This window comes from Musca vetustissima, unplaced genomic scaffold (genome assembly GCF_032173495.1).
Source record: "Musca vetustissima isolate MV318-11 ecotype Yass unplaced genomic scaffold, APGP_CSIRO_Mvet_v1 utg2708, whole genome shotgun sequence".
Taxonomy (NCBI): domain Eukaryota; kingdom Metazoa; phylum Arthropoda; class Insecta; order Diptera; family Muscidae; genus Musca; species Musca vetustissima.
This window is the reverse complement of record NW_026877220.1, coordinates 12238-156416: the sequence shown is the minus strand read 5'-3', so window position 1 is coordinate 156416 and position 144179 is coordinate 12238. Positions and strand designations below refer to the sequence as shown.

The following is a 144179-nucleotide window of genomic DNA, read 5'->3' as shown; positions in this document are numbered from 1 at the left end:
GTCCTAATAAGGCGTGGATTTTTAAAAGAATTTTTTCTTGGTCCTAATAAGGCGTGGATTTTTAAAAGAATTTTTTTCTTGGTCCTAATAAGGCGTGGATTTTTAAAAGAATTTTTTTCTTGGTCCTAATAAGGCGTGGATTTTTAAAAGAATTTTTTTCTTGGTCCTAATAAGGCGTGGATTTTTAAAAGAATTTTTTTCTTGGTCCTAATAAGGCGTGGATTTTTAAAAGAATTTTTTTCTTGGTCCTAATAAGGCGTGGATTTTTAAAAGAATTTTTTTCTTGGTCCTAATAAGGCGTGGATTTTTAAAAGAATTTTTTTCTTGGTCCTAATAAGGCGTGGATTTTTAAAAGAATTTTTTTCTTGGTCCTAATAAGGCGTAGATTTTTAAAAGAATTTTTTTCTTGGTCCTAATAAGGCGTGGATTTTTAAAAGAATTTTTTTTTTTTTTGGTCCTAATAAGGCGTGGATTTTTAAAAGAATTTTTTTTTTGGTCCTAATAAGGCGTGGATTTTTAAAAGAATTTTTTCAGCTTCCTAATAAGGCGTGGATTCAAGATCCATAAAATAATGTGTATAACTTTAAATGCAAATACGTCAAAGATGTGACCTCCAATATGATTTCACAATCCTCCATTTTCTTGATGATCTAAATGATGTTCAGAATTTAGTATTCTACTTACTTGCATAACAACCCGCTTGAAGTCTTCTTGAATTTGTTTTTCATTCATTGTCGGCGGAATAGATGAACAATGGCCCGACTGTTTGAATGTCTTATTTGAATGGTTTGCTAAATTAAATGGTCCATAAGATATTGTAGCATTGTTCTATCACAACGCTGGCCAAATATGGCCTATGGAAGTTATTAATTTAATAATGATGTGTAGAAGATGTTGTAAAAACCCCCCATTCGAATTGGTGCTATTCTTCATAATAGAATCGGAATGTGTTCCAATGTGGTGTTACAATCTGAAAGGAAGTAAAGAAGATTATTTTAAATACCTCTAGTTGGATTGGTTTTTTATTAGCCGCTCTTACCTGGTTGCCTTCAAACATGTTTGATGCCAACATTTGGTTGTAAAGATCGTTTAGCTGGCTGGCCGGTTGGCTTATGGGATATGAATGAATGCATTGAACACGTTTTGTTGGTAACAACCATAATGCATTTTTTGATTTGTTGTTGTTGTTTTTGTTGAGTATTTTTGTTCTTGCATATTACAATGTGATTTTTGCATTTCGATAAGAATATTTAATTTTTTTGTGTTAACCAGCCACAATTCACTTGGCATTTCAACAGACAACACCAATTCGCTTTTTGCCACGTTAAGAGTAATTTGGGTCATTTTTATGCGGTTATAATTGGTGGTGTTGAATTGGAAAACGGGGATTTTGTAAAACAATTTTTTTCAATTTAATAAGCCGTGGATTTTTAAAATAATTTTTTTCGGGGTCCCAACAAGGCGAGGATTTTTAAAATAATTTTTTTCAATTTAATAAGCCGTGGATTTTTAAAATAATTTTTTTCGGGGTCCCAACAAGGCGTGGATTTTTAAAATAATTTTTTTTCGGGGTCCCAACAAGGCGTGGATTTTTAAAATAATTTTTTTCGGGGTCCCAACAAGGCCTGGATTTTTAAAATAATTTTTTTCGGGGTCCCAACAAGGCGTGGATTTCTAAAATAATTTTTTTCGGGGTCCCAACAAGGCGTGGATTTCTAAAATAATTTTTTTCGGGGTCCCAACAAGGCGTGGATTTTTAAAATAATTTTTTTCGGAGTCCCAACAAGGCGTGGATTTTTAAAATAATTTTTTTTCGGGGTCCCAACAAGGCGTGGATTTTTAAAATAATTTTTTTCGGGGTCCCAACAAGGCGTGGATTTTTAAAATAATTTTTTTCGGGGTCCCAACAAGGCGTGGATTTTTAAAATAAATTTTTTCGGGGTTTCAACAAGGCGTGGATTTTTAAAATAATTTTTTTCGTGGTCCCAACAAGGCGTGGATTTTTAAAATATTTTTTTCGGGGTCCCAACAAGTCGTGGATTTTTAAAATAATTTTTTTTCGGGGTCCCAACAAGGCGTGGATTTTTAAAATAATTTTTTCGGGGTTCCAACAAGGCGTGGATTTTTAAAATAATTTTTTCGGGGTTCCAACAAGGCGTGGATTTTTAAAGTATTTTTTTTCGGGGTCCCAACAAGGCGTGGATTTCTAAAATAATTTTTTTCGGGGTTCCAACAAGGCGTGGATTTTTAAAATAATTTTTTCGGGGTTCCAACTAGGCGTGGCTTTTTAAAATAATTTTTTCGGGGTTCCAACTAGGCGTGGATTTTTAAAATAATTTTTTTCGGGGTCCCAACAAGGCGTGGATTTTTTAAATAATTTTTTTCGGGGTCCCAACAAGGCGTGGATTTTTAAAATAATTTTTTCCGGGGTCCCAACAAGGCAACGTTGCCCTGGTCAAGACATTAAAATTCTGCTAGGAGATTTTAATGCAAAAATCGGTCGCCGTCGGAAAATTCAGCCTTCATGAAGAAACATCAGACAACGGCATGAGGATGATTGACTTCGCGGCAGTAAAAAACATGGTAGTTAGCAACACCAGATTCAAGCATCTCGATATACACAAGGTCACTTGGATTTCTCCCGATCGAACAACGAGAACAACAAATCGATCATGTTGTGATAGACGGAATACATTCCGCCAGTGTATAATAGACGTTCGATCGATTCGAGGAGCGAATATCGAGTCGGAGCACTACCTTCTAGCAGCCAAGGTACGCACCCGTCTTAATGCAGCAGGAAAAGTGCGATCTAACACAATACGGAAACTCGACGTCGAAAAGCTGCAAACACAACAGGTAGCCGAAGGCCTACTCCGCTAAACTTACCCAACTGCTTGAAGAAAGCACCCCCTTGTCCCGATAATAATATAGAAGCAAAGAATTGCCCACTCCCTACAAACTGCAGCAAAAGCAACACTTGGGTACCAAAGACCACTACGATCAGGAGTGTCGTAATTATAGTGATGTGAAAAACGCAGCGTATAGGGCAACCCTGCAGACAGTAGCAACACGTAATGCGATAGAGAATTATCGGGAGAAAAGGAGAGAGGAGAAACATAGAGAGAGTGAGAGAGAGAGAGAGAGAGCAAGAAAAACGTAAGCGTGAGCAAATCGAGATGTACAGGAGTCAGAATGAGGTCCGGAAATTTTACCAACGAGTAAAACCGAAGGCTTTGGTGCAGGCACATCCTCCTGTAGAGATGAGGAAGGAAACCTGGTGACAGATACAGTGTGCTGAGGATCTGGAAGGAGCATTTTGAAAAACTTCTGGTATCAAATAGTAGCGGTGAAGAGGATACCCCAGAACCAAAAACAGATGACGATACAAAGTGTATACCACCTAGCCAAGATGAAGTCAGAATAGCAATCAATCGGCTGAAGAATAATAAAGCAGCAGGGGCCGATGGATTACAAGCCGAACTAATCAAGACTGGTGGTCAGATGCTGGTCGGTTGCATGCACCAGCTTATTAGTACAATTTGGCGAGAGGAATGCATGCTCAATGATTGGAACCTCAGCATCCTGTGTCCCGTGCACAAAAAGGGAGCCAAGACGATATGTGACACCTATAGAGGAATTAGCCTTCTTCCCATCGCATATAAAGTGCTATCCAGCGTACTATGTGAACGACTGGTGATTGACATTATTGGACCATACCAATGTGGCTTCAGACTTGGCAAATCCACATTGACCAGATTTTCACTTTGCGCCAAATCCTGGAAAAACTCACGAAAAACACATCGATACATTCCACCTATTCTATCAACTATAAAGCCGCATTCGATAGCCATATCCGTTCATAGGTGTTTAAAGCCATGTCTACGTTCGGCATTCCTGCAAAATAATACGGCTATGCAGGATAACTTTAACTGATACAAGATCAGCAGTTAAAGTCGGAAAGGACCTCTCGGTGCCCTTTAATACCGAACGAGAATTCAGACAAGGTGACAGTCTGGCGTGTGATCTTTTTAACATCCTGCTGGAAAAGGTCATACGAGACGCAAAGGGGAACAGAAATGACACTATGTCCACCAAACAAAACCAGTCACTCGCCTACACCTATGACATCGACATAATGGGTCGAACATTGAGAGCGGTAACAGCCACCTTTGAAAAAATGAGAAGAAATCTACAAAAGTGGGTCTGGAAGTTGAGAACTACAGCTTCGAGGTAGTCAAAGATTTTATATACCTTATAAACGAATGACATCAGTTTTGAAATTCGGAGAAGGATAGTGATGGCCAACCGACGCTTCTATGGTCTGAGCAAACAACTCAAATGCAAGGACACCTCCCGCCAGACCAAACTTACACTCTACATAACGATGATACTACCCAGGAACGTACACAGGATTTCATTTCGGGGGGCCCGGTAGTACAAAATGAAAAAAATCGCTGTTGAGAACATAAATTTACTGTGAACAATTTTCATTTCGGGGAGGCCCGGGCCGCCCCCCCCTGCGTATGTCCCTGATACTACCCGTGCTGTTATATGGATCTGAAGCATGGGTACTTACGCAAGCAGATGAGGCAGCTCTTAGAGTGTCTGAGAGAAAAATTCTCCGAAAGATCTATAGGCCTGCGATCTGCGTTGACGGTGAATATCGCCGTCGAATGAACCATGAGTTGTAGCAGCTATTCTAGGACATCGACATTGTTAGACATATTGAACTGCAGCGACTACGTTGGCTAGGTCATGTTGTGAGAATGGATGAAGATGCCCCAAGCTGATGGTTCACGCAGAAGGGGAAGGCCACAAATACGATGGAAAGATCAAGTGGAGGACAACATTGCCGAAAATGGTCTTTAAAACTGTGCAAAAGACCGACGCGCCTGGAAATCTTTTCAAAGCTCGGCTTATGGAACGAAAGTTCTGTCACAAGCCAACTAAGTAAGTAAATATGGTCTTGAAAAACTAATTTAAAACATGTGTTGTTTAAAAAATCTGTCAAAGTTCTGCTTAGCTCTGTTGTTTTTCTTTATTTTAAGGGGTATAAATTTAGTATTAAAAAATTACCTTTGGCATTTGGTCCTCCGATCATCACTCACTCTCCCCATTACTGGATTGTTCATTTTCATTATTCCCAATATCGATGGCATTCTGGGTACCCTTACCCCGAAAATCATTTAGCAAACCAGGATCGATTAAATTCAAATTTGCATAGACATACTGGAAATCGAATTGTGGCACTACCTCCTCCACATCCGCCTTAATCGAACGCAAACCAATATGTGGCCTTAGAAAACTATCAGCCAATGGAAACCATTTCAATAGAATTTCAGGCCTCTCACCCCTTCGCGTGGTTTCCAAAATTCGCTTCCTCTGCTGCATATAGGTTATGCGGAAAATTTTAATTTTCTTTGCCACATAGGCAGCGGTCAGGCCATGACCCATTGAGGCGGCAATATCTTCTATGGCAGCATTACGTAGAGCTCTTGAGCGGTAATCTGGATCTTTTAAATCCCATAGGCATCTGTGTACACCATAAAGGCGTAAAAATTTCACCGAATGTTTCAAGGACCATTTACCCTCCAGCAAATCATCTTCCATAACGTTTTTATTACATGGCATCTTTTTCTCGGTTTCCATTTCTATGGGGTAAGAGGAATTCGTTGCGGATTCCATTGAAAAATCCTCACGAAATAGGGAAGACATTAGAGATTCATTCATGTTGGACATGGGCGCCACTGAGGGTAGGGGATTTTCGAAACGTTTTTCATAGTCCTCATAGTCGTCCTCCTCATGATCTGTGTGGTTCCTAGGTGGACTTTTCATTTCATCGAGATAAATGGTTTCAGGTTTTATTTCCCTTGGCTTTTCCCACAGCATTTCCGTTTCCTGCCACCATTTATAGGGGGGTTGATAGGTGGGATCTTGAGATATTTTTTCTCTCTCTTTGGTTACGGTCTCTTTCAGGATATGCCAGCGTTTTTCAATACTCTCCAAGGGCCATTGCATTTCTTGGGCTATTGTTTGCAGAGGAAAATTTGTTGAGCTCTTCCACGACTCTGATGTGTGTGTGCTGCATACTATGGGGTATTGTTTTAGGAGATTTATAAATTCCAACGAGGTCTCCAAGGTCCATTGTTTGGCTTTCGGAAATTCCTTTTTAATTTCCGAATCATTAAGTTTTTCTTCCTTCAAAATTTGTAATTGCTGTTGGAGATTTTCCTCCACCTGTTCCAGTTTGGGTTTTATGGCCTCCTCCGATCTAAGGTCGCTTTCTTCGTGACCCTCATTGAATTCATTATCATCCGAAAAATTTTCCATTTTAAGTTGGCAAGGCAATTCTCCAGCCACCAAATTATTTTCTCCCTTTCCCAAGGCCTTGTGGGGCAACAAAGGCCCCAATGTTTCCGGATTTATGGTAAAAACCACAGCATCTTCTAGGTCAGAGTCTGAATTACGAGCCTCCTAGAAAATAAAAAATATTTTCATATAAAATTCTCTTCAAAAAATTTTAATTTTGCCACCCACCTCCCCCTTCTGCCCCTTTTTGGGAACATTTCTCAAAAACGCATCGGCCAGGGCAAACCATTTCAACTTGGTTTTCGATCCCATGCCCAATTTCATACGCTGTTTAATGCGTTTCTTTTCATAACGATATGTGGCCCGAATAATATTAATTTTTTGTACAACCTGGTCCTTAGTAAGATGGCCTCCCATGGCAGCGGTTATATCCACCAAGGCAGCATGGCGCATTCGACGATTATTATTATCCTCATGCTCGACATCCCACAGGCAACGATGACCGGCATAGAAACGTAGCAGGCGTATGATTTCCGAAACTGGCCATTTATCACTTTCGGGAGCCGTAAAGGTCTCTATAGTGGGGTCGTACTTCGGCATCTCATGTTCCATGTTATTCAGAACCTGGAAGGGATTAAAAACATTAATTGGAAATGACCAAAATCCAATTGGATTATTTTATCAACCTTGTCCTCCATTTCAGTTGCGGTTCCGGTGATAACCTCACTTTCCTGCTCCTGATTCCCTGCCAATTTTCATAAATCCGCAGCGTCTTGTTGTGAGACCATCATTGTCTGAGACTAACGACTCTACGACTAATCTCTGCATGCCCTATCTTGTTTATTTTGTGATAAGATCAGAACAAACAGATCATGGCAAGGCAAAACAAAACGGCGGGGTTTCGGAACGAAGTTCAATGAAACAATTCATGGAATATAACTCTGGGAACTAGTTGCGGTACTATGGAGTGGATGAAATGCATCCAATTGGTCAACTCCCTTCAGCAGATACACAAATGCCATGCAAGTTTGCGGTTTCTGCATTTTGGTTCCTTTAATTCTTTATTGAAGTCTCCTCAGGAAGAATTATTTTGAAATGGACTCATTGCAAGCACCAGGGAATGCAATATCTTCTCAGAATAAAATTTAATAGCCTACTTGGATGCGAAAAATTCAAAAAAACTGCAGAAAAATCCAAATCCGTTTCAATTTTTTTTCCGATAACTTTGAGGTTATATTAATCGATAATAATATAGGGCGGGTTTACACGAGGGGTAATATGCTGCAAAAAAATGAGCTACACTGAAAAAAAACTCTTATTGAGGGATTGAAAAATATATTTTTTTTTAAATCCGCAACTTATTGGAAACCTAAGAATTAAGCTTTTATAAATCCGCACGTTATTAAGAAATTGAAACTGTTCTCTTTTAAACATCCACACCTTATTAAGACCCTGAAAAGATATTTTTTAAAAATCCGCAATTTTTTGAGATCCTGAAAAATATTTTTTTTGACATTTGCAGCTTATGAAGATTCTGAAAAAGCATTCTTTTAAACCCCCCTTAAAAAATATTTTTTTTAATAATCTGCACATTCTCTAGACCCTAAAAATATATTCTTTTAAAAATCCGCACATTATTAAAACCCTGAAAAAGTATTTTAAAAATCCGTACCGTATTAAGACCGTGAAACGGTATTATTTTAAAAATCTGCAGCTTCTCTAGAACCTTTTTTTAAAAATCCGCACCTTATTAAAACCCTGAGAAAGTATTCTTTTAAAAATACGCACCTTATTAAAACCCTGAGAAAGTATTCTTTTAAAAATCCGCACCGTATTAGGACCCTGAAAAAGTATTCTTATAAAAATCCGTACAACACTAAGGCCCCAAATCGTATTTTTTTAATAATCTCCACCTTATTAGAGGTCCCTAAATATACTCTTTTAATAATCTGCACCTTATTAGAGGTCCCTATATATAGTATTTGAATAATCCACGCATATTAGAGGTCTCTAAATATACTCTTTTAATAACCCAAGCCTATTAGAGGTCCCCAAAATATACTCTTTTAATAATCTGCACCTTATTAGAGGTCCCTATATATAGTATTTGAATAATCCACGCATATTAGAGGTCTCTAAATATACTCTTTTAATAATCCAAGCCTATTAGAGGTCCCTAAATATACTCTTTTAATAATCCACGCCAATTATAGGTACCTAAATATACTCTTTTAATAATTCACGACTATTATAGGTCCCTAAATATACTCTTTTAATAATCCACACCTATAAGAGATCCCTAAATATACTCTTCAAATAATCCACGCCTATTAGAGGTCCATAAATATACTCTTTAAATAATCCACGCCTATTAGAGGTCTCTAAATATACTTTTTTAATAATCCACGCCCACTTCGAGACCTTTAAAATTGTTCTTTTGAAAAATAACGCATATTGGAGACCTTTAAAAATGTTTTTTTAATTATCCATGACCGTTAAAAACACTCCTTTTAAAAATCCACGTCTATAGGGGGCCCCTAAAATATTCTTTTAAAAATCCTTCTTTAAATAGTCCCCTCCATTAACGATTAAGTCAATAAACGACCTTGTGATCCCTACACCATTGGATTGTTTTGTCAACAATTGTCATGTAGTACGCAAAAGTTGATCTATGAATCCCTATAAATTCAAAGTCAATTGGTTGACTTGCATTACTTCTCCCATCCCCCCCTTCGCAATAATTGTCTTGTCCATTACATCTCATTCGTAAATATTTGCCTATACGCTTTAAGTTCCTTCTTTATCAGACATTATTTCTTTCTCCCTCAGTTTTGTGACAGCTGGAACGTTTTTAATTTAGAGTCGGCGGAAAAGCTACACATCCAATCCAACACATCCGTGTGCAGAAGAAAAAACATAAAATATTTATAGTTTGTAGAAGAAAAAATAAAAATCGGAAAAAAATGTTTAAGAACAAAGAAGACGAGGGAACAACATGTAAATTGTAAAACCCAGATCTGTAAGCAACGCCTCCAGAGATACGACAAAGGCGTTGTAGCTCACACACAACTTCTAAGGCGAAAAAAAGAAGACAAAAAAACGCAAGGAAGGGGAGCAGCCTAATTGCAAAAAAAGTCCACACAGGAGGAAGAAAGAAAAAACTCGCCGACGCATAATAAAAGAAAAAAATCTGCCAACTGCCCTGCAGGAATCTATCCTAGGCTACCATTAAGGCAGCAATTTTAAGAATTCAGGGTTGCTGGAACCCAATTTTTATTTTGCAATTCAAAATACTATGGAAAACTTGACCAAGTTTTCCCAGATAACTGATAACAGTGCAGCAGCAGTAGCCTCAGCAGGAGCAACGTGTATCAGAGACTCTTCATTATCGTTGGGTATAACGTGTGCTGGGGGTGGTGGTGGTGCCGCTACAACAACAACAGCACTTGGCAGAAGCAGCAGTGGTGGAGCAAGTGGTGGTGTTGCTATTGTAAACCCCCCTAATATTTCAGCCCACACATCCACCTGGCTAGCCGCTTTGCATGTCAATAATAATAACAATGCCGATAAATCCTTTATCAACCCTAAGGACCCTCATCATCCGCAACAACAACAACAACGTCACCACCATCATCACCAACAAATATGTGGCAATAATAAATCAACAACATCGACGACATCATCTTTAAAGGCAAACGTATCGAACATTGCCAGCCATGCCTGGGAATGTGATAGCTGTGATATCTATCAGAAAAACAATGACAAAGAATCAGAATCATCGCCTTTATCATTGACAAATACGACAATGGGCCGAGTGGCATTGATTGAAGAGGATGAAGGTGGTGGTGCCGGTGGAGCTGATATTGCCAGCAATGACATTGGTGGGAATAAGGTGAACATTAATTGTATTTTTTATTTATTATTTTCATACCGGCAAAAAGGATATTTCTTTGTAGGGATGTGCAGGATATCGAAAGTAGGTCTTCGTGATGTATATTTAGAAACTAGTTTATTTTAAACTTTTTATCTGCATTTTAGTTCCACAACAACATCATCATCATTTAAGTCATGATTCATCATTACTGGACTTTTACTTTTATTGTTGTTGTTTTTGCGTCGTCTCTGCAAAACAATTCTTGTACAATACGGCAAAATGGCATGCAACTGATGGAAAACAAAAAAAATCATGTCGACCATTGTTCATAGTGACACAAAAACAACAACGATTGAAGCATGATTCATCTTAATTACTTTTCAGTTATATATAGATTATTTACTTACTTAGCTGGTTTGTGACAGAACTTTCGTTCCATAAGCCGAGCTTAGAAAAAAAATCCAGGAGCGTAGGTCTTTTGCGCAGTTTTTCCAATTTGAAAGTCCAGTTTCGGCGATGTTGTCATCGACTTGATCTTTCCAACGTATTCTTAGTCTTTCCCTTCTGCGTGAACCATCAGCTGGTTCGCTTTTATATGCCTTCTGGGCTGGGGCATCTTCATTCTCACAACATGACCTAGCCAACGTAGTCGCTGCAGCTCTATACATCTAAAAATGTCAATGCCCGAGAATAGCTGGTACAACGCATGATTCATTCGACGACGATATTCACCGTCAGTGCAGATCGGCCCATAGATCTTTCGGAGAATTTTTCTCTCAAACACTCTAAGAGCTGCCTCATCTGCTTGCGTAAGTACCCATGCTTCAGATCCGTATAACAGCACGGGTAGTATCAGCGTCTTGTAGAGACGCTGGGAGGTGGCCTTGGTTTTGAGTTGTTTGCTCAGACCATAGTAGCATCTGTTGGCCATCACCATCCTTCTCCGAATTTCAAAACTGATGTCTTTCTTTTTGTTTATGGCGGTACCAAGGTATATAAAATCGTTGACTTCGTCGAAGCTGTAGTTCTCAAGTTCCACAGTTAGTCCGAGTCTACTGGACGTCTTGCGCATTGATACTATCTCCTTGGTCTTCTCGCCTTTTACTGCCAGACCCACTTTGGCAGACTCCTTCACAATTTGTTCAAAGGTGGCAGTTTGTCCGAGTCTACTGGACGTCTTGCGCATTGATACCATCAGCTTGGTCTTTTCGCCGTTTACTGCCAGACCCACTTTGGCAGACTTTTTCTCAATTTGTTCAAAGGTGACTGTTACAGCTCTCAATGTTCGAGCCATTATGTCGATGTCATTGGCGTAGGCGAGTAACATGTGTTGTTTGGTGTACAGCGTGCCATTTCTGTTCACTTTTGCCTCTCATATGACCTTTTCCAGCCGGATGTTAAAAAGGGCACACCACACACTATCACTTTGTCTGAATCCTCTTTCGGTATTAAAGGGCTCCGAGATGTCCTTTCCGATCTGCTGATCTTGTGCCTATTAAAGTTATCCTGCATAGCCGAATTAATTTTGCAGGAATGCCAAACGCAGACATGGCTTCATACACCTCTGAACGGATAGGGCTGTCAAATGCGTCGATGTGTTTTTCGTTTTTTTTTTGTTGATTTAGCGCAGAGTGAAAATCTGGTCAATGGTGGATTTGCCAGGTCTGAAGTCGCATTAGTATGGTCCCATAATTTTATTGACCATTGGCTTCAGTTGTTCACACAGCACGCTGGATAGCACTTTATATGCGATGGGAAGAAGGCTAATTCCTCTATAGTTGGCTCATATCGTCTTGTCTCCTTTTTTGTGCACGGGACACAGGATGCTGAGGTTCCAATCATTGGGCATGCATTCTTATAGCCAAATTGTACTAATCAGCTGGTGCATGCTCCTTACCAGCATCTGACCACCAGTCTTGAATAGTTCGGCTTGTAAGCCATCGGCACCTGCTGCTTTATTATTCTTCAGCCGATTGATTGCTATTCTGACGTCAGCTTGGCTAGGTGATATATACTCTATACCGTCATCTATTATTGGTTCTGGGGTATCCACTTCACTGCTACTATTTGATACCAGAAGTTTTTCAAAATCCTCCTTCCAGATCCTCAGCACGCTGTCTGTATCTGTCACCAGGTTTCCTTCTTCTTTATCTCTACAGGAGGATGTGCCTGCACCAAAGCCTTCGGTTTGGTGTTTTGCCCGTTGGTAGAATTTTCAGTATATCGCACCTTTGCTGCTACATTAAGACGGGTGCGTACCTTGGCTGCCACAAGGTAATGGTCCGAATCGATATTCGCTCCCCGGATCGATCGGGCGTGTAAAACACTGGAGGAATGCCTTCCGTCTAACACAACATGATCGATTTGATTTCTCGTTGTTCGATCGGGAGAAATCCAAGTGGCCTTGTGTATATCGAGATGCTTGAATCAGGTACTGCTAACGACCACGTTTTTCGCTGCCGCGAAATCAATCAACCTCATGCCATTGTCTGATGTTTCTTCATGGAAGCCGAATTTTCCGACGGTGGGGCCAAAGATATTTTCCCTTCCGATTTTTGCATTAAAATCTCCCAACAGAATTTTAATATCATGACCAGGGCAACGACCATATGCTGTTCCTAGGTGCTCGTAAAATATGTCTTCGGTCTGTTCATCTTTATCTTCGGTCGGAGCATGGGCGTAAATGCGACTGATGTAGAAGAACTTCGCTTTCATACGGATTATAGCAATCCGCTCATCAACTGGAGTGAATCTGGAGACAAGGTCTTTTATTCTCCTGTTAACCATAAATCCGCGCCAAAATCATGTCTCGTTTCATGGCAGCTATAATACAGTGCGTAATCTGAGTAGGATTTATTTACGCCTGTCCCTTTCCATCACATTTCTTGTTAGGCAATAATATCGGCGTTGTACAACGTGCGCGCATTCCAAGTGCAGATTCGCAGATCGTGGTCCTTTAGTTTTTTATAGTTCTTATGGGTGAACTCGCGGCACATATTACCTCACTATTTCATCGGGTGATGAAAATAGCTCCCCAGGTGGCACCGCGGGGAGGTCAGTGTCCACAATTGAGATGAAAGAGGAACCAAGATAAGCCTGGCCTTCGCCATGTTAAAGCCAATTAGAGCGATTGCTTGGTATATATCATCCCCTAAGCCATCCAATTTTTTTTTAATTTTTAAAAAAAAATTCCATTTTTTTAATTCAATTTTTTCCATATTCTTATTCCAGTTTACAACAACAACTCTAAATGGTGTGGCTTCTTCAATAGCTTCCGCTGGTGGTGAACCGGCTTCCAATGAAAATAATCAAATTGCCACAGATCTAGCCGCAGTGATGCCACTCACCGAACCGCAAATGACCGCAGCAGCAGCAGCTTCCTTTTTACACAACACCGAGACTGATTACAATTCTTATGATATGTGTGGTGCGGTGTCGCTGTCACCGCCACTCCTCGAAGATCCCTTTGATGATTCTGAAGCTGCGGCTGCGGCCGCTGCTCTTGGTGGTGGTGGCGGCCATTCGAATCGCACTTCGCTAAATAATTCCACCGAAAATCTTAGCTATACAAGTGATAATTTCTATGGTGATGATCTCATATTGTTGGGTGAAGATGGTGATTTGGAGGCCGAGGAGTTGTCTCTCAACTCAGATGATTGTATTTATGCGTATCGGGGTGATGGACCGGTTTTCGATTTGACTCTACCCCCACTTGGAGGTGGTGGTGTTGGAATGGCGGGTAATTTTGGTTTACATCCCCATCATCAGGCAGGTGGTTTGGGTGGTGTGGGGGGTAATATTGCCCAGGAAGAGGAAACAGATTTCCTAGAAATGGACTTCGATCCCGATCCTCCCTCGGAATTGGAATATCAGCACTCGGGGGAAATGATGAATGTTAATTCGGGAAGTAAGGATCAGTATTTGATGCAAAGGGATGCCTGCCACCTGGCCACTCCGACACAAAGACACCAACTGTTCTCCTCACCCATTGATGATCTGCCACCAGCACCCAAGGCACTGCAAGCTCAATCACTGTTAAGTAAAAATTTTGCACGCATCACGCTGCACTTGGATCAGATACAAAAGGACTACAATGAGGAGGGGATGTTGTCGCTGGACAGCGATGAGGCAAGGGAACGTTTAAATTCGGCATTAGATTCCAGGCCTCTAGAGGAGGAATTTGTCAAGGATCCCAGTGCGGGGGATACCTGCCATTCATTGCCGAATACTTTGCACGAACATTTCACCGCCCGTTGTAATTCCGAATCGGCTGTAACCAGTACTTCCAAAGATGATTCACTGGCGGTGCCACTAACGGCATTGGGCGGCGGAGGTGGTGGTGGCAGTAGCTGTAGTAGTCACACAAAATCTCCTTCGAAGATAACCGGAGCCAAGCCCAAACGTTTGTCCACCACCTTTTCGTCAACCTCCTCGACGACATCATCGAAAAATTCTTCGAAATCTCGCAATTCATTGCGGTCGGCATTTCAGACCTCGACATTGGGTGGTGGCGGTGGGGTTATGAGTTCGACTGCTCCGCCCACAACAAGTTCTAGTTTTGATGAACGCAGTGTCAGCTGTTCGGAATTTCGCACCGAAAGAGATTTATCTGGGTCGGGTGTGGGTTTGGGTTGCAAAGAACCCTCTATGTTGCTGGGCACAGGAACATCCTCCCACACGGCACCCTCTACGGCAAGTGGTGGCTTACTTCCCGATTTCAATAGCTTCTCGGATGAAACATGTCTGGATTGTTTGGAAAAAGAATTCCTGGCCAATACCATTGGTAAGGCCCTCGATCCCATGGGTTGTGTGAAATGTCGCAGACGTTTAGTGGCCGCCCATCATGCGACACTGTACAGCAGCAGCAATCATCATCATCATCGTTCCACACGTGATCAGTCATCATCTTCATCGTCTTCGAAATATCGACGCAGTGCATCACCAACCACTACAACGTTCTTTTTTAATGAGCAGAGTTCGCCAACATCGTCGAGGTTGTTTTCTTGTGAATTTTTGAATTCACAGGCCCGCAAAAGGCAGGAATGGGATACATTTATGCAGGAGCAACAGCAACAACATAGGGGAATTACTGGCAACAATGCGACAGGCTCGAAAGCCACAACAGCATCGTCATCATCACCACCACCATTATCGTCATCCTCGTCATCAAAAAGGGCTGTAAACAACGATTCGCTGAACATAACAACAGTACACCAACAACAACAAACAAAATCAGATTTCAATGAAAGTCTCAAGGACTTGGAAACGAAGGTAAAAAGGAGATAAGGAAGCAATTCTCTTAAAAAAATATTAAAAAAAAATTATTTTTTAAAAAATCCACGCCATGTGTAGGTCCCCAAAAATGTTTTTTAAGAAATTACTTCCTTGTGTAGGTCCCCAAAAAATCCACGCCTTGCGTAGGTCCCCAAAAAATCCACGCCTTGTGTAGGTCCCCTAAAAACCACGCCTTGTGTAGGTCCCCTAAAACCACGTTGTGTAGGCCCCAAAAATAGTTTTTAAAAAATCCACGCCTTGTGGTGAACTTTGAAAAAATATATTTTAAAAACTTTAACCTTTTTTATTCTTCCAGCTTCTAAAGAATCTCAAGCTTCCCGATACGTGTACGGTAACCCTTTGTACCAATAATTTAACAGAATCTAGTCTTGTGCAGGCACTGGTAAGTATTTTCAATATTATTTTCCTTAAACAAAATTAAATTTTGTTTTCTTCTCTATTGCAGGACAAACTTCAAATAGCCTACAATCAAGAACATTTAAAATCGTATTTTAAAAAACTCAGCAATAATAATAATAGCAGCATCATCAATAACAATAATAATCATGGCAGTTCCTCATCGAATATTTATACAATTTCACATCAAGAATTTAAAACTTTAAAAGATTTTCTCTTGTATGTCTCCAAGAGGCAGGGAAATTATCATAGGCTACAACGTTTGATAGGTAAAATAACACAACAACAAGTAATAGTGCAATTTAAGAAGGTGAGTGAAACTAAAAATACGCATATTGGCCTTTGAGACCTTGTCAAAATTTTTTAAAAAATCCAGGCCTTTTGGCATTTGAGACCTTGTCAAAATTTTTTAAAAAATCCAGGCCTTTTGGCATTTGAGACCTTGTCAAAATTTTTTAAAAAATCCAGGCCTTTTGGCATTTGAGACCTTGTCAAAATTTCTTGAAAAAATCCAGGCCTTTTGGCATTTGAGACCTTGTCAAAATTTCTTGAAAAAATCCAGGCCTTTTGGCATTTGAGACCTTGTCAAAATTTTTTAAAAAAATCCAGGCCTTTTGGCATTTGAGACCTTGTCAAAATTTTTTAAAAAAATCCACGCCTTTTGGCCTTTGAGACCTTGTCAAAATTTCTTTAAAAAATCCACGCCTTTTGGCCTTTGAGACCTTGTCAAAATTTCTTTAAAAAATCCACGCCTTTTGGCCTTTGAGACTTTGCCAAAATTTCTTTATAAAATCCGCGCCTTTTGGCCTTTGAGACTTTGCCAAAATTTCTTTATAAAATCCACGCCTTTTGGCCTTTGAGACTTTGCCAAAATTTCTTTATAAAATCCACGCCTTTTGGCCTTTGAGACTTTGCCAAAATTTCTTTATAAAATCCACGCCTTTTGGCCTTTGAGACTTTGCCAAAATTTCTTTATAAAATCCACGCCTTTTGGCCTTTGAGACTTTGCCAAAATTTCTTTATAAAATCCACGCCTTTTGGCCTTTGAGACCTTGTCAAAATTTCTTTAAAAAATCCACGCCTTTTGGCCTTTGAGACCTTGCCAAAATTTCTTTATAAAATCCACGCCTTTTGGCCTTTGAGACTTTGCCAAAATTTCTTTAAAAAATGCACGCCTTTTGGCCTTTGATACTTTGCCAAAATTTCTTTATAAAATCCACGCCTTTTGGCCTTTGAGACTTTGCCAAAATTTCTTTATAAAATCCACGCCTTTTGGCCTTTGAGACTTTGCCAAAATTTCTTTATAAAATCCACGCCTTTTGGCCTTTGAGACTTTGCCAAAATTTCTTTATAAAATCCACGCCTTTTGGCCTTTGAGACTTTGCCAAAATTTCTTTATAAAATCGACGCCTTTTGGCCTTTGAGACTTTGCCAAAATTTCCTTAAAAAAAATTCACGCCTTTTGGCCTTTGAGGCCTTGTCAAATTTCTTTAAAAATTCCACGCCTTTTCGCCTTTGAGACCTTGTCAGAATTTCTTTAAAAAATCCACACCTATTGGCCTTTGAGACCTTTTCAGAATTTCTTTAAAAAATCCACGCCTTTTGGCCTTGTCAAAATTTCTTTAAAAAATCCACGCCTTTTGGCCTTTGAGACCTTGTCAAAATTTCTTTAAAAAATCCACGCCTTTTGGCCTTTGAGACCTTGTCAAAATTTCTTTAAAAAATCCACGCCTTTTGGCCTTTGAGACCTTGTCAAAATTTCTTTAAAAAATCCACGCCTAATGGCCTCCCAGACCTTCAACAAATTTCTTTAAAAAATCCTCGCCTAATGGCCTCCCAGACCTTCAACAAATTTCTTTAAAAAATCCACGCCTAATGGCCTCCCAGACCTTCAAAAAATGTCTTTAAAAAATCCACGCCTAATGGCCTCCCAGACCTTCAAAAAATGTCTTTAAAAAATCCTCGCCTAATGGCCTCCCAGACCTTCAAAAAATGTCTTTAAAAAATCCACGCCTAATGGCCTTCCAGACCTTCAAAAAATGTCTTTAAAAAATCCACGCCTAATGGCCTCACAGACCTTCAAAAAATGTCTTTAAAAAATACACGCCTAATGGCCTCACAGACCTTCAAAAAATGTCTTTAAAAAATCCACGCCTAATGGCCTCACAGACCTTCAAAAAATGTCTTTAAAAAATCCACGCCTAATGGCCTCCCAGACCTTCAAAAAATTTCTATAAAAAATCCACGTCTAATGGCCTCCCAGACCTTCAACAAATGTCTTTAAAATACCCACGCCTATTGGCCTTCGAGTCCTTATTAAAATTTCTTTAAAATACCCACGCCTATTGGCCTTCGAGTCCTTATTAAAATTTCTTTAAAAAATCCACGCCTTTTGGCCTTTGAGACCTTATTAAAAATTCGTTAAAAAACCCACACCTATTGGCCTTTGAGTCCTTATTAAATATTCTTTAAAAAATCCACGCCAATTGGCCTTGGAGTCCTTATTAAAAATACTTTAAAAAATTTACGCCAATTGGCCTTGGAGTCCTTATTAAAAATTCTTTAAAAAATCCACGTCTATTGCCCTCTGAGACCTTGTCAAAATTCCTTTAATAAATATAGACCTTGTCAAAATTTCTTTGAAAAATCCACGCCTTTTGGCCTTTGAGACCTTGTCAAAATTCCTTTAATAAATATAGACCTTGTCAAAATTTCTTTGAAAAATCCACGCCTTTTGGCCTTTGAGACCTTGTCAAAATTTCTTTAAAAAATCCACGCCTATTTGCTTTCGAGACCTTGTCAGAACTTCTTTAAGAAATCTACGCTTAATGGCCTGCCAGACCTTCAAAAAATTTCTTTAAAAATCCACGCCTATTGGCCTTTGAGACCTTGTCAGAACTTCTTTAAGAAATCTACGCCTAATGGCCTCCCAGACCTTCAAAAAATTTCTTTGAAAAATCCACGCCTTTTGGCCTTTGAGACCTTGTCAAAATTTCTTTAAAAAATCCACGCCTAATGGCCTCACGGACCTTCAACAAATTTCTTTAAAAAATCCACGCCTTTTGGCCTTTGAGACCTTGTCAAAATTTCTTTGAAAAATCCACGCCTTTTGGCCTTTGAGACCTTGTCAAAATTTCTTTGAAAAATCCACGCCTTTTGGCCTTTGAGACCTTGTCAAAATTTCTTTAAAAAATCCACGCCTATTTGCTTTCGAGACCTTGTCAGAACTTCTTTAAAAATCTACGCTTAATGGCCTGCCAGACCTTCAAAAAATTTCTTTAAAAATCCACGCCTATTGGCCTTTGAGACCTTGTCAGAACTTCTTTAAGAAATCTACGCCTAATGGCCTCCCAGACCTTCAAAAAATTTCTTTGAAAAATCCACGCCTTTTGGCCTTTGAGACCTTGTCAAAATTTCTTTAAAAAATCCACGCCTAATGGCCTCACGGACCTTCAACAAATTTCTTTAAAAAATCCACGCCTAATGGCCTCACGGACCTTCAACAAATTTCTTTAAAAAAATCCACGCCTATTGGCTTCGGGACCTTGTCAAAATTTCTTTAAAAATCCTTCCTTGATTTTTTTAATTTTTTTATTCTAGGACCCTTCTATAACCGCTGTGGAAATGGTTCCTGTCAGAGTATCCGATATTTTACATTATTGGTCGCAATGTAAAAATTTGGAATGCCTAAAGGATCTTGACAAACGATTTCAGGATGCAAATATATTGGGTAAGTTTGTACAATTTTTTTCAATATCTGAAATTTTAATTTTTTTTCCTTCTTTCAGGAAAAATCGCCAATATAATTCGCCAGGCCCATCAACGTTCATCCAGCTCATCGCGTCGCCCCCTACCCGATTTTATTTCCATACCACAGTATTATCCAACTGGTTATCTAACATTAATTAAAAAATAATAATGATCATGATGAGACAGGAAGGCAGCCAGACCGGCGGAGATTATTAGCAAAAGACAAGAAAAACAGAAATTAAACCAATTAAAAAGAAAATATTCAATAGAAACCCCAACAACAACAACAATTTAGTCAATAAGGAGCAGCAATATTAAAAAAAAACAACAACAATGCAAATAAAAAAAATCAAATCAACACTTCAACAACAACAATTAAATCATCGAAACAAAAAAAAATCGTCAACGATTTTTCTGTTGATTTTTCAACTCCCTGAAAATTTGTTTTTGTTTTTTTTTTTAAATACACTAGCACAATTTCCAAAAATACTTTGTGTGTATGTTTAATAATGTTTGTTCCCTTACATATATATTTTCTATTTGATTTTTTTGTTGTAACAACAAAAAAAAATACAATGCAATTAAAAATAATAAAAAATCATCGGAAAATTCAACTATCACCCACTCCAACAACAATAACATATATATTTAATAAAAAAATAATATATTTATATTATAATAATTATAAAATTATTATTAAAATGTGAAAGCAAAAAAAACTCCAACAACAAAAAACAACAACTTTTTATAGCTTATACTATTATTATTATTAAAATATTTAATATTTTTTAAGTAGCCTGGTATGCTTTAAATCAATATAATATTATTATATATACATAAAGAACAACAACACAAACAAAAAATAACAACAAAAAACCAATTACACTATATTTAGTATGTGTGAATGTTAATTATTTGTATAAAAAAACAACAACACTCCCCCCAATACAGAATTATTCTATAAGGCAAAACGTCTTCAAAATCATTAAAGCAAAAAAACCGAACACATAAATAATCAGAAAAAAACAAATTTTTTAAATAATTTTTAACAAGGACTTACCGAACAATAGGCATGGATTTTTTAAAGAAATTTTGGCAAGGTCTCAAAGGCCAATAGGCGTGGATTTTTTAACGAAATTCTGAAAAGGTCTCAAAGGCCATTAGGCGTGGATTTTTTAAAGAAATTCTGACAAGGTCTCAAAGGCCATTAGGCATGGATTTTTTAAAGAAATTCAAACCAGGTCTCAAAGGCCATTAGGCGTGGATTTTTTAAAGAAATTCAAACCAGGTCTCAAAGGCCATTAGGCGAGGATTTTCTAAAGAAATTCAAACCTGGTCTCAAAGGCCATTAGGCGTGGATTTTTTAAAGAAATTCAAACCAGGTCTCAAAGGCCATTAGGCGTGGATTTTTTAAAGAAATTCAAACCAGGTATCAAAGGCCATAAGGCGTGGATTTTTTAAAGAAATTCAAACCAGGTATCAAAGGCCATAAGGCGTGGATTTTTTAAAGAAATTCAAACCAGGTATCAAAGGCCATAAGGCGTGGAGTTTTTAAAGAAATTTTGACAAGGTCTCAAAGGCAAATAGACGTAAATTTTTTAAAGAAATTTTGACAAGGTCTCAAAGGCAAATAGACGTAAATTTTTTAAAGAAATTTTGACAAGGTCTCAAAGGCAAATAGACGTACATTTTTTAAAGAAATTATGACAAGGTCTAGCTGAACAATAGGCGTGGATTTTTTAAAGAAATTTTTACAAGGTCTAGCTGAACAATAGGCGTGGATTTTTTAAAGAAATTTTTACAAGGTCTAGCTGAACAATAGGCGTGGATTTTTTAAAGAAATTTTTACAAGGTCTAGCTGAACAATAGGCGTGGATTTTTTAAAGAAATTTTGACAAGGTCTAGCTGAAAAATAGGCGGGGATTTTTTAAAGAAATTTTGACAAGGTCTAGCTGAAAAATAGGCGTGGATTTTTTAAAGAAATTTTGACAAGGTCTAGCTGAAAAATAGGCGTGGATTTTTTAAAGAAATTTTTTGAAGGTCTGGGAGGCCATTAGGCGTGGATTTTTAAAAGAAATTTTTGAAGGTCTGGGATGCCATTAGGCGTGGATTTTTTAAAGAAATTTTTTGAAGGTCTGGGAGGCCATTAGGCGTGGATTTTTAAAAGAAATTTTTGAAGGTCTGGGATGCCATTAGGCGTGGATTTTTTAAAGAAATTTTGACAAGGTCTAGCTGAACAATAGGCGTGGATTTTTTAAAGAAATTTTTTGAAGATCTGGGAGGCCATTAGGCGTGGATTTTTTAAAGAAATTTTGACAAGGTCTAGCTGAACAATAGGCGTGGATTTTTTAAAAAATTTTTTGAAGATCTGGGAGGCCATTAGGCGTGGATTTTTTAAAGAAATTTTGACAAGGTCTAGCTGAACAATAGGCGTGGATTTTTTAAAGAAATTTTTTGAAGGTCTGGGAGGCCATTAGGCGTGGATTTTTTAAAGACATTTTTTTAAGGTCTGGGAGGCCATTAGGCGTGGATTTTTTAATGACATTTTTTAAGGTCTGGGAGGCCATTAGGCGTGGATATTTTAAAGACATTTTTTTAAGGTCTGGGAGGCCATTAGGCGTGGATTTTTTAAAGACATTTTTTTAAGGTCTGGGAGGCCATTAGGCGTGGATTTTTTAAAGACATTTTTTTAAGGTCTGGGAGGCCATTAGGCGTGGATTTTTTAAAGACATTTTTTTAAGGTCTGGGAGGCCATTAGGCGTGGATTTTTTAAAGACATTTTTTTAAGGTCTGGGAGGCCATTAGGCGTGGATTTTTTAAAGACATTTTTTTAAGGTCTGGGAGGCCATTAGGCGTGGATTTTTTAAAGACATTTTTTTAAGGTCTGGGAGGCCATTAGGCGTGGATTTTTTAAAGACATTTTTTTAAGGTCTGGGAGGCCATTAGGCGTGGATTTTTTAAAGACATTTTTTTAAGGTCTGGGAGGCCATTAGGCGTGGATTTTTTAAAGACATTTTTTTAAGGTCTGGGAGGCCATTAGGCGTGGATTTTTTAAAGACATTTTTTTAAGGTCTGGGAGGCCATTAGGCGTGGATTTTTTAAAGACATTTTTTTAAGGTCTGGGAGGCCATTAGGCGTGGATTTTTTAAAGACATTTTTTTAAGGTCTGGGAGGCCATTAGGCGTGGATTTTTTAAAGACATTTTTTTAAGGTCTGGGAGGCCATTAGGCGTGGATTTTTTAAAGACATTTTTTTAAGGTCTGGGAGGCCATTAGGCGTGGATTTTTTAAAGACATTTTTTTAAGGTCTGGGAGGCCATTAGGCGTGGATTTTTTAAAGACATTTTTTTAAGGTCTGGGAGGCCATTAGGCGTGGATTTTTTAAAGACATTTTTTTAAGGTCTGGGAGGCCATTAGGCGTGGATTTTTTAAAGACATTTTTTTAAGGTCTGGGAGGCCATTAGGCGTGGATTTTTTAAAGACATTTTTTTAAGGTCTGGGAGGCCATTAGGCGTGGATTTTTTAAAGACATTTTTTTAAGGTCTGGGAGGCCATTAGGCGTGGATTTTTTAAAGACATTTTTTTAAGGTCTGGGAGGCCATTAGGCGTGGATTTTTTAAAGACATTTTTTTAAGGTCTGGGAGGCCATTAGGCGTGGATTTTTTAAAGACATTTTTTAAGGTCTGGGAGGCCATTAGGCGTGGATTTTTTAACGAAATTCTGAAAAGGTATCAAAGGCCATTAGGCGTGGATTTTTTAAAGAAATTCTGACAAGGTCTCAAAGGCCATTAGGCATGGATTTTTTAAAGAAATTCAAACCAGGTCTCAAAGGCCATTAGGCGTGGATTTTTTAAAGAAATTCAAACCAGGTCTCAAAGGCCATTAGGCGAGGATTTTCTAAAGAAATTCAAACCTGGTCTCAAAGGCCATTAGGCGTGGATTTTTTAAAGAAATTCAAACCAGGTCTCAAAGGCCATTAGGCGAGGATTTTCTAAAGAAATTCAAACCTGGTCTCAAAGGCCATTAGGCGTGGATTTTTTAAAGAAATTCAAACCAGGTCTCAAAGGCCATTAGGCGTGGATTTTTTAAAGAAATTCAAACCAGGTATCAAAGGCCAGAAGGCGTGGATTTTTTAAAGAAATTCAAACCAGGTATCAAAGGCCATAAGGCGTGGAGTTTTTAAAGAAATTTTGACAAGGTCTCAAAGGCAAATAGACGTAAATTTTTTAAAGAAATTTTGACAAGGTCTCAAAGGCAAATAGACGTAAATTTTTTAAAGAAATTTTGACAAGGTCTAGCTGAACAATAGGCGTGGATTTTTTAAAGAAATTTTTACAAGGTCTAGCTGAACAATAGGCGTGGATTTTTTAAAGAAATTTTTACAAGGTCTAGCTGAACAATAGGCGTGGATTTTTTAAAGAAATTTTGACAAGGTCTAGCTGAAAAATAGGCGGGGATTTTTTAAAGAAATTTTGACAAGGTCTAGCTGAAAAATAGGCGTGGATTTTTTAAAGAAATTTTGACAAGGTCTAGGTGAAAAATAGGCGTGGATTTTTTAAAGAAATTTTTTGAAGGTCTGGGAGGCCATTAGGCGTGGATTTTTAAAAGAAATTTTTGAAGGTCTGGGATGCCATTAGGCGTGGATTTTTTAAAGAAATTTTTTGAAGGTCTGGGAGGCCATTAGGCGTGGATTTTTAAAAGAAATTTTTGAAGGTCTGGGATGCCATTAGGCGTGGATTTTTTAAAGAAATTTTTTGAAGGTCTGGGAGGCCATTAGGCGTGGATTTTTAAAAGAAATTTTTGAAGGTCTGGGATGCCATTAGGCGTGGATTTTTTAAAGAAATTTTGACAAGGTCTAGCTGAAAAATAGGCGTGGATTTTTTAAAGAAATTTTGACAAGGTCTAGCTGAAAAATAGGCGTGGATTTTTTAAAGAAATTTTGACAAGGTCTAGCTGAAAAATAGGCGTGGATTTTTTAAAGAAATTTTTTGAAGGTCTGGGAGGCCATTAGGCGTGGATTTTTAAAAGAAATTTTTGAAGGTCTGGGAGGCCATTAGGCGTGGATTTTTTAAAGACATTTTTTTAAGGTCTGGGAGGCCATTAGGCGTGGATTTTTTAACGAAATTCTGAAAAGGTATCAAAGGCCATTAGGCGTGGATTTTTTAAAGAAATTCTGACAAGGTCTCAAAGGCCATTAGGCATGGATTTTTTAAAGAAATTCAAACCAGGTATCAAAGGCCATAAGGCGTGGAGTTTTTAAAGAAATTTTGACAAGGTCTCAAAGGCAAATAGACGTAAATTTTTTAAAGAAATTTTGACAAGGTCTCAAAGGCAAATAGACGTAAATTTTTTAAAGAAATTTTGACAAGGTCTCAAAGGCAAATAGACGTACATTTTTTAAAGAAATTATGACAAGGTCTAGCTGAACAATAGGCGTGGATTTTTTAAAGAAATTTTTACAAGGTCTAGCTGAACAATAGGCGTGGATTTTTTAAAGAAATTTTTACAAGGTCTAGCTGAACAATAGGCGTGGATTTTTTAAAGAAATTTTTACAAGGTCTAGCTGAACAATAGGCGTGGATTTTTTAAAGAAATTTTGACAAGGTCTAGCTGAAAAATAGGCGGGGATTTTTTAAAGAAATTTTGACAAGGTCTAGCTGAAAAATAGGCGTGGATTTTTTAAAGAAATTTTGACAAGGTCTAGCTGAAAAATAGGCGTGGATTTTTTAAAGAAATTTTTTGAAGGTCTGGGAGGCCATTAGGCGTGGATTTTTAAAAGAAATTTTTGAAGGTCTGGGATGCCATTAGGCGTGGATTTTTTAAAGAAATTTTTTGAAGGTCTGGGAGGCCATTAGGCGTGGATTTTTAAAAGAAAATTTTGAAGGTCTGGGATGCCATTAGGCGTGGATTTTTTAAAGAAATTTTGACAAGGTCTAGCTGAACAATAGGCGTGGATTTTTTAAAGAAATTTTTTGAAGATCTGGGAGGCCATTAGGCGTGGATTTTTTAAAGAAATTTTGACAAGGTCTAGCTGAACAATAGGCGTGGATTTTTTAAAAAATTTTTTGAAGATCTGGGAGGCCATTAGGCGTGTATTTTTTAAAGAAATTTTGACAAGGTCTAGCTGAACAATAGGCGCGGATTTTTTAAAAAATTTTTTGAAGATCTGGGAGGCCATTAGGCGTGGATTTTTTAAAGAAATTTTGACAAGGTCTAGCTGAACAATAGGCGTGGATTTTTTAAAGAAATTTTTTGAAGGTCTGGGAGGCCATTAGGAGTGGATTTTTTAAAGGCGTGGATTTTTTAAAGGCCATTAGGCGTGGATTTTTTAAAGACATTTTTTAAGGTCTGGGAGGCCATTAGGCGTGGATTTTTTAAAGACATTTTTTTAAGGTCTGGGAGGCCATTAGGCGTGGATTTTTTAAAGACATTTTTTTAAGGTCTGGGAGGCCATTAGGCGTGGATTTTTTAAAGACATTTTTTTAAGGTCTGGGAGGCCATTAGGCGTGGATTTTTTAAAGACATTTTTTTAAGGTCTGGGAGGCCATGAGGCGTGGATTTTTTAAAGACATTTTTTTAAGGTCTGGGAGGCCATTAGGCGTGGATTTTTTAAAGACATTTTTTTAAGGTCTGGGAGGCCATGAGGCGTGGATTTTTTAAAGACATTTTTTAAGGTCTGGGAGGCCATGTGGCGTGGATTTTTTAAAGACATTTTTTAAGGTCTGGGAGGCCATGTGGCGTGGATTTTTTAAAGACATTTTTTAAGGTTCAGGTTCTCCATGTAAATTGCACTTTGATTGGGACAGGTAAAACATTCTTCTAACCTCAAACGGTTTAATAATATAATTTTTATTTTTTTAATTTCCAGATTTTGAGTTATTATAGAATACACATCGAGGCAAGGTTAATTGAAACACAATTTGGATCCCCTTATCTTTCTATCGAAACTGGATTTGACTGCTACTGAAGATATATTTTAAGAAATAAACGGATCAAAGTCCTTACAGGCAGAAAGATTGAACACTCTAGGGATGGGTAAGTGAGAAATATAAATTATTTTTTCTCCCTCGATGTTTTTTTTTTTTTTTTTTTGAAACACTCAATTTTTTTTTGTTCAACATTTTTTTTTTTTGTAACCTTTATTCTTAAAAAAATAATAAACTAATTTTTTTTATACACAAAAATAAAACCACTTGCAATTGTCTTTTCGTTATTTTTTCTTTTTTGATATTTTCCTTTCGTTCTTGATTATTTGAATATTTTTGAAAAAATATTAATGCTATATATTTTTAAATAACTTTTGCTTGGTTTTTTGTTTTTTATCTTTTCCTTTATATTTTTTTATAAAAAACTAAATTCTCTTAAATTAATATTGATATTTGTTTTTGTTTCATTCCTTTATGTTTCCTATATTTGAAATAAATTTGTCTTTGCTATATTTTTTGTTACAAGAAAAAATATTAATGAGAAAAAAATTACAAAATAATAATAAAAAAATAATTACAACAAATGCCATACCCTAATACACACACACAGGCGCACACGATCGCACACCTTCAATTTTACATTGGGTTAGGTTATGGTGTGGTGGTAGGTTGTCGGAGCCGGCGTAGGAGTAGGAAAAACAGATCATAAGACAGCCTTTTTTGGGTTTAGTAACGTTGCCGACTGCTGGGATAACTGCCAGGTGGTGGGGGCTGATAATAATTTCCGGGAGGAGGGTGACCTCCACCACCTCTACTAGATGTAAGTGGAGGCGGTTGGGTTGGATCTACACCGGGAGGTGGTGGGGGTGGAGCACCACCGGTGCTATTGCCTCCAGCACCTGGCGGCATTGGTGGTACACTGGCATAGTGAGGAGGTGCCCCATAATAGGGCGGTACCATGGGCTGTGGTGGTGGCGGTAAGGGAGGTGGTATAACACCCGCTGCTGCCGCCGCCGAATTTGGCCCGGCCACACTTGGCACCGGAGGATGTGGCGGATAGCCGGCATTGGGTGGTGGTGGCATTGGTCCACCCGCCGCATACATGGCATGCATTGGATGGTGACCAGCCATGGGTGGCATGGCAGTGTACATATGATGTGAAGAGGCCGCAGCGGCATGATGATGATGATGCGGAGGATGATGATAACCAGAAGAGGCTGCTGCGGCGGCCACACCATGTGGCGGTGGCACTGCTGCATGATGATCTATGGAGGCAGGAGGTACAGTTGGTATGCTAGAGGCAATGGTCGGTATGGGTTTAATATTTTGTGCATTGTTAATATCGTGGTTAGCGCCACCACCACCAGATGACGCTGCTGAATTCGCCGCGGATGCGGGTTGGCCACCATGGCCACCTTTCGTTTTACCCGCCGGCGAACCACTGTGATTCCCCAAGGGCAGCGAGGATTTCATGGGAGTTGGGCTATCCGCCCTGCTAGGTGGTTTCTGAGGTGGACTATTGCTTTCGGTAGTTTCTTTGGAATTCGTTTGATATAAATCCAAGACCTGATGGCAAATATCTTCCAAAATGTCCATGGTCACATCGGAAACAAACATATCCCACCAACGGGTATGGTGAGGCTGTCTTCCAATCCAATCGGTTACCGTAAATTTACTTAATTTACTGGCCAAATAAATCAAGGCCACGGCAATGATTTCCGGTTCCCATTGTAGGCACACCACGGTACTCAACGAATCGTTGACAAAATTCCAAGCCATTTGGACCATTTTTTGTAGCTTCTGTTGATCGCCCTTAAAGCACTTGGCATAGCGTAGCAAAAAGGAGTAGGGGTGCTCAACTTGTAAATCAAATTTTATGGTTTGCAACAGAATTCGCTCCAAGGTAATGACTTCCTGCAAGGTGAAAAAAGCCACAGAATTAAAAATTAAAAAAAAAACAATTTTTTCGGCCACCTACCTCTTTGGGTTCCTTGCCAAACGAATAGAAATGATTATCGGACAACAATTGCCGGGCTATTAAAATTATATCGCGACATTTCTTTGGTGTCTCCTCGACCTTGCCGGCCAACAGCAGGCAACAGCATGCCGTCACATAACGTGGAAACTGTTTAAAGGACTGGAACATATAGAACCGGTGAAAATATACCACACCCGTGGCCATGGTATTGTGGCCGAGGCCCATTTGGGTACCGCAGGTCATAATGAAACGGGCACCCTCTTTGCGATAACGTCGTTCCGTTTCCAAGGGTATACCATCGCGTATTGAAGGAGTGTCACGCAGCTCGCTCTTGTCATAATACCAACAAGGCATTTTCCGCTAAATTTTCAACACGTTGTTGCTGCAGTCTTCCGGGATACCAGAGACTCCACTTTTTTCAAGAAAATATTCACAAAATCTTTAAAAATCCGCACCAACCCTCACTCTTCTCTTGGGGAAGTTTTTGTTTACAAAATTTTTGCTTGGAACTTTTGTTGTTGTTGTGCTCAATTATTATACGGGGGCGGGGTAGATAGGCGTTGTGGCGGTCACAAGTCTTATCGTGTGCTTACACTTGTTTGGATCACCCAAAAAAAAAAAAAAACACTGGAATGCTGCTGTCGTTTGTCCGTCTCCTTTGGCTTTCACTTTACTTTGATTTTTCTTGTTTAGTTTTGCCCGGTAACTTTGCACGTAATTATCTTGTTTCTTTATCTATTAACAAAAACAACAACTTAATTCATTAGAAATTCTAATTAAAATAATAATAGAAATGTGTTTTAGTTAAATATTCTTCTCGTTTTTTGCATGAAGCAGCAAAGCAATGCACGTAAATCGTCTACTGCCGTCTCTTATGAATTGTCAAATTGCCCAACACTATTGTGAATGGTCAACTATTGCATAGAACAAGAAGAAGCAGCAGAATAGAAAGAGAACAGCTGTTCACCGGCAAACAGTGTTGTAGTCGAAAGGCAGGGATGGGAGTTGTTATGTGAGAAGAGTGGCTTAAATTGAAGGGAAAAAGGGGGGATATAATTAAAGTAATGGATAACAAATATAAAAATAATGATAAATTATAACAAAAATAACATAAGTAACTAATAAATATAAAAGTAACAAATTATTAAAAAAAATAACCTTTGGTTTACACATGGCAAATCAATTGAATTGATTTATTGATTAAAAAATAGGGATTTTTAGTGAACGAGAGAGCAACAAAAAGCGGAATATTTCAAAAAGCAATGAAATAACTAAAAATTAGTAAATTATTAACTTCAGTTTACACATGGCAAATCAATTGAATTCATTATAAATTAATAAACGGGTTATTTGTGTGAAACAGAGAGAGAGAGCCCGGAAAGGGGATTATTTTAAAAGGAATGAATATCAAATATAAATTATAAAAAATATATATATTTATATAAACAGCAGCTTATACAGCTTAAAATCCACACCTTAAAAAATATTTTAAAAAAATCCACGCCTTAAATTTTTTTTAAAAAAATCCACGCCTTAAATTTTTTTTAAAAAATCCACGCCTTAATTCACCCTCAAAAAATATTCTTTAAAAAATCCAGGCCTTAATTCAGCCTCAAGAAATATTCTTTAAAAAATCCACGCCTTAATTTTTTTTTTTTAAAAATCCACGCCTTAAAAAAATTATATTAAGAAAATCCACGCCTTAAAAAAATTATATTAAAAAAAATCCACGCCTTAAAAAAATTATATTAAAAAAAATCCACGCCTTAAACTATTTTTTTTAAAAAAATCCACGCCTTGAAAAAATATTTTTTTAAATCCACGCCTTTAAAAAAATTTTTTTAAAAAAATCCACGCCTTTAAAAAATTTTTTTTTAAAAAATCCACGCCTTTAAAAAATATTTTTTTAAATCCACGCCTTAAAAAAATTATTTAAAAAAAATCCATGCCTTAAAAAAATTATTTAAAAAAAAATCCACGCCTTAAAAAAATTATTTTTAAATCCACGCCTTAAAAAAATTATTTTTAAATCCACGCCTTAAAAAAATTATTTAAAAAAAATCCACGCCTTAAAAAAATTATTTAAAAAAAAATCCACGCCTTAAAAAAATTATTTTTAAAAAAATCCACGCCTTGAAAAAATATATTTTTTTAAATCCACGCCTTGAAAAAATATATCTTTTTAAACCCACGCCTTAAAAAGCTATTTTTAAAAAAATCCACGCCTTGAAAAAACTATTTTTAAAAAAATCCACGCCTTGAAAAAATATTTTTTTTAAATCCACGCCTTAAAAAAATAATTTTAAAAAATCCACGATTTGAAAAAATATTTTTTAGAAAAATCCAAGCCTTCAAAAAATATTGTTTAAAAATATTTTAAAAAAATCCACGCTTTCCCAAAGAAAATGCATGTAAGTCTTCATAAATGGCCTGCCAAAATAAATACAAATAAAACAAGAATTTAATAACCATTCACAATAATGTCCATATAAGCATCAGCTGTTAATATGCCGTAGAAGTCCAAACAATCCACGCCTTGGTTAGGACCTCCAAAAATCACTTTTAAAAAATTCACGCCTTGGTTAGGACCTCCAAAAATCACTTTTAAACAATCCACGCCTTGGTTAGGACCTCCAAAAATCACTTTTAAACAATCCACGCCTTGGTTAGGACCTCCAAAAATCACTTTTAAACAATCCACGTCTTGGTTAGGACTTCCAAAAATCACTTTTAAGCAATCCAGGCCTTGGTTAGGACCTCCAAAAATCACTTTTAAATAATTCACGCCTTGGTTAGGACCCCCAAAAATCACTTTTAAACAATCCACGCCTCCAAAAAAATTTTTAAAAAATTAATATTGGGGAACCCTAAAAACACTCTCTGTCAAAATCTATTTTGACAATGTTTTCTTCAAAAAAAGTACAAATATTTTCATTATGATTCAACTGAATCGATATCGTATCTGTGTGTTTTATATAATCACAACAATGCTGATTAGTTGTTTCGTTTATACCCTGATATCGAATAATATTCAAAATGCCCAGGAGCTAAAACGCCTGCGGGAGGAGATCGATGAGATTGCAGTAAGTAAAAAAAAAACCAAACCCCATTGTTTAATCACTTCCCTCCCCTAGCATTTAGTTCTACATAATTCCATTAATGGCCGGGAATCACCGTATCACCTATCCGATACGATCGATGCAATGATTAAGAAACGCCTCAGCGGAATATGGGATGATTTATTTCATTTAAAGAAAATGCTTAAAATGGATCAAGAATCCAAGGAAATAAAGGATTCGGAAGAAAGCCACGAACCAGCTGTGACAAAAGTTGTAGAACGGGTGAATTATGCCGCGGATGAGTTGGGCGCCAAAATCTTATTTCTCATGGCTGAACCAATTTGTGGCACGAATTTTCTTCAATCCTGGTTGGGTATGGAATTCACTTGCAATCCTCCCGTACACATGTTGCGAACTTCTATGAAGCCGGGTAACTGTTTTGGGTTTCGCGGTCAACAGGCTGAGGTGACAATACAATTGTCACATGAGGTGGGTGTGAATTAGAAATTTTGGAGGGAAAATATTTTTTATATCGATTTTTTTGGCAGATTATTTTAGATCAAATATTGGTGGAACATATACCGAAATATCAATCGCCAACGGAGAATACCACATCGGCTCCAAAGGATTTTGAAATAATTGTGAGTAAAAAAGGGGAGTGACAAATTTCAGGGTTGCATTTTCCATGGCATGTTAACAGCTGATGCCTGTATGAAGGCTATTGTGAATGATTACTAAACTCTTGCTTTGTTCCTACAGGGTATCTATGAGGACTTCCATGAATTTTCTTTGGGGAAATATCGTTTTCTCAATAACCCCGAGAGACCTCGGCAATATTTCACCGTAATTACCAATGATCGTGTGGGATTTTTGAGATTTAAATTTCTCTCGAATCATGGTCATCCAAACTATACGTGTGTTTATAGGTAAGGAAATATATAAAATAATTTTTGGAGGTTCTACACAAGGAGTGTTTTTTTAGAAATATTTTTTCAAGGCTTGGATTTTTTTAAAAAATATTTTTTCAAGGCTTGGATTTTTTTACAAAATTTTTTTTCAAGGCGTGGATTTTTTAAAAATATTTTTCAAGGGGTGGTTTTTTCAAATTTTTAAAATAATATTTTTTCAAGGCGTGGATTTTTTAAAAATATTTTTTTAAGGCGTGGATTTTTTTTTTCTAAAATATTTTTTAAGGCGTGGATTTTTTCTAAAATATTTTTTAAGGCGTGGATTTTTTCTAAAATATGGATTTTTTAAAAATAATTTTTCAAGGCGTGGATTTTTTTAAAAATATTTTTTCAAGGCTTGGATTTTTCAAAAAATATTTTTTCAAGGCTTGGATTTTTTTAAAAAATATTTTTTCAAGACGTGGATTTTTTTAAAAATTATTTTTTTAAGGCGTGGACTTTTTTAAAAATATTTTTTTCAAGGCTTGGATTTGTTTAAAAATTATTTTTTTCAAAGCGTGGATTTTTTAAAAATATTTTTTTTAAAGACGTGGAGGTTCTACACAAGGAGTGTTTTTTTAGAAATATTTTTTCAAGGCTTGGATTTTTTTAAAAAATATTTTTTCAAGGCGTGGATTTTTTAAAAATATTTTTCAAGGGGTGGTTTTTTCAAAATTTTAAAAAAATATTTTTTCAAGGCGTGGATTTTTTTCTAAAATATTTTTTTAAGGCGTGGATTTTTTAAAAATATTTTTTTAAGGCGTGGATTTTTTTTCTAAAATATTTTTTTATGGCGAGGATTTTTTTCTAAAATATTTTTTCAAGGCGTGGATTTTTTTCTAAAATATTTTTTAAGGCGTGGATTTTTTCTAAAATATTTTTTCAAAGCGTGGATTTTGTCAAAAATATTTTTTCAAGGCGTGGGGTTTTTTTTAAAACTATTTTTTCAAGGCGTGGATTTTTTTAAATATTTTTTCAAGGCGTGGATTTTTTTAAAAATATTTTTTCAAGGCGTGAATTTTTTTTAAAAATATTTTTTCAAGGCTTGGATTTTTTTAAAAAATATTTTTTCAAGGCTTGGATTTTTTTAAAAAATATTTTTTCAAGGCGTGGATTTTTTTAAAAATTATTTTTTTAAGGCGTGGATTTTTTAAAAATAATTTTTTCAAGGCTTGGATTTTTTTAAAAATTATTTTTTTCAAGGCGTGGATTTTTAAAAAAAAATTTTTTAAAGACGTGGATTTTTTAAAAATAATTTTTTCAAGGCTTGGATTCTTTTAAAAATTATTTTTTTCAAGGCGTGGATTTTTTAAAAAATTATTTTTTCATGGCGTGGATTTTTTAAAAAATTAATTTTTTAAGGCGTGGATTTTTTAAAAATTAATTTTTTAAGGCGTGGATTTTTTAAAAATTAATTTTTTAAGGCGTGGATTTTTTAAAAATTAATTTTTTAAGGCGTGGATTTTTTAAAAATTTATTTTCAATTCCATAAAAAAGTTTTTTTTTTAATTTTTAATCGCTTCTAATAATTTTCTTTGTGTTCTTTCATTACAGAATTGCTGTCTATGGCAGATTATAAGGTCAACGAATCGATTCACTGATAATTTTTTTTTATTTTAATTATAATAATAATTTATTTTATTATTGTTACTATTTATTTGTATTGTTATTTAGATGATAATGTATTTTTTAATCAATAATTTTAATTGCCAAAATAAAAAATAATTTAATCATTAAAATAAAATTCTTGTCCTATATTCTTGTTGTTGTGCTATTTAATTGTTTGCCACTGTCTTCCAAATTGTCTTTTTTTTAATATTTCTTCCTCCCACAACTTTCACATATTTATCTGTTCACTCATGAATCGCCTTTATTAATGGTGGGCGTTTGTTGTTGTTCTTGTCATGATTAGGTCTGTTTACAAATGAGAGCAATGGTGATTGTTGACATTATGTGCGAGCTGTGTTTTGTTTTTGTATATACAATCATATATCGGTGAGATACTTTCATTTCATTCCCTCCCTGCCTCCCTCCCTCGCTCTCACCCACCCACCAATCAAGAGAAAATTATCCAACCCTCTCTCTGGTTAAATAATAACAATGCAAAGTTCTTCACGCTAGGCTCCAATTGGTACTCCCTCTCACTCTTTCTTTCACTCACTCATCAAACCTGCTCTTGCAGGCATGTCTTCACAGAATTTGTAAGCTGCTGCTGTGGTGTTTATCAACAAACACCGGACACACAAACTAATCTTCGTTCATATATCGTTGCGTGTATGTATGTCTGTCTGTATTTATGTTTCTGGGTTTTCTGATGTTTCGTTTGTATCTTATCTTTTGCGCATTGTTTTGTTGTTGTGAAGCGGAAGCATAAGGCCAGCAGAATGATGATGAATACCAAAAAACACAAGATATACAATTTAGATGAGAGATGAAATGCAAACCCCAGTTGGAAAAATTGTCGTAACAAAGTATAAAATTAAAAAATATATTTTATAATGGATAGGCGTGAATTTTTTAAAAATAGTTTTTCAAGCATCAACACAGATTTGGATTTTTAACCACCAAAAATATTTTTAAATAAATCCACGCCTTTTTGTAGAAATTCCAAAAAATTCTAAAAAATATATTTTTTCTTTTTATATTTGTAACTTCCCATCTCTGTTATTTAATGAGAATATTTTCTTATTAGTAGATGATAGATACAATAATTTTTAATTTTTACCAGCTTTTATACATATTATACAGGTTTTTTACATTTACAACACTTGGAAAAATTGTGTCAAAAATCGAAGATAATTTTCGTATACACTCTTAGTGACATCGAAAATCGTAATTTTTGATTTTGAACAGTTTTTATACATTTTTACAGGTTTTTGACATTTACGACACACGCTAAGTTTTGTAAAAAATCTCAAAATTTTATTTTTTTTTGTAGAGATGAAGAAATATTATTTTCAATTTTTACTAGCGTTTATACATGTTATACAGGTTTTTGACATTTACGACATTTGGAAAAATTAGTCAGAAGTCGAAAATAATTTTCGTATACACTCTTAATGACTTTGAAAATTGTTATTTTTGATTATTATGAGCTTTTATAGATTTTCTACAGGTTTTTTACATTTACGATACAAGCAAAATTTTGTCAAAAATATCAACATTTCCCTAAAATACATTTTTGTAGAGATGAAAAATTTAATTTTTACCAGCTTTTATACATATTATACAAGTTTTTGACATTTACAACATTTGGAAAAATTATGTCAAAAATCGAAAATAATTTTCGTATACACTCGTAGTGACTTTGACTTTTGTAATTTTTGAACAGTTTTTATACATTTTCTACAGGTTTTTGACATATACGACATACGCTAAATTTTGTCAAAAATATCAAAATTTACCTAAAATACATTTTTGTGGAGATGAAAAATATAATTTTTAATTTTTACCAGCTTTTATACATATTTTACAAGTTTTTGGCATTTACGATATTTGGAAAATTATGTCAAAAATCGAAAATAATTTTCGTATACACTCTTAGTGACATCCAAAAACATTAATTTTGTTTTTGAACAGTTTTTATAAATTTTTTACAGTTTTTTTGACATTTACGACATACGCTAAATTTTGTAAAAAATCTCAACATTTACCTAAAATACATTATTGTAGAGAAGAAAAATATAATTTTTTAAATTTTACCAGATTTTATACATATTATACAAGTTTTTGACCTTTACGACATTTGGAAAACTATTTCCATTTCTCTATCATATGTACGACAATTTTTCCAACTGGGTATATAGAATACCGTCAACAACCCACAACACAACTCGTTCACTGTCGCTCTCTGCCAATACACATGTACTCAACACTGAACGTACTCTCATGAGAGCATATGCTTGTTTGTTTGAGCCTGCAGGCTGCAGCCAGCAAACAAACAAGATAGAGCACAGTTATATTTTGCTCTCGTTGGTAGACACACACAAAGTGCGCGGAAAAATTTAGCGGTGGATTTTTTTGTATTTCCTCGAATTGTCAGTCAGTCAGAGCAAGAAGAAGAAGATAGCAGAAAGCATCAAACGGGATATTGTTTAAATAAATAAATTAAAAATAATATATTTTTTGTGATTATCTAAGTGAAAGAAAAGCCAAAAAATTAATGATGATAATAATGGGCAACAATAATAAATAAAAAAGTTAGATAAAAAAATAACAACTAAGAGGCAGAAAAAAGTGATTTTTAGCTGTCACTTGGGCTTCTACTGTGTGAGGAGAGGAGAGCCAAAAATATAAAGTGAAGAGTGAAAAGGGCTAAAAATACCATGAAATAAAATAATAATTTAAATATTAACAAATTCCGTGAAACGTAATAAAACAAATAGAAGTCAAAGTAATAGAGCGAAAAAAGAAGACGACGAAGAAGTAGATAGAAAAAAAGAAAGTGTATATAAAAAAGTATCTGAGTAATAAAGGTAGCATTAGCACAAGAGGAAGAGAAGAAGAAGCAGCCGCAATAGTAGTAAAAGAATAATAACAACAACACCACCACCACCACAACAACAAAAACTGACAAGTCGCAGCAAAACATAACTACACACAGACACCATTAGCCAGGCAGGCAGGCTTAAGCAAAACCAAACAAAATAACCATACACAGAAAAAAGAATCCTTCATAGCGTGCGTGAGTGGTCTTGCCTATGTGAGAATTCTTGAAGAAAAAAACACAGTTTGTAGTTGTTCCCCGTAGATTCGTGCGTATGTGTATGTGTTAATGCCTGTTTAAGTGGCCAGCACGTCCTTTGACTGTATCGTCGTTGTGGTATTTGGTGCCTGATGCCTGTCACAGTGCCTCAGTGTCTGCCAGTGTAAAAACAACAACAAAAACAAGGATTCGATTTATTGATTGCGTTCTAAAGGAATTTTGAGTTTCCAACTAACCCAACACACACCCACACAGCCAAACCAAATAAGGCGCAACTACGAATTTCACCCTCACAACGAATTGAAGGAATTTACAAAAAAGTGATATTCAATTGAAAATTTTGTAACAAGTGTTGCGGCTGACCAGACAGAACATTCCCCATATTTTGTGATTTACATTCCCCCGGCAAGATGGTGCAGAAATATCAATCACCCGTCAGGGTATATAAATACCCATTCGAATTGGTTATGAAGGTGAGTTTTGAGAATCAATCATTTTTTTAAGAATAGATTTTTTTTAAAAAATATTTTTTGGACACCTCAAACAAGGAGTGGATTTTTTCAATTGATTTTTGGACACCTTAACAAAGGCGTGGTTTTTTAAATTAATTTTTGGAGGTCTTAGAGGTCCGAATTGTATATGAAGATGTCGTTAGAGGTCCGAATTGTGTATGGAGAGGTTTCAATTGTATATGAACAGGTCAATAGTAGTCCGAATTGTGTATGGAGAGGTCGCTAGAAGTCCGAATTGTATATGGAAAGGTCGGTATATGTCCGAATTGTATATGGAGAGGTCTCAATTCTACATGGAGAGGTCGGTAGAGGTCCGAATTGCATATGGAGAAGTCAGTAGAGTTTCGAATTGTATATGGAGAGGTCGATAGAGGTCCGAATTGTATATGAAGATGTCGGTAGAGGTCCGAATTGTGTATGGATAGGACGGTAGAGGTCGGAATTGCATATGGAGAGGTAGATAGAGGTCCGAACTGTATATGGAGAGTTCTCAAATGTATATGGAGAGGCCGGTAGACGTCAGAATTGTGTATGGATAGGTCGGTAGTGGTCCGAAAGTCCGAATTGTATATGGAGAGATCGGTAGAGGTTCGTATTGCATATGGAGAGGTCGATAGAATTGCATATGGAGAGGTCGATAGAGGTATGATTTGTATATGTAGAGGTCGGTAGAGATCCGAAAGGTGTATGGAGAGGTCGATAGAGTTCCGAATTGTATTTGGAGAGGTTGGTAGAGGTCTAAATTTTATTTGGAGAGGTTGGTAGAGGTATGAATTGTATATGGAAAGGTCGGTAGATGTCAGAATTGTATATTCAGAGGTGGGTCGAGGTTTGAATTGTATATGCAGAGGTCGGAATTGTATACGGAGAGGCCGGTAGAGGTCCGAGTTGTATTTGCACAAGTCTGTAGAGGTCTGAATTGTATATGGAGAAGTCGGTAGAGGTCTGAATTGTTAGCTAAAATGCAAAAAGGTGTAACAAACAAAAAATTGAAATTGACTTTGTCAACACATGTAGTTTATTGACATTCACAATATTCATTCAAAAATCAATTTTTAGTTTTTTGTTAGTTACGCCTTTTTGCATTTTAGCTAACGATATGGAGATTTTAGCTAACGATATTCATTCAAAAAGTCAATTTTCAATTTTTTTTAGTTAAGCCTTTTTGCATTTTAGCTAACGATATGGAAAGGTGGGTAGAGTTCCGAATTGTATTCGGAGAGGTCGATAGAGGTACGATTTGTATATGGAGAGGTCGGTAGAGGTCCTAATGGTATATGGAGTGGTCGGTAGAGGTCTGAATTGTGTATGGAAATACCGGTAGAGGTCCGGGGAGAGCTGCGAATACCTTATAATGGGCTTCTTAGGGTTCAGAATGTTACATATTCGAATGACAGTAGGGGTTCGATTATTTAGAAGGACTTTAAATGTAGGAATAATTTATGCGGAACCTATTAGAGGTCTGAATAGTTTTTGATGGAGTTCGAATAGTAAATTCGGTGGGCCGAATATGATTTAGAAGATCCAAATATTATATTAGGAGGTCAGTAGAGCTTCAAATTTCATATGAAGTGGTTGTTACAGCTTCAAATTGTAAATCCGGAAATCTTCGAACTTTTCAAAGAGTCTATTAGAGGTTTGAATTATTTATTAAGTTGTTGTTAGAGTTTCAAATAGGAAATCTGGAGGTCTTTTGAGGCCCGCATTTTATATTAGGAGGTCAGTGGAGATGCAAATACGTTAAAATGGGCTTCTTAGGGCTCATAATGTTATATATTCGAATCTCTGTAGAAATTCGATCATAAAGAAGGGCTGCCGAACCTATTAGAGGTCCGAATAGTTTTGGATGGAGTTCAAATAGTAAATTCGGAGGTCCGAATATGATTTAGAAGGTCCGATTATTATCTTAGGAGGTCAGTAGAGCTACGAATTTTTATGAAGTGGTCGTTAGAGCCTCAAATAGTAAATACAGAGGTCTTCTTCGCTTCTTAGAGGTCAAATATTTGTTACGAGATTGCCTAACTTTTGCGAGGATGTCATTTGAAGCCCCAAAAATTCATCCGAGGTTCATAAAAGGTCATTTAAAAGATCGTTCCTTTTATCATTACTCTTTTATTTATATTTTCAACCCGAAAATATCATAACCTTAGCGGATTTTTTTCACTCCGACACTAACTGTGAGTTTGTTTTTAATGCCATTTCAAACAAACAACAAAAAATTATTGTTTTATTGACATTTTTTTATAAAATGTAATGCCAACGTTAATGCTGCTGCTGTTACTCCACATATTCTTCTCATAAACTGGTTTTTTATTGTTAAATGAAAAAAATCGCTGCTCCTAACGAATTTTATTTTTTGCTCTGTCACCACCATCAGTGCAGTTACTTGAATGTCATTTCGATAGCGAGCAAAACAATAAACATTAACAACAACAATAAAATGAAATTCAAACAAACAAAAATTAAAAAAAAAAACGAATTTCCAAAAAGTTTTTTTTTGGTTATTGAGTTTTGAAGAAGCAAGAGAGAGAGAGAGAGAGCGAGGGGCCAAAAGTTAATGTAGGGCAGCAAATAGTTTGTGGTAGCTCTGATGGGCCCCTAAGTGCTTCGTATTGTTGTTATTCGACTGCATAGCAGCATTGCATGGCGGAAGAATTTGTAATGTTGTCATGCGAAGCATTTACAACGAACCCCGATTGACGGTCAGACAAATGAATGCATAGCGAGAGATAGGCTGGCAGTCAGTCAGTGAGGCAGATAGGTAGACATACAGTCAGTCATTGAATATGACTACAAACAATTACTTATTTCAACATTTGTAACTTAAGTAGAATTAAAATTCAAGGAGAAGTTTTGGTTTGGTGTGTTGAGGGTTTCTCGATACCCGAACAAGAAAACAGAAAACCACTAATGTTTAGCTTCGCAATTGAATACTTTTCAATTTGTACTTAATTTTTAATTTTCCTAATGAGATTTACATACATTTTTTAGGGGGTCAGCCGAGCCATCAGAGTTGAATTTTTAAAAGAATAGTTTTTATAGGCCTTGCGGAGAGTGAATTTTTAATATAATGTTTTTTGAGTCCATTCAAAAACCATTAAAGCTAATTTGTGTTGGATCTCCACCTGGTCGAACCTCCACTTAGCTACTCATCAGCTTTTTCGAACTCCTACTAACCTCCTCATAGGCTATTCAAACCTATAACGACCTTCTGATAGCTTAGTGACCTCCTGATAAACTGCTGGGACCTCTATAAACCTCCCCATAAGTTATTCGAAGCTTTACCCTGTCGTTCATAAGCTATTCTGGCCCCTTCTAACCACCTAAACATCATGTTACATAGATTTTGAACCTCAATTGACATGGTCGGAATAGATATAAACCTATAGAGACCTTCTAAGGACCTCCCCATAACTATTCTGACCTCTTCTATAATCCTTCTGACAGATTATAAGCTATTCGAAGTTTTACCCTGTTATTCACAAGCTATTCTGACCACTTCTATATACCTAAGAATCATGTTGTAAACATTTTTAACCTCAGTTGACCTCTTCGGAATCGTTGGATACCCTTAGAGTCCTTCTGATAGGTTATTAGGACTCTAAGGACCTCCCCATAACTATTCTTCTGGTAGATTATTAGGACCTCTAAGCACCTCCTTATCCCTCTTCTATACAGCTAAGATCCTTTTTGAAACTCAGTTACCCTCTTGAAAATCGATGCAAACCTATAGTGATCTTCTAATACATTATTAGGGCCTGTAAGGACCTCTAACCACCTTCTCATAAGTTATTCGAAGCTTTAATCATCTTTTCATAAGCTTCCGAACTCCTATGAACATTTTTTAAACTTTTTGAACCTCAACAGAACTCTTCAGAATCGATGCAAATCCATAGAGCCTTCTGATATACTATTACGACCTATACGTAACTCCGCTACCTTTCCGAATCTTTTTCGGTTGTTCGTAAGCTGTTCTGACTTCTTCTAAAACACCCAATATACCTTATGTACACAGTTGAACCTCAAAATACCTCTTTGGAATCGATGGAAACCCATAGTAACCTCCTTATATATTATTAGTACCTCTAAGGACCTATATGTATTTTAGAGGACTTAGTAGATTCCTAATAAGTAATTTTGGGTTGTTTTAAGCTCCTCATAACATAATTGAACCTCTACTTAGCCCTGCATAAATTAATAGGACCTCTAAAAACCTTCTCCGATGATTTTCAAACCTATACTGACCTGACTGATAAATACTTAGAACCTTTATAAATCTCTCTCTTTAACAGTTTTAACCTCTTCTACAACACCTAAGATACCTTTATGTAAACATTTGAACCTCAATTGATCTCTTCGGAATCGATTCAAATACATAGAGACCTTCTGATAGATTACAACCTATACGTACCTCCACATAACCTATTCGAAGCTTCACTCATCTCTTTATAAGCTATTCTGACCTTTTTGAACCTCAATAGACCTCTTCGGAATCGATGCAAACCCAGAAGATTTAGTAGATTTCTAATATGTAATTTGGGCCTGTGATCAGCTCCTCATAACCTATTTGAGCCTATATTTAGTATCTCTTCGGCTCTTTGGACCTCTGAAGCTATTCAAACCTATAAAGGCCTTCTGATAATAATATGAACATCTCCGCAAGTTATTCGAATCTTTACTCATCTCTTCATATTCTACTCTACTGACCTCTGCTAACATCCTAAGTTCTTCGCATGTACATTTTGGACCCCCTTATAAGCTATTTCTAACTATAGTGACCTCCTAAAGCATTATTAAGGCCTGTTAGGACCTCTAAGCACTTCATCATAAGCCATTCGAAGCTTTATTTATCTCTTCATGACATATTATGATCTTGCCTAACCTCCTAAGGACTTCCGCATATACATACTGACTTCCTAAGGAGATATTCATACCTATAGATACCTCCTAATGCATTATTTTGGCCTTTATAATATATTCTGACCTCCACTAATCTTCTCAGGACTGTGCATATACTTTTTGGGCCTCTACTGACATTCTCAGAAGCTGTTCATACCCACGTTGATATCCTAATACATTATTAGGCCCTGTAAGGACTTCTAAGAATCTCTAAACTATTCGAAGCTATACATACCTCTTCATAGGCTATTATGACGTTTCCTAACCTCCGATGGTTTACTGCATGTATCCTTTGCACATGTAGCTCGGACCTTCAAGTACACTTTTTTGATTTCTAATTTCCATCTCATAAGCTATTCGAACCTCTTTTGAGTTCCTCAAAAGCTATTCCAACCTATATTGAGTTTTTTAAAAGCTATTCCTACCTATAGTAACCTCCTAATACCTTATTAACACCTCTAATTACCTCATAAAAACCTCATTGCATTTTCTTTGGACCTCTCTTGCTCAACTAGAACCTCTGCTGACCTTCTAATAACCTGATGTGACCTCTACTAACCTCATAATACATTATTAGGACCTCTACTAGGCTCCCATAACCTAATGGGACCTCTAGAAACCATCTATGGACCTTTCGATAACTCCCAAAATGCTACCCATATCGTCTTCGAAGCTTCATAAGCTCTTTAAATATCTAGTGGGCTCAATGAACTTCATATCAAACTTCGTTGGACCTCTATTGAACTCCTTATAAACTAATGTGGCATCTACTCACCTCCTCATAAACTAATGTGACCTCTATTGACCTCACAATATTTTATTCGGACCTGTACTGATCACTTCATAACCTAATCGTACCTGAACAGCCCCCCAAACACCTTTGTTACATATTTGGAATTGTACTGTCCTGATTTTACTATAATTGGATCCTTGCTCATCTTTCAATAACCTATTTCAATCAATACTGAACTAAGTACCTCTGCTGACCTCCTCATAATCTAATGTGACCTCTACTATTCTCATAATACCCTCTATGAACTTGTTATCAAACTTCGTTGCACCTCTGTTGACATCCTCATAAACTAATGTGACCTTATAACTTTATTCGGACAATTTCCTAAACTAACCCATAACTTTTTGGAACTATACTAATCGGATCCTTGCTCAACTTGTTATAACCAATTTCAAACAATACTGAACTAAAGTACCTCTGCTTATCTCACCATTACCTAATGTGATCTCTAGTACCCTCATACGTTATTCGAACCTCTAAAATCAAATACTCACTCTAAACTCTATATTCACTTGCTCTTAAGCCGTACGGGCCTGTGCTAAACCTCCTATGGACCTTTCGATGGCTTAGGACACCCAATATGTTCTCCATACCCTCTTCGAAGTTTCATTAGTGATTCAAACAGCTAGCAGTTCCTTTCGAACATCTTTGGAACTTTCCTATTGTGATCGTTGCTAAAATTATATGGTCTTAGGAACTCTCATACCCTCTATTCCGAACTCTTAACGATATTTTTGTAACTATTCAGTACCTATATTGACCTCTTCAAAAGAGAGAAGAACCTATTGTGACCTCGTGATAACCTATAGTTAGCTTCTTATAAGCCATCCGAATCTCTACTGAGCTCCTTAGAAGTCATTCATATGTAATTTGGATGTCTACTGATCTTCCCAATACCTCCTATAGTGATCTCCTGATGCCATATTAGGACTTCTAAGATATTCGAATCATAACTGAACTCCTCATCATCTATGTGAGCCTTCATAAACCTATACTGACCTCTTAATATGCTATTCAGATTGTATCCTTAACATGTTGTTCGGACTTTTCCCTAAACTATCCAAGTGTTTACTGAGCTCTCTATTGCATGTTCCGAGCTCTACTAACCTCAGGATATGTTACTCGGTCCTCTATTATGCTTCCCTTAACCTAATCGAACCTCTAGTAACCTACTAAGGACATTCTTGTAAACTTTTTGGACCTATACTCACTTGCTCTTAAGCCGTTCGTACCTGAGGTGAACATCTTAAAAGTTACTTTAACCTATACTGACCTCTTTATATGTTATTCGGACTTTTCAATAAACTCTTCAAGGGTTTACTGAGCTCCTTTTTACATGTTCCGACCTCTTCTAAACTCCTAAGGTCTTCTGGATACCTTTGTTGGGTCTCTATTGACTAATCGTAAGCTATTCGAACCACTACTGAACTCATCCGAACCTATAGAAACCAATACTAGCATTCCGATACATTATTAGGACCTCTAAGGACCTCTTTACATGCTATTAAAATCTTTGCTGAGTTACTCATAACCTATACGGACCTCTTAATAAATCCGCAGAAGATAGCACATCATTTCATTTCTTCGAAGAGTAGGATTTTTAAATACTGGAACCTCTAATTTGTTACTTAGGATTCTAATGTGTCTCCCTAACCTATTTTGAACCTCCATACGAACTCCTTCCTTTCCCAATTCCATCTAAAAATCTTGTAATTTTTTGTTGATTTACTTATTGGCTTCTCAATATCTTCCATTCCACTACTTCATAACCTCTATGGCTTCATCATCACGTACCATACACTAGGTAGGTACGTACGAAACTCTAACAAAATTTATTCTTCCGCATTAGAGGGTTTTTGTTGCCACCGACTTTGACTATTTGTCATACTTACTGGTCGGGAGGATTAATTGCATTCGAGTGAGATTTTAACCCATTTACAACCTGTTTTTTTTTCTTGCAGCTTGTCTACAAGTAATTACTTTTTTTCGCAACTTTAGGGTTTTATTTCTGGTCGGGTGTTCCCGTAGAGGGTAATACGTAGCAGCACATCCATACGTTATAGATGTGTATACTTGTTCGACGGGTGGTTGTTATTGTTGTTAACTATGATTTAAAGCAACCAATCGACCTACTTACATGTTGGATACTACCACAAGATTGTTCTCCGTCCTCTCCCAATGGGAGTGGAGGCTGAGAATCCAAAAGGGGCCATAAGAATGTTACATCGAAATAGACGAAGAAAAATCGATGGTAGGGAAATGTCTTAAAGAATTTCCGATGAAATTTAAATGCATTGCCTGAAAATTTCCTTGGGGATAGGAGGAGATGGAGGTGAGAGAACAAATACACATATTATAGAAAAATATATTATTGAAAAAATTCTCATGACATTTCGATAAGCCATTGTGTCATCTCTGCTCCTCAGAAGTTATTGAAACCTATAGTGACCTTCTGATATATTTTTTGGACCTATACATACCTCTCCATAACCTATATTCTGTACATAATCTAATATGACCTCTTCTAACCTCTAAATAACGTTTTTGTATATATTCTGAACCTCTAATGACCTCTTTAGAACGGACCGGAACGTTATTCGCACATCTATTTAGCTCCTCTTACCTTATTAGACCTCAACAAATCTCTATGGACCTTTCGATGGCTTAGGACACCCAATATGTTCTCCATACCCTCTTCGAAGTTTCATTAGTGATTCAAACAGCTAGCAGTTCCTTTCGAACATACTTGGAAATTTCCTTTTCAAAAAAAAAAAAGAGCTATGTATAGCTCTGCTAACTTTCTTATAACCTATTGTGATCATTGCTAAAATTATATGGTCTTAGGAACTCTCATACCCTCTATTCCGAACTCTTAACGGTATTTTTGTAACTATTTAGTACATATATTCACCTCTTCAAAAGAGAGAATAACCTATTGTGACCATCCGAATCTCTACTGAACTCCTCAGAAGCTTTTCGAACCTATAGTGACCTTTTGATCGATTATTAGGACCTGTAAGGACCTCTCCATACGTTATTTGAAGTCTTACTCTGACTATTCTGACCTCTTCTAACCTCTTAACGATATTTTTGTTAATATTCAGTACCGATATTGACCTCCTCAAAAGGGAGACGAACCTATAGTGAACTCCTGATAACTTAGTCGTACCTCAAATTAGCTTCTTATAAGCCATTCGGATCTCTACTGAGCTCCTTAGAAGTCATTCATATGTAATTTGGATGTCTACTGAACTTCCCAATACCTCCTATAGTGATCTCCTGATGCCATATTAGGACTTCTAAGATATTCGAATCATAACTGAACTCCTCATAACCTATGTGAACCTCTTCTACCCTCTTGTTTGTTATTAAAAACTCTACTGGCCTCCTCATAACCGAATCGGCCCTAACCTCTAAATATACTGTCGAACCTCCTAATAAAATCTTCTGACCAACTCATATGTTATTCGGAGTTCTACTGAACTTCCCAGAAGTTCTTTCAACCTATAGTGACCACCTGATGCCTTATTCGGACTTCTAAGAACCTCCTGATAAGATATTCGGATCATAATTGAATTCCCGATAACTTGTTCGACCCTCCTCTACCCTCATAGTCACAATATTGACCTCCTCATGGCCTAATCGGACCTCTTATCTTCAAAATATTCTGCCGAAGTTCCTACTGACCTCTAAATATACTGTCGAACCTTCTAATAAAATCTTAACCTCTTATGACCAACTCATATGTTATTTGGAGCTCTACTGAACTTCTCAGAAGTTCTTTCAACCTACCGAGACCACCTGATGCCTTATTAAGACTTCTTAGAACCTCCTAATAATATATTCGGATTAAAATTGAATCCCCGATCACTTGTTCGGCCCTTTTTAACCCTCATAGTCTGCTATTTAGTCTTCTATTGACATCCTCAAAACTTAATAGGGCCTCTATTAAGCCCAAAATATACTACCGAAGCTCGTAAAGGCCTCTATATATACTGTCAAACCTCCTTTTAAAATCATAACCTTTTCTGACCAACTCATATTTTATTCGGATCTCTACTGAACTTCCCAGAAGTTCTTTCAACCTACAGAGACCTCCTGATGCATTATTAGGACTTCTATGAGCCCCCTATAAGATATTCGGAACATAATTGAATTCCCGGTAACTTGTTCGGACCTCTTCTATCCTCATAGTATGTTATTTATACCTCTATTGACCTCCTCATGACCCAATCGGACCTCTATTAACCTCAAAATATACTACTGAAGCTCCTACTGACCAATTCACATATTATTAGGACCTCAACTTAACTCCCACAAAAATGTGTTAACCCAGCAACGCACACAGGATATAATGTGGGGTGGGGGCGGTAGTACAAAATTAAAAAATTCGCTGTTGCAAACATACATTTACCTCAAATTAACTCCCACAAACATGTGTTAACCTATAGTAACCTCCCGATGCCCTATTAAGAATTGTAGCAACCTCTCCATAAGCTATTCGGACCTCTACTGAAATTCCCAGAACTTATTTTAGCCTTTAGAGACCTCCAGATGCCTTATTAGGATTTTCTATACGATATTCGAATCATTACTGAGCTCCTCATAACCTGTGCCGACCTTTTCTATACTCCTAGTTTGTCATTAAAAGCTCCATTGACCTCCTCATAACCTAATCGGACCAACCAATAAACTGCATGGATATGTACTGAGGTCCACAGGGGCCATTCACACCTATAGTGACCTCTAAGATCAATTTTAAACCCCTACTAATCAAATAATAAGCTATTCGGACCTATACTGACCTCCCCACCTCTAGTGACATTTCCATAAGATGTTCGAATCATAACTGAGCTCCTCATAACCGTTTCGGACCTGGTCGAACCTTCCAAACTGCCTCTGCTGACTTCCCCATAACCTAATCGGACCTCTTCTAAACTTCTGAAAACTCTCCATAAGATATTCGAATAATAAGTGAACTCCTCGTAACCTGTTAGGACCTCTTCCACCATCCTAGACTATTATTTAAATCTCTACTGACCCTCTCACAACCTTTCCATAAGATGTTCCAATCATAACTGAGCTTCTCATAACCTGTTCGGACCTCGTGTAATCTCCTAAAATGCCTCTACTGACTTCGTCATGAACTATTCGAACATCTACTAACCTTCTAAAACCTCCACATAAGATATTCGGATCATAACTGAGATTCTCAGACCTGTTCGGACCTCTTGCACCCTCACAGTATATTATTTAAACCTCTAATGACTTCCTCATAATCTAATTGGAGCTCTACTAACCTTCAAATATACTATTCAACCTCTTATAAAAATGTAATCTCCACAAAAAACTACAATCTGCAACCGGTTTCCGTATTCGAACTCACCCAAACATTTATATCCTCAGGTTTCATTGCACCGAACAAAGCCATTCAACACATTGTATTGTTGCTGTTGTGGTCTTTATTTTCCATTTGCAATTCTCATTTTAAATTAATTTATTTGTATTATAATATATTTTAATATGAGCACTGCGGAACATTTTTATCCTCCCCTCTCCCTCACACCTCCTCTACTCAGATTATCGTATCCCACAACGAATTGACTACAAAGGCTAAATGCATTAAAAAGTTTACAAATTTAATACGAAGAAATAATACAATGTTCTTCAAGAGGCAGTGGCGTACGCAGTATTAAGAAAGGGGGGGGGGAGGATATTTTGTGAAGCCACTTCAGAGCCATGCTATGTTGTAATTTCAAGAATCCTAATATACATATACATATGGACCATTAATGAGCACCTCATATGCCATTCGATGCTCGAATGAGTTCTTTGGCAGTTTTTCGAACAACTAGTTCGATCTTCTTCTCATAAGCTATTCACACCTCTGCTGAACTCTTCATACCCTTATAAGTCATTTGGACCTCTACTAAGCTCATGATAACCTGCTCGGACCTCCGGTAACTTTCTATTCTGACCTCCTTGTAAGTTATTTGGAATTCTCCATCACCCATTCGAATGTTTATTTAGATTCTCTTAAGATTTTCCGACCTCTTCTAACCTCCTAAAAGCTTCTTAATACATTTTTGAACCTCAATTAATGTTTACTCCCTACCCTATTTCGATCAAAATCCGCCCACAATTTCTTTTGCAATTCGAATCATTGCTATATTGATCGTCGTGTCATCTGTTTGAGAAAAAAATAAAACATTTGGTTTGTAATTTTGTTGTATTTTTATATTTCTCATTGTTGTTGTTGTTGCTATTTTCAAAATCGTCACAATTTGTTGTAGTGGGAAAATAAAACATTCACTTAATTCGTAATTGAATTTGAAATCTATAAAGAATTTATTTTTATAAAAACAACAACAACAAAAACACACACGGTACCCGCTATTTAGCACCGATCAGCTAAACGTGTTATCAGCCAGATCTGACAAAAAAGCTTATATAAAGATGATGAAACGGCAGCGACAACAACTACAACACAATAGCCAATATAGACTATTTCCGAATGAGGTGTGTATTCCCCATAACATAAAGAGTGAGAACAGCAATTGTTTTCTTTTTGTCATGCAATGTATGAAGCCACCTTCATATTGTTATTCCCGAGGGGAGGTGGACAAGATTGGATTCACGTGGGGATTATGTGCAATTTTCGAAACTAGAACCTTCACACAAATCCTCAACTGATCTCTACCGGGATCTAAGGACCTCCGAACTACTTTTTGGGACCTTTACTGACCAGCCCGTAACCTATACGGACCTCTTATGACCTCCTCAGATGTTGTACAAACCTGTAGTGACCTCCTGTTAAATTGTTCGGACCTTCGTATAGGCTATTCGAAGCTCCACTTAGCTCTTTAGCTTATATTCTGACCTCTACTAGGCTCTAAGAATCTTTTTTGACCTCTACGGACTAGATAATAGGCCTTCCGGACATCCTAAGAAGCTTTACAGACCTATAGTGACCTCTTGATATATTATCAGGACATCCTCATAAGCTATTCGGACCTTCACTTAGATATTAAACAAATATTCGGACCTCTGCTGTGATCTAAGGACCTTCGAACTACTTTTTTGGACCTCTACTGACTAGCCCTTAACCTATACGAACCCATACGGACCTCTAATGACCTCCTCAGAAGTCGTACAAACCTGTAGTGACCTCCTGTTAAATTGTTGGGATCTCTCCATAAGCTATTGGAATCTCCACTTGGCTCTTCAGCAACTATTCCGACCTCTACCAGGATCAAAGAACCTGTTTGGACCCCTACGGACTAGATAATTAGGTGTCCGGACATCCTCAGAAACTTTTCAAACCAATAGTAACCTCTTGATATATTATCAGGACCTCTTCATATGTTATTAAAACCTTCAGTTAGATCTTCAACAAATATTCGCACATCTATTGTGATCTAAGGACCTCCGAACAAATATTTTGGACCTCTACTGACTAGCTTATAACCTATACGGACATCTAATGACCTTCTCCGAAGCTATACAAACCTGTAGTGACCTCCTGATATATTTTTAGGACTTCTTCATAAGCTATTAGAACCTTCACTCAGCTCTTCAGCAACTATTCTGACCTTAACAAGGTTCTAAAGAACTTCTAACAAACTTTTTTTGAACCTCTACCTCCATACAATATGCTTTTCGTACCTCATATGCTTGTAGAAGCTCCACTTAGTTCTTTTTGGACTCCTACGGACTAGATAATAATCTGTCCGGACATCCTCAGAAGCTTTACAAACCTATAGTGACCTCTTGATATATTATCAGGGCATCCTCATAAGCTATTCGGACCTTCACTTAGATATTAATCAAATATTCGGACCTCTACTGTGATCTAAGGACCTCCGAACTACTTTTTTGGACATCTACTGACTAGCCCGTAACCTATACGAACCTCTAATGACATACTCAGAAGTTGTACAAACCTGTGGTGACCTCCGGTTAAATTCTTAGGATTTCTCCATAAGCTATTAGGAGCTCCACATAACTCTTCCGAAACTATGCTGACCTCTACTAGGCTCTAAGAAACCTTTTAGGCACCTACGGACTAGATAATAAGCTGTCCGGACATCCCCAGTAGCTTTACAAACCTATAGTGACCTCTTGATATGTTATCAGGACCTCTTCATAAGCTATACGTACCTTAATTAAAATCTTCAACAAATATTCGCACATCTACTGTGATCTAAGGACCTCCGAACAAACATTTTGGACCTCTACTGACTAGCTTATAACCTATACGGGCATCTAATTACCATCTCCGAAGCTATACAAACCTGTAGTGACCTCCTGATATATTTAGGACTTCCGAACTACTTTTTTGGACCTCTACTGATTAGCCCGTAACCTATACGGACCTCTAATGGCCTCCTCAAAAGTTGTACAAGCCTGTAGTGACCTCCTATTAAATTGTTAGGATCTCTCCATAAGCTATACTCTATTATAAAGATCTCCTAACAATTCTTTTGACCTCCTAGATAATAAGCTGTCCGACTTGATTATAAACCTATTCTGACCTCTATATATTATCAGGACCTTTGCATAAGCTATTAAAACTTTCACTAAGATCTTCAACAAATATTCGGACCTTTACTGCGATCTAAGGACCTCCGAACAAACATTTTGGAACTCTACTGACTAGCCCATAACCTATACGGACCTCTAATGACCTTCTCAAAAGCTATACAAGGCTATACTGACCTCCTGATATATTGTTAAGGCCACTTCATAAGCTATTCGAAGCTTCACTTAGCTCTTCAGCAACTATTCTGACCTCTACAAGGTTCTAAGGAAATTCTAAAAAACTTTTTTTGAACTTTTACCTCTATGCAATATACAATTCTGACCTATAATGATCTCCTCAGAAGCTATATACAATCGTAGTGACCTCCTGATATATTGTTAATGCCTCTTCGTAGGCTATTAGAAGCTCCACTTAGTTCTTCAGCAACTATTCTGACCTCTACTGGGATTTAAGGATCTCCCAACAAATTTTTGGGCTTCAACTGAGTAGATCATATGCTATTACGACCTCTAATGACCTCCTCGGAATTTATACAACCCTATACTGACCCCATGATACATCCTATACTGACTTGATTATAAGCTTTTCTGACCCTAATACATTATTAGAACCTCTAAACAAGCTATTAGAACCTCCACTTAGTTCTACAACCTATATTCAGACCAATACTAGGCTCTATGAGTCTCCTAACAATATTTTTGGACCTCAACTGAATAGTTCATAAACTGTTCTGACCTGTTATCACCTCCTTATGAGCTATACAAACCTATACTGACCTCCTGATATATTGTTATGACCTCCGCATAGGTTATTATAAGCTTCACTTAGCCCTTCAGCGCCTATTCTGACTTCTACTAGGCTCTATGAGCCTCCCAACAACATTTTTCGACCTCTACTGACTAGCTCATGAGCTATTCTGATCTATTATGACATCCTCATGAGCTATACAAACCTATACTGACCTGTTGATGTATTGTTAGGACCTCCGCATAGGCTATTAGAAGCTTCACTTAGCTCTTCAGCGCCTATTCTGACCTCTACTAGTCTCTATGAGACTCCTAACAACATGTATGGATCTGTACTGACTAGGTCAGATGCTATTCGGAACTCCAATGACTTCCTCAGAATTCATACAAACCTATACTGACCTCCTCATATATTGTTAGGACCTCCGCATAGGCTTTTAGAAGCATCACTAAGCTCTTAAGCGCCTATTCGGACTTCTACTAGGCTCTAGGAGCCTCCTCCTCAACTTCGTGCTAACATATTAGGACCTCTTCGCACCTCCTTATAACCTATTAGGACCTCTTTGAACCTTTTTAGGGCCTCCTAATAAAGTTTTGGGTCTTATCAGCAACTATTCGAACTTTAAGTGACCCCCTAGTACAAGATTAGGACCTCTTCTAACCTCCCAATATATAAATCCGAACTTTATTTAGTTCTTCCGTTCGTTGACCATAAATCTCCACAATTTGTTTTTGCCATTTTTTTTTTTGGCAATTTCTATCTATTTTTTCGGATAGATAACAAACAATAAATAACTTTCGATACGAAGTTTATGAAAACAATAATTCAAATTTGTTACCCCACCGCCGCCGGTCAATTAGCGTAGCCATAAAAGATAAATAATAAAATTATTGATAATCAGCAAGAAAAAAACCGCACTCATAGAACTCAAGCGGTTGTCAGAATACATTGGGGCGTCTGTCGGATGGATGGATGGAAAATACGCGTCAATGAACGGACTGCCGACTAGAACTAGAAATAGTGATAATAAATCATATAAATCATCACATACTTATTACACACACCGACACACACATACTTCTGAGCTTCTGCACGTATGGGTGTATGTATTTTTAATCATTACAAACATTCTATTTCAAGGTCTGATAATGAATCGAATCGAGAGTGTTTGTAAATAAAAAATTATAGACAAGAAACAAGCGAATAGATGTTTGTGGTTTTATGGAGGTGGATGGATCTGAAAACAAAAATATCATGAATTTTGCTAGAGCCCCAAATAATAGACTTGAACCCCTTCGAACCTCTACTAAGCTCCATGGAACCTCTACTGAGTTTCTTTGAACCTCTACTGACCTAATGATACTTCATAAGGACCTCTAAATAAGTTATACGAATCTTAACAAGGTTGCTTATAACATATTCAGACATCTGTCAACATCATATAACCTGTTCGGACCTCTACTGAACACCTCATATGCTATTCGGACCTCTACTGAGCTCCATGGTACATCTACTAACCTCATGATACATTATTAGGACCTCTATAAACCTCTACATAAGTTATATGAATCTTAACGAAGCTGCTTATAACATGTTTGGACCTCTTCTAACCTCATAAGGAGCTCATAGTAACCTGTTTGGACCTCTGTCGACCACCTCATATGCTATTCCGACCTCTACTGAGCTCTATGGTATCTCGACTAACCTTATGATACCTTAGTAGGACCTCTATGAACATCGACATAAGCTATACAAATCTTAACGAAGTTGCTTAAAGCATGTTCGGACCTCTTTCAACCTCATAGGGAGGTCAGAGTAACCTGTTTGGACCTCTTCTGACCACTTCATATGCTATTCGGACCTCTACTGAGCTCCATGGTACATCTACTAACCTCATGATACATTATTAGTACCTCTATGAGCTATACGAATCCTAACGAAGTTGCTTATAACATGTTCGGACCTCTTTCAACCACATAGGGAGCTCATAGTAATCTGTTTGGACCTCTACTGACAACCTCATATGCTATTCGGACCTCTGCTGAGCTCCATGGTGCCCCTACTAACCTCAGGATACATTATTAGGACCTCTATGAACCTCTACATAAGTTATACGAATCATAACGAAACTGCTAATAACAGTTCGGGCCTCTGTCAACCTCATAAGGAGCTGTTAGGACCTCTACTGACCACCTCATATGCTATTCGGACCTCTACTAAGCTTCATGGAACTCCAACTAAGCTCATGATACATTATTAAGATCTCTATGAGCTATACGAATCCTAACGAAGTTGCTTATAACATGTTCGGACCTCTATGAACCTCTACATAAGTTATACGAATCATAACGAAACTGCTAATAACAGTTCGGACCTCTTACAAGCTCATAGGGAGCTCATAGTAATCTGTTTGGATCTCTACTGACAACCTCATATGCTATTCGGACCTCTACTGAGCTCCATGGTACCTCTACTAACCTCATGATACATTGTTAGGACCTCTATGAACCTCTACATAAGTTATACGAATCATAACGAAACTGCTAATAACAGTTCGGACCTCTTTCAACCATATATGGAGCGAATAGTAGTATTTTCTGGATCTCTACTGACAACCTCATATGCTATTCGGACCTCTGCTGAGCTCCATGATACTTCTACTAACCTCATGATACATTGTTAGGACCTCTATGAACCTCTACATAAGTTATACGAATCATAACGAAACTGCTAATAACAGTTCGGACCTCTTTCAACCTCATAAGGACCTTATAGTAACCTGTTAGGACCTCTACTGACCACCTCATATGCTATTCGGACCTCTACTAAGCTTCTTGGAACTACTACTAAGCTCATGATACTTTATCAGGACCTCTTTGAACCTCTACATAACTTATACGAATCATAACAAAACTGCTTATCACAGTTCGGACCTCTTTCAACCACATAAGGAGCGAATAGTAGTCTTTTCTGGAGCTCTACTAACCATCTCATATGCTATTCGGACCTCTACTGAGCTCCATGGTACCTCTACTAACCTCATGATACATTATTAGGACAACTTTGAAACGCTACATAAGTTATACGAATCTTATCGAAGTTGCTTATAACATGTTCGGAAATTTTTCAATGTCTTTATTGGAAAGATACTATAGGTTTGAATAGCTTCTGAGATGTGTCGGGAGTAGTTTTTGTGATAGATGCAGTAGAGTATATGAAAAATATTGTTTACAAAATCTCCACTTCTATGGCTCTCATGACCCTTGCAAAAAATATTCCGATCAGCATATTTTGTAGCTTTTTTTTCGGCACACATAAATTTCAATTATTTACTGCAAACAAAAAAAATGTTTGTTGTTTGTTTATACCTCCGTTCCGCCCCTTCCCTCCCATCCTCCTACCAAATCTGTGTGTGTGTGTGTGTTTTCAGTAACGTAACGAACCGAAAGTTCAAGGCCAAAACAATTTCTATTTTACGATATTAAACAATTTATTTTTTGGCAAACATAAATATGTACGTACATACATATATAGAAGAGAATATTTGAAGAGCAGATCCGAAATAACATATTCATATACATATATTTTAATAAATAGAATTGAAATAAATGGCACACAAACACAAGAACTCTCAACAAAAAATATCTAACCCGAAAAAAGTATTGAACAAACATGAAAGCATTGTCAAGTTGACTCATTTTTTTTTATTTTTTGCTATATTCGGAAATTTTCGGTAAATGTGTTTTATTGTTAAACGAAAACAAAAATTTCCACTCTCATCACACCTGAAATTGTTTAAGTGTTTTTGGGTTATTGCGTATTTCGGAATAAAGAAAAAAGGTCATTTCGGTGAATTTCGGTACAATGAGACTGAAATCAATTCCCTACTGAAGATGGAAAATGCGATTTTATAAACGACCGGAAAGACGTCACTACGGACTACTGAAATTAATTAAATAGGCGATTCTATAAGCGAACGGAAGGGTTTCTCAATTCGACACTTAAACCTTTTTTAACCTAATGAGCTCTTCAGAACCTCACTCGAACCTCTTCCAACCTATTTAACTCTTTAGTCCCTCCACAAACCTAATGACGTTTCATGTTTGGACCTCTCTTACGCTCCTAAAAAACTATGTAGATCTCTTTATACCCTAAGGAATTCCTTATTATATTTTCGCACCTCTACTGTCCAAATTCTCTCCATAAGCTATACATATGTTATTCAAACATATTGTGACTCCCTGATTAATTTTTACGACCTCTAAGAACCTTTCCATTAGCTATTCCTTTTACTTAGATCACCATCATTTTTTCGAACCTTTTATAATATTCTAATATGTATTCTGACCAACTCATAAACTATCTTGAAGCCTCACTTGACCTCCAAATTATACAATGGAACTTCTTTTAGCCTGCTGATCTCTTTAGAACCTCTACTGATATCCCGATTCCTTCTTAGGTCCACTAAGAACCTTTCCATAACTTAAACGCTTGTAAATTGAGCTGATAATAACATGTTCGGACCTCTTTCAACCTCCTAATAAACTTTGTGGACCTGCTGGTGCACTATCAGGACGTCTGCGGACTTCTTCACAACCTCTATTGACCTCGTAATACCTTATTACGACCTCTAAGAACCTCTTCATAAGTTATACGCATTTTATCTAGGCTTATAATAATATGTTCGGACCTCTACATTTTCGGAACATATCGGACCTCCAACTCAACTACCTTTTTATATGGGACCTATACTGATCATCTAAAGGGCTACTCAAACCTTTTTTTTATCTTCTGAAGCATTATTACAAAATTTAATAACCTTCCCATGAGTTATCCGAATCTTGACTGAATTCATCAACACCTTCTACATAAGTTATATGCATCCTCTCTGAGCTGATCATTAACTGTTCGAATTTCTCCTAACCTCCTTAAAAACTATGTAGACCTCTTGATAAATTATTAAGACCTCTAAAGACCTCTACAGAACCTCTACTGACCTCATGATACTTTATTAGGAGCTCTACGATCTCATCCATAAGTTATACGCATCCTGACTGATCAGATAAGAACAAGTTCGGACCTCTACCGAGCTCCTAATAAGCTTTGTGAACCTTTACTGACCGAATAAAAACTTATTGTGACTTCGTGATAAATTATTACGAACTCTAACAACCTTCCCATAAGCTATTCCTTTTACATAGATCATCACGGACCTCTTCAGAATCTCTACTGACCTCATGATACCTTATTAGCTCCTCTAATAACCTCTCCATAATTTATATACATCTTAACTGATCTGATAATGTTCGGGCCTCTTCCAACCTCCTAAGGAACTCCAAATAAAGTGTTTAGGCCCCCACTGACCAACACATATGATATTTGGAACTGTATTGACCAAATAGAAGTCTATTAAAATCTGTAGTTACTTCCTGTTACATTATTACGACCTTTAAGGTCCTTCTCATAAACTAGAATCTTGATTGAGCTCATCAGAACATGTTCTATTTTTTTTTATATGTCATTTGACTCTTTTGAGCTCCGTATAAACTATTCGAACCTCTATTAGTCCCCTACATATGCTGTTCAAATCCTTAGGGGCCAACTAAATAGTTATATTAATCTATATTAAGCTCCTGATGAACTATTACAACCTCTAAGAACCTTTCAATATGTTTTTCGGATCATAACTGCGTTCATCAGCAGTTTTTCGGACATTTTATAACGCCAATAAGTCATTCTGACCTCGTCTAACCTAACTTATAAGATATTCGAATCTCCGCTTGCCTTCCAATACAATTAAATCACCTCTACTGACCTTATCAGAAGCTATTCAAACTTCGTTAAAAAAAAGTATTCTTTAAAAACTAAAAACTCAAAAAAATTAATAGGAGGTTAGATGAGGTCCAAATAGGAAAGTGCGAATAGTTTCTGAGGCATTCGACGTGGTAAGAGGAGAACATTTCGATCCCTGATGTCAGAAATCAGTAATGCGACTCTATAAAAAATATGACCCTATAGACGACTGAAAATGTGACTCTATAGACGATTGAAAAACGAGTCTATGGGGACTAAAAATGCGAATCTGTAGACGCCAGGAAATGCGTTCCTATAGTCATTTAATAAGGTACCTTGATAGACTGAAAGTAAGCCTATATAGACGACCGACCAAACCTACCACGGACCGAAAACGGGCCTCTATAATTCACTTGAAATCCACAAATATGCCAGGAACATAACCCTGGGAAATGAGGATGGTAGGAACGAAGTCTTTATAAACGAAGGCAAAAGAATTTTCATAGACAACTCTACACAGAACGGGTATTCTACAGAAGGCCAGAAGAACGTCTCCATAGACAGTCGAAAAAGAGTCTCCATAATTAACTTTAAATGCAAATATGTCAAAATATATAGGCTCAGAAAAAAAATTCCATAGGCTTCGGATAATGAGTCTCTTTTAACGACTAATGTCTTGTTTATAACCAAATCTATCACGGGTCTATAGATGACCCATAACGGGCCTCTATAGTTAACATGAAATCCACAAATATCCCAGGAACATAAACTACGGGAAGGAGTCAATAGATAACAGTAACGAAGTCTTTATAGATGAAAGGGAAAGAAGTTTTCATAGACAAATATACACAGGCGGGACTCTATAGAAGGTCGGAAGAACTTCTTCATAGACGACCGAAAAAGTGTCCCCATAATTAACTTTAAATGCAAATATGTCAAAATGTATGTAGGCTGAGAAAAAATCTCCATAGACTTCGGAAAATGAGTCTCATGACTTTTTTATAACCAAATCTATATGGGACCGAATATAGGCCTCTATAAGAAACTTGAAATCCACAAATATTCCAGGAACATAAACTTCGGAAAAGAGGAGTCTTTATAGACCCTAGGAACGAGGTCTTTATAGATGAAGAGAAAGGAGTTTTCATAGACAACTATACACAAGCCGGACTCTAGAGAAGGCTGGGAGAACTTCTTCATAGATGACCGAAAAAGTCAAACGAAATAGGCTAAGAAAAAATCTTCTTACGGTTCGGAAAATTAGTCTCTTTGAACGATTTTGCCTTGTTTATTATGAAATCTATTACGAATTTATATTTGACCAAAAACGGACCACAAAAATCTCCATAGACTTCGGAAAATGAGTCTCTGTGAACGATTTAGAACTTGTCTATAACCTAGTACCTCGGCATCATATTTCCATGAGCTTCAGGGGTATGCGACTTCGAAATGCAGTCCGTATAATTAACTTTAAATGCAAATATGTCAAAGGATATAGGCTATGAAAAAAATCTGCATAGACGTCGGAAAATGAGTCTCTGTGAACGATTTAGGCCCTGTCTATAACCTAGTGTCTCTGCATCATATTTCCATGAGCTTTAGGGGTATGCGACTCCGAAATAGAATCCTCATAATTAACTTTAAATGCAAATATGTCAAAGGATATAATATGCTAAGAACAAAATCTCCATAGGGTTCGGAAAATGAGTCTCATTGAAGGAATTATGTATTTTTTGATAAACTCCTATCCTTGTATCATATTTTCATAAGCTTCAGCGGTATGCGACTCCCAAACATTAACTTTTAATGGAAATATGTCAAAGGATATAGCATAAGAAAAATATGCAAAGGCTTCGGAAAATGAGTCTATTTGATCGACCTATAAACTTTTATAATCTCGTATCTCTGCATCATTGTTTTCATGAGTTTCAGGGGTAAACGACCTCAAAAAATGCCTCCATAATTATCTTTAACTGCCAATTTGTCAAAATATATAGACTAAGAAAAAAATCTCCATAGGCTTCGAAAAATGAGTCTATTTGAACGAATCGACTTATGACTTTTTTATAACCTCGTATACCTATATCATATTTTCGCTGGTTTCAGGGGTATGTGTCCCCGAAAAAGAGTCCCCATAAATAACTTTAAATGCAAATAGGTCAAAATATATAGGCTGAGAAGAAAATCTTCACAAGCTTCGGAAAATGTGCCTCTTTTAATGACTTATGACTGGTTTATAACTTCGTCATGTTTTCTTTTAAAAGCTTCAGGGTTGTGCGACTTCGAAAAAAGTTTCCAAAACAGAGTCCCCATAATTAACTTTAAGTGCAAATGTCAGAAGATTTTTGCCAAGAAAAAAATTTCCATTTACTTCAGAAAATGAGTCTTTTTGAAGACTTATGACTGCTTTGATACCCTCATGTATCCGCATAATATTTTCATGAGCTTCAGGGGCATTCGACTTCGTTCACGAAGTGTGGTATTTCAATAATTTCCCCGTTAGCTCTTCACAATGACGCTTAAAACTGGATTTGGTTTCTTTGCTTCAAAAAATATTTGTTTAAATATTTTAACCACAATGACGACGACAATGACTCTGATTTTTTTCTAAGTACATTTACCGCATGCCGTTAATTAATACTTGCCACTGAACGGGTACTTTGAGATGTGTCATGTGAAACCTACATACGATATTGTGTTTTTTTTGCATGTGCTGAATGATTTTGTTTCTTTTCAGAGGTATAATATCAACCTACGAAGCGACTCAATGCCTCTGACATGCAAGTTTTACATTAATTATTGGATAAAGTGATTTTTTCTTTCTTTTTCGGAGTTTTGGATTAGCTTTCACACGAAGTGCTATTTTGAATTCACTGCAGGAGATTTTATTGATTTTTCTATAAGAACATTACCTTGGTAACACATAAAATACTTTATATAGGCGACTGAGGAGGATTCAGGGATGATGGGAAAGAAGGTTCTATGGACGATGGAGAGTCATTGAGAGATTCTAGGAATTTTTCGCCAAATATAGCCTAAATCTCAACATAGGAAACCTTGTCTCGGAAGAGGAGTTTAGGGTTTAGGTACGTAAGATTCGTATCCTACTGAGACGGATCTTTGAGTTAATGGAATATAGGGTCTATATATGTATCCTTAATGCGAATGTCAAACTTTTTAAATAACTTTAAATGCAAATAGGTCAAAATTAAGGCGGAAGTAATTAGAACACGATTATTTCAGCTTTGATTTTAAAAATCTTTCATGTATTGGCCTTTGCGGACAAATAGATCGAGCAATTGGGAATCTGTCCTTTATGTTACTCCTCTTGGGATCATAAAACTTTAACAAAACCTTATCACCATCTTAGTCGATTAGTTGCCGTTGATTTGATTTTGCATCTTCCCGGGACTATGATCTTCGTCTCCTCATAAAAATGGTTCATTGGAGTCATGAGGAGACACCATGTTGCAGTTCTCAGAGCGGCAATCTAGCAGATCTAAATATTCTTCTACTGCGTATCATTTATATTCACAAATAACACTGGTTCCACATAGCTTACCACTGACCGGCCTATTGCTTTATAAGAGGTCAACAAAGTTTATTTGCCAAATTTATCACAAATCTATAGGGAACCTAAAACGGATCTCAGGAACATAAACTACGAAAATGAGTCTCTATAGACGGCAGAAACGAGGTCTTTATAGATGAAGTGAAAGAAGCTAAACACAGGCCGGACTCTAGAGAAGGTCATAGGCGAACGAAGAAGGGACTCTGTTATTAATTTTAGATGCAAATATGTCAAAATATAAAGGCTGAGAAAAAATCTCCATAGACTTCGGAAAATGAGTGAACGATTTATGTCGGCCAAGGAACTGAAGACTAGCGAATTTAGGACCTTGTACCCGCTTCTCAGTTTATCGCATAAAACAGTGACTTGCTAAGGCGACTTGAAACTACTAGCGAACGTAAAACCCCCTTATCTTGGTGTAGTTTGTGGTAGGAATTAGTTCTTCATCCACCATTTTTTGCAGTTGTCCATGCGTGGTGAACAATGTGGCTGTTGATTTGGTGGCGGATATTTTCATATTCCTCAGATGGAAGAAATTAACAAGATCAGATATGTCGAAGTTTAACCACTCACAAATGCCATCAATAATGGGACCTGACTCGACCATTATCGTACAATCATTCGCATACATCCCAGACGGCATGGAGTCTGGTAGTTGTGGAATTTCAGAAAGGTAGAGGTTAAACTGATGATATCAACGCGCAAGACGTCCGGTAGACTCGGACTAACTGTGGAACTTGAGAACTACAGCTTCGAGGCAGTCAAAGATTTTATATACCTTGGTACCGCCATAAATAAAACTAATGACATCAGTTTTGAAATTCGGTGGATAGTGTTGGCCAATCCAAGCAAGGCCACCTTACCACCAACTCACCCTACAAGACGCTGATACTACCCGTGCTATTATATGGATCTGAGGCATGGGTACTTACGCAAGCAGATGAGGTAGCTCTTGGAGTGTTTGAGAGAAAAATTCTCCGAAAGATCTATGGGCCGATCTGCGTTGACGGTGTATATCGCCGTCGAATGAACCATGAGCTGTTCCAGCTTTTCCGGGACATCGCCATTGTTAGACTATTGAGCTGCAGCGACTACAATGGCTAGGTCATGTTGTGAGAATGGATGAAGGTGCCCCAGCCCAAAAGGCATATAAAATCGAACTAGCTGATGGTTTACGCAGAAGGGGAAGGCAATGGATAAGATGGAAAGATCAAGTGGAAGACAACATTGCCGAATATGATCTTTCAAACTGGAAAAACTGCGCAAAAGAACGACGCGCGTCTTGAAATCTTTTTTAAGCTCGGCTTATGAATCGAAAGTTCTGTCACAAGCCAGTTAAATAAGTAAGGGAATTCGATGTTTCACTTTACGAAGTTTGGACTTCTTGTTTCTAAATTCCTCATATGACTGGCCTCCACACATATAGATGATAAGTCCAATGTTTCAAATACGGCTGGAGATTTAACTAGGTCATGTTTTCTCTATGTCATCGAACAGTTTGGCTTGTTTTAAGAAGCCTACCACAGACGTGGATTTATTAAATAATTTTTCCGATGCCTGGTCTGGGGTCTACCACAGGCGTGGGTTTATTAAATAATCTTTTCAGCGTTCTACCACAGACCAGGCCTTTCTTATCCTAGATCAATCTCAACGACTACTTTCCAGTATTATCTTTAATTCAAGTAACCATGCTTATATTGTAACTTATCAATGTAGGGTTCTCTAATTAAAATATGTGTTGCCAATGATGCAATCAATCACAATTTTCAACACTACCACAGGCGTGGATTTAGTAAATAATTTGATCGGCGTGGATTTAGTAAATAATTTGTTCGGCGTGGATTTAGCAAATAATTCATTCCTCCATCTGATGGTGTCCAAAGCTTTCTTGAAGTCGATGAATAGTAGATTTTTCTTTAATGATTCGTAGAGTTTTGGCCTGATCCTCATAACTTCTATTTGGTCTGAAGCAAGCTGCTTGTCTTGTCTCAGAATTTTGTCTATTTACCTTTTTTTGTATTATGGTTGCAAGAATTTTGTGTATGGAGATCACCCATGGTCATTCCTCTCCGATTGAACCAAAATTCATCCTGACATATGAAAACAAAAATTCCCAGAATAGTGAAAGAAATTATGTCAATTGGCTTTGGTATTTACGCTAGGGTTTTGAAGATCGACTTTTGTCTGATCATGTAATCAGCTGTTTATTTGATAATCGATTAATCGATAGCATTTTGTACAATGCCTCTGACATTCTTCATCGATTGATGTAATAATATTTATATATTTTTTTTTTAAATAAAATGATCCGCTTTCATTTAATTTCCGTCTAATTTTTATACATGCCATTAGTTCTTTGTGTGTAGTAAAGTCCAGGAAGAAAGAGGACAATTATTTTTATTCTGCCATGTTAAAAATTACCATCTTACTTTCTTCATATGTTGATTTTTTTCCGACTTTTTGGCTTTTGGCCAACAACTACTATGGATATAGAACAATGTAAAATGTGGTTTTCATGCCGACCATGATTAATGGATGGCAATTAAGACGAAGCGAACAAAAAAAAAATGAAAATTAACATGAACTGGAAAAGCCAACCATAACCACAATAACAAACACAAACAAAAATGAAAATATGTTGTCGTTTGTATCCTTTTTGTGGTGAATGGAATAGCATGGGGAAATTTTTTTCATATTTTCAAATAAAATATGAAAATTAAATTGGGGAAATATTTAAACAAAAATCTGAGCGGAAAGGAAAAATGGTAAAGGATTAGCCATATGTTTCAGAAACAATGGTAGTATAATCAGAATGGCTCTTGAATGGAATCTCGAAAGGATCACGCAATCGATGTCGACCGATAAGAGGTCGCCGATATGAGGGTCATTATTTCTCGGCGATAGCTTTTCAATAAATTCTTAATATGCTGCCTATTACTCACAGTTAAACTTCCGGTTTCTACACCCCACAAGAAAATGGAGTAGCCTAAGAACTAATCGTACTACTATTGTGGAGATGGCTCCTTCTATGTTGATCCATGCAAATCTAACTCAAAATCTGTGGACAGAAAACCTTTTTTAACTGCGGTGTATTTGCGGAATCGATCTCCATCAAAGGTTCTATGTGAGAAAACTCCAAAAGAGCTAATCGTACTACTATTGTGGAGATGACTCGTTCTATGTTGATCCATGCATAACAAAATGGAGTAGCCGAAAGAGCTAATCGTACTACTATTGTGGAGATGGTTCGTTCTATGTTGATCCAAGCAAATCTTTCTCAAAATATGGGGTCAAACCCCCTGTTTTAACTACGGTGTATTTGCGGAATCGATCTCCATCGAAGGTTCTATGTGAGAAAACACCGAAAGAGCTAATCGTACTACTATTGTGGAGATGACTCGTTCTATGTTGATCCAAGCAAATCTAACTCAAAATCTGTGGGCTGATGCTATTTTAACTGCGGTGTATTTGAGGAATCGATCTTCATCAAAGGTTCTATGTGAGAAAACCTCTTTATGAAGTGTGGTATGGAAGAAAGCTAAAGGTTAGTCATCTCAAAGTATTTGGTCCATATGCTGTAGCTTTGAATGAAGGTCGTGGAGTGAAATTTGATCCCAAGGGGAAGCAATATATAATTATTGGCTATTCATTAGTTGTAAAAGCACATCGTAGTACTCAAACTTTGATTGAGAGACGCGACGTAATTTTTGATGAAAGTTGTCCTCAAAATTCCAGCAGTTTCCAAAACGTGGCAAGATTCGAAGATAAGAATTCATATTGTATGTGTTTTGGATAAGGAAAACCGACAAGGTTTAGTTTTGCCCGAAGCTAATCCCGGGTTCAGAAGAAATTCACGAAGATCAGGAAGAGGATTCCAACACCATCGAAGAGAATATTGGTAGTAGAGAAGTAGTACGAAGTAACAATTCAGCAAATTGCCGAGGAAAACGGGACAAGATTTCTCTGGTTATCAGAGCAGAGAACATGTCGTGTAAGACCAGGGATAATACGAGAAGGAAATAGATGAGGCTTATCTATTGAAGTATAATTTGTACCACCTTACTCATCCGAAGAGTAAGGTGAATTGTGGAAAATCGGACGAATGGAAGAAAGCAATGCAAATTAAATATGATAATCTAAAGAAAAATATTGGGGCATGATCATTAGTTCATTTACCGACTGGAAAAAAGCAATCGGCAATAGATAATGTATAAAGCCAGACTGGTAGCCAAGAGCTGCAGTCAGTAATACGTCGTGAACTATAAATAAACATTTTCTCCGGTTAGCAGAGCCGATAATAGGTCGTGGAAGATCAATGATAATTCGAGAAGGAAACAGAGGAAGGCATGTGAAATTCAATTTGGTGGTAGGTGGCTTATCCGATGAAGTAGAATTTGTACCACCTCAAACTCCCGAAGAAGCCATGAATTGTGGAACTCGTACGAATGGAAGAAAGCAATGCAATTTGAATATGATAATCTAAAAAAATGAGACATGGTAATTCCTTGATTTACCGACTGGAAAAAGAAGCTATTCGCAGTAAATTGGTGTATGGTGCAGATGGACCAATAGAAAGGTATAAAGCCAGACTGGTAGACAAGAGCTGCAGTTAGAAATACGGCGTGAACTATAATAAAACATTTTCTCCGATTACCAGAGCAGAGGTTGTAGAAGACCAAGGATAATTCGATATGGAAATAGAGGAATGCCTTGGAAGCAGTTTAATGTGGTGGTGATTGGCTTATCTGTTGAAGTAGAATTTGTACCACCTCAAATACCCGAAGAAAGCATGAATTGTGATGGAAAATCGCACGAATGGAAGAAAGCAATGCATTTTGAATATGATACCCTAAAGAGAGAGAAAATGCGACTATAAAGAAACCTTTTCTCCGGTTAGCAGAGCAAAGAATAGTTGTAGAAGACCAAGGATAATTCGATAAGGAAATAGAGGAGGGCCTAGGAAGCAATTCAATCCGAAGAAGCCATGAATTGTGGAAAATCGAACGAATGAAAGAAAGCTATGTAATTTGAATATGATACGTGGTTAGCTCATATTTAAATGAAGATATCTGCATGAAGACATTTATACGCATCAGCAGGCAGAAATGTTCGTGGATGACAAGTCTCTAGTAAGGTTCTACGTTTAAAACAGTAGCTTTATGACCTTAAGCAATCAGGTAGAGAATGGAATGGAATGCCAAGCTTGATAGGTGCTTAAAAACATCGGATTTACGTCATGCCCCGCCTATATAAGATGAAATTTGATGGTGAAATTCATAAAGAACTACATTTGTTCATGGTCCTTCGAGCGGGAAGATAATGTAAAAAACAATGGCATCCTAATTGTCTATTGAAAATTAAATGTCTGTAGTCTATGGCGATTCCTAGTCCTATTTTATATTATTTGATAAGAAGTCTCTATCAAATAACATGAAATATTTATTCATTAAATTCAAATCACTTCTTCTATCTCTCTTCACTTAGGGGGGGTACCATAAATCAAATGTCAGTTAGCTTCCATAAAAATAGCTATTCCCTTGAACTTAAAAATAAGTTATAAATAAAATATTATTTTTTTATTTGCACAATTGCATCGAAAAATCATAATACAAAAACTATTGTATGAAATGTCCTTGACTTCGTCTCTTCGGCTCCTCCTTGATAATAGAGAATTCCCTGACAGTGTGCCACTGGCTGGCAAGAATTAAGGCGTCTTGAATTTCGCCTCTGCAACAAGAGAAGGAGAAAGCAGAAGAAACACTAACATTGGAACCAAATGAAAAGTTACTATTTGTGTATCTCTCTCTTTACGTTTCTCCCCATTTTTTTATTATTTTTCTTCTGTAGCAAACAATGGGGATTAACGATGATGTTTATTACCCCCGCCTCGTCCCACCAAGGACGTGCGAAAGAAATTGTGGGGTTCTGTCTTTCTGTTTTTATCCTTGTCCACAGATGATAATCGATAAAAAATATTACCAACAATCTAAGTAATGATAATGTTGACTATGGAATGCAAAACCCTTCCGACAGCAGAGCACAGAGCTATGCAAAATACCATCCCACGCAAATAAGCTATTAGCATTCCGAACATATGGGCCATATGTCATGCTTATTTGCTTCAGAGAAGAAGTGAGGGGCATTAAAGGTCATAAACAGGATTTTATAAGGTCAAACACGTTGAAATGTGGACCTTAAGATCCAAATGAAATATTTCAAAACGTATTAATCAACAAGTTTCAATTGGTTAATCATTCGTTTCTCCAGAATTGTTCGCCATAATTTTGTACTCCAGCAAGCAGTCTAGAAACCCAATCCGGAATCGAATATTTTGACGTATTTGCATTTAAAGTTATTCACCAATATACCAACTGAGTTGGAACCATTATTTGATATTTTTTCAAACCAAGGCATGGATCTTCACAAATATTTTTTAAAGGTCCCAAATAGGAGTTGTCAGGGTCCAGAAAACCAATCCGGAATCGAAAATTTTGACGTATATGCATTTAAAGTTATTCACCAATATACCAACTGAGTTGGAACCATTATTTGATATTTTTCAAACCAGGGCGTGGATCTTCACAAATATTTTATTAATGTCCCAAATAGGAGTTGCCAGGGTATTATAGCTTTGTGCAACCCAAACATCGCGAATTTTTACATGGAGCAGGGAATCGAGCCAAAGAATAAGCATGCCTGTTTTGATAAAGATCGGTCAATATTTAACGGGTCAAATGGATCCTGACTATTGCGTGAAAAATTACAAAATTTGTATTCTATAGCGTATAGAATTACCCCTGAAGGACATAGACCCGAGAAGTTGATAATATATCAAAGTGGAGTGGTTGACCTTTAAATTGATACGAATTATATTGTCGTATGTACTCGGATGTGTGAGTTACACTTAAATATTTTCAGATGCTAACGTATTCAGATATTATTTAGTAACCCATTAACATACTAGAGGGCGAAAATATAACGCTGATCCCTCTGAAATTTTCCTTGAGGATCCAGGCATGGTCAAGGACTTACATAGCTGGCTTGTGTCAGAACTTTCGTTCCATAAATCGAGCTTAGAAAAGATTTCCAGGCGCGTCGGTCTTTTGCACAGTGTTTCCAATTTGAAAGACCATTTTCGGCAATTTTGTCTTCGACTTGATCTTTCCATCTAATTGGTGGCCTTTCCCTTCTGCCTTCTGGGCTGGGGCATAGTCGCTGCTGCTCAGTACGTCTAACAATGTCGATGTCCGAGAATAGCTGGTACAACTCATGGTTCATTCGACGGCGATATTCACCGTCAACGCAGATCGGCCCATAGATCTTTCGGAGGATTTTTCTCTCAAACACTCCAAAAGCTGCCTCATCTGCTTGCGTAAGTACCCATGCTTCAGATCCATATAACAGCAAGGGTAGTATCAGCGTCTTGTAGAGTGTGAGTTTGGTCTGGCGGGAGGTGGCCTTGCTTGTTGGCCATCACTATCCTTCTCCGAATTTCAAAACTGATATCATTCAGCGTCTTGTAGAGTGTGAGTTTGGTCTGGCGGGAGATGACCTTGCTTTTGAGTTGTTTGCTCAGACCATAGTAGCATCTGTTGGCCACCACAATCCTTCTACGTTTTATTTATGGCGGTACCAAGTTATATAAAATCTTTGACTATCTCGAAGCTGTAGTTCTCAAGTTCCACTGTTGGTCCGAGTTTACTAGACGTCTTGCGCGTCGATGCCATCAGCTTGGTCTTCTCGCCGTTTAATGCCAGACCCACATTGGGAGTTCCTTTTCTCAATTTGTTGAAAGGTGACTGTTACCGCTCTCAGTGTTTGACCCATTATATCGATATCATCGGCGTAGGTGAGTAACATGTGTTGTTTGGTGTACAGAGTGCCATTTCTGTTCACTCATTGCCTCTCGTATGACCTTTTCCAGCAGGATGTTAAAATGGTCACACCATAAACTGTCACCTTGTCTGAATCCTCGTTCGATATTAAAGGGCTCCGAGGGCTGATCTTGTGCCAGTTAAAGATATCCTGCATAGCCGAATTAATTCTGCAGGAATGCCAAAAGCAGACATGGCTTTAAACACCTCTGAACGAATAGGGCTGTCGAATGCGGCTTTATAGTCGACAAATAGAATGAATGTGTCGATGTGTTTTTCGTGGTTTTTTTTCCAGGATTTGGCGCAGAGTGGTCAAGGACAATTTTCGATGATGATCAGATAATAATATTGGGATGAAGTGGACCTAAAACTTAATTTTTTGTGTTTTTTTTTTTTTTTTTTTTTGAGTCGATCACAATAAAGACATCCTGCATAGCCGTAGTAATTTTGCAGGAATGCCAAACGCAGACATGGCTTTAAACACCTTTGAACGGACAGGGCTATCGAATGCGGCTTTATAGTCGACGAATATGTGGAATGTGTCGATGTGTTTTTCGTGGGTTTTTTTCAGGATTTCGCGCAGAGTGGTCAAGGACAACGCCTATAATTTTCGATGATGATCAGATAATAATATTGGGATGAAGTGGGCCGAAAACTTATTTTTTGTGTTTTTTTTTCGAGTCGATCACAACACAACCCACCATGAAGGGAATCTGGACAAGTAATTAGAAGGGCTGTACTGAATATAAGTAATATTTGTTCTCCTCTAGACGGGGTCAAGAGGTTGCAAATATCGCAAAATATTGCCCAAGCTCAGAATATAGAAAGAAGGTTATATTTTCGTGGAAGTTGTGTAGGGTATCATATGGTCGGCCCCGTCCGACTGTACTGCTCCGCTCACTGGACTAAAATTAATTTTTGGTGGTCTTAATAAAGGCGTGGATTTTTCTAAAATAAATTTTTGGAGGTCTTAATAAAGGCGGTTTTTTTAATATTCTATTTTCCTCTTCATGTTTTTTCATTACTCTTCTCCAAAACCTGCACAATTTCCCATCGAACCCATAACATCTGTTCGCTCACCTTTCTAGTTTTTGTTAATGATTCCTAGTTACGAAGTTAACAAAAAAAATTCCTGAAACCTTGATAGCCGAATAACCACAGAAAACTTAAAAGTGTTTTTGAACTTTAACAAAGGTTCACCTTGTTGGGGTATGGGGGAGGTCATCAGGGGTTATTGCGGTGCCTAACATGTGGGTGGGTGTCATATCGAAAGCCACTTGTAACTTCTTTCAAAAAAAATTAATTATTTAACAACAACAACAAAAAAACGATTGATTTTGTGTGTGTCGTATTTAATTGATGTGTTGGTGTAATTTTTTTACTAAGGCCTTGACACTTGTTTGCAGGGTGGAAACAAAAAACTAAACTGACTTTTTTTATAGGGGTTACATTTTTTCTTCTTTTAAATATTTTACCACTGAGAAAGGATATCTTGACACAATTACATACAGTCGGTCATATGGTCAACCTTCACACATGCCTAATGAGTTGTGTACATTTCACTTGGGTCGTCGTCATCGTCAAAGACAAGGTCAAGTGACCTTCTTGGCCTCCTCATTTATCCACTCATCCATCCCCCTGTTAATGATTACCTACATTCATACTTTTGTCGGCTGACTTGGACGGTTTCTGTTGGCTGCGATATACCCAGAAATTAAAAAAAAACAACGGTGTCACATGAACTTTGTCCTGACACATTCGGCACGTGTTCGGAATCCCAACAGGGATTTGTTTTTGTTTGAGATTTTTTATAGAGGCCACTTTATAGTTGTGTTTTAATTGCAGGGAGTCTCTAAGGGAGACCGAGATTTTTAAAAGAGGTCACTACAATAAAAGAGAGGATTTCAAAAATATTTTTTGAAGACCTATACCAAGGCGTGGATTTTTAAAGTTCAACTTTGGAGGTCTTAACCAAGGCTTGGATTTTTTAAAATTCATTTTTGGAGGTCTTAACCAAGGCTTCGATTTTTTAAAGTTCGTTTTTGGAGGTCTTAACCAAGGCCTGGATTTTTTAAAGTTCATTTTGGAAGTCCTAACAGAGGCGGAGATTTTTTAAAGTTCATTTTCGGACACCTTAACCATGGCGTGGATTTTTTAAAATTAATTTTTGGACACCTTAACCAAGGCGTAGATTTTTTAAAGTTAATTTTTGTAGGTCTTAACCAAGGCGTAGATTTTTTAAAGTTAATTTTTGGAGGTCTTAACCAAGGCGTAGATTTTTTAAAGTTAATTTTTGGAGGTCTTAACCAAGGCGTAGATTTTTTAAAATTAATTTTTCGACACCTTAACCAAGGCGTGGAGGTCTTAACCAAGGCGTAGATTTTTTTAAAATTAATTTTTCGACACCTTTACCAAGGCGTGGGTGGCGTAGGGGATGAGAGATACCAAGCAACGGCTCTGATTGGCTTTAACATGGCGAAGTCCAGGCTTATCTTGGTCCATCTTTCATCTCACTGACCTCCCCGCGGTGTCACCTGGGGTAGCTATTTTTCCATCACCCGTTGAAATAATGAGCTAATATGTGCCGCGAATTCACCCATAAAGAACTATAAAAAATGGGTTGAGGCGTCGGGTTTGTTGCCCACACTCGGAAAACCGAACCATCTATAAAAAAGCAAAGAAAAAGAAAACCAAAACCCTCTAATGTCGACGACGACCCCCGCAAACGTATAAAGGGTCACAATCTGCACTTGGAATATGCGCAGTTTTCGCTTTGGCGGATGTACTCAAGAAGTACAAAGCCGATATAATTGCCTTACAGGAAATGCGATGGAAAGGGTCAGGCGTAAGTATAGCTGCAATGAAACGAGACGCGAACTTGGCTGCGGATTTATGGTTAGACTAGGAGAATAAAAGACCTCGTCTTCGCTTTGGCGGATTTACTCAAGAAGTACAAAGCCGATATTATTGCCGATTGTTGCGATTGTAAGGACAGGCGTAAGTAAATCAGACAATTACGCCCTTTATTATAGCTGCCATGACACGAGATATGAATTCTGCGGCTGCGGATTTATGATTAAAAGGCGAATAAAAGACCTCGTCTCCAGATTCACTAAAGTAGATGAGCGAATTGCTATAATCTGCATAAAAGCGAAGTTATTCTACATAAGTCTCATTTGCGCCAATGCTCCGACGGAAGGCAAAGATGAAAAGACCAAAGCCATTTTTACTAGCGCCTAGAAACAGCATATGATCGCTGCCCTGGACATTACATTGAAATTCTACTTGGAGATTTAAAAAAATTGGAAGGGAAAATATCTTTGGCCGTCGCCGTCGGAAATGACCATGACATTAAAAGTCTGCTAGGAGATTTTAATGCAAAAATCGGAAGGGAAAATATCTTTGGCCGTCGCCATCGGAAAATTCAACCTCCACGAAGGAACATCAGACAACGGCATGAGGTTGATTGACTTCGCGGCAGCAAAAAACATGGTAGTTAGCAGCACCAGATTCAAGGATTTCGATATACACAAGGCCACCTGTATTTCTTCCGATCAAGCAACGAGAAATCAAATCGATCATGTTGTGATTGACAGAAGGCATTCATCAAGTGTATTAGACGTTCGATCGATCCGAAGAGCGAATATCGAGTCGGACCTCTACCTTGTGGCAGCCAAGGTACGCACCCGTCTCAATGTAGCAGCAAAGGTGCGATCTAGCACAACACGGAAACTCGACGTCAAAAAGCTGCAAACACAACAGGTAGCCGAGGCATACTCCGCTCAACTTACCCAACTGCTTGACGAAAGTACTTCATGTCCCGATAATGACAAAGAATTGCCCACTCCCTTCAAACTGCAGCAAAAGCAACACTTGGGTACCAAAAACCACCATTAAAAAATCCATGATACGATCAGCAGTGTCGTAATGCTACTGATGTGAAAAACGCAGCGTATAGGGCAAACCTGCAGAGAGTAGCGCAACACGTAATGCGATGGAGAACAATCGGGAGAAAAGGGGAGAGGATAAACGTATTTTTAGAAGAAAGAACAAGAAAAACGTGAGCGTGAGCAAATCGAGATGTACAGGAGTCAGAATGAAGTCCCGAAATTTTACCAACGAGTAAAACAGCAAACCGAAGGCTTTGGTGCAGGCACATCCTCCTGTAGATATGAAGAAGGAACCCCGGTGACAGATACATACAGCGTGCTGAGAATCTGGAAGGAGCATTTTGAAAAGCTTCTGGTATCAAATAGTGGCGGTGAAGAGGATACCCTAGAACCAATAATAGATGACGGTATAGAGTGTATACCACCTGTGGTGGTCATAAAAACAATTAATCGGCTCAAGAACAATAAAGCAGCAGGTGCCAATAGGTTACAGCCGAACTATTCAAGACTGGTAGTCAGATGCTTGTCAGCAGCATTCACCGGCAGATTAGTACAATTTGGCTAGAGGAATGCATGCCCAATGATTGGAACCTCAGCATCCTGTGTCCCGTGCACAAAAAAGGAGACAAGACTATATGCGGCCAACTATAGAGGAATTAGTCTCCTTCCCATCGCATATAAAGTGCTATCCAGTGTGCTGTGGTGTGAACGATTGAAGCCAATGGTCAATGACATTATTGGACCATACCAATGCGGCTTCAGATCTGGCAAATCCACCATTGACCAGATTTCACTCTGCGCCAAATCCTGGAAAAGACCCACGAAAAACACATCGACACATACCACCTATTCGTCGACTATTAAGCCGCATTCGACAGCCCTATTCGTTCAGATGTGTTTAAAGCCATGTCTAGGTTTGGTATTCCTGCAAAATGAATACGGCTATACAGGATAACTTTAAGTGGCACAAGGTCAGCAGTTAAAGTCGGAAAGGACATATCGGAGCTCTTCAGTCCAAACGAGGATTCAGACATGGTGACAGTTTGTCTATCTATAAAGTCGCTTTCGACAGCCCTATTCGTTCAGAGGTGTTTAAAGCCATGTCTACGTTCGGCATTCCTGCAAAATTAATTCGGCTATGCAGGAGAACTTAAAGTGGCACAAGGTCAGCAGTTAAAGTTGGAAAGGACCTATCGGAGCCTTCCATACCTGGAAAAGGCCCACGAAAAACACATCGACACATACCACCTATTCGTCGACTATAAAGCCGCATTCGACAGCCCTATTCGTTCAGAGGTGTTTAAAGCCATGTCTACGTTCGGCATTCCTGCAAAATGAATACGGCTATGCAGGATAACCTTAAGTGGCACAAGGTCAGCAGAGAGGACCTATCGGAGCTTTTCAATACCGAACGAGGATTCAGACAAGGTGACAGTTTGTCGTGTGATCTTCCTGCTGGAAAATGTCCTTGAAAAGGTTCCTGCTGGAAAAGGTCATACGAGAGGCAAAGGTGAATAGAAATGACACTCGGTACATCAAACAACACATGTTACTCGCCTACGCCGATGACATCGATATAATGGGTCGAACATTGCGAGCGGTAACAGTCACCTTTGAACAAATCGAGAAGGAGTCTGCCGAAGAAGTGGGTCTGGCAGTAAACGACTAGAAGACCATACTGATGGTATCAACGCGCAAGACGTCCAGAAGACTGGGACCAACGGTGGAACTTCAGAACTACAGCTTCGAGGTAGTTGAAGATTTTATATACCTTGGTACCGCCATAAGCAAAACGAATGACATCAGTTTTGAAATTCGGAGAAGGATTGTGATGGCCAACATATGCTACTATGATCTAAGTAAGCAGTTTAGAAACAAGGCCACCTCCCGCCAGTCCAAACTCAAACTCTACAAGACGCTGATACTACCCGAGCTGTTATATGGATCTGAAGCATGGGTACTTACGCAAGCAGATGAGGCAGTTCTTGGAGTGTTTGAGAGAAAAATTCTCTGAAAGATCAATGGGGCCGATCTGCGTTGACGGTGAACATCGGCGTCGAATGAACAATGGCTTGTACTATCTATAGACGCATTGAAGCGATTACGTTGGCTAGGTCAAGTTGTGCGAATGAATGAGAATGCCCAGGCATATAAAAGCGAACCAGCTGATGGTTCACGTAGAAGGGGAAGGCCAAGTCCATTGTTTTTACAATTTAAATATTCCGCATTCTACATTGACTCTTCTGTTGTGTGTTTGTGTTTGTTTCCTCCAAATTTAATGACTTTGTTTTTATAAATTAACCACGAGAACAAAATTTAAATTGTGTTTATTTACACATTAGCTACCGAATTTGATGAAGATAAATATGTCGGAGTGTGTCTGAGTGTGCGGAAAATGTTTACACAATTCAAATGAAATTTATTCCGAACAACAACGAAATTAATAGCAATCTACTAATTTGATTGATATGTATGTTTGTTTGCATAATTCAGAGGGAGAGGTAATTTTTTGAGAAGGGTGTGGATGCTCAGGGTAAATACTTTCAATTTCAATTCGGAAATGGACAAGTGTGGATATTAATTTGAAAATTACGGAGGAAAATATTTATAATTCTTTGACATTGATGTATAAAAAAGACGTAGTTTCAAGGTGTGGACCCTGAAAAAAATATTTTTAAAAAATCCACGCCCTGTGTGGACCCTGAAAAAAATATTTTTAAAAAATCCACGTCCTGTGTGGACCCTGAAAAAAATATTTTTAAAAAATCCACGCCTTGTGTGGACCCTGAAAAAATATTTTTAAAAAATCCACGCCTTGTGTGGACCCTGAAAAAATATTTTTAAAAAATCCACGCCTTGTGTGGACCCTGAAAAAAATATTTTTAAAAAATCCACGCCTTGTGTGGACCCTGAAAAAACTATTTTTAAAAAATCCACGCCTTGTGTGGACCCCGAAAAAAATATTTTTTATAAAAATCCACGCCTTGTGTGGACCCTGAAGAAAAATTTTAAAAAATCCATGCTTTGTATGGACCCTGAAGAAAAATTTTAAAAAATCCATGCCTTGTGTGGACCCTGAAAAATTATTTTTTCAAATTCCACGGCTTGTGTGGACCCTGAAAAAAAATATTTTTAATAAATCCACGCCTTGTGTGGTCTTCTTGTGTGGATTATTTTTAAAAAATCATTGTGTGGATTTATTGCATTCTCTCTTTTGTTAAGGCTTTCATTTTCTCTTCTTTTATTTCATTATTTATTGCATTCTCTTTTTCTTTCATTTTCTTTTAATTAATTCTCTTCGTTCCTCTTCCCTTTCCAGGCCTATGAAAAACGTTTTCCCAAATGTCCACAAATGCCCATTGTGCTGGACTGTGAAATTACCAAAGACGAGATATTGGAAAATGGCGCCCAACGTAAAACCAGTCGTCGCTGCAAACTAGCCGTCGATGCTCCCTACATTTTTAAGAAACTAATCGGTGTCGAACATGTCTATTTTATACAACACAATTACCTCGATTTAGCCAATCGGACCCTCAACATTGAAGCAGTGAATGAAAGTTTTTCCTCACGCATCGAAATCTTCGAACGTTGCCGTTACTATGCCCATCCCGACAATCCCGATTGGACATGTTTTGATCAGACAGCAACATTGGATATTAAAAATTTCTTCGGTTTCGAACATTCCATGGAGAAGATGGGTATGAAACAGTATACCCAGACCACCCTGAAGGGTAAAGAGATTATTGAATATTTTATCAATGAATTGAAAGAGGAGGGTATAACGGAAGTGCCACGTTGGCAACCGCCCGCCGATGCGGAAATATCACCAAACTTGCATGTGGTCGGAGATGATAGTGAAGAATCGGATACGGTGTACGAAGTGAATGGTGGTGAGAAACGACCCTCAACGCATGACATTCTCTTGGATGGTGACTTTATTGCCAAACATTTGGGCCAGTTGACACCCATGCAGGAATCGAAGTTATTGGAGCTGCGCAAACTTTTAGACAGCCAAGAGGATGTGGAAAAAATGCCAGATTATCAGACAATTTTGAGATTTCTCCGAGCCCGGGATTGGCATGTTAGCCAGGCCTTGACCATGCTTAAGGATTCCCTTAAGTGGCGCAAGGAGCAGGACATCGATAGCCTGCTAACGGAATATAAAACACCCACAGTCGTGTCAGATCATTTCCCTGGGGGTTGGCATCATCATGATAAGGACGGCAGGCCGATTTATATTTTACGCTTGGGCCACATGGATGTAAAGGGGCTATTGAAATCCATTGGCACGGAGGGTTTCCTGAAATTGGTAAGGAAAACTGAATTTATTTTCTATTCCTCAACTAACCTCGCTTTTTTATTTCCTCCTAGGCCTTACACATTTGCGAGGAGGGCATTAAAAAGATCTTGGAATCAGCAGAAAATCTTGGTAAACCCGTCTTGGATTGGTGCCTCCTTGTGGACTTGGAGGGTTTGTCTATGCGTCATCTGTGGCGTCCCGGTGTCAAGGCCTTGCTGAATATCATCGAAAATGTTGAGCGCAATTATCCCGAAACAATGGGTCGGGTTTTGGTGGTAAGGGCCCCAAGAGTATTCCCGATTGCCTGGACCATTGTGTCGGCATTTATAGGTAAGAAATAAAAAAATATTTTTAAAAGATCTGATCCATACCGGGTGTTGGAAATACGCAAATGGTCAATGTGACAAGAATCCAATCTGGACAGCTGAAAACGATTTTAGAATGGGAGTCTGATGACGAGAAGGCTTTGGCAAACATTACGTTGAGTCTTAAGACGTCTCAACTAAATTACGTAAAAAATGTAAGACCTCCAAAGAAGCGTGGGAAAAATTGAGAGATGTTTATAAGCCCAAAAGACCCTTACAGAAGGTGACTCTGTACAAAAAGCTGGCCAACCTGCATTTTTCGGAATATAAGAGCATGACCGATTACTTGTACGATTTCACCGAAATAACTGAGAAGCTGATTGACGTTGGAATCGAAATTCAAGAGGAGCTGCTAGTTATTATACTGCTTTCAAGTTTGGGAAAAGAATACTTCGAAAACTTCGTCGTCGTCGCAATTGAAAAAAGAGACAAGTTACCCGATTTGTCCGCTTTAAAGGTAAAACTTTTGGAGGAGTACGAGCGAAGAAATCAAGTTAAAAGTGATGAATCTACAGCAGGACAACAGGCGTTCGGGGCGATGGCAAGCAAAACAAGAGGAGACAGTAATAAAAAGCCGAAGTACAGAAAAGAAAATGATGAGGGATGATAGATACGATCAACGGCTCTGATTGACCTTAACATAGCAAAGTCCAGGCCTATCTTGGTACCTCTTTCATCTCAATTGTGGACACTGACCTCCCCGTGGTGAACCAATAATAGATGACGGTATAAAGTGTATACCACCTAGCCAAGATGAAGTCAGAATAGCAATCAATCGGCTGAGGAATATAATAAAGCAGCAGGTGCCGATGGGTTACAAACCGAAGACTGGTGGCCAGATGCTGGTAAGGAGCATGCACCAGCTGATTACTACAATTTGGCTAGAAGAATGCATGCCCAATGATTGGAACCTCAGCATCCTGTGTCCTGTGCACAAAAAAGGAGACAAGACGATATGTACCAACTATAGAGGAATAAGTCTCCTTCCCTTCGCATATAAAGTGTCCTGCGTGCTGTGGTGTGAATAATTGAACACAATGGTCAATGACATTTTTGAACCATACCAATGCGGCTTCAGACCTGGCAAATCCACCATAGACCAGATTTTCACTCTGCGCCAAATCCTGAAAAAAAAATACCAACGAAAAACACATCGACACATTCCACCTATTCGTCGACTATAAAGCCGCATTCGACAGCCCTATCCGTTCAGAGGTGTATAAAGACATGTCTGCGTTTGGCATTCCTGCAAAATTAATTCGGCTATGCAGGATAACTTTAACAGGCACAAGATCAGCAGTTGAAGTCGGAAAGGACCTCTCGGAGCCCTTTAATACCGAACGAGGATTCAGACAAGGTGATAGCTTGTCGTGTGACCTTTTTAACATCCTGCTGGAAAAGGTCTTACGAGAGGCAAAAGTGAACAGAAATGGCATTCTGTACAGCAAACAACACATGTTACTAGCCTACGCCGATGGCATCGACATAATGGGTCGAACATTGAGAGCGGTAACTGACACCTTTGAACAAATTCAGAAGGAGTCTGCCAAAGTGGGGGTCTGGCAGTAAACGGCGAGAAGGCCAGATGATGGTATCAACGCGCAAGACGTCCAGTAGAATCGGACTAACTGTGGAACTTGAGAACTACAGCTTCGAGGTAGTCAAAGATTTTATATACCTTAGTACCGCCATAAACAAAACGAATGACATAAGTTTTGAAATTCGGAGAAGGATAGTGATGGCCAACCGATGCTACTATGGTCTGAGAAAGGGTTAAAGAAAAACTCTACCCCTCGCTAATGGGATCGCTTATATATCTTGCAATAACATCGCGTCCAGATATACATCATTCCGTTTCCAAGTTATCTTAAAGGAATGCAGATCCTCATGTAGAGCATTTGAAAGCGTCAAAACAGATTTTAAGATATTTGGAAGAAAGGTAAGATGTTAAATTGAAATTTGGAACTGGTAATGGAAAGCTTTTAGGATATGCAGATGCAGATTGGGGAGGCTGTGCTATGGATCTGAAACAGAATATATGTAGTTTGTCATTAATCGTCTGGTTCTGCTTCCTCTACCTCCAAATTCAAGAATGCTGCAACTTCAACAGTTTGCATCCAAAGTAATTTCGGCGATAGATGAGTCGGCTTAGCTGGGCAGTTGAAGAGGTGCAACGTGTCGTGTGGTCCTAATCCACATGCTGGACATGTCTTAGATATCGAGCCGTCAATTCTTGTCCAATATGAATTGAGGCGGTTGCACCATCCTGATCTTATTTGAGCTAAGACTACTCTTGTTTGCCTTTGCAGCTGCTTCTCCTCTGCTGCGATGGATGGGGGTGGTCTCCAATTATGGTATTCACGCGATATTGCTCTACTGCCTGAGCGCCTGCGTCCGTACTCAACTCCGGGTTCATCCAGTACTCAACTCCGAGTTCATCCAGCTGCTTAAGCATTACCATGGAAATTCCGTCCGGGCCCAACGCTTTGGATGACTTAGCGTTATTAATGACATCTGCAACGTCCTCTCTCTGAAGCGGTGATTGGTAAACTCTCTGAAGCCATGCCAATCAGCTTTCCAATTGTTCAGGAAAGTGCTGCTTTCAGAGGTTATTAAGTCTGGTGGTCTGTTGACGGAGACGATGATCGGAAGGGAAGAATGACGAGTTGCCAGGTCACGTACAAGTCTGTACTGGACAGAATGGTGTAATAAGAATGCAAGTCCCCCACCTCCGCTTCTGGTACGGTCCTTCCGCACAACGTTGTAACCAACGCAACGCTGCAAGCTACAGTTCTCGGTTAGCTTGGTTTCCTGGATCGCACCGACCATTATTCTCCTTCGACTCATAAATTCTACAATTTCGCTGATTTTGTTGCGAAGACCATCGCAGTTGAACTGCAAAAACGATGCATTTTCTAGGCGCGGAACAGCAATATGTGGTGTTAACTGCTGCGCATTTTGCTGTTGAGGAGACTGCGGGGGTGTCTCGTACTCCGACGATGACGATTCAGGTGATGAATCGGACGACGACTGCTGAGACACACTGGGGGACGTGCTAGTGGAGCATGAACTTCTTTCGCAGTACTCCTGGATCCTGTTCAGTCCAGAGCAACCTCGAAAATGCACCCATTCTCCACATTCATTGCATCTCACCGAGATTGATCTATGGTGGATGCGGTTTCTGCACACACTGCAGAACCAAGGTATTGGGTTTATTTCAATCCCGGCACGGACCAGTAGGGTTCGGAGCAGTCATTCTGGGATAAAATGCCGCTCCAAGACAATAATGACGTACACGTTGTTGAGGTGGCAGTTTCTTGTCGGAGTCCATCTCCGCGTCAATCCGGTACATAGAACCAGCCGCCGTGGGATTTGTGATTTATCTTGGTGGATCCGTAATATCGTGGGAATCAAAGAAGCAAAAAAAGACTGCATTGAGCAGTACTGAAGCCTGAATTTCTACTTAAGATAAACTCCTGGTGTTTTAACTTCTCTGGACAAAAGACGACAACTCTATGGGATATTTCTTTCCATCATTTGAGACCTCCAAAAATTAATTTGAAAAAAATCCCCGCTTTGTTAAGGCCTCCAAAAAATTTTTTTTTTTTTAAATCCGATTGTAAATGAAATATTTTAATACCCTTTCCTTTTCTTCCAGACGAAAACACCCGCTCAAAATTCTTATTCTATGGCATTAGTGATGATGAACACACCAAGGAAAGTCTGGAGCAATATATCGATGCTGAAATTGTACCCGATTTCTTGGGTGGTCCTTGTAAGGTAAGCTGATAAATTATTAGTTTGATTTATAACCTGTAAATATTTTTTAAATATTTGTTGTGTAATACATTAATATTCGAATTTTTTTCCCTCCTTCTCCTTGAAATTGGAAAAAACCCAAAGCCATCAGTGGCTGCATTATCGTATGTGGATCAAATAACTCCTTACTATTTTAATCATTGCTATTTAGCTAGTTGCGATTGTGTAAGGGGCTAACATTTTTTTAATAATTCAAAACACATTCACATATCGTATTGTCCTGCCAATGAACCCGTGTATCAAAATCTTCCATGTCTCCACTTTGTCAATTAATGTGTATCGATATCGATTAGTGTTTGTGTAAAAGTTCATAAATTGTCTTCTAGATCGTCTCAAGGAATATCAAAACCTTTCATGTTCGTCGTCATATTGTCTGTTGTTAGAATAAGCTAATCCAACTGCCACCAGCCACCTCCTTTTCTCTTCTCAATATTCCTAACTAATAATTTTTCCTTTCATTTTTTTCTTCTCCTCCTCCCAAACAGACCCTCATCCATGAAGGTAGTTTAGTGCCGAAAAATCTCTACAAAATGAATTCACTTGAGGAGGCTGATGATGCCCTGCTGGATAGTCCTCATCACAATGACTCCAAAACGTTAGCTGCTGCCGCTGGTAGTGGTGCAGGCGGCTTGGCCCAACAGAATCATCATCATAATGTCTATAAGACTGTGGAGCTGCGTACCGGTTACTCGCATGAGGTCATAATACGCAACTCAGATCCAAAAAGTGTTTTGACATGGGATTTCGATGTACTGCGCAGTGATTTGCATTTTACACTGTTCCGGGTAACCAAGGATTTGCCGGAGAAACATGGTAAGGGGGCGGGATAAATCATTTTTTATATGATTTTTTTAAATACATTTTGTTGCAGATTTGGCAGTCTCCTTTTTCGATATGAGTGATTTTACCGAGGGTGTTAACTATTTCAAGGAGGAACCCACTCTGGTGTGTCACAACAAGGAGAGTGTGCAGGTGAGAAAAGGAGAATTTTTATATATTTTTTTCGGGGTCTTATACAAGGTGTGGATTTTTTAAATACATTTTTTCGTGGTTTTCGAGGTCTTATACAAGGCGTGGATTTTTTAAACAATTTTTTTCGTAGTTTTCGGGGTCTTATACAAGGCGTGGATTTTTTAAACAATTTTTTTTCGTGGTTTTCGGGGTCTTATACAAGTCGTGGATTTTTTAAATAATTTTTTTCGTGGTTTTCGGGGTCTTATACAAGGCGTGGATTTTAAAAAAAAATTTTTTTCGTGGTTTTCGGGATCTTATAAAAGCGTGGATTTTTTAAATAATTTTTTTCGTGGTTTTCGGGATCTTATACAAGGCGTGGATTTTTTAAATAATTTTTTTCGTGGTTTTCGGGATCTTATGCAAGGCGTGGATTTTTAAAATAATTTTTTTTCGTGGTTTTCGGTCTTATACAAGGCGTGGATTTTTTAAATAATTTTTTTTCGTGGTTTTCGGGGTCTTATACAAGGCGTGGATTTTTTAAATAATTTTTTTCGTGGTTTTCGGGGTCTTATACAAGGCGTGGATTTTTTAAATAATTTTTTTCGTGGTTTTCGCGGTCTTATACAAGGCGTGGATTTTTTTAAATAATTTTTTTCGTGGTTTTTGGGGGTCTTATACAAGGCGTGGATTTTTTAAATAATTTTTTTCGTGGTTTTCGGGGTCTTATACAAGGCGTGGATTTTTTAAATAATTTTTTTCGTGGTTTTCGGGGTCTTATACAAGGCGTGGATTTTTTAAATTTTCAAGGCCTACATTTCGGGGTCTTATACAAGGCGTGGATTTTTTAAATAATTTTTTTCGTGGTTTTCGGGGTCTTATACAAGGCGTGGATTTTTTAAATAATTTTTTTCGTGGTTTTCGGGGTCTTATACAAGGCGTGGATTTTTTAAATAATTTTTTTCGTGGTTTTCGGGGTCTTATACAAGGCGTGGATTTTTTAAAGATTTTTTTTTCGGGGTCGTCTTATACAAGGCGTGGATTTTTTAAAGATTTTTTTTTCGGGGTCGTCTTATACAAGGCGTGGATTTTTTAATTAAATTTTTTTCGGGGTCGTCTTATACAAGGTGTGGATTTTTTAATTAAATTTTTTTCGAGGTCTTATACAAGGCGTGGATTTTTTAAAGAATTTTTTTTCGGGGTCGTCTTATACAAGGCGTGGATTTTTTAAAGATTTTTTTTTTCGGGGTCGTCTTATACAAGGCGTTTATTTTTTTCGGGGTCTACATAAGGGTTACGGAGTTTTTAAATTATTTTTTTCGGGGTCTACATAAGGGTTACGGAGTTTTTAAATTATTTTTTTCGGGGTCTACATAAGGCCTACGAATTTTTTAATGCCATTTCTAATCCCATTGTTTCTTCTTTTTCTCTTCCAGGGTTCCCATGTCATGAATCACAAGGACAATTATGTGATGCATTGGTTTAGCCCCTCGTGTAGCAGCGAGGGTCCTACCCAGCTCAATTACTTTTACGAGGTGTTAAGTTCGGCCAATTACAAGGGCTCTATGACAAGTTTACAATCGGCTTTCTCGTCAAATTCAGCATCCAGTTCATGTCAAAGTCGATGATATGAGGCTAACCCTAAAAATGCCCAAAATGGGGACAATGGAAACGATGAAAAAGAAGAAGAAGACGCTCCACAACATCTCACCACGGGGACTTTAATGGAAAAAAGTCTGGATTAGAATGAAATCAGAAATTTTAACGAAATAATTTTATGCGAGAAAAAAACACAAACAACAAAAAAAGTTTTTTTTTTAAATATTATATACAATGTTGAAAATAATTTTTAAGTTAATTTTTATGAAATATTGAAAATGAAAAACAAAAATATGTTATTGAAAAAATATATTCAAAAAACAATTAACAATAGAATGAGGTTATAATGAATCTCTCTATGGGGTCTGATAACAATTGAAAATAAATTAAATTTAAAAAAATGTCCAGACCATGAACTTCATTATAACCATATTTGAATTTATATATAATTATATATTATTTATATAATATATTATATTTCATATGTATTATAATAAAATACATAATTGTTATTTATAAATTTTAGAACAATTTTATTTTTTATTAGAAATATATTTTACTTTTAGAGATTCCATATTTTCCCTACTATTATTATTTTATTTTTAAGTTATTTTACAGTTTTAGTATCGCAATTGTTCACATAATTCCTAAAAAATATCTAAAAATATATTCATTACTTCTAGAAAAAATCAGTACATTTCAATTATTATTTTAAAAATCTTCTATAGACCCCGAAAAAAAAAATTATTTAAAAATTGCACGTCTTATGTAGAGCCCCGACAAAAAAATATTATTTTAAAAATCCGCGCCTTATGTAGGCCTTGGAAAAAATTATTTTAAAAATCCGCGCCTTATGTAGGCCTTGGAAAAAATTATTTTAAAATTCCGCGCCTTATGTAGGCCTTGGAAAAATTATTTTAAAAATCCACGCCTTCTAAAAATCCTGAAGAAATTACCTTAAAGTATTCAACCAGCCTGAAGGTTGTTGTTGTTGTTGTTATGCAACAGAATACATGTAGAGTGTCATTCATTGACTGGTTCTGCTTCCTCTATCTCCAACTTTAAAAATCCACAAGTTGCGTCCAAAGTGAATTCGGCGATAGATGTCGTTCACATGCAGGAGATGTGTTAGGTACCGTCAATATAAATTGAGGCGGTTGCACCATCCTAATCTTAGTTGAGCTAAAACTACTCGTGTTTGGCTTGGCACTGGCTTCTCTCTGCTGCGATGGATGGGGATTGTCTCCAATTATGGTATTCACGCGATATTGCTCTACTGCCTGAGCGACTGCGTCCGTGTGAATACCATTCAGACATGCTTGATAGGCTTCATGATCTAGGGGTTTACGCTTCGTCTACCCATGAAGAGGGTCCACAGGTGTCATATGGAGACACCCTGTTGCAGTTGTAAAGGTAGCATTCTGGCAGGTCTGGATATTTTTCCACCGCGTATCAATAACATTCGCGAACCACACTGGCCCCACATGCCCCACTTACCGGCCTATTGCTTTATAAGAGGTCAAGAAGGTTTTTTTGTCAGCGCCCCAAGTGCTGCCGGCTAGCGACTTGAGGACCTTGTTCCTTCTTCTCAGCTTATCGCATAAAGCAGTGGCTTGCGCAGACGACTTGAAAAGGCTGTCGAACGTTACTCTCAGTATCTTGGGGTAGTTGGTGATTAGAATCAGTTCTCCATCGGCCATTATGTTCAGTGGGGCTGTTGTTTTTTGTGACGGATATTTTCATATTCCTCAGATTGAAGAAATTAACAAGATCGGCTCTCACATATATCATCAATAATGGAACCCGACGCCATGATCATACAATCATCGCAAACATTACGATCTCTATGCCGTCTGGGTAACAAATCTTCCTAACAAAAATTATTAATATCGGTCGACTTTTTAGGGTAGTCCCCATATAAGGGTACCCCTTAAATTTCGATATTTGAAAAATTTTTAGCACGTTTTTCAAGCAAATTGGCTGTAATTTGGTATAATGCGTTCTCATTGAGTAACAAATCTTCCTACCAAAAATTATTAATATCGGTCCACGTTTTGGTATAGCTCGTATATATAATGATACCTCCTAAATTTCATTTTTTTTGGCGAGCTTGGACATAATTTTTAACCAAATCAACTCTAATTTTATATTTTGGGTTCTCATCATGTAGTAAATCATCCCACCAAAAATTGTTAATATCGGAACACTTTTTGGAATTTGTCCCATATAAACGTACCTCCGAATTTCGATATTTTGGAGAATTTGTCCAAATATTTCAACTGAATGGGCTGTAATTCGGTATGCTGGGTTCTCGTTGGGTAGCAAATCTCCACACCAAAAATAATCAAAATCTGTCCACTTTTTGGTATAGCTCCCATATAAGTGTACCTCCAATTATTCGATATTTTGGGGAGCTTGGACACATTTTTCAACAAAATTTGCTGAGATTTGATATTTTGGGTTCTCATTGAATAGAGAACTTCCCTACCAAATTTTATCGCTATCGGTCAACGTTTTGGTACAGCTCCCATATAACATTACCGACGGATTATCGGTATTTTGAAGGTTTTAACGGCGTTTTTCCAACGAAATGGAAATACTTTGACATTCCGAGTTCTTGGAGGTTATGAAATATGTTTGCAGATAATTGTTGATATAGGTTCATGTTTTCACGTAGCTCCCATATAGGTGAGCCGTCTACAATTAGGTACTTGAGGGTCATAACTATAATTTTTCAATCGAAGTGGCTGTAAATTGGTGTTCCGGGTCCGTTTTAAGGATGGTTGGAGGTTCTACACAAGGCGTGGAATTTTTAAAAATAGTATTTGGAAGCCGTAGCCATGTTTGGAAGTCGTAACCAAGGCGTGGATTTTTTAAAAATATTTTTTGGAGGTCATAACCAAGGTGTAGATTTTTTAAAATTAATTTTTGGGGGTTCTACACAAGGCGTGGATTTTTTAAAATTAATTTTTGGGGGTTCTGCACAAGACGTCGATTTTTTAAAATTAATTTTTGGAGGTCTTAACCAAGGCGTGGATTTTTTTAAATTAATTTTTGGAGGTCTTAATCAAGGCGTGGATTTTTTTAAATTAATTTTTGGAGGTCTTAACCAAGGCGTGGATTTTTTAAAATTAATTTTTGGAGGTCTTAACCAAGGCGTGGATTTTTTAAATTAATTTTTGGAGGTCTTAACCAAGGCATGGATTTTTTTTAAATTAATATTTGGAGGTCTTAACCAAGGCGTGGATTTTTTAAAATTAATTTTTGGAGGTCTTAACCAAGGCGTGGATTTTTTAAAATTAATTTTTGGAGGTCTTAACCAAGGCGTGGATTTTTTAAATTAATTTTTGGAGGTCTTAACCAAGGCATGGATTTTTTTTAAATTAATATTTGGAGGTCTTAACCAAGGCGTGGATTTTTTAAAATTAATTTTTGGAAGTCTTAACCAAGGCGTGGATTTTTTAAAATTAATTTTTGGAGGTCTTAACCAAGGCGTGGATTTTTTTTAAATTAATTTTTGGAGGTCTTAACCAAGGCGTGGATTTTTTTTAAATTAATTTTTGGAGGTCTTAACCAAGGCGTGGATTTTTTTTAAATTAATTTTTGGAGGTCTTAACCAAGGCGTGGATTTTTTTTAAATTAATTTTTGGAGGTCTTAACCAAGGCGTGGATTTTTTTAAAGTAATTTTTGGAGGTCTTAACCAAGGCGTGGATTTTGTAAAATTAATTTTTGGACACCTTAACCAAGGCGTGGATTTTTTAAAATTAATTTTTGGACACCTTAACCAAGGCGTGGATTTTGTAAAATTAATTTTTGGAGGTCTTAACCAAGGCGTGGATTTTTTAAAATTAATTTTTGGAGGTCTTAACCAAGGCGTGGATTTTTTTTAAATTAATTTTTGGAAATAATTTTAATTTTGATTTTATAATTATTTTTTGTGTTTCATTTACATATATACATAGTATTTCAACAATATATATATAAATATATTTATAAGGTTGTAGACAAAAACATGATAGCCATTTTAAAGACACCATAAAGGATTATAGTTTTAAGGTCATTTATAAATAAATTATGAAAAAAATAAAAAAAAATCAAACGCTTTTAAAAAATATACAAAATCGAATAACGCCCACATATATATAATATATAAATAATTATAATATATAATAAATTATAATATAAAAAAATACTTATAATATATAAATTAAGATACTATTTTTTCGCTTGCAAATTTTATAATTTTTTTAAAGCTTTTTATATTGAACGATGAAAAAAATTAAATCAACGGAATGCAATAGTAGTTAAAAAATAATCGAAATAATATAAAATTGTATAAAATATATGATACAAAAAATATACAAAATTAATTTTTTTCTGTTAAAACGTTGCTAAAAATTTCACAACTAGTTTCAAAAAAAAAAAAAAAAAAAATCAAATACTACAATTAGTTGAAAATCTATAAATATGTCGTTTTTTATAAAAAGAATCCTAATGCATGATCCAACATGATATTTAAAATTTCGAACTTATATAATTTCATCTATAATATATCATCTTTAAAATAAACTTATATAAAAAACACATAGCTACGTATTTCCATACCAATTACACATACAAATTACGATACTGTAGCGAAATGAGGAGTTTGAACCCTCCTCCCTTTTAGGAAGAAGAACAAGAACCACAAGAAGAAAACCCTACCTGTTTACGAAAATTTTTAATTAAATGTTTCATGTTATTTAAGTGTATAAGAATAAAAAATATATAAATAAAATATACAAAAAAAAATTATTTTATTTAATAAAAGTGGGAGTGGATTTTTTAAACATATTTTTTGGAGGTCATAGCCAAGGCGTGGATTTTTTAAACCTAGTTTTTGGAGGTCATAGCCAGAGCGTGGATTTTTTAAACCTAGTTTTTGGAGGTCATAGCCAAGGCGTGGATTTTTTAAACATATTTTTTGGAGGTCATAGCCAAGGCGTGGATTTTTTAAACATATTTTTTGGAGGTCATAGCCAAGGCGTGGATTTTTTAAACCTAGTTTTTGGAGGTCATAGCCAAGGCGTGGATTTTTTAAACATATTTTTTGGAGGTCATAGCCATGGCGTGGATTTTTTAAACATATTTTTTGGAGGTCATGGCCTAGACGTGGATTTTTTAAACATATTTTTTGGAGGTCATAGCCATGGCGTGGATTTTTTAAACATATTTTTTGGAGGTCATGGCCTAGGCGTGGATTTTTTAAACATATTTTTTGGAGGTCATAGCCAAGGCGTGGATTTTTTAAACATATTTTTTGGAGGTCATAGCCAAGGCGTGGATTTTTTAAACATATTTTTTGGAGGTCATAGCCAAGGCGTGGATTTTTTAAACATATTTTTTGGAGGTCATAGCCAAGGCGTGGATTTTTTAAACATATTTTTTGGAGGTCATAGCCAAGGCGTGGATTTTTTAAACATATTTTTTGGAGGTCATAGCCAAGGCGTGGATTTTTTAAACATATTTTTTGGAGGTCATAGCCAAGGCGTGGATTTTTTTAAACATATTTTTTGGAGGTCATAGCCAAGGCGTGGATTTTTTAAACATATTTTTTGGAGGTCATAGCCAAGGCGTGGATTTTTTAAACATATTTTTTGGAGGTCATAGCCAATTTGTATACCTAATCGGAATTTCGAAGTTGTTGATCTCATTCTTCAACCGAATTGGTTGTAATTTTTGGGGAGCTTGGGCACGTTTTTCAATCAAATTGGTTGTAAATTGGTATTTTGGGTTCTCATTCGGCTACAAAATGCCCCCACCCCCCAGAAATTAGCGTTATTGGTTCATAGTTTTGGGGTAGGCCCCATATAGGAGTACCTAATAAATTTCGGTATTTTGAGAAGTTTGTGATCTTTTTTTCAACCGAATTGTTTGATAATTGGTATTTTGGGTTCTTCTCTAAATTGGTATTTTGGGTATTATGGATTCTCATTGCATAGAGAACGTACCTACCAAAAATTATCACTATCGGACCACGTTCTGGCATAGCCCCTATTTAAGGTTTCCTCCCGAATTTCGATATTTTGCCAAGTTTGTGCTCTTTTTTCAATCGAATTGTCTGTAATTTGGTATTTTGGGTTGTCATTAGGTTAAAAATCGCCCTATCAAAAATTATTAATATAGGTCCACTTTTTAAGATAGGTTCCATATAAGGGTACCTCCCAAATTTCGGTATTTTGAGTACATTTTTCTAGGAAATTGACTGCAATTTGGTAGTTTGGGTTCTCATTGGGTGACAAATCTTCCTACCAAAAATTATCAAGATTTGTTTACTTTTTAGCGTAGGCCCCATATAAGGGTACCTCCCGATTTTCGGTATTTAGCGGAGCTTGGGCACGTTTCTCAACCGAATTGGCTGAAATTGTGAATTATGGGTTCTCATTGGGTGACAAATCTTCCCACCAAATATTATTAATATTGGTTCAATTTTTAGGATAGCTCCCATATAAGGGTACCTCCAAAATTTCGATATATTGAGTATTTTGGGTACATTTTTCAAGCGAATTGACTGCAATTCCGTATTTTGGATTCTCATTGGGTGACAAATCTTCCTACCAAAAATTATCAAGATTTGTTTACTTTTTAGCGTAGGCCCCATATAAGGGTACCTCCCGATTTTCGGTATTTAGCGGAGCTTGGGCACGTTTCTCAACCGAATTGGCTGAAATTGTGAATTATGGGTTCTCATTGGGTGACAAATCTTCCCACCAAATATTATTAATATTGGTTCAATTTTTAGGATAGCTCCCATATAAGGGTACCTCCAAAATTTCGATATATTGAGTATTTTGGGTACATTTTTCAAGCGAATTGACTGCAATTCCGTATTTTGGATTCTCATTGGGTGACAAATCTTCCTACCAAAAATTATCAAGATTTGTTTACTTTTTAGCGTAGGCCCCATATAAGGGTACCTCCCGATTTTCGGTATTTAGCGGAGCTTGGGCACGTTTCTCAACCGAATTGGCTGAAATTGTGAATTATGGGTTCTCATTGGGTGACAAATCTTCCCACCAAAACCAATTAAGATTGGTTTACTTATTAGGGTAGGCCCCATATGAGGGTACCTCCCGATTTTGGGGTGCTTGGGAATGTTTCTCAACCGAATTGGCTGAAATTGTAAATTATAGGTTCTCATGGCGTATCGAATCTTCCCACCAAAAAATATCAGAATTGATCCAGATTTTAGGATAGCTCCCATGTAAGGGTACCTCCCAAAATTCGATATTTTGACGAATTTGGGCTCTTTTTTCAATCGAATTGTCTGTTATTTGGTATTTTGGGTTCTCATTGGGTGACAAATCTTCCCACCAAAAATTATTAATATTGGTCCACTTTTTAGGATAGCTCCCACATAAGGATACCTCCGAAATTTCAGTGTATTGAGGATTTTTGGTGCATTTTTCAAGCGAATTAGCTGCAATTTGATATTAGGGGTTCTCATTGGATAGAGAACCTCCCTACCAAAAATGATCAATATTGCTTTACTTTTAAGGCTGGCTCCCATATAACGTTACCTTCCGATTTTCGGAATTTTTGTGAGTTTGGGTATATTTTTCAACCGAGTTGTCTGTAATTTAGTATTCTGGGTTCTCATTGGGTAGAGAACCTTCCTACCAAAAATAATGAATATCGGTCCATGTTTTGATATAGTTCCCATATAAGGTTCTTTCCGATTTTCGATTTTTTTAAGGTTTTTAGACGCATTTCCCGCCTGAAGTGGCAGTAATTTGGCATTATGAGTTATTGGAGGTTAAGAAACATTTTTGTCGATCAATTTCGATATGGGTCCAAACATATATTTAAAAAATCCGAATATTATTTTGAAATCTCCAAAATTATAAAAATATTTATTTTTTTTTAATTCCACCATCTCAATCCGCAACAATTTCTTCCACACTATCTTCACCCTGATCGACACCACAATGCAGCTCCCCACCACGTTGATAGGCCCATGCCATACGATCGGTGGTAAAATAAATACCCAAATTACCCCGGCGATGTATGGCAATAAGTCCTGCGGTTACTTGAAAGCGTTCCAGCATTTCATCCAAAATCTTTTTGGTGGCATCTTGGACCCTCATATTACAATATTTTATTAAACCTAAAATCCGCGATGCCACATTGTAACGCATAATAATTTCACCCGAACCCGTTGCCGATATACAACCGGCCATGTTATCGGCATAGGTACCCGCGCCCAATATCGGCGAATCTCCAATACGGCCAGACATTTTGCCGGTCAGACCACCTGTTGAGGTGGCAGCGGCCACATTACCATACGAATCAATGGCCACGGCACCCACAGTGCCGGGTGAAGCGTAATATGACTTCCTACCCAACTTGGGTTTCTCATACCGCCAACTGGGGCCCATTGGGTTATCATTATTACAACTATCCTTGAATTCTGTGAAAGATATTTTCGCCTTTTTCGTTACCAATGAACCAGGGGGTAATATTTGAAACCCCGCTTTTCGGGCATACACCATAGCCCCTTCACCCGCCATATAGGTGTGAGGTGTATTCTCCATGACACTACGGGCCAATGCAATGGGATGTAGGATATCCCGTATTGTCGATACACAGCCAGCATTCAGCGTAGCACCGTCCATAATTCCTGCATCCATTTCGATGGTACCCTCAGAGGTCAGAACACTGCCACGGCCACAATTAAATTGTGGATCACTTTCCATAGCCTCGACAGCTTGCTGGACGGCATCAACCACACTTTGGGTCTTCATCAGCGTTGCATAACCCAACCGGGCAGCCTGTTTTATGCCATCTTTTCTACAGCTCATCTCATTATCGGTTACATCGCCAGCACCACCATGCAGCAATACGGTGGGTACAATATTGTGGGGCTGCTGAAAGGAAAGGGGAAAATTAGAGTTCGCTTTTGTTTTACCTATAACGAAATTGTTCCGCCCACAAATTTCTCAACCTCTAAGAACCCATAATGCCAAATTATAGACACTTCGGTGGGAAAGTTAGGCGAAAATCATTCAAAATATCGAAAATCGGGAGGTAACGTTATATGGGGACTATACCAAAATATGGACCGATATTGATCATTTTTAGTAGGAAGGTTCTATATCCTATGAGAACCCCTTATATCAAATTACAGCCATTTCGCTTGAAAATTGTACCAAAAATCCTCAATATATCGAAATTTTGTAGGAACCCTTATATGGGAACTACCATAAAAACTGGACCAATATAGATCATTTTTGGTAGGAAGATTTGTCACCCAATGAGAATTCAAAATTCCAAATTGCAGTCAAATCGGTTGAAAACTTGCTGGAAATCTGTAAAATAGCGAAAATCGGAAGGTAACCTTAAATGCGGGCTATACCAAAACGTAGATCGATAATGATAATTTTTGGTATGGAGGTTCTCTATCCAATGAGAACCCATAATGCCAAAGTGCAGCCAATTCGCTACCAAAATGTACCCAAAATGTTCAAAATACCGAATTTTGGGAGGTACCCTTTAATGGGAGCTACCCTTGAAAGTGGACCGATTTTGCTAATTTTTGGTAGGAAAATTTGTAACCCAATGAGAACCAAAAATACCAAATTGAAGACAAATCGATTGAAAAACGTCCTGATAATCTCCAAAATAACGAAAATCGGAAGGTAACCTTAAATGGGGGCTATACCAGAACGTGGACCGATTGTGATATTTTTTGGTAGGGAGGTTCTCTATCCTATGAGAACCCATAATATCAAATTGCAGCCAGGTCGCTGGAAAAATTTACCCAAACTCCTAAAATTACCGAAATTTGGGAGGAACCATTTAATGGGAACTACCCATAAATGTGGACCAATATTGCTATTTTTTAGTAGGAAGATTTGTCACCCAATAAGAATTCAAACTACCAAACTGCAGTCAATTCTGTGGAAAAAACATGCCGAAAATCCTCAATATACCAAAATTTTAGAGGTACCCCTATATGGGATCTACCCTTAAAAGTGGACCAATAATAATCATTTTTGGTGGGATGATTAACTACCCCATGAGAACCCAAAATACAAAATTACAACCAATTCCGTTGAAGAATGTGATCAACTTCCATATTCCGATTAGGGCATACAAGTTCTTACCTCCATTTGGACCGAAAAAAAATATTTTTTAATTTCAACCTTCAGTAGGTCCTCGAAAAATATTCTTTTAAAAAAATGCTCGCCTCTTATTGTATCAGAAAAATTAAAACCGTAATTAGCTCCGACCACCTTTGTCGGTTAACCGTAACTGTTTATTGTTGGTTCGATATGAGGTTAATCGAATTCATTCGAATTGAAAAAATATTCAAATCAATACCCCTATTCTGCAGCTACTAATTATTGTTGTTATTGTGTTTACTGAATTATTGTTTAGAGGTCTGAACATAGGCGTGGGTTTTTATTTAAATTTTTTAGAAGGCTTCAGGATTTTAAAATATCCACACCTTGGTTAAAACCGAAGCTGCTTATAACATGTTCAGACATTTTTCAACCGCATAAGGTATATTATTGGGTACCTAACCTCATGATAAATTATTGGATACCTCTATGAACCCTAAAATAAGTTATACGAATCATAACGAAATGGCTTATAACAGTTCCGACCTCTTTCCACCACATAAGGAGGGAATAGTAGGCCTTTTGGATCTCTACTGACCAACTCATATGTTATTCGGACCTCTACTCAGCTTCTTGGAACTTCTACTAAGCTCATGATACTTTATTAGGACCACTATGAGCTATACGAATCCTAACGAAGTTGCTAATAACAGTTCGGACCTCTTTCAACCTCATAAAGAGGTCATAACAATATGTTTGGACCTCTTCTGGCCACCTCATATGCTATTCGGACATTATTAGGACCTCTATGAACCTCTGAATAAATTATACGAATCTTAACGAAGATGCTTATATGTTTTGACCTCTTTTAACCTTATAAGGAGTTCATAGTAACCTCTTTGGACCTCTACTGATCACATCATATGCTATTCTTATCTCTACTGAGCTTCATGGAACTTCTACTAAGCCCTTGATACTTTATTAGGACCACTATGAGCTATACGAATCCTAACGAAGCTTCTTATAACAGTTCGGACCTCTTTCAACCTCATAAGGAGCTCATAACAATATGTTTGGACCTCTTCTGACCACCCCATATGCTATTCGGACATCTACAGAGCTCCATGATACCTCTACTTACCCCATGATACATTATTAGGACCTCTTTGAACCTCTACATAAGTTTTACTAATCTTAACGAAGCTGCTTATAATATGATTGGAACTCTTTTAACCTCATAAGGAGTTCATAGTAACCTCTTTTCAACACATCATAAGGAGGAACTTCTCATGATACATTATTAGGACCTCTTGAGCTCTATGATACTCTATCTGTTACTTATAACACATCATATGCTATTAACAATATGTTTGACCTCTACTGAGCTTGATACCTCTATTTACCTCATGATACATTATTAGGACCTCTATGAACCTCTAGATAAGTTATACGAATCTTAACGCAGCTGCTTATAACATGTTCGGAAAATTTTTAACCACATAATGAGCTCATATTAACATGTTTAGACCTCTACTGACCAGCTCATATGTTGCTCGGACCTCTACTGAGCTCCATGGTACCTCTACTAACTTAATGATACATTATTAGGACATCTATGAACCTCTACATAAGTTATATGAATCTTAACGAAGCTGCTTTAAAATGTTGGGAAATTTTTCAACCTCATAAGGAGCGAATAGTAGGTTTTTTTGGAGCTCTACTAACCATCTCATATGCTATTCGGACATCTACTGAGCTTCATGGAACTTCTACTAAGCTCATGATACTTTATTAGGACCTCTTTGAACCTCTACATAAGTTATACGAATCATAACGAAACTGCTTATAACAGTTCGGACCTCTTTAAACCTCATATCGAGCTCATAGTAACCTGTTTGAAACTCTACTGACCAGCTCATATGCTGCTCGGACCTCTACTGAGCTCCATGGTACCTCTACTAAGCTCATGATACTTTATTATATGAATCATAACGAAAGTGTTTATAACAGTTCTGACCTCTTTCAACCACATAATGTGCGAATAGTAGGCTTTTTTGGAGCTCTACTAACCATCTCATATGCTATTCGGACCTCTAAGTTCATGATATATTATTCGGACCTCTTTGAACCTCTACATAAGTTATACGAATCTTAACGAAGCTGGTTATAACATGTTCGGAAATTTTTAACCTCATAATGAGCTCATAGTAAATTGTTGGGCCCCCTACTGACCAGCTCATATGTTGCTCGGACCTATACTGAGCTCCATGGTACCTCTACTAACTTCATGATACATTATTAGGACCTCTATGAACCTCTACATAATCTATACGAATCATAACGAAACTGCTAATAACAGTTCGGACCTCTTTCAACCTCATATCGAGCTCACAGTAACCTTTTTGGAACTCTACTGACCAGTTCATATGTTGCTCGGACCTGTACTAAGCTCCATGGTACCTCTACTAACTTCATGATACATTATTAGGACCTCTATGAACCTCTACATGGAACTTCTACTTCATGGAACTTCTACTAAGCTCATGATACTTTATTAGGACCTCTTTGAACCTCTACATAAGTTATATGAATCATAACGAAACTGCTTATAACAGTTCGGACCTCTTTAAACTTCATATCGAGCTCATAGTAACCTGTTTGAAACTCTACTGACCAGCTCATATGTTGCTCGGACCTCTACTGAACTCCATGGTACCTCTACTAAGCTCATGATACTTTATTATATGAATCATAACGAAACTGCTTATAACAGTTCTGACCTCTTTCAACCACATAATGTGCGAATAGTAGGCTTTTTTGGAGCTCTACTAACCATCTCATATGCTATTCGGACCTCAAAGTTCATGATATATTATTCGGACCTCTTTGAACCTCTACATAAGTTATACGAATCTTAACGAAGCTGCTTATAACATGTTCGGAAATTTTTCAACCTCATAATGAGCTCATAGTAACCTGTTTGGACCTCTACTGACCAGCTCATATGTTGCTCGGACCTCTACTGAGCTCCATGGTACCTCTACTAACTTCATGATACTTTATTAGGACCTCTATGAACCTCTACATAAGCTATACGAATCATAACGAAACTGCTTATAACATTTTTGGACCTCTTTCAACCTCATATTGAGCTCATAGTAACCTGTTTGGACCTCTACTGACCAGCTCATATGTTGCTCGGACCTCTACTGAGCTCCATGGTACCTCTAGTAAGCTCATGCTACTTTATTAGGACCTTTTTGAACCTCTACATAAGTTATATGAATCATAACGAGACTGCTAATAACAGTTCGGACCTCTTTCAACCTCATATCGAGCTCACATTAACCTGTTTGGACCTCTATTGACCAGCTCATATGTTCCTCGAACCTCTACTGAGCTCCATGGTACCTCTACTAACTTAATGATACATTATTAGGACCTCTATGAACCTCTACATAACCTATATGAATCATAACGAAACTGCTAATAACAGTTCGGACCACTTTCAACCTCATATCGAGCTCATAGTAACCTGTTTGAAACTCTACTGACCACCTAATATGCTTTACGGACCTCTACTGAGCTCCATGGTAACTCTACTTACCTCATGATACATTTTTAGGACCTCTATGAACCTCTACATAATCTATACGAATCATAACGAAACTGCTAATAACAGTTCGGACCTCTTTCAACCTCACATCGAGCTCATAGTAACCTGTTTAAACCTCTACTGACCACCTAATATGCTATACGGACCTCTACTGAGCTCCATAGTACCTCTACTAACCTTTTAAAAAAATTCACGCCATGGTTAAGGTGGCGAAAAATTAATTTTAAAAATTTCCCAATTTTTTGTGCCCCCCCCCCCCCATAAAATAATTAATTCACATTTCCCATCCCTGTTACCCACAAGAGTATCTGTCAACTACGAGAGTATCTGTATCTCACTCTCATGAACAAAACAACGACGAATGAACGTAACAAAACAAAAGTTGAAATAAATAAAAAAATTAGCAGTAGTTGTAGTTGGGAGAGTACGACGAAGAAGCTCCACACAAAAAGGGTCAATGGCAATATGAATAAAAAATTTAAAAAAAATTTCTTTGAACGCTCAAGAAATTATGGCCTAACCGAATCAGTTGTGGCCCAACACCAGTTGGAAACGGCGGCATTAGAAATCAACCGTTCAGAGCGGGTAGTAGCGGATAGTAGATAGTTGTTGTTTATGTCGGAAAACATCTTGTTGTTGTAATCGTCGTATGGCATTTAAGTTTCGTTTGTCCAGTCGTCGTGGTAATCAAAACAAAAAAATCCAAAATCGAAGTGTTCGATTTTATTATCTCGGTTAGCGATTAAAGGGAGTTACTTCTATCGCCAGATTATTGAAGATAAGATTTTAAAGAAACCTCTACTCGTTTCGTGTTTTATTATCTGATTTGCAAAATTTAATATTCGAGACCAAACCTCCAAGTCGGAACATAGTTAAATTTTTTTGGACAGTTACTATTAAACCGTCGAAGTGGTCGGTGAATTTTTCGTTTTGGTGAAAAGTGAAATAGAAGCAGTATCGGAATTATGGCGCAAATTGCTGAAATTGGCATGTAAGTATGGAACCAGACATACACACATACGGACAAACATATGTTTTTATGAAAAAAAAACCGAGATGTTTATATTTTAATTGGTTCGTACAGTGAGTGAGGGTCTCAGGTGGCTCTCTTTCTCTCTTTGCCTTTCATTCATTCAAATGATTCTACAATGGAATTGAGGTTATAATCAATTGGTCAAATTGTTTGTAACTGCAGCACAATGGGATCAAAGTTCAATTTTGTGAAAAATATCGTATGGAGGTCTTAACCAAGGCTTGGATTTTTTAAAGTTCATTTTTGGAGGTCTTAACCAAGGCGTGGATTTTTTAAAGTTCATTTTCATTTTGGTTCACAATTTTCATTAAATCGGACAATCTGAATCGATTTTTCGCAAACTTAGCAAACATCATTCTAGTCTCAATTAAGTGCGATGTGCCGAATTTCGTGCAAATCGTAAGATATTTGGGACTTCGGAGCACCATTTACCTTAAATCGGAAAAAATATATGTGGGAGCTATATCTAAATCTGAACCGATTCTCACGAAACTTAGCACACCTCATTCTACACTCAATTCAGTACGCTGTGCCAAATTTCGTGCAAATCGAAAGATATTTAGGAACTTCGGTGCACCATTTGCCTTAAATCGGAGGAAAATATATACATGGGCTATATCTAAATCTGAACCGATTTTCACGAAACTTAACACACATCATTCTAGACTCAATTCAGTACGCTGTGCCAAATTTCGTGCAAATTGAAAGATATTTAGGGACTTCGGTGCACCATTTACCTTAAATCGGACGAAAATATATATCGGAGCTATATCTAAATCTAATCCGATTTTTACGAAACTTAGCACACATCATTCTAGACTCAACTCAGTACGCTGTGCCAAATTTCGTACAAATCGAAATATATTTAGAGACTTCGGTGCACCATTTACCCTAAATCGGAGGAAAATTTTGTGGGAGCTATATCTAAATTTGACCCGATTTTCAGGAAACTTAGCACACATCATTCTAGGCTCAATTCAGTATGCTGTGCCAAATTTCGTGCAATTCGAAAGATATATAGGGACTTTGGTGCTCCATTTACCTTAAATCGGACGAGAATATATATGGTAGCTATATCTAAATCTGAACCGATTTTCACGAAACTTAACACACATTATTCTAGGCTCAATTCCGTATGCTGTGCCAAATTTCGTGCAAGTCGAAAGATACTTAGGGACTTCGGTGCACCATTTACCTTATATCGGACGAAAATATATATGGTAGCTATATCTAAATCTGAACCGATTTTCAGGAAACTTAATACACATTATTCTAGACTCAATTCAGCATGCTGTGCCACATTTCGTGCGATCGAAAGATATATAGGGGCTTTGGTGCACCATTTACCTTATATCGGAAGAAAATATATATGGGAGCTATATTTAAATTTGACCCGATTTTTAGGAAACTTAGCACACATCTTTCTAGGCTTAATTCAGCACTCTATGCCAAATTTCGTGCAAATCGAAGGATATATAGGGACTTTGGTGCACCATTTACATAAAATCGGACGATAATATATATGGGAGCTATATCTAAATCTGAACCGATTCTCACGAAACTTAGCACACCTCATTCTAGACTCAATTCAGTACGCTGTGCCAAATTTCGTGCAAATCGAAAGATATTTAGGAACCTCGGTGCACCATTTGCCTTAAATCGGAGGAAAATATATACATGGGCTATATCTAAATCTGAACCGATTTTCATGAAACTTAACACACATCATTCTAGACTCAATTCAGTACGCTGTGCCAAATTTCGTGTAAATCGAAAGATATTTAGGAACTTCGGTGCACCTTTTACCTTATATCGGACGAAAATATATATGAGAGCTATATCTAAATCTGAACCGATTTTTACGAAACTTAGCACACATCATTCTAGACTCAATTCAGTACGCTGTGCCAAATTTCGTCTAAATCGAAAGATATTTAGGAACTTCGGTGCACCATTTACCTTATATCGGACGAAAATATATATGAGAGCTATATCTAAATCTGAACCGATTTTAACGAAACTTAGCACACATAACTCCAGGCTTAATTCAGTGCGCTGTGCCAAATTTCGTACAAATCGAAATATATTTAGAGACTTCGGTGCACCATTTACCCTAAATCGGAGGAAAATTTTGTGGGAGCTATATCTAAATTTGACCCGATTTTCAGGAAACTTAGCACACATCATTCTAGGCTCAATTCAGTACGCTGTGCCAAATTTCGTGCAAATCGAAAGATATATATAGGGACTTTGGTGCACCATTTACCTTATATCGGAGGAAAATATATGTGGGACCTATATCTAAATCTGAACCGATTTTCAGGAAACTTAGCACACATCATTCTGGACTCAATTCAGTATGCTGTGCCAAATTTCGTGCAAATCGAAATATATTTAGAGACTTCGGTGCACCATTTACCTTATATCGGTCGAAAATATATATGGGAGCTATATCTAAATCTGAACCGATTTTTATGAAACTTAGCACACATCATTCTAGACCTAATTCATTACGATGTGCCAAATTTCTTGCAAATCGAAGAATATATAGGGTCTTTGGTGCACCATTTATGTAAAATCGGACGAAAATATATATGGGAGCCATATGTAAATCTGAACAAATTATAATGTACGGACGGATACACATGCCTAGATGAACTCAGCTAGTCGAGATATGACGATCGGTATACTTAAAGGTGGGTCAAGGACCAATATGTCGCGGCGTTACAAACTCTTGGGACTGCACAAAGCCTTAATACCCTGACAACATAGTTATGTAGGGTATAAAAATCCTCGCCTCTATTGAAGTCTCCAAAAAATATTTTAAAATGTAGCAAATGCTGCAGTCGACTTTATTCCGGTACTTTGTTCCGAAACCAGTCTGTTGTTGTTTATTGTGTATTTTTTTTTATAAAATCACCGAACAGCTGATAGCCCCCTTCAAAGTTCATTGCTTGTGAGTTTTTCATTCATTACTAATCAAAGCTTCGCAACTGTTCCGAACTTAGCTTAAGTTACATATATCCAGAGTTTTACGAAAAAAAATTGTTGTGCAATCGAAAAAAAAAAAAATTTCAAAATCCAAAAAATTGAATTAAAAAAAATATCATCATGGACATTTCAAAAAATAAATTACTAACAATTTGGTTACAAAATGCCTTTTCCAGTGATGGCTCCCAGGTGGCACAGCAGCAGGTTGAACCCACAAATATTCTAAATGATAAGAAGATCTTTCCCGATTTCAAATCTGGACCATTGACGGCGTATCGTGAAAAGAGTTCGTTCTGTCACAAACGTATGAATGTTCTGCTGGAGGGTGAAGATCATATTCGGCTAAAGGTGAGTCTGAAAATATTTTTATTTTTTTTTTCTAAATTTCCGAACGATTCATTGCATATGGCCAAAGTCCAAATATAGTGGTGGCCTGTGGTGCTGTTGATATATTACGCACACCATCATGTGCGATTGTTGGCCTTTATTTATTTATTTTTGTTCTGTATAGCTTCGATTTGGGCCTATGGTGTGTGGCATGTACTTGACTATAGTGTTTAGATTAGATATGTTTTGCATATTTCAAAACCATTGTATATGAGTTCAATTCGATTCGCCTTTACATGTTTTCATACTTATTTCTTAATATGAATATTCTAATCAATTGAATTGGTTAGAGGTTAGTTAGCAGATACGAGGGGAGGTGTGAGAAGGGTAGAAAATATGGAATATTTTTCCGATTTTTTTTCTAGGCTCTACAAGCGGCGTGGTTTTTTAAAGAATATTTTGACGAAGACTACAAGAGGCGTGGATTTTTTTAAAAAAAATTTTTTTCTAGGCTCTACAAGAGGCGTGGATTTTTTAAAGAATATTTTTTCTAGGCTCTACAAGAGGCGTGGATTTTTTAAAGAATATTTTTTCTAGGCTCTACAAGAGGCGTGGATTTTTTAAAGAATATTTTTTCTAGGCTCTACAAGAGGCGTGGATTTTTTAAAGAATATTTTTTCTAGGCTCTACAAGAGGCGTGGATTTTTTAAAGAATATTTTAACGAAGACTACAAGAGGCGTGGATTTTTTAAAGAATATTTTAACGAAGACTACAAGAGGCGTGGATTTTTTAAAGAATATTTTAACGAAGACTACAAGAGGCGTGGATTTTTTAAAGAATATTTTAACGAAGACTACAAGAGGCGTGGATTTTTTAAAGAATATTTTAACGAAGACTACAAGAGGCGTGGATTTTTTAAAGAAAGGCGTGGATAAGAATATTTTAACGAAGACTACAAGAGGCGTGGATTTTTTAAAGAATATTTTAACGAAGACTACAAGAGGCGTGGATTTTTTAAAGAATATTTTAACGAAGACTACAAGAGGCGTGGATTTTTTAAAGAATATTTTAACGAAGACTACAAGAGGCGTGGATTTTTTAAAGAATATTTTAACGAAGACTACAAGAGGCGTGGATTTTTTAAAGAATATTTTAACGAAGACTACAAGAGGCGTGGATTTTTTAAAGAATATTTTAATGAAGACTACAAGAGGCGTGGATTTTTTAAAGAATATTTTAACGAAGACTACAAGAGGCGTGGATTTTTTAAAGAATATTTTAACGAAGACATTATATTTTTTATTGGGTTTATAACTTTAAATGCAAATACGTCAAGGAATATTTTTTTTAGGTCTCCAAGAGACCAGGATTTTTTAAAGAAATTTATTTTCTACCAATATCAGAGATTTGAATCGGGGCCTGTCGATTATTGCTTATCAGTCATTTAGTCATTTGTTTCTTTTTTTAAGACATTATATTTTCAAAATCCATACCTGCGAACTTCGATGTGTAATCATTTCAGATTAGCCTGGCTATGTGCTAAATTTATAACGGGTGCTGTATATATTTTTTATTGGAGGTAATAGGTCGTTGGTTCTGATAGCAAATGAAAACAAAGCATATGTGACAAAACGCGATTTGTTTTAATTGATTGCAAAGTCCAGTGAATTACGTACAAGTACTGAGATGTACTCAGTCCGTCAGCCAGACTGCCGGGTAACTACATACATAGCTGCCCTGCAGATGATAAGAAAATATTGCAACAAATTAATACCGAAGTTAAGTACGTGCACGTAACTGCTGCTGCTTCTACTCCAGGGGAGTTGAAAGTCCATATGCCAGACAATTTATCTGAGACTTTTAGGAAATAGTAGACCCCAGAGGTGATTAGAGACGAACAGGTGAAAATAATAATTTTGAAAATGCTCTGCCCAATATAAATTATTATTTTTATTTCGATATACAAATTGGCCTCATTTATGGCCTATGACCATTTTCTTTTTTCAAATCATACTAGAGTTGAGTCGTTGCGGAGCGAACAAGTTGAACGAAACTATACCCCAAAAAGGAATGATTGGTACTAGGTATGATTCTTTCGTTCATCTAACTCCTTTTGATCCCATCGTCCCGATAATTCACCGAATAAACTAGCATGTATCAATGGACGATGGAACTAAAAGAATAACTTGGGTCATTTCGCCGAGCAAGCTGATACATATGAAAGCGCTTCAGGAACAAGGTTGCCTGACTCTAAAACATGAGTCAAAATTTTACCGCTTGAGGAACAAGGTTGCCTGACTCTAAAATTTGAGTCAAAAATTTAATTCTATTACAGATTGAAACCCGAACAGTTCTCTAACTTATTTCCGCAACTAAACATGCATTTATATTCAGCGTTTACTTTACCCTTAACAATGAGTGTCTCAGCTAAATGCCCCAAAAAATAGAATAATTAAAAAAGGACGATGAAAAACTTAACAAACCAATAATTCAGAAAAATCTCGATATATAATTTGATGGGGGCCCAAACACAAAGTTAAGGCCCCACTGCGAAAAAATTCTATTTTAGACTCATTAGAGTGCTCCTCTCCACGGAAATCTTTAGTAAAAGGCGAAAGATTTATTCGACAACTGAAGAGAAGCCAGAGTGACGTTTGCATCCTCACATCGAAGTATTTATAAAACTCTTTGCGAAGGTTAATGAGAATTGTCTCGATAGGGAAGATAAGTGCCAAGACAATGAATGTGGAATACAAGAAGAAATAGAGTGTTAATCCGCACTTTGCTGAAGTCATAAGAAAACGGAAAGGGGTTCAATAAGGGATGATATGCATTCAGGTAGCCGAAGCGGTTGGGCAGACACACACTCGCTTCATTAAATTGTTCGAGTCGTTTGCATTCAAAACTGTGTGTTGTGAGGAGGGTTAGCTCACATCAAGGTTGGAAAAAATCTAATGAAGAACTTTTTTAGGTTATAACAGTGATGAGACTGTATGAGGAGGGGATTTTAAAAGAAAAAAATATTTTAGGCTCTACAAGAAGCGTGGATTTTTTAAAGAATATTTTTTAGGATCTACAATAAGGCCTGGATTTTTTATAGACTATTTTTTAGGGTCTACAATAAGGCGTGGATTTTTTATAGACTATTTTTTAGGGTCTACAATAAGGCGTGGATTTTTTAAAGGATATTTTTTAGGGTCTACAATAAGGCGTGGATTTTTTAAAGAATATTTTCTAGGCATTACAAGAGGCGTAGATTTTTAAAGAATATTTTTTAGGCTCTACAATAAGGCGTGGATTTTTTAAAGAATATTTTTACGGTCTACAATAGGGCGTGGATTTTTTAAAAAATGTTTTTATGGTCTACAATAAGGCGTGGATTTTATATAGAATATTTTTTAGGGACTACAATAAGGCGTGGATTTTATATAGAATATTTTTTAGGGACTACAATAAGGCGTGGATTTTATATAGAATATTTTTTAGGGACTACAATAAGGCGTGGATTTTATATAGAATATTTTTTAGGGACTACAATAAGGCGTGGATTTTATATAGAATATTTTTTAGGGACTACAATAAGGCGTGGATTTTATATAGAATATTTTTAGGGACTACAATAAGGCGTGGATTTTATATAGAATATTTTTTAGGGACTACAATAAGGCGTGGATTTTATATAGAATATTTTTTAGGGACTACAATAAGGCGTGGATTTTATATAGAATATTTTTTAGGGACTACAATAAGGCGTGGAGTTTTAAGAGGCCAAAATTTTAGAAAGATTATTTCCTAGGCCCTATAAGAGAGTCGTGGATTTTTAAGAGGCCTATTTTTTTTAAAGAATATTTTCTAGGCTCTACAAGAGGCGTCGATTTTTAAGAGGCCTTAATTTTTTAAAGAATATTTTCTAGGCTCTACAAAAGGCGTAGATTTTTAAGAGTCCTAAATTTTTTAAAGAATATTTTCTAGGCTCTACAAGAGGCGTGGATTTTTAAGAGGCCTATTTTTTTTTAACGAATATTTTCTAGGCTCTACAAGAGGCGTCGATTTTTAAGAGGCCTAATTTTTTAAAGAATATTTTCTAGGCTTTACAAGAGGCGTGGATTTTTAAGAGGCCTACTTTTTTCAAGAATAAATTCTAGGCTGTACAAGAGGCGTGGATTTTTAAGTGGCCTAAATTTTTTAAAGAATAAATTCTAGGCTCTACAAGAGACGTGTATTTTTAAGAGGCCTAAATTGTTTAAAGAATATTTTCTAGGATTTCTAAGATTTTTAAAAGAATATTTTTTGGATCTCTAAGAGGCTAATATTTTTAAAAGAATATTTTTGATGGACTCTAAGAGGCCTTTATTTTTTTAAGTCTCACAATGGCGGGCATTATTTTAAAGAATCTTTTTAGGGTCTCTAAGGGGCCTAGATTTTTGAAAGAATATTTTTAGGGTCTCTTAGAGGCCTGAATGATGATTTTTCCATCCCTGATGTAAACGAATTCCCTCACACACGAGCACCACATTCAATAAATTGAATGAATTCGGCTACCTGAATTGATATCATCCCTCCTTTAAGATGTTAACCTATTCTTAATCAAATAGCGGATTAACTCACAATTTCTTCTCAAATTCCGCTTCCATTGTTTTGTCACTTATCTTCCCTGTCGCGGCAATTCTCATTAACCTTCTCAAATATTTTAATAAATACTTCTGCCAGAGGCTGCAGACATCACTCTGGCTTCTCTTCAGTTGTCGAATAAATCTTTCGCCTTTTACTAAAGATTTCCGTGGAGAGGAGCACTCTAATGAGTCTAAAATATACTTTTTTGCAGTGGGGCCTTAACTTCGTGTTTGGGCCCCCATCAATTTATACATCCGAGATATTTTGAATTTAATTTTTAAAAGATTTTTCATCGTCCTTTTTTAATTATTCTATTTTCTCGGGACATAATTAAATGTGAGTTCGATGTGGCCGATGCGCCGACTACGGCTTTTAGCTGAGACACTCATTATTATAGGTAAAGTAGATGCTGAATAAATGCATGTTTGTTTGCGGAAATAAGCTAAGAGGTTTAACTCGTTTAACCTGTAATGGAAGTAAGATTTAGTGTTAGGCACACAACCTTCTTCCCGAAGGAGGTTAAATATGTTTCAGTTTGTTCCGCAAAGGATCTAAGTGGTCATTCTTTTAGTTCTATCGTTCATTGGTACTCGCCAGTTTATTCGGTCAATTGACGGAACGATTGGATCAAAAGGAGTTCGATGAACGCAAGAATCTGACCTAGTACCAATCATTCCTTTTTGGGGTATAGCTTCTTTGAACTTGTTTGTTCCGCAACGATTCAACTCTAGTATGATTTGAAAAAAGAAAATTATCATGGGCCATAAAAAGCTTAAATTATATATCGATACAAAAATAATAATAATTTATATTGGGTTCCAGGGACATTTTCAAAATTATTTTCACTGTTCGCACCTAATCACCTCTGGTATACTATTTCCTAAAAGTCTCAGATAAATTGGCCGGCATATGGACTTTCAACTCCACTAGAGTGGTAGCAGCATCAGATACGTACACGTACATAACTCCGGCATCAATTTGGTGCAATATTTTCTTATCGTCTGCAGGGTAGCTATGTATCGATGTAGTTACCAGGCTGGCTGACAGACTGGCTGAGTACCTCTCAGTACTTGTACGTAATTCAGTGGACTTTATAATCAATTAAAACAAATCGCGTTTTGTCACATATGCTTTGTTTTCATTTGCTATCAGAACGATCGACCTATTACCTCCAATAAAAAATATATACAACCCCCCTTATAAATTTAGCATATAGCCAGGCTAAACTGAAATGATTATCGAAGTGCGCAGGAATGGATTTTGTAGACTTCGGAAAAATATTCTTTAAAAAATCCACGCCTCTTGCAGCTTTCGGAAAAATATTCTTTAAAAAATCCACGCCTCTTGTAGTCTTCGTTAAAATATTCTTTAAAAAATCCACGCCTCTTGTAGTCTTCGGAAAAATATTCTTTAAAAAATCCACGCCTCTTGTAGTCTTCGTTAAAATATTCTTTAAAAAATCCACGCCTCTTGTAGTCTTCGGAAAAATATTCTTTAAAAAATCCACGCCTCATGTAGTCTTCGGAAAAATATCCACGAGTCTTGTAGGTATCGGAAATATATTCTCTAAAAAATCGACGCCTCTTGTAAACCCTAGAAAATATTATTTAAAAATTCACGCCTTTAATAGAACCTAAAAATATTCTAAGTACCCAGAATAAAATAGTACTCGTTGTACCAAAGTCCGAAGATGTACATCGTCATCATAATGCCGCACCACCAGAACAACCGGACACACACACTCAGCCAGTACCTGCGCACTGGCCATGCAACAAAAACAACCATCCATTGTTCGCTATGATGACGACACACCACCACCATTGAATGGCTGACTGAATGTCGGATTTACATCTGCTGTTGCTTTAGCAACACACATGGCGGGACTCTCACGACTCATTGCTGTGTTCGTTTTCAGTGTGTATTTCCATTGCAGTTCACGCTGCTAACCTCCTATAATTCTCATTCACTTCATGGGCGCCGATACACATAACATTCACTTCTGGCCGTTCGAAGTTATCGCTTCTCGGCCTTATGGCTAAGATCAAAGTGTAGTATCTGTTCTTATCAGCTTAACATCTGATAGATCCTCCATCGGAGGACAACAAATGTTAAACTGATTTTTGGAAATAGACGGGATGTTTAGGGGCTTGCTCCACTCCTGTCGCGGGTTGGCCCGGTATTGCAGTACCGCCGGGATTTCGGCCCACATAAACTAATAAATTTCGGAATATGTTAGAGAGACTTAAAATTTTATTTTTCAAAAAAATTTGGAAATTTTATTTTTCAAAAGATTTGAAGATTTTGTTTTTAAAAAAGATTTGAAAATTTTATTTTTCAAAAAAATTTTGAAATTTTATTATTCGAAAAAATTTGGAAATTTATTTTTCAAAAGAATTTGAAAATTTTATTTTTCAAAAAAATTTGGAAATTTTATTTTTCAAAAAAAATTTGAATTTTATTTTTCTAAAAAATTTGAAAATTTTATTTTCAAAAAAATTTGAAAATTTTTTTTTTCAAAAAAATTTGGAAATTTTATTTTTCGAAAAAATTTGGAAATTTTATTTTTCGAAAAAATTTGGAAATTTTATTTTTCAAAAAAATTTGGAAATTTTATTTTTCAAAAAAAATTGGAAATTTTATTTTTCAAAAAAAAAATTGGAAATTTTATTTTTCAAAAAAATTTTCAAATTTTGTTTTTCAAAAAAAATTTGGAAATTGGATATTTTATTTTAAAAAAAAATTTGAAAATTTTATTTTGAATAAAAAAATTTTAAAATTTTTTAAAAAAAAATTAAAAATATTTTCTGCAAAAAAATGAAATTTTAATTTTTTTAAAACAAAATTTAAATTATTTTTCAAAAAAAAAAATATGAATTTTTTTTCCAAAAAAATTTGAAAATTTTTTTTCATATAATTTGAATATTTTTTTTTTTTAATTTTCAAAAATTTATTTAAAAAAATTCTTGATTCTCATTTCCCCCTCTCTCTCTCTCTTCCCCCCTTTCCAGCACCGCATTTGGCAATATATGGAAAAGCATGAAGACTTCCAAAGAGAACCGGAAACCCCCTCGCTGGAGCGACAACGTCAATTGGCCAATAAGCGTTGCCATCTGTTGTACAACAAAAACTTCTATGGCTTGGCGGAATATATCTCAAATCCCCACCTCTCTTTGGCTGCTGCCCAGGCTATGTTCAGCTATGAATTCAGTTTCTCTGTCAAATATTCCCTTTCGAATGGTATGTTCCCCAGTACCATTCTGACCTTGGGTACCGAACGTTTGGGTTCATATGCCAGCAAGATACAAAATGGTGAAATTGTCGGTGCATTTGCCCTGACAGAAATTTCCCATGGTACCAATGCTCGTGGTATGCGTACTCGGGCCACCTACGATAAGAAGACCAAGGAATTTATTATTCACACACCGGACTTCGAGGCGGCGAAATGTTGGGTCGGAAATTTGGGTAAGACCTGTACCCATGCTGTGGTGTATGCTCAGCTTTATGTGCCGGATGATACATATGTGGGTTTGAGTGCCTTCCTGGTGCCCATTCGTGATGAGAGAACCCTGATGGCCTTCCCCGGGGTGACGGTGGGAGATTTGGGTGAAAAGATCGGCCTGAATGGTATTGATAATGGGTAAGTGGATCTCTGTTACACTTCAGGACACCTTCTAAAATATTTTCCTTCTTCTCTTCGCCATAGCTTTCTCATGTTCAACAATTATCGCATCCCTAAGGATAACCTTTTGTCTAAGACCGGTGACATTGATGAGCAGGGCAATTACAGCAGCCCCATTAAGGATAGCCGCAAACGTTTGGGTGCCTCCTTGGGAGCCTTGTCGGCGGGACGTGTAAACATTTGCAATTTGGCCAATGTGGCCTTGGGTAAGGCTATTACCATTGCCACCAGATATTCGGCGGCCCGCAAACAGTTCGGTCCCGATGAGACCTCTGAGGAGTGGCCGGTTTTGGAATATCAATCACAGGTAAGTCGGTATGAATAGACTTCAACAACAACAAAATAATTAAATCTATTTTTTCCTCCCCTCCAGCAATACCGCCTGTTCCCCCATTTGGCCACCGCCTATGCTCTGAACGTGTTCAGCCTGTGGTTGGGTCATCAAAATGTCGATATGACAATGCGTTCATTTATGGGTGAAGATACCTCAGCGGTGGGTATGGAAATGCATGCTGCTTCGTCGGCCTGTAAACCCATCTGCACCTGGTCGGCCCGTGATGGTATTCAGGAATGTCGTGAGGCCTGTGGTGGTCATGGTTATTTGAAGGCTTCGGGTTTGGGTGACTTGCGTAATGACAATGATGCCAACTGTACATATGAGGGTGAAAATAATACCCTGATCCAGCAAGCTTCAAATTGGTTGGTCGGTCTGAAACGGTCCAATGCCAATTTTGCTGAGGCCTCACCCATGAATACCGTCACATTCCTTAAGGATATGGATCAAATATTGAAACACAAGGCCGAGGAGAAGAATGCCAAGGAAGTTGCCTGTCCACACAGTAAGTATGAGGGGGGAAAGAAAAAAATATATGGAGCTGACCTCAAAATTTGAGGTTATCAAAAAATTGTAGGAGTGCAAAATAATTTTATGGACCTCCAGATAGATGGACTTTTGAAATATTTTTTGGAGACCTTAAATGTCTCTAATAGGTGTGGATTTTTTACATGTCTCCAATAGGCGTGGATTTTTTTAAATGTCTCCAATAGGCCTGGATTTTTTAAAAGTCTCCAATAGGCGTGGATTTTTTTAAAAGTCTCCAATAGGCGTGAATTTTTTTAAAATATTTTTTCAAGTCTCCAAAATGGCGTGGATCATTTTAAAAATATTTTTTCAAGTCTCCAAAATGGCGTGGATCATTTTAAAAATATTTTTCAAGTCTTCAAAATGGCTTGGACTTTTCTTTTAAATATATTTTTTAAGTCTCCAAAATGGCTTGGATTTTTCTTTTAAATATTTTTTTTCAAGTCTCCAAAATGGCGTGGATTTTTTTTAATATATTTTTTAAGTTTCCAAAATGGCGTGGATTTTCCACGTTACAGCAAATCTCCAAAATTATTTCAGGAAGTCTCCAAAATTATTTTTATAAGATCCACGCCTGTCAGCAAGTCTCCAAAATTATTTCAGGAAGTCTCCAAAATTATTTTTATAAGATCCAAGCCTGTCAGGAAGTCTCCAAAATTATTTTTATAAGATCCACGCCTGTCAGGAAGTCTCCAAAATTATTTTTATAAGATCCACGCCTGTCAGCAAGTCTCCAAAATTATTTTTATAAGATCCACGCCTGTCAGCAAGTCTCCAAAAGTGTTTTAAATAATTCCACGTCACTCTGAAAGTCTCCAAAATTCTTTTAAAGAATTCCACGTCACTCAGAAATTCTTCAAAAATTGATTTTTAAAAATTACCGGAAGTCTCCAACATTATTTTTAAAGGTTGCCAATCTGTCAAGAAGTCTCCTAAAATTACGCCTGTCAGAAAGTCTCCAAAATAATTTTTTAAACAAAATTATTTTAAAAAATTCCAGGAAGACTCCACTATTATTTTTAAAAATTCCACGCCTGTCAGGAATTTTCCAAAATTATTTTTAAAATTTCCACGCCTATTTTTAAGTCTCAAAAAATATTTTTAAATTTTTTGGAGACCTCATTTTTAAAATTTCACAATTTTTTTTTTTTTTAATCTCCTCTCTTCTAGATCTCCTGAAGGCCCTGAACTGGTTGGTGGCCTATCAATTGGATCAGACCGTCAAACGTGTTGAATCCTTGAAATCTCAAGGTCTGAATGCCTTTGAGACGCGCAACAATATGCAAGTGTTCAATGCCCAGACACTGTCGATTGTCTATGCTCAACGTACGATCTATGCAGTTTTCCATAATTTCGTTGTGAATTTACCCGAAAGTAATGAGAAACAGGTTCTACTGAAATTGCTCTCTATGTATGGTTGCCATATTGTGACGAAAAATGCAGCCATATTCTATCAAGGTGGTTATTTCCGTCAAAACGGACAATTGGAATTCTATCAAGAGGCTATTTTGAATTTATTGCCGGTGATTAAGAATGAAGCTATTACACTGGTCGATGCTATTTCACCACCAGATTTTATTTTGAACTCGCCATTGGGTATGAGTGATGGCAATGTAAGTTTAAATTCGGATTTGAATTTTTTCTTTTTATTTCAATTTACTTTGAATTTCTTTTCGATTTTTGCTTTGTAGGTCTACAAACATTTGCAGCGTGCCATTTTCTCCACACCCGGTGTCTTTGAACGCCCTGAGTGGTGGCGTGAAGTCACCTATAAGGACTATTTGCCCAAGCCCAAAATGTAAGGCGGCGGGTCCCAGTACCAGAAGGCTGTGAGGGAGATACAAAAAATTAAATTTTAGAAAAAAAAATTTTCAATATTTTTTGTGTGTATGTAATATAATAAATAAATATAATTTTTTTGTTATTTTTTTATATGTAAATATCTAAAATAAAATTAACTGTGCGTTTTACACTTCATTTGTAGGTTGTTTAGGAAAGTTTTGGAAACTAACAAAAATGATTTAGATTTGTTTACACTTAACAACTATAATAATAATAACATAACAAATTAATATAAATATATGTATACATATATGTATATGGACATGTGTGTGTCATAGAATTTTTTTTTTGCATTTACATAGCTTTGGTTTCCATTCAATCTCTATACATATTTACAAAGTTGCTTTTGTTTGAAAAAATGTAACAAAATACATCACAGTTATTTGTTTTATGAAACGTTTTAATATCATCTGGAATATGATTAGCTTTAGCAATAGCAACTGCTAGGAAATTTCCCCCGAGCCGGATTCAAAGAAATCTTCTTCTAAATTGTGGTTGTGGGAGGGTGCACTTGTCGTTGTTGTTGTGGTTGCCGGTGATGTCTCATCGAGATTATTCGCCGCTGAGGGTGTCAGCAGCTTATCAATATTGGCTAGGGTATTTTCGGTTTGTTCCAACATTGGTATCTGTTGTGGTAAATCACTGGTAGCCCACAGATACAGGTCTAAGGTTTTTTCTGTACACTCGGCAATGAAGCGTACAAAGGGTCGAATATCACCATCATTGGCTATTTGAAGATATTGATAATATTTGTGTCTGAAAAGAAAAAAATAAGATTAGAATTTTGAGATCATTACCAATAAATTCAAGCTTCATTTCGGAATTTTTGGTATAGCCTCAACGATGATGTGGACATCGGAAATTCATAAAATCAATTGCAAATACGTAAATGAGGTTTCGTTATAATCAGCGTTCTAGATTATATCGAAAATGAGGCGCGAATTTTAAAAATTGTGTCTGAAATCCTCGATATACCGAAATTTGGGGATACTGCTATATGGGGGCTATGGTGAAATTTGGGTCGATATCGAAGATTTTTGGCAGGAACATTTGACACCCAATGAGAACCCTAAACAACAAATTATAGTCAATTCCATTAAAAAAACTTGGAAAAAGTACCGAAAATTGGGTGATACCACTATATGGGGGCTATGGCAAAACTTGGACCGATATTGAAAATTGTTGCTAGGAACATTTGTTACTCAATGAGAACTCGAAATGTCAAACTACAACCAATTCGATTGAAAAAAGTACCCAAACTCTCCAAAATACCGAAAAATGCGGGTAGTGCCATATGGGACCTACCCTACCGATATCGAAGAAATTAGGCAGGAACATTTGCTACCCAATGAGAATTCAAAATATCAAATTACAGGCAATTTGACTGAAAAACTTGTCCTATATATCGAAAATTGGGAGTACCGCTATATGGGGGCTATGGCGAAACGTAGACCGATATTGATGAACTTTGGTAGGAACAGTTGGCACCCAATGAGAACCCATAATATCAATTTAGAGTCAAATTGGTTTATAAAACGTGTCCAATATACCGAATAATGAAGGTTCCGATATATGGGGGCTAAACTCTAATGTGGACCAATATTCAAAATTGTTGGTAGTAAGGTTTGCTACCGAATGATAGCCCAAAATATCAAATTACAGCCAAATCATTTAATAACTTGTCCATAATATCGAAAAATGGATGTTCCGATATATGGGACCTACCCTGAAAAGTGAACCAATATTGACAATTTTTGGTAGGAAGTTTTGCTACCCAATGAGAACCCAAAACACCAAATTACAACCAATTCAAATTAAAAACGTGCCCAAAATAACTAATAATGGAGGTTCCGATATATGGAGGCTACCCTCTAAACTGGACCAATATTCATAATTTTTGGTATCAAGTTTGTTACCCAATGAGAAGCCAAAATTCCAATTCGGTTGAAAAACGTGCCCAAAATAACGAAATAATGGACATTCCGATATATGCGACCTACCCTAAAAAGTGGAACAATTTCTAAAATTTTTGGTAGAAACATTTGCTGCCCAATAAGAACTCAAAACCAATTCGGTTTAAAAACATGGCCACAATACCGAAAAATGTAGGATCCGATATATGGGGGCTAACCTCTAAAGTGGACCAATATTCATAATTTTTGGTTGTAAGGTTTGCTACCGAATGATAACGCAAAATACAGAATCGTTTGAAAAACTTGTCCAGAATATCGAAAAATGAATGTTCCGATATATGGGGCCTACCCTGAAAAGTGAACCAATATTGACAATTTTTGGTATCAAAACTCAGCTAAAGCCGTGTCCATGCTCCCCAAAATACCGAAATTTGGGAGGTATCGTTGTATGAGGGCTACCCTAAAAAGTGGACTAATATTGAGAATTTTTGGTAGGAAGATGCACTACCCAATGAGAACCCAAAATATTAAATCTCAGCCAACACGTGCCCAAAATATCGAATAATGAAGGATCCGACATATGGGGGCTAACATCTAAAGTGGACCAATATTCATAATTTTTAGTAGTAAGTTTTGTTACCCAACAAGATTCCAAAATATCAAACTACAGTCAATTCTAATGAAAAAACGTGCATAAAATATGACCAATTTCGAAGATTTTTGGCAGAAACATTTGCTACCCAATGAGAACCCAAAATACGAATTTACATCCTATTTGATTGAAATACAGGCCCAAAATACCGAATATTGGAGGTTCCGGGTCTACCCTCTAACGTGGACAAAAATTCATGATTTTTGGTAATAAGTTTTGCTACACAATGAGAACACAAAATACCAATTTACAGTCTATTCGGCTGATAAACGTACCCAAAATCCTCAAAATATCGAAGATCAAATGTGCCGCTAAATGGGGTCTACCCTTTAATGTGGACCAATAATGATGTTTAGATAGAAATATTTGCTACCCAATGAGAATCCGAAATATTAAATTTCAACCCATTCGTTTGAGAACCGGTCCCAAAATATCGAAAGTATGTAGTATATATGGAGTGTTCCAAAACGTGGACCAATGTTTATGAATTTTGGTATGAAGAATTGCTGCCCAATGAGAACCCAAAATAACAAATCACATCCACTTCGGTTCAAAAACGTGCCCAAAATATCGAATTATGGAGTTTCCGATACATGGGGGCCACCCTCTAAAGTAGACCAATATTCATAATTTTTGGCAATAAGTTTTGGTACCCAATGAGAACCAAAAATATCAAATTAAAGCTCATTGGGCAGGAAAACATGCTCAAACTCCCAAAAATACGCAAATTCGGCAGGTATCCTCATATGGGACCTATCGTAAAAATTGGAGTAATATTGACAATTTTTGGTAGGGAGATTCTTTACCCTTTGAGAACCCAAAATATTAAATTACAGCCGATTCGACTGAAAAATGAGCCCAGAATTAAAAAAAACGGAAAATGTGGCGGGAGCACTATATGGGGGCTAACCTAAAAATTCGAGCAATATCGACAATTTTTCGTGCGTAGATTTTGTGTCCAATGGGAACCCAAAATATGAAATTACAAACATTTTGGTTGAAAAACTTGGGCAAAAATACGGAAATCGGTAGATATCCGCCTATGTTGAGGTGTCCAAAAAAATATTTTTAAAAAATTTACGCCTATTTTGTGTCAAGATCTACATCATATATCATCCAAATATTAGATGTTGAAATCATTCATACCTTTGTTGCTTTGGTATAATCACAGGTGGGTAACCGGCCCTCATTAACAATGTATTCATTAAAAGTCTGGAAGTTCGGCCATTGCCATCGATAAAGGGATGTATGTGTACCAATTTGTAATGGGCCAAGGCAGCGTGCCTATAATAAATAAAAATCATTAAAAAACTGCTATAAAAATATATTTTCAAAAACTTACTTAATGGGATGCAACGATAGGCTCTGTTCCGAATTTAACCAGTTTTCAAAGTGACGCATAAGAATGGATAAATCTCCCGGCCCAGGGGGAACATGACCACCAACATATACCTGGGTGCGTCGAAATTCACCACCCTCAATGGGATCAACGTGTCCAAGGACACGACGATGTATTTCCAAAATGTCTTTTAATGTGATTTCCATTCTGAAAAGAAGAAAAGATTAAATTAATATATAGAGACAATAGGTCTTTATAAAGACCAATTTGTCAATATGGAGACCATAGGTCTATATAAAGATCAATTGGTCTATTAGGAGACCATAGGTCTCTATAAAGACCAATTGGTCTATATGGGAACATAGGTCTCTATAAGAACATTTGGTCTATATGGAGAACATAGGTCTCTATAAGGACCTTTGGTCTATATGAAGACCAAAGTTCCTTATAAATGCCAATTGGTCTATATAGAGACCACAGAACTAGGTATCAGGTGTCAACCTCGGAATACTCACTTATTCACCAAACTGGCATTGATGAATTTCATGGCCAAATCTAAACCTAAAATTTCATTATGTTCATCAATGGACTTGCCATCGACGGCCATGCGTGTCTCCAATATCGATCTCGTCTGGGCCAGCGTCATAGTATTACCCTCAATGCCCACCGAATGATAGATATGCTGGAAGTAAGCCTCTTTCTTAGCTCTGCGTAGAGCTGCGTTCGATTCATGTATACCCGAGAGGGCATCACGTTTACGATCCAATTCGATTAGTCTTCTTTCATCAATAGTCTGTACAATGGCTGCGGTACGTTGACGATGTGCCACAGCTTCACTACAACCTGGATTAATTGTTAAAGCTTGAAAATAATATTGATCCGCGAGGACAATATCACGTTGTTCCAAATACTCCCCATAGCGTAGTAGCACCTCGGGATGTTTGGGTGCCAAGGCATAGGCATGTTCAAATAGTCGCTGGGCCTTTTCCTCCTTGCCCGTCTTGTGCATATGTTGGGCTATTTTTAAATTGGCCAAGGCCTCCTTGACATTGGTGTCATCTTCGGGGGGCAAATTGGCAATTGCAGCACCACTTTCACCATAAAATTCCTTGATGGCCTGTTGTTGACTCTCCTCTGCCTCTCGAGAATAAATGGCAAAATCGTCACGTAATTGGAGATAATGTTCGGCTGGTAGGTGCTGCAGCTGACGTTGCTGATTCTGTGCCGCCCATGGCATATGATAATAGACACAGGCGGCCAATACTCCTGACAGGAAGACAATCAGATGATGATATGTCAAGTGGAGGACCAGGGAATTTCTTGGCCCCGTGGCTGTGGCCGCTGCTGCCACCACAAAGTCACTAACTTCCATGGGGAATGTGGGTTGTCTGTCCAGACAGACATTTGTTGTTGATTTGTGTCCCATTCCAGCTGCCTTGCTGGCAGACAGACGTCTTGGTTTTGTCATGTTGGTCTTGTCGTGTTTTGCACCACTACTACTCTCACTCACGATTATGCTTTCTTTGGGTTTATTTCTATAAATTATCGGTCCTTTGGAATGTTTTATCGAGATTTGTTAAATATCCCATTATTATTTAGTATTTTAAATAAATTCAACTTTTCAATTATTTAACGTCAACTCTATGCTGCTGCTATTTGACAACTGACATGTCGCTGCCTGCTGTTTGTTTTTGCAAGAACTGACGTGTACGAATACGCGGAGATGGGAGAGAATGGCCAATAAAAACGTAGGCGGAAACAAACTTGCCAAGACAGGTTCATTGTTTACGAACGAGAGTAAAGAATAAAGGCCAAAAATGTATAGAAATTGCAAAAGAGAAAGTGAAATTATGTGAGAGAGAGTTCATCACATTACGGTGTCTCTCCACTGAACGGCGTCAACCATTTCCATGAAATTCACTACAGTTCATTGAAAGGAACGCTAAATTGAACAATTTCAACAATATTTAATGAAATGAATAAAAAAACATATATTTTTAATTAATTAGAGGGGTTTTAAGAATATTCTTTTGAGAATTATTAAATTCCTGCGTGTGGGTTATTTTAAAAAATATTTCAGTAGAATTATTAAAGCCCTAGGCGTGGATTTTTAAAGAATATTTTGGGACAGACTATTAGTCCTCTTGGGGTGGATTTTTAAATAATATTTTGAAACAGATTATTAGTCCTCTAGGCGTGGATTTTTAAAGAATATTTTGAGACAGATTATTAATCCTCTAGGCGTGGATTTTTAAAGAATATTTTGAGACAGATTATTAGTCCTCTAGGCGTGGATTTTTAAAGAATATTTTGAGACAGATTATTAGTCCTCTAGGCGTGTTTTTTTTTAAAGAATATTTTGAGACTGATTATTAGTCCTCTAGGCGTGGATTTTTAAAGAATATTTTGAGACAGATTATTAGTGTTTTAGGCGTGGATTTTTAAAGAATATTTTGAGACAGATTATTAGTGTTTTAGGCGTGGATTTTTAAAGAATATTTTGAGACAGATTATTAGTGTTTTAGGCGTGGATTTTTAAAACATATTTTGAGGCGGATTATTAGTGTTTTAGGCGTCGATTTTTAAAGTATCGTTTGAGGCGGATTATTAGTGTTTTAGGCGTGGATTTTTAAAGAATATTTTGAGACAGATTATTAGTGCTTTAGGCGTGGATTTTTAAAGCATCTTATGAGGCGGATTATTAGTGTTTTAGGCGTGGATTTTTAAAGCATATTTTGAGGCGGATTATTAGTGTTTTAGGCGTGGATTTTTAAAGTATCTTTTGAGGCGGATTATTAGTGTTTTAGGCGTGGATTTTTAAAGTATATTTTGAGGCGGATTATTAGTGTTTTAGGCGCGGATTTTTAAGACATCTGTTGAGGCGGATTGTTAGTGTCTTGGGCGCGGATTTTTAAGACATCTGTTGAGGCGGATTGTTAGTGTCTTGGGAGCGGATTTGTAAAACATCTGTTGAGGCTGATTATAAGATGTTTTTTAAAGTATCTTTTGAGGCGAATACTTAGTGCTTTAGGGGTGCATTTTTAAAGCATCTTTTGAGACAGAATATTGGACACATTTTTGTGGGAATTTTTTAGCTTTGGAATACCATTAGGTGTTCCGCAAAAATATCACTTCTAAATATAGAATTCATTCAAAAATATTAAATTTAATTCTAAGTCACTCACAACGCCTTCCTCCATTCACCATTTGAGAATTCTCAGAAAAAAAATCTGGATCTACAACTTTAAAATGATTGTCATAACAAACAAAAACAATTTCAATAAATTTTGAATTCAATAAAATAGCATATAAACAAACAAGATTTATTGTGTATCAAAATACCGCTCGCCCCCTCTCTCCAGAAACCCCTTTTTACCGAACAGTTATGCCCTGCATCAAAAATTCCCATGCCAAGTGATTCATAATCCGGTTGTCACAGCTGATGATCGAATGGTGTGTGCCGACCTGTACCGGCCATTAAAAAACCGCAGAATTTGCATGAGACTAGATGACAGAGCGGCAGAATAACATCAATTAGCAGCTTGACTTGTTTCATCAAAAGAAACACTAACCGTTTTTTTTTAGTTATTGCTTAGATGACCTCTAAGCAACTTCGCAATAACTTCGGTTGTAGGTGAGCCAGCCACATTATGACGTTGAACCGATGACGCTTGTGATGACGTTTTTAATGTGTGTTTACTTGTCATTGGCGCTGCAAAACAATTAGTAATGATGTAGTCGGATTCTTAGGAAGCTACACTAGACTGCAGATTTTTATACCCTTCACCACACTGTGGTACAGGGTATTATGTCTTTGTACATATGTTTGTAACAGGCAAAAGGGAACGAGATAGACACAGGGTTCCTTTTGAGAATATGCATAGAATCACTTTTTAAGTCGATTTATGCATGTCCGTCCGTCCGTCAGTCCATGTAAAATTGTAAACAACGTACAGGTCGCATTTATGGTTCGAATTGGATGAAATTTGACGGACATCCCTTATTCGGCCCAAGGACGAACCCTATTGAAATTAGGAAAAATCGGTTCAGATTTAGACATAGTTCCCATATATATTTTCGTCCGATTTTAAGTAAATGGGGCACCAATGTCGCTATATATCCTTCGATGTGCACGAAATTTGGCATAGCGTACTGAATTAAGTGTATAGTGATGTGTGTTAAATTTCGTGAAAATCGGTTCTGATTTCGATATAGCTCCCATACATATTTTCGTCCGATTTAAGGTAAATGGTGCACCAAAGTCCCTATATATCTTTCGATTTGCACGAAATATGGCATAGCGTACTGAATTAAGTGTATAGTGATGTGTGTTAAATTTCGTGATAATCGGTTCAGATTTCGATATAGCTCCCATACATATTTTCGTCCGATTTAAGGTAAATGGTGCACCAAAGTCCCTATATATCATTCGATTTGCACGAAATATGGCATAGCGTACTGAATTAAGTGTATAGTGATGTGTGTTAAATTTCGTGAAAATCGGTTCTGATTTAGATATAGCTCACATATATGTTTTCGTCCGATTTTATGTAAATAGGTCACAAAAGTCCCTTTACATTCTTTGATTTGCACATAATTTGGCATAGCTCACTGAATTGAGCTTAGAATGATGTTTGCTGAGTTTCGTAAAAATCGGTTCAGATTTAGATATAGATTCCATATATATTTTCGTCCGATTTTATGTAAATGGTGCACCAAAGTCCCTATATATCCTTCGATTTGCACGAAATTTGGCATAGCGTACTGAATTGAGTCTAGAACGATGTGTGGTGAGTTTCGTGAAAATCGGTTTAGATTTAGACATAGCTCCCATATATTTTCGTCCGATTTAATGTAAATGGTGCACCAAAGTCCCTAAATATCGTTCGATTTGCACGAAATTTGGCATCGAGTACTAGATTGAGTCTATAATGATGTGTGCTAAGTTTCATGAAAATCGGTTCAGATTTAGATATAGCTCCCATATATATATTTTCGTCCGACTTTGTGTATATGGTGCACCAAAGTCCCGAAATTTGGCATAGCGTACTGAATTGAGTCTAGAATGAAGTGTGCTGAGTTTCGTAAAAATCGGTTCATATTAAAATATAGCTCCCATATATATTTTCGTCCGATTTTATGTAAATGTTGCACCAAAGTCCCGAAATTTGACATAGCGTACTGAATTGAGCCTAGAATGATGTGTGCTGAGTTTCGTGAAAATCGGTTCAGATTTAGATATAGCTCCTATATATAGTTTTGTCCGATTTTTTGTAAATGTTGCACCTAAGTCCCGAAATGTGGCATCGCGCACTGAATTGAGTCTAGAATGATGTGTGCTGAGTTTCGTGAAAATCGGTTCAGATTTAGATATAGCTCCAGTATATAGTTTTGTCCGATTTTATGTATATGGTGCATAAAGTACCTATATATCTATCGCTTTGCACGAAATTTGGCATCGGTTCGGTTCAGATTTAGATATATTATATCATGTCAATGTTCTTACGAAAAGGCGGAGTCTGTTAGGAGACATATGTAGAATATACTCAAAGTGGTGAAGGGTATCATATGGTCGGCCTAGTCCGACTTTACTGCTTCTACTGGTTCAAAATTAATTTTTCGACACTTTAACCAAGGCGTGGATTTTTTAAATTAATTTTTTTTAACTGTTGTCTTGTGTTGATCGTCTATCTATGTACATAAATGTGTGTGTGTTTTTATTGTAAATCATGTGTGATCTAAGTACCTCTCTGTGTGTCGGTGAATGTTTAAACCGCTGCTGAATGGAATATCAAATTTGGATCCGTTTCAGAAATCATTTTTTTATATTTAGAAGTCTTACGTTGCATTTGAAATGTTTTTATTTTATTTTCACATCTGTCATTTAATAAAAGAAACGACAGATTTGTTGTTGTTGTTGCCTCATTACAACAAATCTCTACGTTTGGGTATTTCAGAAGTAATTAAAGACCGAGCTGAGATATTTTTTTTCGAAAAAAAAAATTAAATAAAAAACTTTTTAATGAATTCTGCATAGCATTTTTAATTCAATATTCGCAATGAATGGAGGAAGAATTGACAGATTTATTTTTTTTTTTCTAAAAAATCCAAATTGATGTAATCTCGTGATGACATTGACAAACCATTGTCAATGATGATATTGAGATTGTCCGGTAATGACATTAAATTCAATGGAACTGTCATACGTTACCGCAAAATGTCATTAAAATTGAGAGAAAGAGAAGACAGGAAATGCTTCAGTAGAGGCTTTGATATTTTAATATTTTTAATTTGCTAAACTGCCAAATTTCGTGCAAATCGAAAGATATATAGGCACTTTGGCGTACCATTTACCTTAAATCGGACGAAAATATATATCGGAGCTATATCTAAATCAGGACCGATTTCCACGAAACTTAGCACACACCATTCTAGATTTAATTTAGTACGCTATGCCAAATTTCGTGCAAATCGAACAATATATAGTGGCTATGGTGCACCATTTACCTTAAATCGGACGAAAATATATATGGGAGCTATATCTAAATCTGAACCGATTTTCACGAAACTTAGCACACATCATTATAGACTCAATCTAGTACGCTATGCCAAATTTCGTGCATATCGAAAGATATTTAGGGACTTTGGCGTACCATTTACCTAAAATCGGACGAAAATATATATGGGAGCTATATCTAAATCAGAAGCGATTTTCACGAAACTTAGCACACATCATTATAGACTTAATTCAGTACGCTATGCTAAATTTCGTGCAAATCGAAAGATATTTAGGGACTTTGGCGTAGCATTTTCTTTAAATCGGAAGAAAATATATATGGGAGCTATATCTAAATCTGGACCGATTTTCACGAAACTTGGCAGACATCATTGTAGGCTCAATTCAGTGCGTTATGTCAAATTTCATGCAAATCGAAAGATATATAGGGACTTTGGTTCACCATTTTCATTAAATCGGACGAAAATATATATGGGAGCTATATCTAAATCTGAACCGATTTTCACGAAACTTCGCACACATCATTATAGACTCAATCTAGAACGCTATGCCAAATTTCGTGTAAATCGAAAAATATATAGGGACTTTGGCGCACCATTTACCTTAAATCGGACGAAAATATATATGGGAGCTATATCCAAATCCGAACCGATTTTTTTCAATTTCAATAGGGTTCGTCCTTGGGCCAAACAAGTGAGCTGTGCCAAATTTCATCCAAATCGGATCATAAAAAATCTATGGCAAAAATTGTCCTTGTAACCTTGACCCAATCTCCTCGCCAGTTTGTTTCAAAGAAATAAATTAAAAGAACAGATAATCAGAATTCTGCAAAAAAATTCGGAATTGAAATTTAATTTTCAGAATTTTTTTGTTTTTCTGTTGGTGATATTGAAACCATCATCATGATGTCAGCCAGTGGTTTGGACATATGTGGTCAAATGTGATAAGAATTTGAATTGAATTTCAAAGAAATTGTGTATCTGGGCCAATGTGGTCACCGAATAAATAGATTCGCATTAATGCAGATTAAAAAGTAATCGAGTCTTGCTTTCATTAAACCTTGACTTTACGAAACAATAAAATTAGCAAGAAAAAGAAAAAAAAAGAAATTGCAAGACAAGAAAAAAAATGAGGCTATTCGAGGCGGTACAGTCGAAGGCCGGGAAATAATGGAGGGATTAAAAAAATATTAAAAAACGGGTTTCCAAAAATAAAAAATTAGAGATTTTTAATTACAATTTATTACAATTATTTGTATATAATTTAAATAAATAAAAAAATCTTAAAGTCCCACACATTTCGAAAATTTCAAGTATCCCAGACACACCATTCATGACTAATTGCCGGTAATTGTTTCTCAGTTTTTTTTTCTGATTTATTTTTTACCTAATTTTCATTATTCAATGACAATTTTGAAACAAAAAAATAAAAACTAAACAAAAAATTAAGACAACAAACCGAACGAACATGAAAGACAACTGCTAATGTGATTTACGTTCTGGTCCAGAGGTGATTCACTTATTTATTGTTCTCATCAAAATTAGAGGAATATGAGACAGACACCGGCAGTAACCAGTAGTAGGTGGAGATTGTCTCTTAATTAAATCTGTAAGGAGTAAATAAAAATTCAATAATGTTTATTTCAATGTGGGAGGATACAAATGATGGATTTCTCCTAGAGAAAAATATTTTATAGAGCCACAAGGTGTTTAAAAAATGTTGTCTAGGTCTCAAAATAAGGTCTCATGATGGGCCTCGATTTTTTAAAAATATTGTTTTGGGAGACCTACACAAGGCGTGGATTTTTATAACCTTCACCACACTGTGGTACAGGGTATCATGTCTTTGTGCATATGTTTGTAACAGACAAAAGTAATGGAGATAGACACATGGTTCCTATTGAGAATATGCATAGAATCATTTTCTGAGTCGATATATGCATGTCCGTCCGTCCGTCTGTCTGTCCATGTTAAATTGTAAACAAAGTACAGGTCGCATTTATGATCCGAATTGGTTGAAATTTGGCACAGCTCATTTGTTTGGCCCAAGGACGAACCCTATTGAAATTGGGGAAAATCAATGCAGATTTAGATATAGCTCCCATATATATTTTCTTCCGATATAATGAAAATGGTCCACCAAAGTCTATATATATTTTTCGATTTGCACGAAATTTGGCACAGCGTAATGAATAAGGTCTAGAATGATGTGTGTCAAATTTCCTGAAAATCGGTTCAGATTTATATATAGCTCTCGATTTTATGTAAATGGTGTACCAAAGTCCCTATATATCATTCAATTTAGTCTAGAATGATAAGTGGTGTGTTTCGGGAAAATCGGTTTATATTTCGACATATCTCCCATATATATTTTTATCCGATTTTATGTAAATGGCGCACCAAGGTCCCTATATATATTCCTCAATTGGCATAGCGAATTGGACGAAAATTGGCATAGGTCACATATTTGACCCAAGGACGAACCCTATTGAAATTAGGAAAAATCGGTTCAGATTTAGATATAGCTCCCATATATATTTTCTTCCGATTTAATGTAAATGGTCCACCAAAGTCCCTATATATCATTCAATTTGCACGAAATTTGGCACAGCGTAATGAATTAGGTCTAGAATAAAGTGCGTTAAGTTTCGTGGAAATCGGTTCAGATTTCGATATAGCTCCTATTTATATTTTCGTCCGATTTTAGGTAAATGGTGCACCAAAGTCCCTATATATCTTTCGATTTACACGAAATTTGGCACAGCGTAATGCATATGGCCTAGAATGATGTGTGTCAAGTTTCCTGAAATGGGTTCAGATTTGGATATAGCTCCCATATATATTTTCGTCCGATTTAACGTAAATGGTGTACCAAAGTCCCTATATATCATTCAATTTGCACGAAATTTGGCATAGCGTACTGAATAGAGTCTAGAACGATGTGGTTTAAATTTCGTGGAAATCGGTTAAGATTTAGATATAGCTCTCATATATATCTTCGTCCGATTTTAGGTAAATGGTGCACCAAAGTCCCTATATATCTTTCGATATGCACGAAATTTGGCATAGCGAACTAGATTGAGTCTAAAATGATGTGTGCTAAGTTTCGTCAAAATCGGTTCAGATTTAGATATAGCTCCCACATATAGATTATATTTTTAACCACGCGGCGTACCGAATAGCATGTACCAATTTTGCTATAAATCGTTTTCCATAAATTTTCCCCATGTTACGGCACAGACGGCTCTAAATCTGCTCGAATGAAATTAAAGATAGGATAGGTTGGAAAGAGAAAGAGATAACATAGACATGCAATTGTTAGGATACATATGTAGAATATACCCAAAGTGGTGAAGGGTATCATATAGTCGGCCCAGTCCGACTTTACTACTTTCCTTACTGGTTTAAAAATATTTTTTGTCACGCCTAGAGACTCTTGAAAAATAATAAAAAAAATCCATGGGCAATGTTGTGACCCTTAAAAAAATACTTTTAAAAAATATAAGACCTATACTATATATATAAGACCTATATCAAAATCTGAACCGATTTCAACAAACCTTATCACGCATCATTTTTTTCACAATAGAATTCGCTGTGCAAAACTTTACTCAATCAGACAAATATTTGGAATTTGGTGCATCATAAAATCGGAAGAAACTATATATGGGAGCTATATCTAAATCTGAACCGATTTTCACGAAACTTAACATACATCGTTCTAGACCTAATTCAGTACACTATGCCAAATTTCGTGGAAATCGAAGGATATATAGGGACTTTGGTGTCCCATTTACCTTAAATCGGACGAAAATATATATGAGAGCTATATCGAAATCTGAACAGATTTTTACTAAACTTTGCACACATCATTCTAGACTCAATTAAGTACACTACACAAAATTTCGTGCAAATCGAAAGATTTATAGGGGCTTTGGTGTACCATTTACCTTAAATCGGACCAAAATATATATGGGAGCTATATGTAAATCTGACCTGATTTTCTCAGAACTAGAGACACGTCATTCCAGACTCATTTCAGTACGCTATGCCAAATTTCGAGCAAATCGAAAGATTTATAGGGTCTTTAGTACACCATTTACATTAAATCGGACGAAAATATATCTGGGAGCTATATCTAAATCTGAACCGATTTTCACGAAACTTAACACACATCATTCTAGACCTAATTCATTACGCTGCGGCAAATTTCGTGCAAATCGAAAGATTTATAGGGGCGTTGGTATACCATTTACCTTAAATCGGATGAACATATATATGGGAGCTATATCGAAATCTGAACCGATTTTCACGAAACTTAACACACATCATTCTAGACTTAGTTCATTACGCTATGCCAAATTTCGAGCAAATCGAAAAATATATAGGGTCTTTGGTACACCATTTACCTTAAATCGGACGAAAATATATATGGGAGCTCTATCTAAATGTAGACCGATTTTCAGGAAACTTAGCACACATCATTTTGGATCTAATTCACTACGCTATGCCAAATTTCGTGCAAATCCAAGTATATACAGGGACTTTGATGTACCATTTACCTTAAATCGGACGAAAATATATATGGGAGATATATCGAAATCTGAACCGATTTTCAGGAAACTTAGAACACATCATTATACACTGAATTCAGTGCGATGTGTCAAATTTCGTGCTAATTGAAAGATATATAGGGACTTTCCTACACCATTTACATAAAATCGGACATAAATATATACCGGAGCTATATCTAAATTTTTCAGTAAATTTAACACACATCGTCCTAGACTAATTTTAATAATTTAATAATTTAATTCAGTAGGCTATGCCAAATTTCGTGCAAATCGAAAGATATACAGGGTCTTTGGTACACCATATACATTAAATCGGACGAAAATATATATGGGAGCTATATCTAAATCTGAACCGATTTTTAGGAAACTTAACACACATCATTCTAGACCTAATTCAGTACGATAGGCCAAATTTCGTGCAAATCGAAAGATATATAGGGTCTTTGGTATACCATTTACATTAAATCGGATGAAAATATATATGGGAGCTATATCTAAATCTGAAACGATTTTCAGATTTTTTTAAAATATTTTTTTTTGATGATGTCACCCTTCTGTTTTGTATTCTCAAATTTAATTCGCAATTAAATATCCCATATATTTTCGAAAATAATATTGTTTTGTGTATTTAATTTATTATATATTTTATTTTTCGCCTAAGAAATGTGTTGTGGGTCGGCCGATACCTCAAAAAGATTAATGACACATAACCGTGCCACAAAAAAAAAATGGAAGACCAATCAGCAGCCACCCATCCATTTGGAATAGACAAACGGACAGATGTTAGGCATATGTTGACCGGTTTGGCTTTTGAAATTTGTTGTTATTATTGTTGTTTATGGAAAATCTTCAGAAGTGTGATATTTGTTTTTTTGCTTCTGAATAAGAAATAGAGAAAACCAGTGTCCGGCACGTGCCAGCATAGCCAGCAAATATTTACAATAATTTTCAATACCTTATGTGGCGAAAAAAATCAAATACATAAAATTTGAAAATAATTGCTTGGAAAATTTCTGGACATAGGCAGGTGGAAGATATACAGAAAAAAATTTTAGAATTTTTTTTTTAATTTTCAAAAAAAAAAAAAATAAATAAAAATTAAAAGTCTGGGGCTTCTTCATTCCGAACACATTTCATCTTCTATTCATTTCAGTTTTTATGTACCAGTTTTCAAAAAAATAACTTTGACAATAGTTTGTTGTTTTTTGTTTTTTTTTTTTTGCTAATAACATAAGCACCACTCAATCACCCGACCGACCGACCGATCGATCGACCACTGACCACACTGCCGCCGATATTTCAGCTGCCGGGCTTTCTCATTTGTTTATTTATGTAAATGATTTTGGTTTGATGTTTATTAATCATTTTCGTTGTTGTTGTTGTTGTTTTTTTTTTGTTTAGATGTTTCTTTTTCTAATTCTTGGAAATTGTAGTTCGATAGAGGCACATACTAATGATATGCTTCTTCAAAGTAACCGGTTATGCGAATTTTGGGGGGATTTTTTTTTTAAATCAACATAGCCACTTTTATGAGTTTTTAAAAAAATATTCTTTGGTGGCGTGGATTTTTCAAACATATTTTTTTATACCCTACACATCTATGTCGGCAGGTTATTATAGCTTTGTGCAGCCCCAAGATTTTGTAGCGCCGCGAAATATTGGTCCTAGACCCACCTTTAAGTATATCGATCGTCATATCTCGAGTAGCTGAGTCGATCTAGACATGTGTGTCCATCCGCCCGCCCGTCTGCCTGTCCATTATAATTTGTAAACACGATACAGGCCACAGTTATGGGCCAATCTTCACGAAATTTTGCATGTAGGATGGGTTCGGCCCAATGAAGACCCCTATTGTTTTTGGTAATGATCGGTTAATGTTTAGGGGATGAAATGGACCAAAAACTAAATTTTTGTCTGATTTTCTGGTCACTCCAGAGGCCGCAATTATGGCCCAAACATTGCGAATTTTTACATGGAGAAGGTGATCGGGGCAAAGAATCAGCATGCCTTTTTTCATAAAGATCGGTCATTATTTAGCGGTCAGACCCACCTTTAAGTATACCCATCGTCATATCTCGACTCACAGAGTCGATCTAGACATGTGTTCCAGTCCGTCCGTCCGTCCGTCCGTCTGTCCATTATAATTTGTAAACACGATACAGGCCACAATTATGGGCCAATCTTCACGAAATTTTGCATGTAGGATGGGTTCGGCCCAATGAAGACCCCTATTGTTTTTGATGATTATCGGTTGATGTTTAGGGGATGAAATGGACCAAATAATTAAGTTTTGTCTGATTTTCTGGTCGCTCCAGAGGCCGCAATTATGGCCCAAACATCGCGAATTTTTACATGGAGAAGGTGATCGGGCCAAAGATTCAGCATGCCTGTTTTCATAAAGATCGGTCAATATTTAGCGGGTCAAATGGACCTTGACTTTTGTGTGAAAAATGATAAAATTTGTATTCTATAGGGAATATATTTACCCCTGGAGGAGAAGGGGATCGGGCCAAAGAATAAGCCTGCCTGTTTTGCTAAACATCGCTCAATATTTAGCGGATCAAATGGACCCTGACTTTTGTGTGAAAAATTACAAAATTTATATTCTATGGCATATATATTTAGCCCTGAAGGACATAGACCCGATAAGTTGATAGTATATCCAAGAGGAGTGGTTGACCTTTAAATTGATACCAACTATATTGTCGTATGTATTCGGATATGGGAGCTACACTTAAATATTTACAGGTACTTACGTATTTAGATATTATTTAGTAACCCATTACCACACTAGAGGGTGGAAATATAGCTCCTGATCGCTCTGAAATGTTCCATGAGGTTCCAGTTATACTTAAGGACAACGCCTATAATTTTCGGCGATGATCAGATAATAATTTTGGGATGAAGTGGATCGAAAACATAATTTGCTATGTTTTTTCGATGCGATGGCCACAATTATAAGCCGAACATCACAATACAACCCACGGTGAAGGGAATCTGGACAAATAACTAGAAGGGCTGTACTGAATATTGGGAATATTCGGATAATATGTAAGGAAGAGGTGCTGTGTGATCTCTAATCTGTCAAGAGCGTGCAAATATCACAAAATATTGCCTAGGCTCGAAATAAACATCCGCAGAAAGTTAGAGTTCCGTGGTAGTGTAGGGTATCGTATGGTCAGCCACGTCCGACTATACTGATCCGCTCACTGGTTTCAAAATATTTTTTGAGGGTCTTAACTAAGGCGTGGATTTTTATACCCTCCACCATAGTATGAAGGGTATATTAATTTTGTCATTCCGTTTGTAACTCATCGAAATATTCTTTTTCGACCCTATAATATTTATCAGGATGAAATTCTAAGACGATCTAGCCATGTCCGTCTGCCCGTCCGTCTGTTGTAATCACTCTAGCCTCTAAACTAATTGAGATAGATCACCAAAATTTTGCATAGAGTCGTCTTTTATCTGCAGGCAGATCACGTTCGAAGATGGGCTACATCGGTCCACGTTTAGGCAGAGCTCCCATATAAGAGAATCCCCCAATTTTCAGTATTTTGAAGTTTTTGAGTGCGTTTTTTTCAACCGAATACGCTGAAATATGGTACATTGGGTTCTTATTGGGTACTGAAAATATCTCCACAAAAAATTATAAATATAGGTCCACATTTTCTGGTACCTCCTACTTTTCAGAATTTTGGGGTTTTGACCGGATATTTCAAATGTAATGGCTATAATTTTGTATTTTGAGTTCTTAATAGGTACCAAATCTCTCCACAAAAAATTATGAATATTGGTACATTTTTTCGGGTAGCACCCATATAAGGGTACCCCCGAAGGGTAACCCCTTTTTATACCGTTTACCACACTATGGTACAGGGTATTATGTCTTTGTGCACATGTTTGTAACAGGCAAAAGGAAACGAGATAGACCTATGGTTTCTTTTGAGAATACGCATAGAATCACTTTCTGAGTCGATTTATGCATGTCCGTCCGTCCGTCTGTGCGTCCGTCCATGTATTTTTGTGAACAAAGTAGAGGTCGCATTTATGATCCGATTTGGATGAAATTTGGTATAAATCACTTATTTGGCTCAAGGATGAACCCTATTGAAATTGGAGAAAATCGGTTCAGATTTAGATATAGCTCCCATATATAATTTCTTCCGATTTTTAGTAAATGCTGCACCAAATAGTCAAATTTAGGCCGAATGGCACGAAATTTTGCACAACGGAATGAACTTCGGATAGCCTAACGTGTGGCAAATTTTATTGAAATCGGTTTAGATTTAGATATAGCTCCCATATATATTTTCGTCCGATTTAATGTAAACGGTGTACCAAAGTACCTATATATCCTTCGATTTGCACGAAATTTGGCACAACGTACTAATTTAGGTCTAGGATGATGTGTGTTAAGTTTCCTGAAAATCGGTCCAGATTTAGATATAGCTCCCATATATATTTTCGTCCGATTTAAGGAAAATGGTGTACCAAAGTCCCTATATATCTTTCGATTTGCACGAAATTTGGCATAGCGTACTGAATAAGGTCTAGAACAATGTGGGATAAGTTTCCAGAAAATCGGTTCAGATTAAGATATAGCTCCCATATATAATTTCGTCCGATTTAATGTAAATTGTGTACCAAAGTCCCTATATATCTTTTGATTTGCATGAAATTTGGTATAGCGTACTGAATTGAGTCTAGAATTATGTGTAGTAAGTTTCGGAAAAATAGGTTCAAATTTAGTTATAGCTCCCATATATATTTTCGTCGGATTTAATGTAAATCGTGTACCAAAGTCCCTATATATCCTTCGATTTGCACGAAATTTGGCACAACGTACTAATTTAGGTCTAGAATGATGTGTGTTAAGTTTCGTGAAATTCGGTTGAGATTTAGATATAGCTCCCATATATATTTTCGTCCGATTTAAGGTAAATAGTGCACCAAAGTCCCTATATATCCTTCGATTTGCACGAAATTTGGCACAGCGTACTGAACCAGGTCTAGAATGATGTGTGTTAAGTTTCGTGAAAATCGGTTCAGATTTAGATATAGCTCCCAATATATTTTCGTCCGATTTAATGTAAATGGCGCACCGAAGGCCATATATATCTTTCGATTTTCACGAAATTTGGTACAGTGTAATGCATTGAATCTATAATGATGCGTAGTAAGTTTCTTGAAAATCGGTTCAGATTTAGATATAGCTCCCATAAATATTTTCGTTCGATTTTTAGAAAATGGTGCACCAAAGTCCCTATATATCATTCGATTTGCACGAAATTTGTCACAGCTTACGGAATTAAATCTGGAATGATGTGTGCTAAGTTTCCTGAAAATCGGTTCAGATTTAGATATAGTACCTATATATAGTTTCGTCCGATTTAATGTAAATCGTGTACCAAAGTCCCTATATATCTTTCCATTTGCACGAAATTTGTCACAGCTTACGGAATTAAATCTGGAATGATGTGTGCTAAGTTTCCTGAAAATCGGTTCAGATTTAGATATAGCACCCATATATAGTTTCGTCCGATTTAATGTAAATCGTGTACCAAAGTCCCTATATATCCTTCGATTTGCACGAAATTTGGCACAGCGTACTGAATTATGTCTAGAATGATGTGTGTTAAGTTTCAAGAAAATCGGTTCAGATTTATATATAGCTCCCATATATATTTTCGTCCGATTTACTGTAAATGGGGGACCAAAGTTCTATATATCTTTCGATTTGCACGAAATTTGGCATAGAGTACTGAATTAGGTCCAGAATGATGTGTGCCAAGTTTCGAGAGAATTGTTTCAGATTTAGATATAGCTCCCATATATATTATAGTCCGATTTTATGTAAATGACGCACCAAAGTCCTTATATATCATTCGATTTGCGCGAAATTTGGCACAGCGTACTGGATTAAGTCTAGAAAGATGTGTGTTAAATTTCGCGAAAATCGGTTCAGATTTAGATATAGCACCCATATATAGTTTCGTCCGATTTGGACGAAATTTGGATTTATCAGTAAATGAAGAACTCAACATATGGGGGACCTACACCAAGGCTTGGATTTTTTAAAATTAAGTTTTGAGAATCCTACATTGTTTCAATTTGGAATTGATTGCCATATTTTTCAAAACCACTCCTTAGCTATGGTTTAGCATGACAGTATAAATTTCCCTGCTATTAAAATAAATCTCTATGTAATTGAGAAAGAAAAAATTAATTATTGATTTACAGATATTCTCCAACTCTGACATATCTATCAATCAAGATGTGAACCATGTTTGAATACTAAATAACTTTAATTGGGGGTTTTACAAAAAAAAAAAAAAAAACCTTTGCACATTCTCTTCTCGGCTACGTGCCTTCGACACTTCAATTTCAACTCAGGCTTGAAATGATTCACAAGAATGATTATCACAGAAACGGAACTGGTTATCGAAACAAATATTTATTTTAGTATTTAGTAGTTTCAAAATTTATTATTAAATAATATTATAATTTTCTAACACTTCTTTTGTTTGTGGTTTTTGTTTAAGACGGAATAATTCGCGACGATGACGATGCCGCTGATTATCTTCATTAATAGGCAATTATTATAGTTCTGTCAAGGGGGATCCAGTTTTTTTTTTTTGGCTTAGCATCTCTCATTTAACCACAGATTTAAGAATAAAATCTACACTCATTTTAAATTCAAAATTCTTAAGAAGTTTGCGGATATTTTTTTTTTTTGAGAATTCCAAAAATATGAAATAGTGAAGTAGATAAACATTTGAAGTGACGTCATTGGATATTCCAGTAGTGGTAGATGATTTAGGTTGCCCAAAAATTAATTTTAAAAAATCCAAGCCTTGTGTATAGCCCCCAAAAATTAATTTTAAACCAGTAAGGAAAGTAGTAAAGTCGAACTGGGTCGATACCCTTACCCTATATGATACCCTTCACCACTTTGGGTATATTCTATATATGTCTCCTAACAGACTCGCCTTTTCGAAAGAACATTGACATGAAATTGAACGAAAGATATATAAGATCTTTGGTGCCCCATTTACATTAAATCTATCGAAAGTATGTATGGGAGCTATATCTAAATCTGAACCGATTTACACGAAACTTAGCACACATCATTCTAGGCTTAATTCAGTACGCTGTGCCAAATTTCGTGCAAATCGAAAGATAGATAGGGACTTTGGTGCAACATTTACTTAATATCGGACGAAAATATATATCGGAGCTATATCTAAATCTGAACCGATTTTCACGAAACTTAACACACATAATTCTAGACTTTTTTCAGTACGCTATGCCAAATTTCGTGCAAATCGAGGGATATATAGGGGCTTTGGTGCACCATTTACCTTAAATCGGATGAAAATATATATGGGAGCTATATCTAAATCTGGACCGATGTTCATGAAGCTTATCACACATCATTCTAGACTCAATTCACTACGCTATGCCAAATTTCGTACAAATCGAAAAATATTTAGGTACTTTGGTGCACCATTTACCTTAAATCGGACGAAAATATATATGGGAGCTATATCTAAATCTGAATCGATTTTCACGAAACTTTGCACACATCATACTAGACTCAATTAAGTGCGCTGTGCCAAATATCGATAGATATTTAGGGACTTTAGTGCCCCATTTACCTTAAATCCGACGAAAATATATATGGGAGCTATATCTAAATCTGAACAGATTTTCCCGAAACTTAACACACATCATTCAAGACTACATTCATTACGCCATGCCAAATTTCGTGCAAATCGATAGATATATAAGGACTTTGATGCCCAATTTACCTTAAATCGGACGAACATATATATGGGAGCTATATCTAAATCTGAATCGATTTCCATGAAACTTAGCACACATCATTCTAGACTTAATTCAGTAGGCTATACAAATTTCGTGCAAATCGAATGATTTTCGGTGACTTTGGTGCACCATTTACCTAAAATCGGACGAAAATATATATGGGAGCTATATCTAAATTTGAACCGATTTTCAGGAAACTTACTACTCATCATTATAGACTTGATTCAGTACGCTGTGCCAAATTTCGTGCAAATCGAAGTATACAAAGGGACTTTGGTGCACTATTTACCTTAAATCGGACGAAAATATATATGGGAGCTATATCAAAACCTGAACCGATTTGCACGAAATTTTGCACACATCATTCTAGCCTTAATTTAGTACGCTGTGCCAAATTTCGTGCAAATCGAAGCATATTTAGGGATATTGGTGCTCCATTCACATTAAACCTGACGAAAATATATATGGGAGCTATCTCTAAATTTGTATCGATTTCCAGGAAACTTAGCACACATCATTCTAGCCTTAATTTAGTACGCTGTGCCAAATTTCGTGCAAATCGAAGCAAATTTAGGGACTTTGGTGCACCATTTACCTTAAATCGGACGGTATATACGGGAGATATATCTAAATCTAAACCGATTATCACGAAATTTAACACATATCTTTGTAGACATAATTCAGAACGATGTGCCACATTTCGAAAGAATTTCGAAAACCGAAATATGTATAGGGTCTTTGGTGCACCAATTACCTTAAATCGGACGAAATATATATGGGAGCTTTATCTAAATCTGAACCGATTTTCAAGAAATTTTACACATATCATTCTAGTCTCAATTCAGTACGCTGTGCCAAATTTCGTGCAAAACGAAAGATATATAGGGTCTTTGGTACACCATTTACCTTAAATCGGACGAAAATATATATGGGAGCTATATATAAATCTGAACCGATTTTCAGGAATCTTTGCACACATCATTCTATACCTAATTCAACGCTGCGCCAAATATCGTGGAAATCGAAAGATATATATTGGACCATTGGTGTCCCATTTACTTTAAATTGGACGAAACTATATACGGGAGCTATATCTAAATCTGAACCGATTTTCTCGAAACTTGGCACACATTATTGTGGACCTAATTCAGTACTCTATGCCAAATTTCGTGCAAATCAAAAGATATATAGGGACTTCGGTGCCTATATCGAACGAAAATATATATGGGAGCTATATCTAAACCTGAACCGATTTTTCCCAATTTCAATAGAGTCTGACCTTGGGCCAAACAAATGAGCTGTGCCAAATTTCATCCAATTCGAATCATAAATGCGACCTGTACTTTGTTTACAATTTAACATCTACAGACGGACGGACAGACGGACGGACATGCATAAATCGACTTAAAAGGTGATTCTATGCATATTCTCAAAAGGAACCAAGTGTCTATCCCGTTTCCTTTTGCCTGTTACAAACATATGCACAAAGACATAATACCCTGTACCACAGTGTGGTGAAGGGTATAAAAATCCATGCCTTGTTTAAGGTGTCAAAAAAAATAAGTTTTAACCAGAGAGCGGGGCAGTATAGTCGGACGGGGCCGACCATACGATGCCCTACACAATACCAGAGAACTCTATCTATCTGCGGAATTTTATTCCGAGCCTGGGTAATATTTCGTGATAGTTGCACCCGATTAGAGGTCAACAACACCTCTTCCTTACACTGGCATATTTTCCGAATTTTACTAATATTCAGTACAGCCCTTTTAATTACTAGTCCATATTCCCTTCACCGTGGGTTGTGTTGTGATGTTCGGCTTATAATTGTGGCCTTTCGATCGATTCGAAAAAAAAACACAAAAAAGTAAGTTTTCGGACCACTTCATCCATCTAGCACCAATATTTCGCGGTGTCACAAACTCTTGGGGCTGCACAAAGCTATAATACCCTGACATCATAATTGTGTGGGTTATAAAAATCCACGCCTTATGTAGAGCCTCCAAAAATTTATTTTAAAAAATACACGCCTTGTTTAGGTTCCCCAAAAATTTATTTAAAATAATCCAAGTCTTGGGTCTGTTGGTCCTTGAAAAATTCCTAGTTAAAAAAAAATATGCCTCAAAAATTCCCCACTTATTGCGAAGTTTAATTTTTTGTGATTTATTTCTCGGAAATAGTTCGCAATTCTCACTTAAAAGCAGCTGTTCTGAATTTTCCCAAAAAACACTGAAAACAAAATCATGAACTCAGATTTTTACCGGCAAGAGGTGTTTTGTGTTATCAATTCGACAAAACAATAATAACCATCTCGGTGTATATGTGTGTGTGTGCTCCAATCAATCAATCAATAAATCTCTTATTGATCTCTTTCACACTCTCTATGCTGCTCTTTCACTCTCAGCCTGTGTGTACATTTTGTATCTCATTATGATTATGATCTTGTGCTTGGAGTTGGTGTTGGCCTCTCGCTCTGTGTGTGTGTGAGTGCGAATGTGTCTTTTGAGAGGAGTAACTGTGTGTGACTGTGGGGATCATCATCAACGTTAGACACTTGGAGATCTCTATTTGTTTTTCATTTATATTAGACCTGATCTTGGCAATGCGTTAGTCAGTTGAGCTTTTGCTCTGGTCGTGTACGCATACGAGTTTCTGTTTGGGAAGTGTTCGGTTTTTTTATTGGTAACACCATTTACGAGGTGTTATTGTTGTTGTGTGATAAGAAAAAAAAAACAATTAAATTATCCTGCAGTTTCTGATTGGTGAAACTGTTCTAGGATTAGAACAAAAAGAAACATTTTTTTAAATTGAATTTTGGATAATAGTAAAAAGTGAGTGAAGCTAAAAAAATTTTGTGATATTTTTGAAAGAAAAAAAAAAAAAAAAAATAAAAAACTATAATTAAAAAAACAAAATACATTAGCGTGAAATTTATTTCACGTGTTTACTGGATTAGTGTCTGTATAAACAATTTTAATATATGAATCAAAGTTTGTAATTTATTCAGAAACTATATAATAATATTGAAATACGTCAATTTACTTGATAAGTCAATTTTTCTTAGTAAATTGATAACTGAGAATAAAAGGAACAAAAATCACAATTCAAATACTATATAATCAAATATTTATATACATGTGGAACAAGGGTATTTGAAATGATTTTAAAAATAATAACAATATTGTAACACGCGCAATATTGAAGAAAAAATATGTGTATTAAAATTAAATAAAATAAGTATAAGAAATGGAAATGATGTTTTTTTAGAAAATCATCTTTTTTTGTTCACAAAAAATTCTTTATTATTATTGGAACAAAAAAATAAAAAATCCATTTTTCAAAAATTTTTAATCATGATCCCTAGAAAAATAGTCTCAAACATACCAAATTGTTCTTAAAGTAAACTAAAAAACAAAAAAATATTGGTCTAAGAATCATTAAAAAATTTGGACATTTTTGGTAAAATGATTTTTAAAAAATATCCTTGATTTTTATTATTTGAAATTCTTGAATTGATTTTAATATTCGACCACTCGTCCAAATGTCCTCAAATAATGTTCGAAAAAAATCCAGATTATTGATAAAAAACACCTCTGATCTGATTGGTTTAAAACGTTATGAAGTTATTTAAAAAAAATGTTAAAGAATATTTTTTAAGGGCAAAATAGGCATGGCATTTTTTAGAAGCTACAATAGGCGTACATTTAAAAAAATTATTTAAAAAAAATAGGCGTAAATTTAAAAAATTACAAATTTTCCTTTAGGCAAAAAATTTGTGTTTTTTTATGAATTTTAATATTTTAGCTTTTGAAAAAATATATATTTGCAGGAGTTGCAACAGGCCTGGATTTGAAAAAAAGTATTTTTATAAAAAAATACAAATTTTCCTTTAACAAAATTTTGTTTTTTTTTTATAAATTTTAATATTTTCGTTCTTAAAAAAATATAAAAAATAAATAAAATATTCAAATTATATTTTTATTTTATAATTAAAATTTATTTTATAATTATAATTTAAAAAATTATAATTATAACTTAAAAATTGTTATTTTCGGAAAAAAATCTAATTTTTTTGTTATAAAAAATAAAAATTTCCCAGTTTTTTATATTTAAAAATCTTATTTTCGGAATGAAAACTAATTTTTTTTGTTATAAAAAATAAAAATTGTCCAGTTTTTTATATTTAATATTTAATAAAATTAAAAAATATAAATGCATAATTTTGTTTTCTATGAATTTAAAATGTTTCGTATAATTTTAAGATTTTTTTTTTAATTCAAAAAAATTTTATTTTTTATAAAAAATCCTTTTTTTAATTTTTTTAAAATGAAAATTTTTCTTAGCATTTTCTTACAATTTTTATAATTCAGGAAATTTTTTTTCAAAAAAAGAATCGAAAAAATTATGTTTATAAAAAATAAAAATGTTCATGTTTTTTATATATTTCAATATTTTTAAAGAATTTTTGTTTAAATTCAGGAATTTTTTTAATTTTTTTTTTAATAAAAATGCCAAAAATTCACCGACAATTATAACATAAAAATTTAAAAGTTGAATTATTAAAATTCAAATATTTGAAATTTTATGAAATTTGAAAAATATGAAATTTTATATTTAATATATATTTAATAAAATTAAAAAATATAAATGCATAATTTTGTTTTCTATGAATTTAAAATGTTTCGGATGTTTTTAAGATTTTTTTTTTTAATTTCAAAAAATCTTATTTTTTATAAAAAATCCTTCTTAATTTTTTTAAAATGAAAATTTTTCTTAGCATTTTCTTAACATTTTTATAATTCAGAAAATTTTATTTTCAAAAAACAAAAAAAGAAACAAAAAAATCGATAAAAATAAAAATGTTCATGTTTTTTATATATTTTAATATTTTTAAGGTCAACAAAAGTTTTGGAATTTTTTAAAGATTTCTTTTTAAATAGTTCAAAAATTTTTTTTAAAGAATTTTTGTTTAAATTCAGGATTTTTTTTATTTTTTTTAAATAAAAATGACAAAAATTCACCAACAATTATAATAAAATTTTAAAATTGAATTATTAAAATTCAAATATTTGAAATTTTATGAAATTTGAAAAATATGAAATTTTATGAAATTTTATGTTTAATATTTAATAAAATTAAAAAATATAAATGCATAATTTTGTTTTCTATGAATTTAAAATGTTTCGGATAATTTTAGCAATTTTTTTAATCAAAAAAAATCTTATTTTTTTATAAAAAATCCTTTTTTTATTTTTTTTAAATGAAAAATTTTCTTAGCATTTTCTTAAAATTTTTATAATTCAGGAAATTATATTTTCAAAAAAAAAAAAAAAAAAATCGAAAAAATTATGTTTATAAAAAATTTTTATACATTTTAATATTTTTAAGGTTTTGGATTTTTTTAACTAGTTCAGGATTTGTTTTAAAGAATTTTTGTTTAAATTCAGGATTTTTTTTTAAATTTTTTTAAAATAAAAATGACAAAAATTCACCAACAATTATAACATAAAAATTGTTGAATTGTTAAAATTAAAATATTTGCTGGTAAACTTTTTCATTTTTAATTAAAAAAAAATTTCTAAATTTAAAAAAAAAATCTTTAAAAAATTCCAAGACTTATGCTGACCTTAAAAATATTAAAATCTTAAAAAACAGGAAAAATTTTAATTATTATAAAAATCATTTTTTTTAGAATTTTTTCCGAAAATAATTTTTTCTAAATTATAAAAATTCTAATATATTATTTTTTTTTGTTATAATTATTAAAGATTTTTTTTGGTAGTGTTGGCGGGTTATTTTGGATACCATTGGTTTTTTATTTTTGATCAGGCTGAATCCCAGTTTGTTGTTTTTATAAAAAAACTATTTATTAGTGGGGAATGTATGGCATTGTCCGGCGAGGAGTAAGGCCGGGAAGACCATAGTTTCGGATCTCGCCACTGATCCTCATCAGGTCACCTAGATTTTTTTTGTTGGGATATTCTCCTCAGAAGCTATTTATTGCTTCTTTACGCAATTTTTATAATAAATAATTTAATTTTTTTAATAGAAAATTTAAATTTTTTTTTAGATTTTGAAAAGATATAAATTTCCAGTTCTTTCATTTATGAATGATTTATAAAAATTCTAAATTTTTTATCGATACATTCTGAATTTTTATTTAAAAACCAGTGAGCGGAGCAGTATAGTCGGACGGGGCCGACCATACGATATCCTACACAACTACCACGGAACTATTATTTTCTGCGGATTTTTATTCCGAGACTGGGCAATATTTCGTGAAATTTGCACCCTCTTGCCCGATTAGAGGTAAACAGCACCTCTTCCTCACACTGACATATTTTCCGAATATTACGAGTATTCAGTACAGCTATTGTCCAGATTCCCTTCACCGTGGGTTGTGTGGTGATGTTCAGCTTTCATTTGAGGTCTATAGATCGACTCGAGAGCAACACAAAAAATTAAGTTTTCGGTCCACTTCATTCCAACATTATTATCTGATCATCACCGAAAATTATAGGCGTTGTCCTTGACCATAACTGGAACCTCATGGAACATTTCAAAGCGATCAGCGCTATAATTCCGCTCTCCAGAGTGATAATGGGTTACTAAATAATATACGAATACGGAGATACCTGTAAATATTTAGGTGTAACTCCAAAATCCGAGCACATACAACAATATAATTGGTCTCAAGTTAAAGGTCAACCACTCCTCTAGGATATAATATCAACTTCTCGGGTATATGTCCTTCAGGGGCAAATATATACGCCATAGAATACAAATTTTGTCATTTTTCACACAAAAGTCAGGGTCCATTTGACCCGCTAAATATTGACCGATCTTTCTCCAAACTGGCATGCTTATTCTTTGGCCCGATCCGCTTCTCCATGCAAAATTTCACGATGTTCGGACCATTGTTGCGGCCTCTGAAGCGACCAGAAAAACCGACAAAAATTTAGTATTTGGTCCATTTCATCCCCTAAATATTAACCGATCTTTCCCAAAAACAATAGGGGTCTTCATTGGCCAGAACCCATCCTTCATGCAAAATTTCGTGAAGATTGGTCCATAACTGTGGCCTGTATCGTGTTTACAAATTATAATGGACAGACGGACGGACGGACACACATGTCTAGATCGACTCAGCTAGTCGAGATATGACGATCGGTATACTTAAAGGTGGGTCTAGGACCAATATTTCGCGGCGTTACAAACTTTTGGGGCTGCACAAAGCTATAATACCCTGACAACATAGTTGTGTAGGGTATAAAAATCTTCTTACAAAAATTTCCTGAAGTTTAATTTTGAAAAATAGATATATTTTTTAAAGATTAAATTTCTTATTAATTATTGTAATATTTTTTATTGCAACAATTTATGGTTGTTTTTT

At 36.4% G+C, this 144179-nt stretch overlaps 7 protein-coding genes and 3 non-coding genes across 11 annotated transcripts; 5 read left to right on the top strand and 5 right to left on the bottom strand.

Annotated features, from left to right (window-relative positions):
* Window positions 1–5108: 5108 nt before the first annotated feature.
* On the bottom strand, window positions 5109–7007 carry LOC133321809 (uncharacterized; the record flags this gene model as incomplete). Its single annotated transcript, XM_061530883.1, has 3 exons — window positions 6996–7007; window positions 6538–6933; window positions 5109–6474 (listed from the first exon to the last, which is right to left on the bottom strand). Coding segments are annotated over exons 1-3 (1774 nt in total), but the record flags the coding sequence as incomplete, so codon positions are not given.
* A 20268-nt stretch (window positions 7008–27275) lies between these two features.
* On the bottom strand, window positions 27276–28913 carry LOC133321808 (cyclin-K). The gene is made up of 2 exons (XM_061530882.1): window positions 28528–28913; window positions 27276–28463 (listed from the first exon to the last, which is right to left on the bottom strand). Exons 1-2 carry the CDS (start codon window positions 28879–28881, stop codon window positions 27276–27278), a joined length of 1542 nt encoding a protein of 513 aa, XP_061386866.1. The 5' UTR covers window positions 28882–28913.
* A 2550-nt stretch (window positions 28914–31463) lies between these two features.
* Window positions 31464–34112, top strand: LOC133321807 (SUN domain-containing protein 3). The gene is made up of 5 exons (XM_061530881.1): window positions 31464–31610; window positions 31662–32075; window positions 32135–32227; window positions 32346–32512; window positions 34088–34112. Exons 1-5 carry the CDS (start codon window positions 31464–31466, stop codon window positions 34110–34112), a joined length of 846 nt encoding a protein of 281 aa, XP_061386865.1.
* A 3526-nt stretch (window positions 34113–37638) lies between these two features.
* On the top strand, window positions 37639–84940 carry LOC133321810 (protein real-time). Of its 2 annotated transcripts, XM_061530884.1 has the most exons (8): window positions 37639–37711; window positions 77179–78168; window positions 78231–78489; window positions 82183–82304; window positions 82428–82508; window positions 82829–83156; window positions 83215–83315; window positions 84731–84940. In XM_061530884.1, the coding sequence occupies exons 1-8, from the start codon at window positions 37649–37651 to the stop codon at window positions 84920–84922; spliced, it is 2136 nt and encodes a 711-aa protein (XP_061386868.1). In that variant the 5' UTR covers window positions 37639–37648; the 3' UTR covers window positions 84923–84940. The 2 variants fall into 2 exon arrangements, with proteins under 2 accessions (XP_061386868.1, XP_061386869.1); XM_061530885.1 differs by lacking the exon at window positions 82428–82508.
* A 7870-nt stretch (window positions 84941–92810) lies between these two features.
* LOC133321806 (probable isoaspartyl peptidase/L-asparaginase GA20639) lies at window positions 92811–98616 on the bottom strand. The gene is made up of 2 exons (XM_061530880.1): window positions 98605–98616; window positions 92811–93800 (listed from the first exon to the last, which is right to left on the bottom strand). The coding sequence occupies exons 1-2, from the start codon at window positions 98614–98616 to the stop codon at window positions 92811–92813; spliced, it is 1002 nt and encodes a 333-aa protein (XP_061386864.1).
* Window positions 98617–102840: 4224 nt separating this feature from the next.
* LOC133321804 (peroxisomal acyl-coenzyme A oxidase 3) lies at window positions 102841–113922 on the top strand. Its single transcript, XM_061530877.1, has 6 exons — window positions 102841–102985; window positions 110588–111216; window positions 111283–111565; window positions 111632–112097; window positions 113291–113733; window positions 113812–113922. Exons 1-6 carry the CDS (start codon window positions 102944–102946, stop codon window positions 113920–113922), a joined length of 1974 nt encoding a protein of 657 aa, XP_061386861.1. The 5' UTR covers window positions 102841–102943.
* On the bottom strand, window positions 105495–105616 carry LOC133321815 (U5 spliceosomal RNA). Its single transcript, XR_009754023.1, has one exon. It is a non-coding gene; the product is annotated as a U5 spliceosomal RNA (small nuclear RNA).
* LOC133321814 (U5 spliceosomal RNA) lies at window positions 107688–107808 on the top strand. The gene has a single exon (XR_009754022.1). It is a non-coding gene; the product is annotated as a U5 spliceosomal RNA (small nuclear RNA).
* LOC133321813 (U2 spliceosomal RNA) lies at window positions 109595–109791 on the top strand. Its single transcript, XR_009754021.1, has one exon. It is a non-coding gene; the product is annotated as a U2 spliceosomal RNA (small nuclear RNA).
* A 483-nt stretch (window positions 113923–114405) lies between the features above and the next one.
* On the bottom strand, window positions 114406–119334 carry LOC133321805 (protein adenylyltransferase Fic). Its single transcript, XM_061530878.1, has 4 exons — window positions 118382–119334; window positions 117870–118073; window positions 117674–117811; window positions 114406–114718 (listed from the first exon to the last, which is right to left on the bottom strand). The coding sequence occupies exons 1-4, from the start codon at window positions 119332–119334 to the stop codon at window positions 114406–114408; spliced, it is 1608 nt and encodes a 535-aa protein (XP_061386862.1).
* Window positions 119335–144179: the final 24845 nt, after the last annotated feature.

What these genes read in the sequence shown, in the direction of transcription:
- LOC133321808 (XM_061530882.1), bottom strand. Translation starts at nt 28,881, where the DNA reads ATGCCTTGTTGGTATTATGACAAGAGCGAGCTGCGTGACACTCCTTCA. An exon ending in TTGGCAAGGAACCCAAAGAG is followed by an intron (nt 28,464 to 28,527) that starts GTAGGTGGCCGA and finishes TTCACCTTGCAG; the next exon opens with GAAGTCATTACCTTGGAGCG.
- LOC133321804 (XM_061530877.1), top strand. Translation starts at nt 102,944, where the DNA reads ATGAATGTTCTGCTGGAGGGTGAAGATCATATTCGGCTAAAG. An exon ending in TTTTGGAATATCAATCACAG is followed by an intron (nt 111,566 to 111,631) that starts GTAAGTCGGTAT and finishes CCTCCCCTCCAG; the next exon opens with CAATACCGCCTGTTCCCCCA. An exon ending in TGGGTATGAGTGATGGCAAT is followed by an intron (nt 113,734 to 113,811) that starts GTAAGTTTAAAT and finishes TTTGCTTTGTAG; the next exon opens with GTCTACAAACATTTGCAGCG.
- LOC133321810 (XM_061530884.1), top strand. Translation starts at nt 37,649, where the DNA reads ATGGTGCAGAAATATCAATCACCCGTCAGGGTATATAAATACCCATTC. An exon ending in ATTTAGCTAGTTGCGATTGT is followed by an intron (nt 82,509 to 82,828) that starts GTAAGGGGCTAA and finishes CCTCCCAAACAG; the next exon opens with ACCCTCATCCATGAAGGTAG. An exon ending in GGATTTGCCGGAGAAACATG is followed by an intron (nt 83,157 to 83,214) that starts GTAAGGGGGCGG and finishes ATTTTGTTGCAG; the next exon opens with ATTTGGCAGTCTCCTTTTTC.
- LOC133321807 (XM_061530881.1), top strand. Translation starts at nt 31,464, where the DNA reads ATGATTCAACTGAATCGATATCGTATCTGTGTGTTTTATATAATCACA. An exon ending in CAATACAATTGTCACATGAG is followed by an intron (nt 32,076 to 32,134) that starts GTGGGTGTGAAT and finishes TTTTTTTGGCAG; the next exon opens with ATTATTTTAGATCAAATATT. An exon ending in CAAAGGATTTTGAAATAATT is followed by an intron (nt 32,228 to 32,345) that starts GTGAGTAAAAAA and finishes TTGTTCCTACAG; the next exon opens with GGTATCTATGAGGACTTCCA.
- LOC133321805 (XM_061530878.1), bottom strand. Translation starts at nt 119,334, where the DNA reads ATGACAAAACCAAGACGTCTGTCTGCCAGCAAGGCAGCTGGAATGGGA. An exon ending in AATGCCAGTTTGGTGAATAA is followed by an intron (nt 118,074 to 118,381) that starts GTGAGTATTCCG and finishes TCTTCTTTTCAG; the next exon opens with AATGGAAATCACATTAAAAG. An exon ending in CTATCGTTGCATCCCATTAA is followed by an intron (nt 117,812 to 117,869) that starts GTAAGTTTTTGA and finishes TATTTATTATAG; the next exon opens with GCACGCTGCCTTGGCCCATT.